This window comes from Lactuca sativa, chromosome 3 (genome assembly GCF_002870075.4).
Source record: "Lactuca sativa cultivar Salinas chromosome 3, Lsat_Salinas_v11, whole genome shotgun sequence".
Taxonomy (NCBI): Eukaryota; Viridiplantae; Streptophyta; class Magnoliopsida; order Asterales; family Asteraceae; genus Lactuca; species Lactuca sativa.
The window spans coordinates 219,294,309-219,438,487 of NC_056625.2; positions in this window are offsets into that span (position 1 = coordinate 219,294,309).

Consider the following 144,179-nt stretch of genomic DNA (forward strand, 5'->3'; position numbering starts at 1 on the left):
ATGAGGTTTTAAGTCATGCTCCGATTTAAATCACAGTAATTAACGTATTCTCGTATATGTAATGTAATGTAATGTTCTAGCTGTAATGTAATGAACTGTTCTAGCAAGTATAGTAATGTAATGAACTGTTCTAGCAAGTATAGTAATGTAATGAACTGTTCTAGCAAGTATAGTAATGTAATGAACTGTTCTAGTATAGATGTATATGCTCTCATCCTAGTATAGTTGTATATGTAATGTACAGTAATGTTCTAGAAAGTATTGACTCATGAATGAACTGACTCATTGTATGATATCGCGTTCTAGTAATGGTTCTAGTATCTTCCTGAACTACCCATATGGTAGCTTACTAGTAATCTAAGTGGTAAGTATGGACGTGGATGTATACCCTTGCTACCCAAGGGCATAGGATGAACTGGAAGGACCTTTTATGACTTTATATGTACACATGATATATAACTAATATTTAAACGACCTTCGGACAAGTATCCGATATCCCACCAGACCACATCTCAAGCGCGAAAAGGAAATAGGGTGGATAGCCTTCCTAAGTCTTTTAAACATTTCTTATATAACTATACATATAGAGGCATGCAATTTATAATAATATAAAAGCATAAGTAAGTTTTGTAAAACATTTGAAATATAAATATTATTTTAAGAAAAGATCGACTTGATGTCAATCTATAAAACAATTTGAAGGCATAAGTTTAATAAAACAGTTTTGAGTATAAAGAAACATTTGTTTGAAACACAGTTGTAAATAAGTTTGAAAGGCAATGTACAAAGTAAGATGTACAATGTAATAAGTAGTTTAAAACATATAAAATGTTTATAAAAATCATTTGAAGGAAACCTTTTGGGTAAAACGGCTAATGAGTAGCCAAATCTTTTGAATGCTGTATATTAATCACATGTGATTGATGTAATAAGTAATATAATCCTACTTACTAATCACATGTGATTGACATAATAAGTAGCATGATTCTACTTGTATCCCCCCCCCCCCATAAAACATTTAAAATAGTTTAAAACATTAATTAAGGGGTATGAACTCACCTGCAGTAAGTGACCGGAATTGAACTGGCTGTTATCGTACGGAAAGATCGGACAAGTGCTTGGTGTCAAGTGAAGACTTAGACACACACAATGATCGTAATTACATATGAAGACATATGTATATAAATAATTAGAGATTTAATCACTAATTATACGAGTATAAACATTTAACGCGAGGACAACACTTTTGGTCAAGTGCTAGGAGGCTAATGGGTTGCAACAAAGGAGTGCAATGCCCCTAATAGAAGTTTAAGGTCAAAAGACCATATTCATTGGAGTTTACGGCCCAGGGGAGTAAGCTCCTGGCCGTAAACTCCCAACCAAGGCTTGGAATGGTACTTTGAATTACTACAACCTTAGTGGGGAATTGTTTCAAGGCTTAACAAGTGTTTGGGCACAACATTGACTCCTTTGGGGAGTTTACGGCCCAAAGACCCTATTCCCTTGGAGTTTACGGCCGAAAACTCCCTTGGGAGGGTTCTTATGGTGCATTCAAGTCCCTATAATAACCAGGAACAATTCTAGGCTTTAGTACTTGGCCTTAGGAGGGTTTATGGCACCAATATGTACCATTTTATGGAGTTTACGGCCTTGGAACCTTCTGGGCCGTAAACTCCCTCACAAATGGGGTTCTTAGAATTTTAACTAGTCCAAAACTCATCTAGGTACTTGCCCTAAAAGTCTCTTGGCCTAAGGAAGTCTCTAGGGTGTCCTTTGACCCCTTAATAGGAGTTTACGGCCCAAGAAATACTCTTGGCCGTAAACTCTCCCACACTTATGTTTCCAAGAGTTTTCTAGGTCCTAAACACTTAGGAGTACATGCCAAAAATAAAGTCTAAGCCTTAGGGAAAGTTTGAAGGCATTTTGGAACCTAAAACTTGGAGTTTACGGCCTAAGGAGCTTCTTGGCCGTAAACTCCCTTCTAGAAGTGATTTCTAATGGTTTTGTTGGCCTAGATCATGAGTTTAAGGCTTTTATGTTTTTGTGTTAAGGCAAAGGGAGTATTAGGCACTCATTTGTGCCTTCACTTGGAGTTTACGGCCCAAGAGATGTTCCTTGGCCGTAAATTCCTAAAACTACATGTTCTTCAATGATTTCTAGCCCCTAATGTTCATACATAAAGTCCTTAACTAGTTGCCTAACACAGAAATGGGACTAGATGGCCTTTAGGCTTGATTTTGGAGTTTACTCCCCAAGAACGTTCTTGGGCGGTAAACTCCCGGATCTTGTATTTTAGACATGTAAACAATGTTATTTAGCATATAACAAGTATTAAAACACATCTATGAAAGTAGACTCACAATCTGGGATGAAAACCCGAACATCCGTGAGAGAGAAATCTGCTTTTCTCTAATTGGAATTCAACTAATGAACCAATTTGGTTCAGAATTCTATTTATAGTCCTGAGATTTTTGGCAGAAAATATTTCTATTCTCGGAATGGATTCTAATGACCTAGAGTAATGGAATTACAGTCTTGCACAAAATCCTAGTGCATCCACTCTCCTAATAACTCCTTAGGTGTAAAACCCTGAAAACTGCCAAACTTATTCCATAAGTCTGAATTTTTCATTGTAACTGCTCTACTACTATTGGATTGAAATGGTTTGATTAGAGTGGAAATTTCAGGTTGTCACATCATCCCCCTGTTAAAGGGAATTTCGTCCCGAAATTAGAATTTAGGCAAGGAAGTATGCACGAATGATCGAGTCGTGAGGAGGAAACTTCCTAATCGATTGGTTCTAGCGCACCTAAGTGAAATCGGGCTCTCGGTTGGCATTCCAACGAACCTTCACTAAGTGGCGATGGCGTTGCTTCGTCCGCTTGACCTCTCGGTCGAGGGTCACTATGGTTCTAATACGAAGGCGAGGATCTCGAAGAGTGGACTTGTAAGAGTCCTAACGGAAAGGTATGGTTTCATGATCAAGATGCGAAGAGTAGAAAGTACGTTACTGAGTTTGCAGAGTAGGTCTAATTCGTGCGAGGCACATGACCGATTCTAATAAGAATCTCGGGGGTCCTGTCTAACTTGGATATAGCTTTCCACGCTTTACGAAGCGTATTAAGCCATTCTCAGAGTGAGTTATCTTAAAGAACTTGGTCACTCACTCGGAATCGCAAAGGTTCCTTTTCTTGCGTAACTTCCCAGTCAAAGGCCATCCCTTGCTGGGTCAAAGTCGTACGAGTTTCTATAGCTTGCGAGGAGTTCTGAATGAACTATGGCGGTAAGTCGGTAAGACCCAGAATTTGGCGAAAGACTGTCGGTGTCTCTGGTGTCGATAAATGCTCAATGGTTTTTGACAAATTGAAAGAGTACTCAAAATTTCCCACATTACTAACAGTGTGTCCTAGAAATTTGACTCTTCAATTTCAAAACTCGAGCCTATAGAACTTTGCTAAAAGTTCCTCTGTAGGAAGTGTTTCCAGGGGCTTTCTTCTTACTACGAGGGTAGATAAGTAAGTCATTACATGGAGAAATGACGAATTGATCCAAGTAAGAAAGACGTAACCCTATTCATTTAGCTCATGAAAAACATGGGCGTATTGGTCCTATCCGAAAGGGTATCACTACGAACTCAAAGTGTCCGTATCGAGTTCAGGAGATAGTCTCCCGGACATCCCTCCCTAACACTCGAACTGGTGATATTCGGATTTCAGATCCATTCCTGGAAGTAGTTTCTTTCCTTTCGTTTGCTCAACCCTTTTGTCTATGGGAGGCAGAGATAACGATTTCTATGAAAATCTTGACGGAGTCCTTGATAGCCGAGGCACATACGATGCAATCCGTCGATCTCTGGAAGAATATGACCGTGGTTCTCTAGGGTGAGAAACCTAGTCTTCTAATTCTATTTATGTGTAGTTCGTTAAGTTGTCCGGACTGTTCTTGTATCCCCGTGGGTGTTTAAACTATAGGGCGATCTGTCTTCGGGAGTCATACTGGGTTCTAAGTTTGTTCACATGACGATGTGATTACTCGTATGCTTAGGCAGTTCTCCGTCCTGAAGTCCATCTTAGAATTCATACATGGTTTCACAATCACAACTTCGGGTATACGAGTCGTATATAATTAAGATTGAAAAGGTAGTCGAATAGCTGATTCTTCTTTAAGCTCACATCCCATCGGGGAAAAAGAAGTTAAAGTGGAATCATCGATTCTAAACCTGTAGAAGCTTGATTATATATAACTCTTACGTATACCTTCCTCAGTGATAGATGAATCGCATGAATCCTTGGATTGGACTTGACGTACTGCACGAGTGGTACTTCGGGGATTTCTTCGGAAAGAAAATAACTAAAAGGTACTCCTGGCATGAGTACTTCGGGGATTTCTTCGGAAAGAAAATAACTAAAAGGTACTCCTGGCATGAGTACTTCGGGGATTTCTTCGGAAAGAAAATAACTAAAAGGTACTCCTGGCATGAGTACTTCGGGGATTTCTTCGGAAAGAAAATAACTAATAGGTACTCCTAGCATGAGTACTTCGGCGTTCTGACATGACGGCTTCGCTGGAAAAGTGATCTAGAAGAAAGAGATATACGTATGAAGCTGTTTTTGCGAGGATCAAATTAAATCGAGTCGTATGATAATGTCGGAATCATACTGAAACTTAAAGACATTAGATTCGAATATAAGACGTTTACAGACTAAACACAACCGTGCAACCATGAACCAGAGTTACAGTAACTTAGATTTACCACAAGACTATTGCTGCGAATAAGATATACTACAAAAGACAAGTATACGCAGCACGAGACTCCCTATACAGACAGGATCTCGCAAAAGGTAAGACTCTAGTTGCACTAGTTCTAGATAGTTTATAAGTCTGTTACAACAAAACGCCTTAATTACATTAACGTGGTTGTTGAGCAGGCTCTCCTGCAGCTATGATCCGGAGAATCCTCCCATCTACGCCAGAGTTCTTTGCTATCGGGCAATCTTTCTTGAAGTGCCCTGTCTCACCACATTGGTGGCATGACTGGCTAGTACTAGCTTTGGTGACGGGATTGCGGTGCTTAGCTAGTGTTATGTGGACACGAGTGCCTTCCTCGTTACTCCACCTTGAAAATTTCTCCTTAAATCGTTCTGCGTTATAACTTATCTTGTGCGCAAGGTTAGTCTCGATGAAAGGGACTTGAGTGATGCGTCGTTTTGGTGCTCCATAGTCACGAGCATGATGCCCTATGTTTAGGCAATTGCAACATTGCATCTCATGGCAAGCCCCATGATGATGGAAACTACACCTATCACACTTCGGGAGTTTTCCCTCGTATGGCCTGCTCGGTACGGGAACGGCAGGGGTTTCCACTTGCTGCTATTGTATAGCCAGCTTTTGGGATCTCTTGCGTTCCTTCCGGGCTTGACGCTTTCGTTTCTTGTTCTCTGCTTTTTGGCTTTGCGAGCCTGTGATTGCTACTGTTTGGCGACTTCCTGGATGGATATCACGATTGGGAACTTCATTCCCATCAGCAGTATCGATTGTGCTGATAGCGCTACGGTGCGCAAGGACCGCGGTTACGGCAGCCACCACGGCAGCTGTAACGGTGGCTTGAAAGGTAGTGGCGTCCATAGGAAAAGTAGAGGTCTCGTTGCTTGGCTGGTTGTTTCCGGATGACGACATGATTCTGTAACACGAAAGATAAGGGTTTTGTGAGCGGTTCTGTTTGACCCTGATGTACTTAGATTGTTCATGTAAAGAGTAAGAGTATGATCTCGAATGTTTGACCTACATCCCTATGATGCAGTCCTAGTGAAGAATGAAAGTATGTTCGCGAAGGTTTGACCTACATCCCTATGATGCAGTCTTAGTACGGAATGGGAGTATGTTCGTAGAATGGTCTCAAAACGTTTGTCGTTCGAGCTGAGGTATCGTGGGTTGGTGTATAACAAGATCCAACCACTGAAAGAGACTTGGAAATGTCTCCGGAGATAAATTACTATAGTCCAATGACTTGACTAAAGCATGTTTCAGATAGACTCTAATGAAAGAATGATAAGTGTACTTGAATGAAGAATGACGCAGAAGTTGGCCGGCTATCAATATCTTTGATATTCACGATGTAAAGATTCTGGAAAATGACCTTGTAAAGGTCTTACATCATATCCACAGAAGATAGTTCCTGATAGCATAAAGACCTAACTAAAGTACTTACGGTACAAGATAATTTCATAGAAAATGCCACATTGGGCATAGACAGAAAACACGATTTCTTTTTATAAGGGAAATAAAGTAAAGCATCTACTACTGGCGACGGTCATTCCTCTAGTGAACTCTTAGTTCAACCAATTGACGTTCCATGTCAAGTAGGTGTCTTTCGCACACCATCTGGCGTACTCGGAGCTCTATGACTTCGGCTCGTGATTCAGCCAGTGTTTGCAGTAGGGTTTCATAGTTTCTCTCTGATCTCTCGTGTGCATCTTCTAGATGAATGGTGTGGAGGGTATGCATTCTAGCATAGGCGACTACTTCTGTAATCTGATGTAGGGCTGTCCTGCCTTGAATCTCATTTCGGGCCACTCTGCGGACCAAGATTTGCAAGACTCTATCTGCTGAGCCCCCATTGCTCAAGTCGTAAAAGCTTTGGTCGCCATTGAATGGCATGGGTTGATCTTGTCCTTGGCTCCATATTTCCAAGCATTCCACTCTCTCAAGGTCGGGCCATGAAAAGGTCGGACGAGGGTTAGGAATTGGAAAGGAGCTGTTTGGGGTAGGTTCTCAACCTTTGGTTTGGAGTTAGCATCATACGAAAGGTCTTCATCACGGTGATCATCCAAGGGGATAGGATGATCATTCTCTGGTTCTTCTCCAAACCAACCAGCTATGACTTCGTTCGGAAGATACTGGTTGTCAAGGGGATGGAGTCCAGTTATGATTTCTATCCGAGAATTTAGGGTAATAGGATAATTATTAGACGAACTATCTAGATAATTATTTAGGAAAACCCTCATTAGTTACATCGCTATTTGTGAAGTGCATGCCAGCTATGTGTAATCTAAACAGGATAGACCTTCGAATAAGTGACCTTATTTCCAAATTCACACAGAATAGGGGTAAGGCAAAATTATCACTGATTCTAAGTCTATAACATCCTAATTACATGTAGCCTTAGTGTATCCACTTAGCAACTATCAACTTAGTAATGAAGATCCCGTTTTAATTTTCAAGTATAAAGTACTTATAGTAACACCAAATACTCCTATAGTATTTTAAATTTTAATGTTATGTTCTATTGTTCTCATTGTGGTAGGGTTGGTAAGATTTTAGCATTGTTGCAACCACACACTTAAACATAGGCACATGCTAGTCAACCCTCGGATAATGTAGGTGATCAGGCTATATCTTCCCAGTTTTGACCATATGTCTCTAAGCCCACTTGTGTTGTCCAACAATCATAATTCTTTTGTACTGTCCTAGTGACACTGATTTTAGTATGAATGCAGCACGTATACTTTATTAAATATTTTACTATTTAAAGTATAAACTCTTGGTCAGAGTATTTTTAATCCCTTATGTATTTATAGTTAGTATATCTTTTATGGGTTGATATACTTAATTCACTATAAACAATGCTCTGATACCAATCTGTCACACCCCAAAACCAAGAACGGCGGAAACGTTCTGGGGCGGAGGACGTCATGTATAATATCAACAACAATGTAAAGTAGTAAACAAGCAACAACATCATCCATTGCATTAATAAAATAATTATTATACAATTGTATAATAATTTGTATGTAAGAATTTGTAAGTCTATGTATTGCAAGAATTTGTAAGTGTATAAGAATTGTAAGTATTTGTAAGTCTATGTATTGTAACAATTTGTAAGTGTATATGAATTGTAAGTGTTTGAAAAACCCTAGAATCCCTATGATTCCTTCTAGTATATGAAGGTGTCTTCTACCAAGACCTAACTGTTCTGTGTGTGTCTCTTGTAAGAGTATGTATTTTTCCAAAGTATAACTATCATTATCCAAAAGTATAGTTTGTACACTTATGTTTAAGTGAGGTTATCACTAAAAATATGTAATGGAAAAATTAACATAGTACTAAAATGTAGCTCTAAAAGGACTACTGCCATACTAACTACCTTAAGCCGGATATTAGGCTAAGGCACTATGTGATAAATTGTGCTATACTATCGACCAGTAACAATGACATAATGAATGGTCGTAATAAAGAAATGACGTTTGGCACCCGCAGACCTGCAGGTCCGGCTGTAGCTAGCAGCAAGGTGTAGGATTGTCAATCCAGCATAGATATATACGCAAACTCAACGCTCCCCCTTCAAGAGACTCTGGCCGCAACTCAAGTCATGAGGTTTTAAGTCATGCTCCGATTTAAATCACAGTAATTAACGTATTCTCGTATATGTAATGTAATGTACTGTTCTAGCTGTAATGTAATGAACTGTTCTGGCAAGTATAGTAATGTAATGAACTGTTCTAGCAAGTATAGTAATGTAATGAACTGTTCTAGCAAGTACAGTAATGTAATGAACTGTTCTAGTATAGATGTATATGTTCTTGTCCTCGTATAGTTGTATATGTAATGTATAGTAATGTTCTAGAAAGTATTGACTCATGAATGAACTGACTCATTGTATGATATCGCGTTTTAGTAATGGTTCTAGTATCTTCCTGAACTACCCATATGGTAGCTTACTAGTAATCTAAGTGGTACGTATGGACGTGGATGTATACCCTTGCTACCCAAGGGCATAGGATGAACTGGAAGGACCTTTTATGACTTTATATGTACACATGATATATAACTAATATTTAAACGACCTTCGGACGAGTATCCGATATCCCACCAGACCACATCTCAAGCGCGAAAAGGAAATAGGGTGGATAGCCTTCCTAAGTCTTTTAAACATTTCTTATATAACTATACATATAGAGGCATGCAATTTATAATAATATAAAAGCATAAGTAAGTTTTGTAAAACATTTGAAATATAAATATTATTTTAAGAAAAGATCGACTTGATGTCAATCTATAAAACAATTTGAAGGCATAAGTTTAATAAAACAGTTTTGAGTATAAAGAAACATTTGTTTGAAACACAGTTGTAAATAAGTTTGAAAGGCAATGTACAAAGTAAGATGTACAATGTAATAAGTAGTTTAAAACATATAAAATGTTTATAAAAATCATTTGAAGGAAACCTTTTGGGTAAAACGGCTAATGAGTAGCCAAATCTTTTGAATGCTGTATATTAATCACATGTGATTGATGTAATAAGTAATATAATCCTACTTACTAATCACATGTGATTGACATAATAAGTAGCATGATTCTACTTGTATCCCCCCCCCCCCCCCATAAAACATTTAAAATAGTTTAAAACATTAATTAAGGGGTATGAACTCACCTGCAGTAAGTGACCGGAATTGAACTGGCTGTTATCGTACGGAAAGATCGGACAAGTGCTTGGTGTCAAGTGAAGACTTAGACACACAAAATGATCCTAATTACATATGAAGACATATGTATATAAATAATTAGAGATTTAATCACTAATTATACGAGTATAAACATTTAACGCGAGGACAACACTTTTGGTCAAGTGCTAGGAGGCTAATGGGTTGCAACAAAGGAGTGCAATGTCCCTAATGGAAGTTTAAGGTCAAAAGACCATATTCATTGGAGTTTACGGCCCAGGGGAGTAAGCTCCTGGCCGTAAACTCCCAACCAAGGCTTGGAATGGTACTTTGAATTACTACAACCTTAGTGGGGAATTGTTTCAAGGCTTAACAAGTGTTTGGGCACAACATTGACTCCTTTGGGGAGTTTACGGCCCAAAGACCATATTCCCTTGGAGTTTACGGCCGTAAACTCCCTTGGGAGGGTTCTTATGGTGCATTCAAGTCCCTATAATAACCAGGAACAATTCTAGGCTTTAGTACTTGGCCTTAGGAGGGTTTATGGCACCAATATGTACCATTTTATGGAGTTTACGGCCTTGGAACCTTCTGGGCCGTAAACTCCCTCACAAATGGGGTTCTTAGAATTTTAACTAGTCCAAAACTCATCTAGGTACTTGCCCTAAAAGTCTCTTGGCCTAAGGAAGTCTCTAGGGTGTCCTTTGACCCCTTAATAGGAGTTTACGGCCCAAGAAATACTCTTGGCCGTAAACTCTCCCACACTTATGTTTCCAAGAGTTTTCTAGGTCCTAAACACTTAGGAGTACATGCCAAAAATAAAGTCTAAGCCTTAGGGGAAGTTTGAAGGCATTTTGGAACCTAAAACTTGGAGTTTACGGCCTAAGGAGCTTCTTGGCCGTAAACTCCCTTCTAGAAGTGATTTCTAATGGTTTTGTTGGCCTAGATCATGAGTTTAAGGCTTTTATGTTTTTCTGTTAAGGCTAAGGGAGCATTAGGCACTCATTTGTGCCTTCACTTGGAGTTTACGGCCCAAGAGATGTTCCTTGGCCGTAAATTCCTAAAACTACATGTTCTTCAATGATTTCTAGCCCCTAATGTTCATACATAAAGTCCTTAACTAGTTGCCTAACACGGAAATGGGACTAGATGGCCTTTAGGCTTGATTTTGGAGTTTACTCCCCAAGAACGTTCTTGGGCGGTAAACTCCTGGATCTTGTATTTTAGACATGTAAACAATGTTATTTAGCATATAACAAGTATTAAAACACATCTATGAAAGTAGACTCACAATCTGGGATGAAAACCCGAACATCCGTGAGAGAGAAATCTGCTTTTCTCTAATTGGAATTCAACTAATGAACCAATTTGGTTCAGAATTCTATTTATAGTCCTGAGATTTTTGGCAGAAAATATTTCTATTCTCGGAATGGATTCTAATGACCTAGAGTAATGGAATTACAGTGTTGCACAAAATCCTAGTGCATCCACTCTCCTAATAACTCCTTAGGTGTAAAACCCTGAAAACTGCCAAACTTATTCCATAAGTCTGAATTTTTCACTGTAACTGCTCTACTACTATTGGATTGAAATGGTTTGATTAGAGTGGAAATTTCGGGTTGTCACACTCTTCTAGTGGGACCAAGGTTGATCCTACTAAGTCCAACCCAAACCCAAAGGAGGCGGAGTGCCACCATTGCCACAAAATAGGGCATTGGAAGAGAAGCTGCCCGGAATATCTGCAAGACATCATGGATGGGAAGATCAAGCCATCTTTCGCATGTATTTACACAATTAAATCTAATGATTCATCTCATGCTATTTCTTGGGTTCTGGATACAGGATGTGGTTATCACATATGTTTTGATTTTCAGGGACTAGGAAGAAATAAGGACGTGGAGCGTGGAAGAATAAACCTAATCATGGGGAACAGAAGATCGTCGCCTATGACCAAGATTGGAGTGTATTCTTTAGTGCTTAGTAATGGATTGAATTTAGATTTAAATAAATGTTGCTACTCGCCAGATATGGCAACAAACATCATTTCTTTTCATGGTTTATTTAGACAAGGATTTAAATATTCGTTTAATAATGAGAATGGTTCGATTTATGCTTATCTAAATGGTGTTTTATATTTTGAAGCAATGCCTTGTAATGGAATTTATGAAACTGTTATGGTTGTAGATAACCTAGGAAATGATGTATTGTGTATGGATTCTTCCAATAGTATGGATAATGCATGCTTGTGGCATTGTCGTCTTGGACATGTCAACAAGAAGCGCATAGCCCAACTCCAAAAGGATGGAGTGTTGGAGTCATTTGACCTTAGAGAAGATGACACGTGCGAATCTTGTTTACTTGGAAAGATGACCAAGTCACCCTTCACTGGAACTTGTGAGAGGGGTGAGGGTTTATTGGATCTCATACACACTGACATGTGTGGGCCCTTTAGATCCACCACAAAGGATGGGAACCGCTTCTACGTGACTTTCACCGTTGATTATAGTAGATATGGGTATATTTACTTAATCAAGCACAAGTCAGAAACGTTTGAAAAGTTCAAAGAGTTCAAACATGAAGTGGATAATCAATTGGGCAGGAAAATCAAGATGCTTTAATCCGATCGAGGAGGAGAGTACCTAAGTTTTGAATTCCACAACTATCTCAAGGAATGCGGAATAGTTTCGCAATTGGCGCCACCTAGGACACCATAGTTGAATGGTGTGGCAGAAAAGTGTAATCGAACCTTGTTAGACATAGTTCATTCTATGATGAGTCATGCTTCACTACCTATCTCATTCTGGGGGTATGCCTTAGAGACTGCCGCCCATATCCTTAACCGAGTCCCTACAAAGAAGGTTGACAAAACACCTCAAGATGTCGAAAGGGAAAGCTCCCTCATTAGCACATATCAAGGTTTGGGGATGTGAAGTTTTCGTAATACGAGAAACTCATGACAAGCTCGAACCTCGTAGTGAGCGGTTTATTTTCATCGGCTACCCGCAGAAATCCTTTGGATATCTCTTCTATATACCGAGTGACAATGTTGTCTCGTTGCGAGGAGAGGGGTTTTCTGAGAGCGAGAACTCATAAGCCAAGGAGACAGTGGGAGGCAAATCGATCTTGAAGAGATTCAAGAGTCGAGCGATGAAGGAACCTCTAACATTGGCGCTCAACCCGAGGAGGAAATTCCGGTTGAACCAATTGACGAGTCCTTACCTCTTAGACGTTCCGAAAGAGTTAGAGTTCAACCTCAGTTTTATGGATTTCATATTACTACCGAAGGGAGCACGTATATTAGTGATGGTACACTAATAAATCTAGATGAACCTAATTGCTATAAGGAAGTCATGGCAAGCCAAGAGTCTGCAAAATGGAAAAAGGCAATGGACAGCGAGATTCAGTCCATGTATGGCAACCAAGTTTGGAATTTGGTTGACAATGTGCCCGGACGTAAGACGGTGGGGTGCAAATGGATCTTCAAGAAGAAGACCGACGTGGATGGGAATGTAGACACATAAAAGGCACGACTGGTTGCGAAGGGCTTTACTCAAACTCCCGGAGTTGAATATGATGAGACCTTCTCGCCAGTTTCTAAGATAAAGTCTATTAGAGTGATGCTAGCCATTGTTGCATTTCATGATTACGAGATATGGCAAATGGATGTCAAGACCGCTTTCCTTAATGGGAAGTTGGCTGAGGATGTTTACATTGCTCATCAAGAGGGTTTTGTCGATCTGAAGCGTCCCAATAGAGTGTGCAAGCTTGAGAAGTCCATTTATGGACTTAAGCAAGCATCTCGCAGATGGAATCTTTGCTTCGATGAGAAAGTCAAAGAGTTTGGATTTGTAGGAAGTGAAGATGAATCATGTGTATATGTCAAGGCCAGTGGGAGTATAGTTAGCTTCCTCATATTGTATGTTGATGACATACTACTCATAGGAAACGACATCCCGACTCTGCAGGAGGTTAAGTCCTGGATCGGAAAGTGCTTCGCTATGAAGGACCTCAGAGATGCTTCCTATATTTTGGGAATAAGGATAGCGAGAGAATGAAGTAAGTGACTAATAGGACTTAGTCAGAATACTTACTTGGATAAGGTACTAAAACGTTTTATTATGGAAAACTCAAAGAAGGGAGAACTACCGATACAAAGTAATGCCAAATTAAGTAAGACTCAAAGTCCGAGTACAGAAGCCGAGATAGCTGAGATGAGCCGAGTAACCTACGATTCCGCAGTTGGCTCAATCATGTATGTTATGACTTGTACTCGCCCTGATGTGGCCTTTGCTTTGAGCATGGTCAGTAGATATCAAGGGAACCCTGGCGGAGCTCATTGGATTGCGGTCAAGAATATACTTAAGTACCTTCGGAGGATCAAGGAATGGTTTTTAGTCCTAGGAGGGAGTGATGACTTAAAGGTGCGAGGGTATAGTGACGCAAGCTTCCAAACCGACAGGGACTACTACCGTTCGCAGTCGGGATGGGTCTTTACCCTTAATGGAGGAGCAGTGACTTGGAAAAGTTTCATGCAAGAGACCGTAGCTGATTCAACGTGCGAATCAGAGTACATTGCAGCAAGCGAAGCGTGGAAGGAGGCGATGTGGTTGAAGAACTTCATTGGTGACCTTGGAGTTGTGCCTGTCATAAAGGAGCCAATGGAAATTTTCTGTGATAATGAAGGAGCGGTTTCCTTGACCAAGGAACCGAGGGATCATGGTAGATCTCGACATATCGACATAAAATATCACTTTATTAGACATCGAGTAGAAGAAGGACACCTCGTAGTAAAGAGGGTATCGACAGAGGGTAACCCAACAGATCCGCTTATGAAGGGACTGAGTAGGGTTAAGCATTTACAGCACACTAGGAGCATTAGGCTGAAAGACGATATTAGTTTAGATTAGATAGTAAATAGTAAATGCATATAAGTCGAAGTTTATCTGTTACTTTTATCCTAAGAGGGTAAAAGCGATATCAGGGCCCCTCGATGATTTGATTTGACTTATTTGTCGGGCCCCTTCAGGACTGAATTGATGTGTTCAATTAAGTTCTATGTCAAATAAATCTGAGATCGAGGAACCAACTGCTGGACAATAAGTTCCATTAGATTGTCCACACAATATCTAAACAGAGGACTGTACGATCCCTTATCTAAAGGACAGGATACTGATAAGATTAGAGTTTGACAGCGTCTTTGAGAGCTACGATTGCTAATCGGATTGTGTTTGCATATATAGTTACTAGACTTATCCAAGTGGGAGACTGTTGGATTAGTGTCTAAGGCTGTAACTATATTTGATAAGTACTTGACCCGGTTGTGCATGGTCCTTTTGGGTTGCCTTCACCATAGCAACTTGACAGGATGATTTGTAAAGAGAGAAGAGATATTATTGTTAATATATTATGAGCGTAATATATTAAAGGAATAATAATATTATTTGATTGATATAAGTCATATATTAATTGAGAATTAATTTGGTGACTTAAAGAGGTTAATTGAATAAAGGGGCATAAACTGTCAAATGTGTGATAGTTGTGTTTTGGGCTATGTATCCTTATGGATATTAGGGTGGACGGATTTTAGGGTTAGGATACCTTAAAATCGTCCAAGCCTCATATCTAGGAGGATCTTTGGATTGCTTAGCGCCTAAGTTATTCAATTAGGGTTAAGGGTGTAACCCTAGTATCTCATAGTATAAATAGACCCCTTGGGTGAGGGCAATCGGCAATACACTTGCAAGGAAGAAACCCTAGAGCCGATTTGTCACCTCCTCTCTCTCTCAAGATCATCCTCTTGCTAGTTGGTGTTCGTAAGCCATTAGAGGAGTGACAGTTGTGACTCTAAGCTCCAAGAACAAGAAGTTTCAAGCAAGCAACTCAAGGTATTCTTTTAGATCTGATTTCATATGATATGATTCAATTGTTTACACTAGATCTAGAATTGTAAGCCTTAGATACGCTGCATGTTCAATTAGAGAAACCTAGATCCAAGCATTAGGGTTTGCATGTGCACATAGGAAAGTTCTTATGGCTCAAATCCATCAATAATAACATGGCATAAACATATTGTTAGGCATATATGGGTACTGTCTACCCCTTCAGTCTCTTTCAACCGGTAATCAGGGTCTATTTCACCCCTCTTACCACTATCACATAATATCATAGAATCCTAGCACATAAAACATAACATATAGTGACATACCAGACAATTATCACAAAGACAATCGTCTCAACTATAATCAACTACTAGTGGTTCGACATTGGTGCCTTCGCCCCACTTCTACTGGAAGGTCACTCACCTCGATAACTGGGAAATAGTTGCAAAAGCTCCTACTCTGAAATCAACCCCTCTCAGACTCCTCCGCATAAGCATTTCCTTTAATTACCCTTTTCATACTCATAACCCATTTAAGCTCCTATCCTTCAGATCTGGACTCCACACTTCTTCTACACACTAAAAATGTCCTTTTAAGGGTAAAGTTTCTAACTTTACCCGTTAATAGCCCTTCTTAATGGATTTAGCTCAAACCCTAATTCTTTAAGACCTAAATCTTGACCCAAAAGCCATAATACTTCACTCTAAAGCATAACAATTGAGATCTAGGACCTGGACACCATATGAATACATAAACTCCCTGACTCTTCCTCCATGCATGGCCTTTTGGAGCTTAAAAGGCCAAAATGACACCTTAAAGCTTGCATGGGGCTTCTATGGCCATAAAGTTTGCACCTTTATGCCATGAAACCCCTCCTAGACCCCAGATCTCCTAGACCCCAAATTTGAAAGAGTAATCACTTGGGACGTCCAAGTCTCAAAAGCTAACATTCTTGGACCAAAAACCCCATAAAAGTGAAATGAAGATATCTCAGAAATCATTGAGTAAGTTTGAGAATTTCTTACCCAAAAATGCTGCAAATGAAGTGAAGTTTCTGGATCTACTCTCTTCTTCTTGAGTCCTCTAGCTTCCTCTTTTTTCACAAGCATCAAAAGCACAAGTTTTCTTTCCAAAAAGGTCTCACAAGCTCACACAAGGATCTAGGGTTTCGTAGCTAGGGTTTTGCGGCTTGGAGGCTGTAAATGAGGGCTGCCTTTAGGGATTAATATGTTTAAATAGGGTGCAGAACCCTGAAGTTAGGGTTTCACTCTGCCATCCCTACTCATCGAGTTGGGGATCTCAACTCGTCAAGTAAGTTTCTTAACCCTCGTCCTAAAACAGTTCCTACTCGACGAATTTGGGGCCTCCAACTCGTAGAGTTTTGGAACAAAAATAAATAAATCTTAGTAAAAATACATACCGGGAACCGGGTGTTACATATTGATTTTGTCACCAACCCCTTTGAGGTACAATTTCCTTTACCTAAAGGTGATAGATGTGAGACAGATTATGACTTTGGATTTGATGAACCCAACTCCCAATTTAGTGAAGATAGTGTTAGTGAATCATTAAGTGATGTTGGGGATGAGTCTGACGATAATGTAAATGAAACTTCGATGGTGAGTAAAAGTCCAATCATGAACTTTTTGAACAATATTGGAGATAAAGGAGACGATGACATAGTAGATGTTTGGAATGAATCTGAAAACAAAATAAGGTTAGGAATGTTGTTTGAAAATAACGATCATGTAAAAAAGGCAGTAAGACTTTGTTTGATCAATCAAAATAGAGAGTTTAAGGTTTGCAAAAGTAAAAGTAGTTTTTGGATAGCAAAGTGTAAAACTCTTTGCGGTGAAGAAGGAAGTTCTAATATTGACCCATATACACTACAGTGTGCATGGTATGTTCGTGTAATGAAAAAGAAAAACCATCATATGTGGAAGATCACACGTTAGGTGGACGCACACAATTGTTTAGGATCTTGTAGAGGCAATGACAACAGAAGTCTAAACTCTATAACTATAGCCTTCTACATCATCCACTCAATTGAAAAAGATATTACCTATCTAGTGAAATATATACAAGTAGATAATAACAATATTCTAAATGTTATTGTTTCTTATTGGAAGGCATGACATGGTACGAGAAAAGCCATGGAGAATATTTATGGAACTTGAGGAAGTAGCTTTACAGAGTTACCCAAGTATATTGCAACTTTGCAAACTTTAAATCCTAATACCGTCATGAAATGGTTTCATAATCCAAATGACTCATCACATGTGGCAACATTTAAGTATATTTTTTGGGCTTTTGGACCTGCAATTAATGCATTTCATCTATGCCGACCTGTTATTTCCGTTGATGCTTGTCATTCGAGAGGTTCGTACAAGGGTAAAATGCTTATTGCTGTTACAAAAGATGCCAACAATAACATATTACCAATATCTTATGCCATTGTTGATGAGGAAACTACACACAGTTGGAGTTGGTTTCTGTATTAGTTCAGACATTTTTTTTATCAAGACAGAGAACTGTGTGTTATTTCAGACAGACATCAAGGAATAATTCATGCAATTGCAAATCTAGAGGAATGGAAAGAGCCATTGGGATACCATCAATTTTGTCTTCGACACATCAGAAGCAATCTCATGAAAAAGTACAAGAACATAAGGCTTAAATCATTTTGTTGGGGTATTGGAAGCACCATAAAAAAAAGTTTGTGAAGTATAAGAAACAAATCAAAGCAATCAATCTTCAAGCCTGACAGTATTTAGACCAAATTGATAAAAGTCAAAGGTGTCTTTTTTATGATGAAAATCGTAGATGGGGGTCGTTAATGACAAATATATCTGAGAGTATGAATAGTGCGCTACGAGGAGCAAGATAACTAACTATTAGGGCATGTATTGATCTTACATTCAATAGAACTGTTCAACTTTTTAGAAAACGTAGTGATGCTGCAATGAATTGCAATACACCTCTACCATCACGTCTGTGGCGTTTTTTTGTAAATGTGACACTTCTGCACAAATTCATACTTTAACTGAGTTCAACAATAATGAAGGTGTCTATAGAATTGTCACCAAGTTACGAATAAATGAAAATGGAGGAAATACCCACACTGACAGTTATTATCAACATACATGCACATGTGGTAAGTGGCTGATGGAAAGATTCCCTTATTCACATGATCTTGCAGTTTGTCGTTTTAGAGGGGATAACCCTTTTTTCCATTATCAATCATGTTTACACAACTATGGCGTACAAGCAACAATATAATGACGAGTTTTCACCACTTCCTCGTGTTGATCATTGATTAGAGGCTCATTGGAGTATCCAAGCAGATAACTCAAAATGTGTTGTCGATCGAGGTCAGAGGCGTACAAATCAATTTCGTAATGAGATGGATGTTTGTCATCCTGATGAACCTCATAAATGTGGACTATGCCATCAACCTGGTTATAATAGGAGAAATTGTTCAACTTCTCAACCAAGATTCAATGCGATGTGAACCATGTAACTTTTATTATTATTGTAATTTTATGTTTAATTTAGTTTGTAGTTCATGTTTAATTTCTTTCGTAGTTCTATGTTTAATTATCTTGTAATTTCGTAACATGTAATATATTCGATATTCGTATCAATTAGAATGTGTTTATTAAAATTTTCTAATGGTGTAAATCGCAATAACATATTATACATATTTCAATTATATGTTTTTAGTATATACAAATTTACATTTGTTATATATACAAATTTACATTTGTTATAAGAAAGCTAAAAATAAATAATATTTTTATAAAAAAAGATATAAAATAAATATAACATATAAGTAGTTGTGTGATTATTATGAAAATTGAAAAGGTCAAAACGTAAAATTGTATATTTGGGTTGGTTTTTATGTGGGGCCACAAAAAAACTCATTTTTACAAATGGAATTAAAATCAACCCATTTTTACAAAGGGTTTCAACCCATTCTTGCCGAAAAGCTATTCTTCACACCGTCTAAAATATTTTATTTTATCATATATTAATTCTTTCCTTTAGTCTCTCCGAAAAATGTTAGCCTTTTAATTATGCGAGTCTTCAAAATTTGGTTGAGCTCCATGCACCATTGCAATCGTGATCATTAAGTTTGGTCACTACAAAGTTAGACCTTTACTTATGCTTGCATCGACACATATAAAATGCCATTTCTATTTCTAGGATCCATCTATGCACCGGCATCTTTCCAAAGTTCAATCATAACTAGGTAGTTGAAACAGGTTCGAGTCTTCCTAATTACAACCCTTTTCCACAAATTATTCCTCTCTTGGATAAGTCCTAGATAGGGGCTCGTTTTTCATGCTCTCGTAGGATATAACAAAGTTTCCGCCAGTATTAACATGATGATTGGATTCTCACCTAACATTCATTTCACTTTATTTTTTATTTAGTTTTTCTTGACGCTCAAGAATCTCTTGGAACTTCTCCAACCTCTTCTATTTTTGTTGTGTATGTGACACTGCAATATTTATAAATTTAAAAGCTATGACAATTGTTATAAAGTTTATTACATATACCCATAAATTACAATAAGCTACCGTTTAACAAAATCACCATTGCTTTAAAATGAGGACATGGGGTTTCAATCCAGCTTCAAACAACAATAGTAAGAAAATACCAATAAGAAAGCTATATTCATTTCTAATCATCCAAAAGATCCCCTTCTAATGTCCCTCACTTCATGTTACATGCTTCCAAACCCGAGATACATATCATTTCAAAACAAAATATGTAAGATAAATTGTCTCGAAAGTAACACGGGTTAAGATACATCAAAATGTTATAACTTTGATAAAATTTTATATAATTCGAGCTTCATGCAATAAAATTCAGGATCAAAGCATGATCATAACTTTCATAGAATTCTAATCGTTATGGATCTTCCCGTATCATTCACCCAAAATATGAATAACGCTCTAAAAGGAATATCAAATACATATATTAATGTATCATTAACCAAAACATCGACAAAACTAAACAAATTGAACCAGTATGATGAGTTTGTATATAGATATATATATATATATATATATATATATATATATATATATATATAATACAAACCATAATTAACCAAAGAACCAATCTTTTTTTTTATTTTTAGAACTTATTTTTTATAAAAAAAAAAACTAAAAATACAGAAATTCATAACTTTTTATCCTTTTTCAAATGATATAAAATTCGATTTTTTTGACGTCAAATTCATAATGTGAATATTCGAAAATTCACAACATGAATACGGATTTACACGGTGAATTCGAAAAATATTTTTCACATTCACAAATTTAATATATGAATTTAGACATTTTTAGATTTTTTTTTCGTTAAAGAATAAGCTGTAGAAATTGAAAAAAACGATTTGGTTCCTTGAAGAACTTATAACTATGGTTCTCTATTGAACTTTTATATATATATATATATATATATATATATATATATATATATATATATATATATATATATATATATATATATATATATATATATATATATGTTCAGGTTCATTTCAGACCATACTAATTTTGTAATACCGTGAGACCAAATATAAAAATAATTTTAAAATACAAAATAAATGGAAAAATCCAAAAATTCTTTTTTTAAATATTATTTTCGGAACTTGAACTAACTAAAAAAAATTTAAAAAATAAAAAAAATCTCGTTTTTTTTTTTAAAATACGTGAAATATTCTAATAGAATATTACACTGTACATATTCTATAAAATAATTTTAAAATACAAAATAAATGGAAAAATCTAAAATTCTTTTTTTAAATATTATTTCGGAACTTGAATTAACTAAAAAAAACTAAAAAAAAAATTATGTTTTTTTTTAAATTCGTGAAATATTCTAATTACATATTCTAAAAAATAATTTTAAAATGCAAAATAAATAGAAAAATCCAAAAAAAAAAAATTTAAATATTATTTTCGGAACTTGAATTCACTAAAACAAATTCCTTAACACTAAGCTGCAACAACTCTAGTAAATCTAATCCTCAACTTTTGTATATATCGTAAAATACATATATTACTATATTACTATATTTATTATTATTATTATTACTATTATTATTATTATTATTATTAATATTATTAATAATATATAGTTTAAATAATATAAACATAATTTTTTAAATACATACAATATATTTTTATGTATAAAATACGTTTTTGGTATATATATACGGTTTTTGATGTGTAAAATATGTTGTTTGATGTATAAATATGTTTTAAAATATATAAATAATCAAGTATGAATTTATACATTTTTTGATGCATGAATAAGTTTATATATATATATATATATATATATATATATATATATATATATACGTTTTTAAATATATAAATACTTAAAATATTGTTTTTGATGTATAAAGACATTCAAAAATATTTTTATACGTTTTTATACATATGAAAATTATTTTTATATGTATAAATAATGTTTTATACGTATAAATAATATTTTTATACATATTTAGCCATATAAAAATGTTTTTTTATACATAAAATGCATCAATAAGTTTTTATACGTAATTATACATTATATATAAAGACGTATAAAACATATTATATATATATATATATATATATATATATATATATATATCGTATAAAACATTTTGTATATAAAAAATTATGAAAATAGCATATAAATAAGTTCAAAAATATCTTTATACGTTTATATATGTATAAAAAATATTTTTATATGTATAAATAACGTTTTTATACATATAAATAATGTCCTTTTATACATAAAAAATGCAAGAATATATTTTTATACAAAATATATATATATATATATATATATATATATATATATATATATATATATATATATATATATATATATATATATATATATATATACACGTTAGAATATAATTTTATGCGGTATAAATATATTTTTTTAAATGAAATCTTATGATTTTAAACATATTATAAACATGTTCCAAAAATTGTATTTATATAATAATAATAGTAATAATAGTATATAGTAATAATATAATATATAGTAATAACAATAATCATTGCTATATATATATCGGATGTTTGAGAAATAATAATACAATAACTGTTTTTCTTACTAGGAAGGTTGTTGGCTTGCTACTCGTAGGTCTTTAGTTCGAAACCTCTTCACCCCATTTCCTTTGTTCTGCGATTTTTCCTTTTAAGCAAAGGGAAACTCAATCTTCCACATCAACATCAACGTAGCGTGCAACCGGCTGGTGACCGACTTACCGATTAAAAGTGCAAAAATGCATAATTTTAATTAAACTTATGGTTTTATTGAACCCAAAAAACGTTAAAGTAAAACCAAATATTTTATGAAAACTTAATAGCTTTTATAGTATTAGTCCAATAAAGTACTCTATAAATAATACTTTCTTTTATTAGACTTCTACAATCACTACAAGCATTTTGAAAAAGGATAACTTGGAAATATAGAGACTTTGAACATTGAAAAGTAGATAAAGAAACAATAGGAATTTTTATAGACATAAAACTAGAAACATCAATTCTATTTATAGATGATGTGACAACAATCAATTCCGGGTCAAAGAACGTCAACAAAAGTCAAAAAGGTTAACTCAACTTGTATTAGAATTTTAAGTGAATTGTGATATTCCCTAATCCGTCCAATGTACGATTGACAAGTTATAATACAAAGCACCACTCTTATTAGAAATTATAGAGCATATACCCTAAATAAGGTTAGTATCGTAACAATTCGGTAATTCAGTTTTATATTGTTTTAGTATAAATAAAATTCATAACGCGATGTAGTGGAATTCATAATCCTTACACTACATGGAAAATTCATAACAAATGCTACAAATACAAAGTTTTGGTGAATTCGTCACCAAATACGACAAATTCCATACCCAACCTAAAACGCCCAAATTTTAACGAAAGGAATTTAGGGATCAACTTAATTTTCGTGTAACATATTATTAGTTTTGATAATAATGATTATTAACAAATTGAATTTTATAATTTAAATTAAATATTTATACATCATTTATACCATACTTTTCTTTATAAAAATATCACACTTTTTTTTATAAAGAATATCATCTTTTTATAAAAATTACCCCACTTTTATAAATTACCTAGATTTTTATAAAAATAAGAAGAGTTGACTTAGTGACATGATTGTTACATCTTTTCCCAACATAAAACATTAACCAACATGTATCAAGACCATTACCCAACATATAACAATGCTAACATCACCTCACCCTACCCCTTACCCCCTGCCCACCCCACCACCTACCTCCCCCATAAAGCATTCCTTGTTAATCTAGTGTTTTTATACACATTAATACTAGTTTTGTTACATTTACACACATTTATATGTGTTATTATCTATAGGGTAATACCATCTTCAAGTGTTCTTCAACGATCTTCAAGTGTTCTATGCTTGAGGATCTTCATCTTCATCTCTTTATCCACTAAAAATTCCACTAAATGTGAGTTCATACCCCTTCATTTTTAAGTTTTTCCATGTTTTAAGGGTGGGGGGGGGGGGATACAAGTAAACAAATACTATTTGGACAATCTAAAGGCTTTGTAAACTAAAAATACAAGTTAGGTCACTAAAACATATGTAAGCTTAATGAGTTATTAAACTGTCAAAAGTGAGTGTGCATGGCTTCATCAGTTGTTATTAAATACTGAGATGTAATACTGTAAACTGTATTTTTGGTAAACTGATACTTTGAAAATGTACTCATGTTTAGTTAATTATACACTAACCATATTGTTAATATCTTTTTAATGAGTTATTATAACCATACTGAGACTAGATGGCATGAAACAATGCTTTGAAGGAGTTAAAAGCCGTTGATAACAACTGTCACTCGTAGGCGTGTAGGCCTGACTGTAACTAGTAGCCTGAGTGCGGGGTTGTTAATCCCAATATAGATCTATACACACTTGTTTCAATCCCCGACGGGAGATTCTGGTTATAATATCATGTCTTTAACTATGTTGTTTAATGAATAAACAACCTGAACATGTTGTCTCATAAAAAGCATATAGACATTACATGTATAATATAAGTGAAAACCCAATAATTCTGAAATAATGATTGATTGTATATTCTTGAATTAGTATTCTTACCATGTATTTGAAAGTTGTAGACCATCGATTAGTTTTGAATCAAACCTTTGTTTCTTGTAAAACAGTGTATTCTACTATACTTGAATCGTGAATTAATGTTCTATGTATCATAAATTATACCTGTTATAATTTATATATAGCGCCCGAATCTCAGGTAGTACTTTAAATATAATATTTTTGGGTTTTGGCCCTACTCGACGAGTTGGTTGCCCTACTCGTCGAGTAGCAGCGGGTTGGATCGCGAGTTAAGTGATCTACTCGGCGAGTCCTTTTTGGGACTTGGCGAGTAGGAACTGGAAAGTGAAACCACTTTTCCCTCGGGGTTGCACCCCCTATTTAAAGAAGCTCAAGCCTCTTTCAGTTCCTTGGCAGCCCCCTTTGCATCGCTAACTCGTGTCTGTGTGTGCCTTTAGGTGTTGAAGCTTTGAGGGAACATTTTGGTGTAAGAGTTTGGAGAAAACAAGCGATTGAGGCAAGGAGCTGGGAGGAGATCCGAATTCTTCTGCTGTGGACCTCTCTTGGGAAGGTATTAAACCCTTACTCTTAGTTATTTCAGTCTAGACCTTATCTTTGAATGAGTTTAGGGTTTTATGAGGGTATCAAGTTGGTATGACAATCTATGGGCTAGATCTGAAGTTGTAACTTCAGATCCGGAAGCATAAAGTTCCAGCTTTAGTCAAGATTAAGGTTCCCTTGGTCCATGAGCACCCATTAAAAGTTTGGTTTTGGCATTACGAGCTTGGGAAGCAATGCATGAACGTAAAGTTTGCAACCTTACGTGATAAGCAGGCCTAAGGAAGTTGGATCTGCAATTTGGGGCCTTGCCATGGCTTAAAGACGTCTGCATCTTAAAATGACTGAAAGGACTCGGCGAGTCGCGAAGCCGACTCGGCGAGTCATATGAAGATGTGCATTGAACTCGACGAGTTGGATGAACAACTCGGCGAGTCAAATGAAGGAAACAGTGAACTCGACGAGTTGTTTGAACAACTCGGCGAGTTAGATAAAGATGGCCATGAAACTCGACGAGTTGAAGAGCAACTCGGCGAGTCGGATGAATATAACCAAGGATATGGTTGCGTGTATACCCGTTGAGTTGCAAGGAGGAAACTCGACCGGTGGCCTTAAGGATTGATCGGGATTCGAAGGAACTCGACGAGTCACCCCGATGACTTGCGCGAGTTGGAATGTGCTCCATGAACTCGGCGAGTGGCCGAGTGTACTTGGCGAGTTGAGGACAACATGGACTGTTGACCTTAACCGAGGACTTTGACCATGATCGGGAATTTACTAGGGAGTTACTGAGTGCCTTATAAGGGTAAGGACTTATGAGTATATTGTGCTATGGTTATAGGTGGTGGAGCCTATGTCAAGTAATCCGATAGTTGGAGTTTACCTTTCGAGTCGATATCTGCGATGTGAGTTATCCTCACTATATCGGTAGGGTCTACGACACCAAGGCCGACCCTTAGAGTGTATTGTTATGGTATGCTGCATGTGATTGTGATCTGTTCGATTGGAATCAGGGTATACAGTATGATATGCTCTTGTGTTCCTTAGGGATTGGTATGTTAGTGACCTGTTAGGTCGATGCTCTAGTTGCGAGTGAACTCTATGATTGATGGTCTGAGAGATAGATATGTTTGCTATTTGTATATGCCAGTATATGATAGGATGAGTAGATGGTTATTTGCTTGTTGGTTGGGTTGAGGCGGTCCTGCTTTGTGCTGAAGGCCAACACACCCTCTAAGTGGTCCGGGGAGACTGTAGGCCCACGTGGCGGACCAGTCATGCCGAAGGCTCGGGATAGATTCAGTCAAACTGTTGGCCCAGTAGGGCGGACCAGTCCGACCAATGGCCCAGTATGTATGTTATTTGATTAATCGTTATGGCTATGGTTTCTGCCAGCATGGTATTGGTATTTTGGGGGTAGCTCACTAAGCCCTCAGACTTACAGTTTTTAGTTTATTGTTTCAGGTACTTCAGGAGATCGAGGGAAGGCGAAGGCGTGACCGTACCGCTCCTCATCCTCATGATCTGTTTTGGGACACTCTGATGATAAATAAATTGGAAATGTTTTGTAAAAACAGTTACTATTTGACTCTTTTGTTAGTATTAAAAGTTTAAATTTGGCTTAAACTTTATGGGTGTTACAAGTTGGTATCAGAGCCTTGGTTTGAGTGAATTGGAGGAGCACTCATGTGAATCCAGTCTCAAATCAAGGAGATTATCGGAAAATAAGTTTTAAAATGGTTTTCAAAATAAAGGATGGAGGATGCAGAGGGTATGATTAGCCGGAACGTGTAAGTAAACCCCAAAATACCATACAGTTATTTGATACTTTGATATGTTAGAACAACATGCTAGTGCTAGGCTAGGGATCTTCAGGAATTGCATGATAGAATTGCCTGAGTATATGATGCCTATTAGCCTAGGGACCCTTGTATATGGAATTGACATCATAACTACATATGTTTAGCGTATGCACTACGGTTGTGTGTAGTCGAGATCCTATAGCCTAAGAATGTCTGATTCGAGCTTAGTGTAGGATCGGATATTCGAAAGTCTATTGGGTCCAGCGCTATGTGCAGCCAGTGTACACTAACGTTGCAGGGGATGATGGAAGTTTCATGGATGTGTGAGTGGTGCGGAACTACAAGATCAGTTGCTAGTTAGGCGATGTCCCCTGTTAGTGAGGGTTGAGCGCATAATATGTTGAATATAGTTAGGGCTTGTGGTGATACTTCAGACAAATATGGGTAGTGTGGAAGGTAGTAGGGGCCCATACTACTGAAAGCACAGGACCCATACGCATAGCAAGGAAGTCACAACCCCTAGGAATTGAGGGTATGGATCTTCCGTCATTATATGATTTGTCTGAGACATTGAGTGTGTTTGTAGTATGGTGGTGACGAGACGTGTTGCTTCGGGATCCAGATCAGGATCAGATCAGGATCAGGGTCAGGAGACGGAGGATTGGAGGTGCCAGTAGCACCTGAGCCCATGGTTCAGATAGGCACCGAGGAGTTGGATGCCCGGATTCGGGAGATCATGCACGACGAGATTGCTGCTGCATTCTGAGCGCAACAGCTAGAGATGTTTGGGTCAATTAAGACCGCGATGGTCGAGTATTTTGACGAGTGATATGCCACTCTAGCAGAGACAGCTGCCTCTGCAGCCACTTCGGCTGTAACTGCTGCAGGGGTTGGAAGAGGAGCCGGCAGGGCTTTCTAGTATCGGGACTTCGACAATACGAAGCCCCCGACATTTGATGGTACACATGATGCTATTCGGGCTATGAGGTGGTTATTTGACGTGGAGGGATGTTTCTTTACGTGTTCATGTCCTGCTGACTAGAAGGTCAGGTGTGCCCTGAACCTACTGAGGCTTGGGGCGAAGGACTGGTGGACGCTAACGACTGGGTCAGGAGTTTTTGACTTTGAGACAAGATGGAGAGTCAGTGATGGAGATTACCCAGATGTTGACGGAGAAGGCTATGTTTTGCCCGGAGTTTGCATCGGAGGAATCTCAGATGACCCGTTATCTGAGTATGCTTAAGATGGATATACGACAGTTTGTGGCTACACAGCGTTGCGATACCCTTCTAGATCTTCAGGAAGCCGCGAGGCGGCGCCAGGCACCGGTACAATCTCAGCCGGTGCCTAAACGGTCTAAGACTGTTGATACACGGTCTGGGGGTCAGTAGAGCCGTACTTGTGGAAAGTTCGGCAGGGTTCATTCGGGGGTTTGTAGAGAGGTGGGTGCCACAAATGTGTCAAGGAGGGGCACTATGCCAGGGACTGTCGTTAGTCTGCCCCTCCAGCAGACATGAAGATTTGTTACCATTGTCATCAGGTTGGTCATGTGAAGACTAACTGTCCGCAGCTCACTGTCAAGCCGGCACAGGGTTCCGCGCTAGCTACTGTGAGGATTGGAGATGGGAGGCCAGTCAAGATGGAGCCTCCGAAGGCTCAGGGTCACGTCTTCCAGCTCACGGACGAGGAGGCCAAAGCAGCACCGGATGTGGTTGCTGGTATGTTTCTATCCTCAATCTCAGTTATTGTATTTGTTCTATGCTTATTGGTTGTGCCTATGATCAGGTACGTTTTTAGTAAATTCTTTGCCTGCTTTGGTTTTATTTGACTCGGGGGCGAGTCGGTCGTTCGTATCTCAGACCTTCTCTAGAGGGTTCAGTGTGCTGATAGATGATCTTCAGTGTCCGTTGCGAGTTTCGATCGCCAACAAGCATGGGTTTTCTACTTCTTCGGTCTACCGAGGATGTGAGTTGGAGATTTTCGGGGTGTCTTTCCCAATAGATTTGATTCCTATCCCCATGGGGGATGTATGCGTGATTGTAGGGATTGATTGGCTTAGCCGTTTTGGCGCCATGGTCGACTGTGAGGGACAGCGGGTGGTGGTTCGAACCCCAAGTGGGGGAGAACTGGTAGTATATGGTGAGGGCACCAGGTCGGGATCAGGGTTTTGTTCGGCGGCCAGGGCTCGACAGTATATTCAGCATGGGTGTGCCGGTTATTTGGCGTATGTGGTAGATATGCGAGCTAGGGAGCAGCTCTCGGTTTCAGAAGTCCCAATGGTTAGAGAGTTTGCTGATGTGTTCCCAGAGGATTTATACGGAGTGCCTCCGGAGGGGCAGGTTGAGTTCAAGATTGATCTAGTGCCAGGTGCGGCCCCTATTGCTAAGGCGTCGTACCGTTTGGCACCGCCCGAGATGCAAGAGTTATCATCTCAGTTGTAGGAGCTGCTGGGTAAGCAGTTCATTCGTCCGAGTAGTTCCCCCTGGGGAGCACCGATTCTCTTCGTCAGGAAGAAGGATGGTTCGCATAGGATGTGCATTGACTATAGGGAGCTGAATAAGTTAACGGTGAAGAACCGTTATCCGCTCCCGAGGATAGACGATCTTTTCGACCAGCTGCTGGGTGCATCTTGGTTTTCCAAGATCGATTTGAGACCAGGATACCACTAGGTCAGGGTGAGGGAGGAAGACGTGGAGAAGACCCCGTTCTGGAATCGTTATGGTCATTACAAGTTCGTGGTGATGCCATTTGGACTCACCAACGTGCCAGCAGTGTTCATGGATCTGATGAACCGAGTCTGCAGACCGATGCTCGACCGCTCGGTCATTGTGTTTATAGATGATATCTTGGTGTATTCCAAGACCAGAGAGCAGCATGAGGAGCATCTCAGGGAGCTGTTGGAGGTGCTGCGACGAGAACGACTTTATGTTAAGTTCTCGAAGTGTGAGTTCTAGTTGCGAGAGGTTCAGTTCCTTGGACATCTTGTTAACCAGGATGGGATTTTGGTTGATCCGACCAAGGTGGAGGCGATTATTTAGTGGGAGACTCCGAGATCTCCCTCAGACATCAGGAGTTTCCTGGGCTTAGCAGGGTATTATCGGAGATTCATTCGTGATTTCTCCAAGGTTGTCGTACCCCTCACTCGTCTAACGAGGAAGGGAGTGGATTTCCGGTGGGGCCCGGAGTAGCAGAGGGCGTTTGAGACCCTCCGACAGCGGTTATGCAAGGCGCCAGTGTTGAAACTCCCCGAGGGAGTGGAGGATTTCATGGTATATTGTGATGCGTCCATCACAGGCTTAGGGGCAGTCCTCATGCAGAGAGGATGAGTGATAGCTTATGCATCGCTGCAGTTGAAGCCGCATGAGATGAGATACCCCACGCACGATCTTGAGTTGGGAGCGGTGGTCTTCGCTCTCAAGATTTGGAGGCACTATCTGTATGGGGTCCGTTCTACCATATACACGGATCACAAGAGTTTGAGGCACATTATGGATCAGCCGAACCTGAATATGAGGTAGCGCAGGTGGGTGGATGTAGTCAAGGACTATGATTGTGAGATCCTTTACCATCCTGGTAAAGGGAACGTGGTTGCGGATGCTCTAAGCCGCAAGTTAACTGGGTCTTCCACCCCAGCTAGATGTATGAGGATAGCAGTGGATTCCCCGCTGTTGGGTTTGGTCAGAGATGCTCAGATCAAGGGTATGAAACCGGTGAACTAGAAATTGGAAAGGATTAAGGGCGAAAACGCCCGATTTCTCTAGGATAGCCGCGGGCTATTGACCCGATATGGTCGGGTTTGGGTTCCGATGACCGGAGGAGTTAGGCAGACAGTGATGAAGGAGGCTCATAAGTCTCGTTTTTCTATTCAACCGGGGGCTACCAAGATGTACCGTGATTTGATTTTGAGTTATTGGTGGTCTGGCATGAAGTGAGATATCGCTTGATACGTTGAGAGGTGCTTGACCTGCAGGATGGTCAAGGCCGAGCACCAGAGGCTGCATGGTAAGCTGCAACCTCTACAGATTCCCATGTGGAAATGGGAACGGATTGCGATGGATTTCATCACGAAATTGCCAAGAATGGCAAAGGGATTCGACGCTATATGGGTCATCGTGGATCGATTGACCAAGAGTGCTCATTTCCTAGCTATACGGGAGAGTTCGTAGGCGGAGAAGTTGGCCGACCTATACATCCGCGAGATTGTCTCTTGCAATGGGATTCCAGTTTCCATAGTTTCCAATCAGGATGTTCGATTTACTTCCCGTTTTTGGTAGAAGTTCCACGAGGAACTAGGTACGAGGCTGCATTTCAGTACAGTGTTCCATCCGCAGACCGATGGGCAGAGTGAGCGGACCATTCAGACCCTCGAAGATATGTTGAGAGCGTGTGTCATTGATTTCGGTAGGAGTTGGGATTCCCACCTACCACTTGTAGAGTTTGCCTACAACAACAACTATCATTCTAGTATTGGCGCCCCGCCTTTCGAGCTATTGTATGGGCAGAAGTGTAGGACCCCAGTCTGTTGGGGCGAGGTTGGGCACATGGTGATGGGTCGGACAGAGGTAGTTCTACAAACTACCGAGATGATACAGCAGATTAGACAGCGACTGCAGACCGCTCAGAGTCGACAGAAGAGTTACGCTGATCGACGCCGATCTGAGTTGGAATTTCAGGAGGGTGACATGGTTCTCCTGAAAGTCTCACCCTGGAAGGGTGTGATCCGTTTCAGGAAGAGGGGAAAACTGGGTCCCCTCTATATTGGGCCGTTCAAGATTGTTGCCAGGGTGGGCAAGGTGGCTTATAGGCTAGAGCTTCCGGAAGATCTTAGCTGGGTCCACAACACATTTCATGTTTCGCAATTGCGACAATGCATTCTGGACCAGGAGGCAGTGGTATCATTGGATGACATTCAGGTCGACGAGCGTTTGAACTACGTGGAGAGGCCTGTGGCAATTTTGGAAAGGAAGAAGAAGATTCTGCGAAACAAGGAAATACCTTTGGTAAAGGTACAACGGGAACACCGGAAGGGATCCGAGTGGACGTGCGAGCCGGAGGTGGAGATGCGCGAGCATTACCCGACATTGTTTACCTCAGCAGACTTCGAGGGCAAAGTCTAGTTCAAGTGGGGGAGAGTTGTAGCACCCCGACTCTCAGGTAGTACTTTAAATATAATATTTTTGGGTTTTTGCCCTACTCGACGAGTTGGTTGCTCTACTCGTCGAGTAGCAGCGAGTTGGATCGCGAGTTAAGTGATTGACTCGGCGAGTCCTTTGTGGGACTCGGTGAGTAGGAACTGGAAAGTGAGACCCTAATTCCCGGGTTTTCACCCCCTATTTAAAGAAGCTCAAGCCTCTTTCAATTCCTTGGCAGCCCCCTTTGCATCTCTAACTCGTGTGTGTGTGTGCCTTTAGGTGTTGAAGCTTTGAGAGAAGATTTTGGTGTAATAGTTTGGGGAAAACAAGCGATTAAGGCAAGGAGCTGGGAGGAGATCCGAATTCTTCTATTGTGGACCTCTCTTGGGAAGGTATTAAACCGTTACCATCAGTTATTTAAGTCTACACCTTATATTTGAATGAGTTTAGGAGTTTTATGAGGGTATCAAGTTGGTATGACAATCTATGGGCTAGATCTGAAGTTGTAACTTTAGATCCGGACCCTCCTTGGAGCATACAAGCATAAAGTTCCAGCTTTAGTCAAGATTAAGATGACCATGAAACTCGACGAGTTGAAGAGCAACTCGGCGAGTCGGATGAATTTAACCAAGGATATGGTTGTGTGTATACCCGTCGAGTTGCAAGGAGGAAACTCGACGGGTGGCCTTAATGATTGATCGGGATTCGAAGGAAGTCGACGAGTCACCCCGATGACTCGGCGAGTTGAAATGTGCTCCATGAACTCGGCAAGTGGTCGAGTGTACTCGGTGATTTGAGGTCAACATGGACTGTTGACCTTGATCGAGGACTTTGACCTTGATCAGGAATTTACTAGGGGCTTACAGAGTGCCTTATAAGGGTAAGGACTTATGAGTATATTGTGCTATGGTTATAGGTGGTGGAGCCTGTGTCAAGTAAGCCGATAGTTGGAGTTTACCTTTCGAGTCGACATCTGCGAGATGAGTTATCCTCAATATATCGGTAGGGTCTACGGCACCAACGCCGACCCTTAGAGTGTATTGTTATGGTATGCTGCATGTGATTGTGATCTGTTCGATTGGAATCAGGGTATACAGTATAATATGCTCTTGTGTTCCTTAGGGATTGGTATGTTAGTGACCTGTTAGGTCGATGCTCTACTTGCGATTGAACTCTATGATTGATGGTTTGGGAGATAGATATGTTTGCTATTTGTATATGCCAGTATATGATAGTATGAGTACATGGTTATTTGCTTGTTGGTTTGGTTGAGGCGGTCCTGCTTTGTGCTGAAGGCCAACACATCCTCTGAGTGGTCTGAGGAGACTGTAGGCCCACGTGGCAAACCAGTCATGCCGAAGGCTCGGGATAGATTCAGTCAGACTGTAGGCCCAGTAGGGTGGACCAGTCCGGCCAATGGCCCAGTATGTATGTTGTTTGATTAATCATTATGGCTATGGTTTCTGCCAGCGTGGTATTGGTATTTTAGGGGTAGCTCACTAAGCCCTCGGGCTTACAGTTTTCAGTTTATTGTTTCAGGTACTTCAGGAGATCGGGGGAAGGCGAAGGCATGACCGTACCGCTCCTCATCCTTATGATCTGTTTTGGGACACTCTGATGATAAATAAATTGGAAATGTTTTGTAAAAACAATTACTATTTGACTCTTTTTTTAGTATTAAAAGTTTAAATTTGGCATAAATTTTATGGGTGTTACATTATATGTAGTTTCTGAATTGATAGTAAGTATTCATGAATGTAACCCCTTGCTCAACATGTTACAAATGGTATTTAATCTGAATGAAATAACTTATATATATATATATATATATATATATATATATATATATATATATATATATATATATATATATATATATATATAAACGATATTCGGACAAATAATCGATACTATAAGCCCACATCCCAACAAGGAAAAGGACACAAAGTGAGTTATTAGTTCTAAGCCTTTCCAATCTTATATATATATATATATATATATATATATATATATATATATATATATATATATATATATATTGTAGCAGTCCGAAATTCAGGTGCATCTGTTTAACCATTCTTCTTTATAAAATTGTCAAGTTTAGCCCAAAAGGAAAAAGTATGGCAATTGAGTACGTTGGATGTATTGAAGAGTACGCCGCGCATACTCATGCGCTTATTTTGGACGCAGACTCGCCTAGGTATGTTGGGTGTACCCAGGGTAACGCTGGGCGTAGCTGGCCCAGATGCAAAACCCTAATTATGGCTTGAGGACTATGAAAGGAATGATATGGTCTTCTCCCCAGCCACCATTCCACAGAGAGAAACCCTAGGTGAGCAATATCATCGTTCTTAAGCTTGTGTGTGAGTGTTCTTGAGCTTGAAAGTGCCTTTGTGTGACAGTGAAGAAGAAGAGGAGGTTCGTGTGGAGATTAGAAGTTGGAGTACAAGCTTGGATTTGAGTTCTACAGAGGGTGAAGCTTCACTTGGAGGTACAAAGCTCAAAGCTTTCCTTATCATTTTTGATTTGTGCTTCATGGACCAATTTTTAGAGTTTTTGGTCCCAACGTGGAGACTTTATGAGCAAATGGTCTCCATAAGCTTAGATCTGTCCTATTTCAGAGTAATATGAGTTGTGGGTTCATAAAAATCCAATCTTAGACGTTAAGGTTGAGTCATGCATGAGTTCAGGGCTTAATGGGGAAAGAGGTTATATGTTTGACGTGAATGGTGACCTTTACAGCCATGGAAAGGCTTAAAGCTTTCGACTTTATGGATTAAGAGGCATTAGAGAGCTTAGATTTGGAATATGAGCCTAGGTCTTAATAGATTCAGACTAAAAATGAAGGAAATATGAAACTGGGACTTACGCTGGGCGTAATCCCAGTACGCGCCGCGTAGGGGGTCGATTCCCCCGATTCTGGTTAGCCGGTGTACGCCCCGCGTACACGAGTAGGTACGCCCCGCGTACTGCTCGCTGTTGACTTTCGTTGACTTTTAGGGTTTTGGTCAACATTTGGACTTTTGGGTAAAGGAGGGGTAAAATGGTCTTTTACCCTTCTATGAGATTGTAGAAAGAGTAACCTAGCCTTTGGGAGCCGTTATTTGATTGAGTAAATTGTTTATGTGGTTAAGCGGAGGCTAGATCAGTATTTCGAGAGCGAGATTATCCGAGTTACCCGAAGTGAGTCTTCTCACTATACATTACCTAGAGTGGTATCTATGTGCAGATCGGATGGTCTTATGGTGTATGTGTATGCTTGAGATTTTTTATTGCGATAGATGTATGCTATATGTTGTATAGACCGGACCGAAGGGTCCAACGATATAGACCGGACCGGAGGGTCCAACGATATAGACCGAACCGGAGGGTCCAACGAGTTACGGGACTGGAGGGTCCCGCTGAGACACATCGACCAGAAGGTCGTACCGAGATATAGGCTCGAGTGGCGTATATGTTGTATGTGGTATTTTGGGGAACTCACTAAGCATTTATGCTTACCGTGTTATGTGATATGTGTTTTAGATACAAGCGAGGATTTCGGGAAGGCGCCGACATGAGTCGTACACACTGAGAGATTTTATGTATTAAGATCTTGGGATTTGTTTTATTCGGATATGTGAAACATTGGATTTTGGGATTTCCTTATGAATGAAATTATGTGTTAAAAATGAAAAAAATGTTTTGAAAATTTACGTTGTTACAAGTTGGTATCAAAGCCTTGGTTTGAGGGATTCAGATGCACCTTCGGGCGTATCTGAACTCAAACTGAGGATTTGAGAAAGTTTTTCATAAAAAGGAACAATTTTTATAAAAAGGATAACAGAATTTGTGAAAAGCAGAAAGAAGCAGTGTGTACAAACAGCCAACGCCCGAACGGTGAATTCCCAAAATACCCTTACATTATGTGTTATGATATGTGATATGATATGTTATGCATGCTAGAGTAGGCTAGGTATTCCTATTAGGACTAGAAAGGCCTGATTTGTGATGCCTTAGCCTAGGAGATTACTACTACTATGAGGAGCTTATGAAAAGTCTACCAAAGGGTAGCCTATGCTTAGCGAGATATAGAGTACTTGTGATCTGGGATCCTTGGAGGAGGACTTGGAATGAATGCTGATGCGTTGTGGAAGGTAGTATAGGGCGCGTACTACTGAAAACACCGGATCAATGCACAGTCTAAGTAAGAATCCTTAGGGTACTAAGGAACAAATAGGGTTGAGTTATCGAGTGCAAGTATACTCGAGCGAGTCTCTGATATTTTTATGTTCTAATTTAGAGACATCATGGTTGGGACACGCCACAGAACAGAGACGAGTGGCGTGAGTGATGAGGAGCTTCATCAGATGATCCACGATGAGGTGGTTGTGGCTAGCCGCGTAGAGATACCGGAGATGTTTTGGTCTATTAAGACCACCTTGATTGAGACGTTTGACAAGAGATACGCAATGGTTACTGAGGCTGCGGCTGTGGCTGCTGCTAGACCTCAGGCGGGTGACTCGTTGTTGTACCGGGAGTTCAGCAACACGAAGCCACCGGAGTTTGATGGGACACAGGATCTGATTGCTGCAATGAGATGGATTTCTGATATCGAGGGATGCTTCTACACCTGCTTGTGTCCGGAGCATCTGAGAGTTCAGTTTGCACTGAACCAGCTTCGCTTGGGGGCGAAGGACTGGTGGCAGTTTGTGACGGAGGACTTCACTACGACAGAGCTTACCATGGTGACCTGGGAGAGGTTCACCGTGATGTTTCGGGATGAGTATGTTCCCCCTGTGGAGAAGGAACGTTTAACCTAGGAGCTCTTGTCCCTCAAGCAGGGACGTGAGTCTGTAATAGGGATTACGATGATGTTTCATGAGAGGGCATTAGTTTGCCCTGAGCACGTGTCTTTAGAGCAGGCACATATGAGCCGGTACTTGAGCATACTGAGGAGGGATTAGAGAGCTTAGATCTGGAATATGAGCCTAGGTCTTAATAGATTCAGACTAAAAATGAAGGAAGTATGAAACTAGGACTTATGTTGGGCGTAATCCCAGTACATGCCGCGTAGGGAGTTGAGTCCCCCGATTCTGGTTAGCCGGTGTACGCCCCGCGTATACGAGTTGGTACGCCCCGTGTACTGCTTGCTGTTGACTTTCGTTAACTTTTAGGGTTTTGGTCAACATTTCGACTTTTGGGTCAATGAGGGGTAAAATGGTCTTTTACCCTTCTGTAGGATTGTAGAAAGAGTAACCTAGCCTTTGGGAGCCGTTATTTAATTAAGGAAATTGTTTATGTGGTTAGGCGGAGGCTAGATCAGTATCTCGAGAGCGAGATTATCCGAGTTACTCGAGGTGAGTCTTCTTACTATACATTACCTAGGGTGGTATCTATGTGCAGACCGGAGGGTCTTATGTGTATGTGTATGCTTGAGATTTCGTATTGTGATAGATGTATGCTACGTGTTGTATAGACCGGACTAAAGGGTCCAACGATATAGACTGGACCGGAGGGTCCAACGATATAGACCGGACCGAAGGGTCCAATGATATAGACCGGACCGGAGGGTCCAACGAGTTACGGGACTAGAGGGTTCCGCTGAGACACATCGACCGGAAGGTCATATCGAGATATAGCCTCGAGTGGCGTATGTGTTGTATGTGGTATTTTGGAGAAGTCACTAAACATTTACGCTTACCGTGTTATGTGATATGTGTTTCAGGTACTAGCGAGGATCGCAGGAAGGCGCCGGCATGAGTCGTACACATTGAGGGATTTTATTTATTGAGATCTTGGGATTTGTTTTACTCGGATAATATGTGAAACATTGGATTTTGGGATTTCCTTATGAATGAAATTATGTGTTAAAAATGAAAAAAATTTTTGGAAAATTTACGTTATATATATATATATATATATATATATATATATATATATATATATATAGAGAGAGAGAGAGAGAGAGAGAGAGAGAGAGAGAGACTGGCTCAAATGTTTTTCACATCTATTGTGTGCTAGAATGCACCAATATGAATTTAGTGATAATTATATGTATATTAAATGCTATCCATACTCATAACTCATTTTTATGGAAACTAATTAAATTCATCATTAATGTCAACAAAAATATTCTTTCAGAATGAATTCATATCTAGAAGAATGAGAGTGTATTCCAGCAGAATGAGAGTGTATTCTAATAGAATACACTCGTTCTTCATATTTCATGCAACTTTATTGTGTTTTAAGTGAGTGAGTCCTGAAACAAAATACGAACTCATATATAAAAACCTAGATGCGAATTCATTATGAAAGAATGTTATTGCTGACATTAATGATGAATTTAATTAGTTACTATAAAAAGAGAAATATAATTATGGATATCATTTTATATACTTATAATTATAGAAATAATTTAATATCTATATTTATTTAATTAATTAATTATTTAATTTACTAAATTCCTATTGGTGCATTCTAGCACACAATAAATGTAAGAAACAAAAGAACCTAGCTGTATATATACATATATATATATATATATATATATATATATATATATATATATATATATGATTTTTGGGAAAAACATTAGTTTATGAAATCATTTAAAGAGTTTAATATTTGGAAAACTTGATGTCATTTTAACACATTTTGAAACTATTTGATATAATGATAACTAAAATCCATTTATTTGTAACACAAAATCCTTGTGTTAGACTTGTATCCCCCCCCCCCCCCCCCCCCCCCCCCGCCCCCTTAAAACGGTAAAAACTATGAAAATACAAGGGTATGAACTCACTTGGTAAGAGTGACGATTTTATGAAAAATTAGGTTTTACGCAGGCAACACTTCGTCTCGAAAGAAGTTAGCTTCTCGAGAATTCCAGGGCTTCGGGATTTCGTCAGAGCTTGGATATGTCACCGGGGCATTGGGGTAGTCTTTTGAGGCTTAAAAGTGAGTGAATATAAGAGAGAGGTTGGAAATTGGAACTTAAAACCGGAGGTCTCGGTTTCTATTTATAGGAGGCTGAAGCCTAGGAGTACGTTGGGCGTACGTGCATACGTTGGGCATAGCATACGTGCCCATCCTAGTCGTTATGCGTCAGAGCTAGTATGCATGCATGGCTCGCATGCAACGAGAGGGTGACAGAGCATCGACGTAGCCGGTTCCTGACCTTGTTTCCGAGTACGTTGGGCATACTCGCATTTCCTCAATTTCAAAATTCATGACTTATGCATACGAGATCCATTTTTGATTCTTTATATCCACGCGTAAGTGAGACTATGCTCTACAACTTTCGTTTAAACTCCGTCGGCTAATTTTGACTTCATTTGTAAAGTTATATTTTTAACAAGCCAGGACAGGAAAAGTTCGTTAGAAATTCATAACTTCTTCATCCGACGTCTGTTTTCGTCTGTCTTTTTATCTTTGTACTATTATTGACGAAACCTTCGATTCTCATTTAGGTTGTGTCGGCTAAAAATCACTCGATCTTTATTTCGAGTTTTTAGCTGTATACTACTTTACTAAATCTTAGAAAAATCATAACTTCTTCATACGAAGTCAGATTTTGACGTTATTTTTATGAAAGTTATCGGTTTAACTTATTCGATAACTTTCTTTTAGATTGTTAAGGCTAAAACGCATTTTATTGAAAACTCACTTTTTACGTTGAATAGTGTATTGCCGGTTTTGTCGCGGATCTTCGATTGGTCATAACTTCTTCGTCATAACTCGCATGTTAGTTTTCTTTATATTTTTGGAAACATTGTTACAATCTCTACCACTTTGTTCATCCCAATCGAGATTATTTAATACTTTATTTTTGAGTGTCGATTAAGTAAACACATAATATACATAATTTTCTCTTTATTATTTTAAAAAGAACTATAAATTGATCTATACTATTACATAGATTTGAAATAACGGTTTGTTACATTAGCGAGCCTTACCCTAACAGGAGTGGACAATAGACCCTTTCATCTCTCTCCTCCCAGATATGTAAATATCCATTGGAAGTTCTCTTGGGATGAACATACCTAGTAAGAAAATATTGCTCATGCAAGGATGCACCTCTACAAGGGAAACCCTATAACATGCCTGGTTTAGAGGAGGACGGGAACATTATTCAAGAGCAATGCTGAATCAGCAAACAGAGCAGGAGGACCTTACAAACTATTTACACTTCTTAGAGTAGGAAATGGTCACCATGAGACAACAGATCATCGTAGCTGAGGTTAGGGCAACCTTAACAGAACAGAGAGCAGAAGAGGCTACTCGTGAGATGAGTTAAATGGCTAGGTGCCTTACACACCATTTTGGCATATGATAGACTAGGATAGCCAAGTGATCTAGTAACTACACTACTTGTACTATGTCTTAGGTTTATTATGTCTTAGGTATGCCCTCCAAGAACTCATGTAATCCGAATCAACTAATTGTACTGATATCTATGCTCTCTTTTGATAGACTTAATATTCGTACGATACCTACTACTACTTATCACCATAAATACGTCATAAGGATGTAGGTCGAAACATTGAGAATCGTACAACAAAACGCGAAATTTATATGTAAATATAAATAGATAGAATACAACTAGAAATGACCATTTACGCTATATTTCTCTCATTTAATACACATAAATCATAAAAACCAGACTCGACTATATGAAAACCACTTTTGATATTTTGCCCATATTATATATATTGTATTTAGGTTGTACGAAAATATTGGAAATTTTTACTAACTGGTTGCTATTTTTCTTGAATTTGTGAGGATTTAAGTGGTTAAATAAAAGAAAAGTATCTATACATATATAAAATTCATGGAAAATTTTCTGGAAGTCGTTGAATTCAGTTGGAACACAAATAAAAAGTTTTTGTGATTTTTATTTACAATTTTATATTTAATTAAAATTTCTTGGTACAAAAGACATTTAAATTATAAAACTGGGTTTTATTGATCAAAATTGGCATTTAAAAATTTTCTTAGTGTAGGGACACTGTGATTTAGTAACAAAACAATTATAACAATTTTCCATGATCATTTACTATTTTCCCCTAAATTTATGATGTTTTCAAGGAATTAAATTGGTGAAAAATAGTTAGAAAAATCAAAAATTCAAGAAAAATTAATTTATGGGCTTTCACTTCAGTTAAAACTGAAATACTAAGTTTGGGAAATTTTATAACTTATTTGACTTACTTTTGAATATTTAACCATTTGAAACACCTTCCAAAATGTTATGGTTACACTTCAATTGGCATTGCCAAAAGTGAGATTTTTCACTTAAATTTATTATTTAACAAATTGATCCATGGAAATATGAATTTTTATAGAAAAATGTTTCGAACTTATCAATATAAAAATTTTGACACAATATTGGCATAATTCTATTGTAGTAGTAAGTATACTAGCGTTATATTTTCGACTAGAGACTTACTAGTGGGCAACCTTATCGTAGGGAATCGTAGTAGGGCGTGAGGGAAGTTAGATCAAGGAATCAGAAATACCTTAACACATCATTGTGAGTATTCACGTCTCCCCCTATTTTCGGTTTTTAAACGTTTTAGGCTGGAAAAACATGTCATAAATTATTTATGTTGGATGTATTTATTTTGAATCGTATAATCTTGGTTGCTATATTTTGCATGTATGTGTATGTTACTTTAATTCATGAGGATTATATCGCGGTTAAGTCCCTGGAATCATTCGACACAACTCACTAACTCTTTTAAGCCCATGATCATTATGGATAGAGCTATTAGGAGGTAGAAAACTCCTCAATCACACGATTCCCTTGAGTGCATTTTACCATATTTTATACACTATGTTTGTGACACACATATTAGTCAATAGGGCACGATTTGGTCACTAGGCTTGGGTTGTGAACTCATGAATGGAAACTTGATGCACATAGGAATCTTACATCACATTTTAGAAACGAAACTTGTATACTCATTTTAGCAATGAAACTTGTATACTCATTTTAGCAACGGAACTTGTATACTCATTTCAGCAATGAAACTTGTATACTCATTTTAGCAATGAAACTTGTATACTTATTTTAGCAATGAAACTTGTATACTCATTTTAGCAACGAAACTTATTTACTCATTTCAGCAACGAAACTGATTTACTCATTTTAGCAATGTACTTTTATTTATGGAAACTTCTATCAAAACTTTGAATACTATTCAAGTAACTAATATTTTTGTAAACCTGTGAACTCACCAACTAATTTTATAGTTGACGCTCGTTTAACATGCTTTTTTTGGAATCATCGAGTAAGTGACACATAGAGACATATCACTTGTAGGAGCATTCACATGTGAGATTCTTTTTATACGTTGTAATTACTTTTAAAAGTTGTTCAAACTTAATGTAAATTGTAAAGCTTTTAATACTATGGTTGGTGTTGTCTTTTAACTTTTGCTATGAGACCCTTTGTACTGCCATGCCCTGTGTTTCCGCTTTAGCGGGGTGTGATATAAATGGTATCAGAGTCGAAGGTTATAAAGAATACCAGTTTTCTCTGGAGAACCACAACTATAGCAAAAAAATTCAAAACCTTTCTAAAATATTGAACATACTACTAGTATAACTAATTCTAGTACACATTATTGGAATTTAATTAAGTATAGCCTGACTAACTATGCTTAATTAAGGAAAATTAATACGAGACTGGAAACGGTTATAGTAGAAACATGGTCGAAACGATTTTCAACTTAAACTTTTGAAAAACAAAATTTTTTGGTGTGCATATGGGTGTTTCATATTATAGGCATTCAGGTACACTTAGAACTAAGTTCCCTTTACCAAAATGCCTTATTTAGAAATATTTTTATCCCTTATCGAGTACTAGGCTAACCTTTTTGGTTATATCACTAGCAACTCTAGGAGCAATCTACTTAGTACTAAGAATGAACATTCCTCGGTAGCTATTGAATTTAGACGTAAGGTTAGTAGCTAGATAGTCATTATTAATAATATTATATCGAAACCAAGACCAATTATACCTTAATACCTCTTCATTGCCTTCATACTAGAGTTACAACTAAGAAAAGCGTTTCGATACCGACATGGGAGACAATTAGAGCATCCCGTTAGAAGGTAGATGAGTTGCCACGAGTAGTCACTTGGATACCATTGGCGAGCATCCCTAATATGACTCACGAGGAGACACGGAGTATTAACCTATTGTTACCAATATGTGAGACCTTCTTTTTACACTGTGGTTTTAGCTTTCTGTTGTTTCTACCTTGCGATTAAAATTTAACCTAGGATATCTCTTTGACCTAAAACCTTATCTTTGGTGATTCTTACCCTACCATCTTTACTTTGTATTAAAGAACAAACCATCCCTTTACGAGAAAATTTACAAGTCTTAGTTCAAGACCCCCTAGATGCACTAGTGATCTTCTCAAGTATACCATCATCTTATACTTTTCAAATTACTAACATGTTTCCTAACCAACCTTCAACCTTAAATTTTCATGCCCGATCAAACATCGTACTACTTCGTTGTACGAATCTTTCCTATAATTTCGAATCATTCTTCGACCCTTATCGTTTTCATGCATTCGTTTGAGTCCTTATCGGCATTACTAACATTCCTATCTTTATAAAAGATTACATCTTCTTACGTAGTGAGCCAGATGCCAAACCTATAACTTAACCTTTGAGCCCTATAAAAGGTTGCGAAACTCCATTGACACCATAAAATGTTTTACAAACAATTTCTCATGTCCTATATATTCGGGAAAAAGTCACCGGTACTCGCCTTATACTCATCTTAGTATCAGGTAGGATTTGCTACACAAATCCACTTATTCTTTAATTCTGTTAGGTCTAGAAAGTGTTGCGTCTTGGGCTCGATAGTTAGTCCAGTTTAGTCTCTGGTATGGGCCTGTCCATCCGTGAGTTATTTTGTAGGGTTTTTTTATATATAGATGCTTGCATGCGTCCTAGAACGTAAGATTTGTTAGAGAATTTAATAGCGTTCATTGTTCTTATCTTTTGTAACCCTAAAATCCTCTACAGCGGAAGTTCTTCATCGAGCTCTACTGAGGATTGAATCAATTGAATCATTTGACACATTCGGATTCATTCTTGTGCTTTATGTTACTGTTTTTCACTTTCTTGATCTACCTGTTATAAGATCTAATCGATCAAAGAGTTTTATAATCTCATCAATTGGTATCAGAGTAGGAGGCTGTGTAATTCATACACATCTCTTCTGTGCAAGAAGTGATTAGGGTTTATTCCGCATTAACTGATATTTATTGAGCCGTCACTCCATAATTGACGTATCTCATTATTTATTCGTTTTGCCCTAATATTACATATTACAATTCTGATCTTGCAACAGGTTAAACGATCAAGCATGGACGATTCTCAATCTAATCCTATCAACATCTCAAATAGTATTGGATCTACAACAAAGATTCCAATTCTTTATACTCAAGATTACGAGGTTTGGGCGCATCATTTCGAAGACTACGTCATTGGATCTGAAGATAATGGGTATCTAATATGGGAAGCCATGGTGTCTGGACCATTTGCTCATTCAGGAACATCCAAAATTTTTAAAACTCAGAAAGAGTATAATGATCTGTTAAAAGATGTGAAAGACGTTGCTCAAGACAAAAAGGAGAAGTTTCAGTGTAACATCAAAGCATTGAGACTGATTCGATTCGCTCTTTAGTCTGACACGTTTAGGTTGGTGAGTTCCTGTAGTACTACTAAAGAAATCTGGGATCGGCCGCGAGAGCTATATTCCATAGATGAAGATTTGGAGCACTCAATTCAGACCTTGCTTTTGTCTAAGTTTGGAGAGTTCAAGCAAAATCCCGATGAGTCTGTTACACAGACGTTTGATCGCTTCAATCATCTTCTCAGCAAGATGATCAAACATGATATCGAAAGGAAGCTTAATGAACAGAAGGTCACTTTTCTGAATGGCTTAAGATCCGAATGGAGAGCTATTTTGTCTACAGTTAAAGCACACGAGCAGTTCAAGTCATATTCGCTGGCGAAACTGGTGGGAATTCTGAAATCCCAAGAAAAGATAGTGATGCAAGAGAAGAGTGTGGTCTCAAACTTGGGGTCCTTGGCCCTCCTGTCTAAAAGTAAGAATGCAGTAGAAGACGAAGATATGAACCTGGAGGACTACGATCTAACTTCAGAAGATTATGCTATTATGGTGTCCAATCCCAAAAGGTTCATCAAGAAGAAGTTTCCTACCAATAAAAACAAAAATTGGCAGAGAAGCTACAGTTCTGAAAAAGTAAGGGAGGAGCCAAAGACTGAAGAACCAACGAAAGAGGCGAAGGTTGAAGCAGATTCTGGTGTCAGCTGTTATTACTGTGGAGGAAAGAATCATTATGCCAAAGATTGTGTTTTGAAGAAAATGGCAAAGAAAGATGAGGAGAAAGATGAAGAGGCAATCCTTATGAAAAAGTTGGAGGAGATTAAAAGGAAGAAAGCTGCTACTAATCCTTTTATGAATGCTCTTATTGTACAGGGTTCGGCAGAGGATGACAAGTTCGGTGGCGTACAGGTGTGGTCGACCGACTCAGAAGATGATGAGGTGAGAAAACCTTCTCATGGAAAGGCTTATGTCGCAAGAGGTGGTGAAAGCAGTGGAAAGTGTCTGATGGTGACTGACGTATCTCACATTTGGGGATACAATACTGATGGTGGAAATGAAGATACCAAGGAGAGAGAGGACTTGTGCTTCACAGCAATACCTCTCAGTGTGCAGATCAGTGAACTTGATGAACTGATGAAGAAGGTACAATCTATTTTTATTTCGTTCAAAATTTCACAGAAATCATATGAAAAGGAATTAAATAACTTAAATTTAAGAATCTCAAATCTGGATAGTTGTTTAACTCAAACACGGGTCACAAATTCTAACTTAACTGACCAAATAAGCAGGGTGTCATCCAAGAGTGAGGAGCGAAGGATGTGGATTGAGTTGAAGGAGTCGAAGCTAATTAAGTTTGAGGATGAAAACATTTATTTGCAAAGAGACAATTTGAAATTGTTAAAACAAAGGAATGTTTTTTGTTTGATTGCTAAAAGACTTTATGCTAACATTACTCAACTGCATCTAAATTGTGAAATAGGGCAGAAGATACATTGCATGCTTCTACCCTTCCTTGAGTTTAAGGAGGATGAAATCGATGCCGAAGCATACAACTGTGAAAGTGTTGTATCTTCCGATGATGTGAATCCTACTTATATGTATGGTCTGGACAAAATAGAATCTTTTATAAAGTCCAAAGACCATAAGGACATGCTTAAAAATCTTTTGGATGAAAACAATAAGCTGAAACTCAGAACCGAAACCATACAAAAATTCGACTCATTGAGTGCCTATTTAAGTTCAGAAAATAAAATTGATGTTGAAAACACATCTGAACATAATGAGGACGATGATATGAGTGAAATTTCTTTAGAGGATGAAGTCGACTGTTTTGAGTTTGTCAAGAGCGAACCCGTAAACCACAAAAATTTGATTTCTGAAAATTCTGTGGAATTCGCTCGTTTGTCCAAAAATAAGTCCCCGGCTATGAAGAGTGAACCGGTTGTCAAGAAGCTGAAACAAAAAGCTAATATCCACAGACAACCAAAACAGGTGAAAAATCAAAAGCATCAGAAAAAGTTAAGATACAAAAAGAATCTCTCAGAGCGAAAGCAGTTTTGGCGCTCTCAAAATACTCATTTCTCTTATCCTGATAAAAATTCAAAGTCAGAGAAAAAGACTTTCGGGCTGCATGAGGAGCATAACCGAAAGGATAAGTTCGGTCCTGAAAGCAACAGCAACCGAAAGGACAAGTTCGGTCCCGAGAGCAACAGCAACCGAAAGGATAGGTTCGGTCCCGAAAGCAACAGCTACCGAAGAGCCAGGTTCGGTCCCTCTAATGACCATAAACCAAAGGGTCATTTAGAACCTCAAGTCTGGAAAAACTCCCAATCTAAATTCTCTTTTTCTGATTCCTCTCATTCTCAATCCTTTTCTAAACCCAATTCTGTTCCTGCACAACATTCAAAATCATCAACGAACTTGAAAGGAAAATCGAAGATTTCCTCAGTCAAGGATGACCGAAAGCAGACTAATGCCCAAACACCAAAACCTGAAACCAAAATGACTGTAGCTAACCCTAACAAAATCAAAGTGTTTACTATTAAGAGGAAAGATGAAACAACATTAATAAAAAGAACATATCTTGTTGATGTTTCTCTTACTATTCCTGTTCCTGTGAAAGGCTCACATGGACCCAAGAAACTTTGGGTTCCTAAATCTGCTTAATTTTTGCAGGTTATTAGTGATGAGCAGTTCGACGAAGAATGGTACATTGACAGTGGCTGCTCACGTCATATGACAGGAAGGAAGGAAGAGCTGAGGGAGTTTCGATCTCTTCAAAATGGTGGTAATGTCAAGTTTGGTAACAACTCCTATGGAACGATAAAGGGTTATGGGATGATAACCAATGGAGACTTTACAATAAGAAAAGTGGCATACATTAAAGGGTTACAACATAATCTCATTAGTGTGTCTCAACTGGTAGGAGGTATTGGTCTCCAAGTTTCATTTGATGACGAAGGTTCAGAAATCATAGAGAAGAAATCAAAAAGGGTTATTCTCAAATCAGATCGAAAAGACGAAATGTTTCCTCTAAATCTCAAACCAATCAAAGGAAATCTAGCTATATGTCTTTTGTCCAAAGCTCATTCTGACGAAAGTTGGTTGTGGCACCGAAGGCTCTCACATCTCAACTTCAAAGACATCAACAAGCTTGTTACTGGAGATCATGTTCGGGGGTCTTCCATTGCTCAAGTTTGATAGAGAACACTTGTTCGCTGCATGCGAAATGGGGAAACAAAGTTGTCAAAGTCACCCATCCATTATAAACACAAAAGTTGTTGAACCACTTGAGTTGCTTCACATTGACTTGTGTGGTCCATCATCAATCGAAAGCATTGGCAGTAGCAAGTATATTCTTGTTATTGTTGATGATTTCTCACGTTTTACATGGGTGTTCTTTCTGAAGCACAAATATGAGGCTACTCTTAAGCTAAAGATGTTTATCAAGCAGGTTGAAGTGCAACCGAGAAAAGTCGTTCGAAACATTAGGAGCGACAATGGACTGGAATTCAAGAACAAAGAATTTGAAGACTTTTTGGCAGAAAAAGGAACCAGTCACAACTTCTCAGCCCCCTACACGCCTCAACAGAAAGGTATTGTCGAAAGGCGAAACCGATCCTTGTGTGAGGCGGCTCGAACTATGCTAAGTTTCGCTTCTCTTCCTTTATATTTCTGGGCTGATGCTATTGCTGCAACATGTTTTACGCAGAACAGGTCTTATCTCAACAAGCATTTCTCTCTTACTCCTTATGAGATCATCAATAACAGGAAGCCGAACGTAAAATTCTTCCATGTGTTCGGCTCACGATGTTTAATCTTCAACTCCAAAGAACATCGTAACATGTTTGACGTTAAAGCTGATGAAGGAATTTTTCTGGGATACTCTCTTGCTTCAAAAGCATACCGTGTTTTAAATAAGCGTTCTAGAAAGATTGAAGAAACATATTATGTGACTTTCGATGACAGCTACGTCAAGAAGCTAAAGACTACTGAAGGAGAAATTGGAGATATTTTCTCTCAAACAGGTCAAGTCACGGCCACGATCGCTAATTTGTTCGATCAGTTTGTGGACTTATTTGATGAACCTGAGAAGGCTACTCTCTCGGAAGCCAAGGCAGCAGACAACAAAATCGATCATCTGAAGCAAATTGTCGAAGATGCAGCCAAACAAATGGGTGAAGGAGAACAAGTTCCAAATGAACCTCCTCAACATGGCACTTCGGTTGAGGGGGAGAATCCACTTTCTTCAAATCAACCGAACTTAAAATTTCAGGGGGATAATTCTATTCCTGTAGCACCTAAAAGCTCTGCGACACCCGAAAGTCCTGTTGCACCCGAAAGCTCAACTACACCCGAAAGTCCTGTAGCACCAGAAAGTCCAGCTACACCTGAGAGTTCTGTTGCACCCGAAGGTTCGAACCAACCTGAAAATCAAAGAGACTCATCAGTCGAGGGGGAGAATTCCGATATGTTCTACAATGACGATAGTCAATCTGAATTGGAAGAAATGGTCAATGCCGAATTAGATCCATCTTATGATCCAAATTATCCTCCTCTTATTAAATGGACCAGAGATCATCCTGTATCTCAGATAGTGGGTAATCTCTCTGAAAAGGTCCTGACATGATCTCAACTGAAGGCAAAGCAATCATCTCTATTTTCCAAAGTAGAGTTCTGCATGTATAATTCTTTCGTATCCAAAGTTGAACCGAAGATAGTAAATACTGCTCTTGATCATTCTGACTGGGTTCAAGCTATGCAAGATGAGCTCAATGAGTTTGAAAGAAACTAGGTATGGCGTCTCATTCCAACACCTAAAGATGCCTCAGTTGTTGGTCTCAAATGGGTATTCAAAAACAAAATGGATAAGGAAGGTAATGTGATTCGAAACAAAGCTCGTCTCATGGTGAAAGGATACTGCCAGAAAGAAGGAATTGATTACAAAGAAACTTTTGCTCCGGTAGCAAGGCTGGAATCTGTTCGAATATTTCTTGCCTACGCTGCACACAAGAAATTCGAGGTCTACCAAATGGATGTAAAATGCACTTTTCTGAATGGAGAACTTGAAGAAACGGTTTACGTGGAGCAACCTCCTGGTTTTGTGAATGAAAAGCATCCAAATCACTGTTATATTCTGGACAAAGCAGTTTACGGTCTGAAACAAGCGCCTAGGGCATGGTATGAAACGCTAACTAAGTTCTTAAAGATGTCTAAATTCAAAAAGGGTTCGGTTGACCCAACCTTCTTTCGTAAGAAGGAAGGTAACCACCTTATGATTGTTCAAATCTATGTCGATGATATCATCTTTGGCTCAACGAATCCTAGCTTAACAGCTGAATTCAGAAAGCTGATGGAGACTAAATTTGTAATGAGTTCAATGAGTACGATTAACTTTTTCCTTGGCTTAAACATTAGACAGGGACCCGAAAGCATCTTTATCAACCAGGAAGCATACACCAAGACTCTTCTTGCTAAACTCGGCATGATGGGAGACTAAAAGGTCAAAGTTCCAATGGCGTTCGACACCAAGCTCACACCATCCTTGGAAAAACCGGCAGTCGATATAATGTTATACCGCCAGATGATTGGTTGCTTGATGTATCTCACAGCTAGCAGGCCCGATATAATGTTTTCTGTGTGTTATTGTGCTAGGTTTCAGGCGAATCCTCGTGAACCACATATGCTAGCAGTCAAAAACATACTCCGGTATCTGAAATGAACCACCTCCCTCGGTCTATGGTATCCTTCAAACTCAGGTTTCTTTGTTCAAGCCTACTCAGATGCAGACCTTGGAGGATGTGGTTTAGACAGGAAAAGCACTACAGGAGGTTGTCAATTCCTCGATGGGAAGTTGGTTAGCTGGCAATCAAAGAAACAGACATGTGATTCTCTGTCTATAGCCGAAGCAGAGTACATTGTAGCTGCCTCCTATACATCTCAAGTGATTTGGATCCAAAGCCAGCTCCGTGATTATGGACTCAATATGAAAAAGATCCCACTATATTGCGATTTAGAAAGTGCAATTAGGATCTGTCATAATCCAGTGCAACACTCCAAACCAAGCATATAGCACTGAGGTATCACTTTATAAAGGATCATGTGGAAGATGGAAACGTTGAAATTCACTTTGTTCGAACCACTGATCAACTGGCTGACATCTTCACCAAAACTCTTCCTGAAGCAAGTTTCAATAAAATTCTACAAGGGCTAGGAATGATGGAATCGGAGTTAGTACCAAAAACTACTTCTCAAAATTAAAAGTCTGAAGCGAAATGAACCGAACGTTCGGGTTCGGTTCACGTGTGTGCCGAAATGAACCGAACACTCGGGTTCGGTCCTATTCTCTGATCTTCGCTTATCACTCAAAGGTAGTTTCTTTGGTTGTAAACCTTTTGTATTCTTTTCTCAATTTCATCTCTCTTATTTTCAAAGTTCTTTTCTTTTTCAAATTCATTTTTTTTGCAACCGAAATTGACCGAACGCTCGGGTTCGGTTCCGAATTTTTTTTGTGTCTAATTTTTTATTTTTCTTTCTTTAAATCAAAAATTGCAAAATCTTTTTATTGTTTTTTAAAAAAAATCAAAAACTCCAAAAAAAAATTATTTGTGTTCGATAATCTTTTTTGTGTGGATATTTGTGGGGAAATTCTTTTATTAGTTAAGTGTCCCTAGAAGCATGCTGTTGTATGTGTCCAAAGCCTGACCTGATTCTGAATAATAGCCTTACTGACTTGGTATATACAAACATTGTCTTCCCAATTAGGCTTTTATATTTATTCTAATCATGAGCTACCTTACTCTCTTCTCACATGAGATAAGAGTTTTCTGCTTGGTCCTTATTTTAACAGTAGAGGTACTTTGGTTTCTTTACACCTTCTACAATATTTTTCTCCATTATTATTCACTTCATAAACGTAACTCTTGAGATTCTCAGAAATTACCACTGAGGTTTATGGTTATACAACTTCTGTGTTCATGATCTTAGCTTCGTGCCACTACGTGCTAAGTGAAACCCACAATTCAATACCTACTATGCATTCACGGTGAACAATCAACTTTGCTCTAGCTTTCACTAAAGAATTGACGAACTTATCCATGGGGATGTAATGTGAAATCTCTAATTTCTTTTTGTGTGATTCCTATGAAATTGTTAAATCCCATAACATTTCTTCTCTTGGAATCCAGTTTTTATTTTTTTTAAGATTTCACATAAAGTATTTTACACTGCCACTTACATTCTTTTCCAACCTGCTTGTTCAACAGACTATATTGGTCTCACAAGCACTTCAGTCGATTTCTGTCTTATGTCAAGATCAGGAATTCTGAACTGAAGCGAAAACCACCCAAATTAGCCTGATTAAAAGATGCCTTTCAACACTTCTCAATAAGTGTCTGATCATAATTCAACGGGAAACCAAACAAACACTTTAAGGTCTCTCTTGACTTTGAAGTAAGAGATTCGTGCCCGGGATCCATTGTTTCGTGTCTTTATTGACATCACAAATTCCCACTTATGTGTTGCTTTATTTCTATTTCTTTTACACACTCAGCACGAAAAGCTTTTTGATTTCCCAAAATTCTGGTTTCATTACTTACAAGCCATTTTTTTTGCGATGGAATTTGAAGTTATACAAGAGTTATGGCTCATAATGTTACACGTGGTCATTCTACTTTAAGATGACGCTCACTCTAAAGGGATAAGTTGCTGACTCAGCCGGGAGTCAAATCGCTTTGATTTTTAAACGTCGCCTGATGGGAAGGCGTGTGAAGTGGAACCGTTTTTTTTTAAAAAAAACGGCGCCTAATCGGAAGGCGTGTGAATCGGGACAGTTCTTATCTCTCCTGCGTAATCATCGGGGCTACCAACTGTCACGCATCAATCACCTACGAAAACCCTTCGTATTTCCCGTGAAGATTTGGGAACAAATTTTTCTCTCTCTTCCCACCACAGAATAAAAGGTAACTTCGACCATTATTTACCTCTTTACTACACCCAAAATTCAGAGAGCAAGAAAAGCTTTGATTATTCTACTATTCATCATCTCTCCCAACTTCTTCACTTCAATGGCGGACTCATCTTCTGTTCATGCCACTTCCCACATCCTGCCGATTCGTCCTCAAAAAAGTCTGATCATCGATCTCACTCCACATGTTTACGATGCCCTTATATTCCCGATCATCGAATGCCTCAAATATTCGCCGCTTGCTCCCGCTCTCACCAAAGTTGAAGCTGTTCCAATGGAATGTTTATCGCAAATCTTCGGCACAGCTCATTATGATAAGTTTGTCGATAGAATCTTCTTCGACATTCTTGATCACAAGGCATCCATCTCCAAGCAGCGATTCTGTTCGCTTTTAGGGTTTGAACCCGATTCATCTAGGGTTAACCCTGACTCCATTCCAGTGGGTCAGTTGTTTTCCATGTTTTACAACATGGGATACACTGAGGTACTGACGACGGTTACCAAGTTCAAGAAATCGTGCTTGCCTCCTCAGTGGAACGGGTTCTTCACAATGTTATTCAAGGGGTTATCGGAACGCAGTGCCGGCTCAGACGGAGCGAGTCGTCTGTTTTTGACGATTCTTTATGGGGTATACCACGACATCAACCTTGACTATGGGTTGGTCTTATGGCAGCAGCTGATTCAGAGCCTTGCATCCACATCTTGCCACTGAGAGATATCCTACGCTCGCTTCTGGACGTTGATCACCAAGTGGGTGATGGACAAGTATCATGTTCTAATCATTGCTGGTTCTCCACTCTCTTCGATAGGTACTTTCCATACTACGAAGATTATTGTCTCTGATGCATCTAAGTTCCAGTTTGTTGGCTCAATCCCTGAGTCGATGTTTGGAGACATTCCAAGCGACAGTCGTATCATCAGAACCTACAAGGAGTTTCGTCGCTATGGCCCTAGAGAGCTCACTCCTGATATGATCAAATCCATCCACGATGCTGATAGGCCCGCTCCAAGGGGAAAGAAAAATGAAAAGGGGAAAGAAAAGAAGGTTGCCAAGGGAGCAAAAGGCCCTTCTCTGAAGAAACGCAAACCCACCAAGGCGGCTAAATCTCCTCCACTGAAGAAGAGGAAAACCTAACCTAGGCGAAAGCTGATACATGCTTCCTCCTCAAGCGAATCTGAGGAAGAAAGTTCTAACTCCGAAGAGTCCCTCCGTGGTAACACTCCTCCACGATCGCCTACCCCAGAAGTACATGTTTCTAGTTTACCTGTCTCTTCTCCACCAATTTCCATTTCTATTTCCATTCCCCCCATAACCTCCACCACTCAAATACCACGCACTTCTATCCCAGTACCCCCTCCCATTTTCACTGAAGCTACCACAACAACCGCTGAAGTAAGAACCAACGTATCTGATAGGGGGGCTCCTACTAAAGCACCTGAACCCACTCCTACTACCGAAAATACATCTGCCCCCGAACCTACTTCCACTACCGAGCCTCCACCCTCACCTCCTCCTTCATCTCCTGCTCACTCCGCAGACAATGAAGAACCTTTTCTTGGTGGGGAGAACATGACATTTGATTCGGTCTATTACAGTCCGTATCAGGTGCAAAGTGACGATGACGAGGATGCTCCCGTCACCAAAAAGCATCTCAAGGAGCTTCACGAGAAGATTGATTCTCTCATTGCTTCCTCCTATTCTTCCTCACAGTCTACCATCTCCGAGCCTGGTATTCAGGGGATTGTTGATGCTTTCACCAAGGCATGTGCTGCTGCGACCGAAAAAGTCGAAAAACTATTTGTTGACGCTTATTCTATTTTTGCAGTCTTTACAAGGCACTGCTAATTCCAACGCCGAGCGACTTGAATCTCTTGTCAACTATATTGCTACCTCGGTTGCCTTTGAACTGCAATCGTTCGCCAGTCTCCGTCAGGCTCTCAGTGATGACCACTCATCATTTATGGTGACTATTGAGGAGCTCCTAGCTAAGCTACATGAAGATCTAGCTGCCAAGAACTCTCTCATGAATGCTCTCGCTTGAAAGACCACTGCTCTCAAGGTCAAGAATCTTCAACTCTCCAATTCTCAAAAGGAGATTGAATCTCTTCGATCTGAAAGAGAGGTGATTTCATCATGTGTTTTGGATGTCCACGCCGCCGTTTCCAACATCCTTGAAGCACATGATCCAATACTGAATTACTCAGTAAGGCGTGATCTCGCAGAGAAGCTTGCTCCTGCCGTTTCTCTCCTGAGCAAAATTGAAGGGCTCCTTGAGTTCGTGTCCATTCCGAAACAAGGGGGATAGGATGTATCTCAACCGCCTCCCACTTCTACAGCAACAAAAACAACCGAACCTCCTTCGACAGGTCAAGCCTCAGGTTCGGGTGTCAAAGACAAAGGGAAGCAAATTGCTGAAGATAGTGACGATGACAAAGAGACGATTGCAGATCTCTTAAAGAAGCAAGGCCGCGATAAAGATGCTGATATGAGTGCTCGTGTTTCCAGAGAGGCTGAGGTAACTGAAAGAAAAATGAAAGAGGTTGATGACCTTCTTGAGAGTAGGAAAACCCTTTTTCCTCCGTGGACTCTTGAGAAGCTTTTGAAGGAAGCGATTGAAACTGCAAGTATTTTGTGGCTCGAACCGGTGATTTCACTAGATCGTATCAACTCTATCGATTCACAGTTCGACATGCCACTGACCCGAAAGGCCTTCATCTTCCATGCCTTTGATAACGTTGCTGAAATCCCTCATCCTCATCCAAAGGTTGATAGGGATCTGTTTGAGTTCTATCTGAGGGCTGCCCAACCACAGTATCAAACTTGGAGCGCTCAGAAGATAGTCAATGTTCGGGTCCTCAAGCCGTTTCGAGAAGGGAACTTCACGAACGTTTGGTTCAAGGTGCTAAGGGGTTCCGCTAAGACCGAACATGCCATTTCGCTGGCTGATCTTCCCAATTTGAATCCACATGATTGGATAATTTTGCACAACATCCTCCTCACAAATGAAGCAAAGTATGGTCTAATAATTGATCATTTTAAGAGGATGCCTGTATGCTACATCATGGAAGTTGCCAAGATGGATCAGGAGATCGCTAGCATTTTCAAGAAAAAGCTCACTATTTCTCCTGTTGGCTCTGCCAGTGATCTGAACATGATGCAGATGGGAAAGATTGACCCGAAAAGAAATTCTGTTATGTTTACAAGGAATGAAGGCCAAAAATGCCTGTTCGCTTTGGCAGACAAACATCTTTACACCACTGCATGCCTGGAACATGTTTTGGGAATCATTCATCATTGCAAGCAGAATTCAGCAGACGACAAGAAGTACTTCGATGACATGATCCAGTGGTACATTCGCTTCAGGCAGACAATCCTCGCTCTCATCCCTCGTCTGTTTGAAACCACTAAGAAGGTTCCTGTATCTGGACCCAGCAAGAAGAAGTGATAGTCTCGCTCCAATTGACGCAAAGGGAGAGATTGTTAGGTCTAGAAAGTGTTGCGTCTTGGGCTCGATAGTTAGTCCAGTTTAGTCTCCGGTATGGGCCTGTCCATCTGTGAGTTATTTTGTAGGGTTTTTTATATATAGATGCTTGCATGCATCCTAGAACATAAGATTTGATAGAGAATTTAATAGCGTTCATTGTTCTTATCTTTTGTAACCCTAAAATACTCTACAGCAGATGTTCTTCATTGAGCTCTGCTGAGGATTGAATCAATTGAATCATTCGACACATTCAGATTCATTCTTGTGCTTTATCTTACTGTTTTTCACTTTCTTGATCTACCTGTTATAAGATCTAATCGATCAAAGAGTTTTATAATCTCATCAAATTCTTAATCTTCCATTGAAAACCTATGTTGCTTCATCAATTTTATTTATCGTCGATATAATCTCAAGGTTCTAAATGGCGTGAGGCGTGGCGTGGCGGCAAGGTCAAGCCTCAAGCTTAACGAGCCATGGCGAGCCATGGCGTTTTTCAAGGCGTGATGTAAGGCGGCAATTTTTTGTTAATTTAAAATTATATTACCACATAAATATAAATTTATATTAAATATTTTTAGAAGTGTTAGATCAATAACTAGTAACAAAAATTTAACAAAAACCACATTACTTGTATCTCTGATTAGAAAAGACATAAAAAAGAGCAAAAAACCATGTCTCAAACGAAAAAACACGGGCCATAACACGCCATAACGGCCATGGGGCGCCATATCACGCCTTGCTACGCGCCACGCCTAACAGCAACATTACGAGACTTTTCGTAACGGCGGAGCCACGCCTCACGCCATGGCACGCCTTTTAGAACACTGACAATACTTTATAACCACTTCATACAACTTACTAGACCTTTCCTAAAAATGTAAGCCATATTTCTTGCTAAAAACAACCAACTTTACTTTTGAGAGCTTGCTTTAACTTAACACTTTTCATTAAAACTCAATTTAGCTAATATTGGTTTTAACCTTGCTATTTCAATTTCATTTCAAATACATTTCAATGGAGAGATGTGCTTTTTAAGGGCATATAGACCATTTTAAACCTTACTTACCATTTTGGCATGTTTTCGAAAAACTTAGAAACATTTTTTTTAGAAAAGTTTTTAAATTCTATGCTATAAAACTTAAACATATGACACTGAAGTTCATATTACATGTAAAAGCTTTATCGGATCTTTAAAACTACTTTTGTTTTGACTCATTTGACCACTTTCTTATTTAGGCATTATACTTTATTTAAATGTGTTTTCTTGAAACGCAACATGATATTTTTACAGCCTTCTACTCCAAACGTGTTTACAAGAAATCCCTAATGCTTACATTTCAAAACATACCTCTTTTTTGTACTTTGTTACGAATTAGTTTTCTAATATATAATGTTTCTAGATTTTACCGCATTACAAAACTTAGTGTTCACTTTTAAATTTCCAGTGATGCACTTTCAACAATTTATAAGTATTCTTTTTAATATTTTGAGTCTTTATCTTATTTGTTTTAAACATTGTTGGAATCCAGTCTAAAAAGTCAAAATTGTCATTTTCAATTACCAGTTTTAGTGCTTCTTCTTTTTCACAAATAGAGTTTAACTTAATTAATAATTCATGGTTTTTTAACAAATACTTTAAAACTTCCACATGTCTATTTAATCATCAACATACATCAATGATTGAATTTTGAAATATATCTCAACCTAGTTTAAATCTACCTATAGATATTGTTCTTATATATTTTAACACTAGCAATCATTGTTGCTACTACCATCCTTTTCTTTGCCCCACATTTGAATTCTTGCGCACTATCTGATTTGAGATCTCACACACACATAATAATAAGATAATGCATGGTCTAATTTGTTATAGTCTAATCTACTTACCTTGGTACCATATTCGTACGCATACAGACTAGAAGTCTACCTTTCGTTTTGAGGAATAATTTTGACTTGGTCAACCTTGATATATTCAACCACACCTCTTATCATATACAATTTTCTTTTATTATGAAATCTACCGTAAATGAGTAATCCTTATTTTCATTTTCATATAGTTCAAAATTTAGAAATTTGTTTAAAAGTGCAATTTTCATTGTATGTCCCTTACAATTAATACACTAGGTGACTACCCATATTTTTTGTTATCTTTTTTCTAAATCAAGAAAATATATGTTAATAATACATTTTCTTATGTTTCTTCTTTTCTTTAAAAACATAAAAAGCTTTAAATGTTACAATGATCTATCTTTCAAAACTTTGTTTTTTTATAGAATCACTAAATTGGGAATGCACTATTTTCAATGATCGACAATTTTACACAATTCTTAAAATAACATGCTACTTTGAAAATTCTAGTAAGTTCCTAAACTCTCAAATTTGTTTTCATAAATACCCTGACTCCTCATAAACTTGTATTTTTCTTGACGTAAACAATTAAACAATTTTTCAAAAGAGTAATCTAAATATTTTTGTATAAATTCCCTTATCGATGACTTAAACATTTAACATTTATAAATCTCTTTATTATTTTACTACTTTGTTTGATCGCCACACATGTATCTTAATTCTCATGGAATTATTACACATTTTGATAATAATGAGATTTCTTATCATTTTTAAACACTCATAATGCTATCTAGATAACGTGATTTAATTTATCATAAACTTTCATTGCCTCCATTTGCAACAATAACTCTCTCTCTCTCTCTCTCTCTCTCTCTCTCTATATATATATATATATATATATATATATATATATATATATATATATATATATATATATATATATATATATTCTTCGAATATGGTTCTATTATAGTGAGAGTAAACGTAGTAGTAAATATAGCTTTGTAGATCCTCGATCATTTCGTAATTTATTGTGTAGACGACACTTGAATAGTCTTTACATTTGAAATGAACCAAAATTCACTTCCTACTCTTATCACGTATCCTTAGGCACTTACCAATGATTGCTTCTATTTCAATCGAGTTATCCCTTCCCATTTCAGAATTTCTCTTTTTCCAGATTTAGTAGCCAACCCGGAAGCGAGAAAATTATCCCTAATCTCTTCTTTATTCAGCGGCGAATTTATGCTTAGTGCTAGTTTAGAATGTGGCTTAAGAATCAATACGGACTTAGCACTCAATGCATATAACGTCCCAAAAATACAAGCCAAAAAAATCATTTTAAAACATATACTCAGTGAAGCAATAGAAATAAAAGCGTTCACCGATCATAACATTTTATAAAAGATATCACGTGTCTGGAAAACATTTTCATAAACATAATAATGTCAGAGTACAAATCCCCAGGAATATCTCATAGTGCGGAATACGAGGCATGTGTGTGATGGGCCGCTACCGCGCAAGCTCCTTCCTCTTCGAAGAAGAGGTACCTGAAACCGAAACTGAAAACTGTAAGCACAAAGCTTAGTGAGTTCCCTCATAATACCTCATACCATACAAACATACAATGAACAGCTACGAGATACGGGCCTCGCCCACACTCATGAAGATACGGGCCTCGCCCACAATCCGCTAGCAGGGAGATATGGGCCTCGCCCACACTCCCTTATCTGAGAGATACGGGCCTCGCCCACACTCCACTATCAGAGAGATACGGGCCTCGCCCACACTCAGCTGCTAATCCATAACATACAAGTATCATACAGACAACGAGTATAGACAAATCTATCATACTGGCATATATCATCATCAAACTCAACCATGAGATACGGGCTCTGCCCACACTCCAACACTAGCACATCGTCTATACGGGCCGGCCTTGGTGCCATAGACCCGTTACTAGTGGAAGGAAACTCACCTCGAAGAGTAGCTACCGAAAGTCTGACTGCTCGACGTCTGGCTGCTGCACCGGTAATCCTCCGGCTAGAAACCCATAAACATAGATTAGCCACTCATAAATACCCTTAGGTCAATTGACTGACCCATCCTTAGTCCAAGGTCAAATCCTTGGTCAAAGTCAACTTCCAGTTGACTAGACTCGTCGAGTTGTGCCACAGACTCGTCGAGTCCTTCTCCTACTAACCCGGTCCTACTCGCCAAGTCCCTCTTTCCACTCACTGAGTCACCCTTGACTCACTACTGGGGACTATGGAACCGACTCATGATCCGACTCGCCGAGTCCAAGAGCAACTCACCGAGTTCCACAAGCAGATCTCCTACTCGCTTCCAATCCTCACCAGAACATCCCGCAAGAGGATTTGGGGTTTCGGGACTACGTTACACTGCTAATCCCGCGTGCAAATACGAAGGATTGGACCTTCAACACTTAAACCCCTCTTACTCAGTTAAATTTCATATGAATCGCCGAGTTCGAAGAACAACTCGGTGAGCTCCAGAAAATCTTCATAGGACTCGCCGAGTTGTTCATCCAACTAGCCGAGTCTAAGACCATCTTCATAGAACTCGCCGAGTTCCACTTTGGGACTCGACGAGTCCCTTCAACCCACTTCCTATACAGACCGAAACTGAGACATGAAACGCTTCTAACCCATAGATCTATGCTCCTAGGGTATGCTTATCACGTAAAGTTGCAAACTTTACGTGCATGCATTGCCCTATAAGCTCAAGTAGGCAAATCCAAGCTCTTTAAGGGGTCATACACTCAATAGGGACCTCAATAACTCCAACCACAGAGACTTTATACTTCTAGGACGTCCATAAGATCCCAATCTGTACTCCTTTCAGAACTTAATGGATAAATACATGGAATTTGAGGTTTTAGGGCTTGAAGCCACTAATTTGGGACACAAAGGGGATCTAATGAACTAATGATCAAGGTAAGAACTTTTCTACCTGAATGGAAGCTTCTCAAAGTGTAGATTCCGGATCTACCTCCCCTCCTTGCACACTTCAACCTCCTCTTCCTTCCTCTATGCTCCAAACCTTCTCCACAAAGCCAAAATCACTCTCAAGAATAATATGGGGGCTAGGGTTTCTCTCTACAGTTCTCTGGAAGTATTAGGGACTAAGGAGGACAAGTTAGAGCTTTTAAATAGGGTGCAAATGCCCGGATTAGGGTTTTTGTCCAAAAAAGGTCTACTCGTCGAGTACGGGGACCGGCTCGCCGAGTACAAGGTTCAAACCCCGCGCCTTATCCTGCTCGTACTCGGCGAGTTGGTCCTTCAACTCGCCGAGTCCAAGGCAAAAATGCATAAAATTAAAATATTAATCACAAGGAGTACGTACCAGGAACCAGGTGCTACAAATCTCCCCCACTTATCTCAGACTTCATCCTCGAAGTCTGCTGCTCGATCCTGAAATAGCTCGGGGTAATGCTTCATCATCTCTTCCACCGGCTCCCAAGTCCACTCCGATCCCTTTCGGTGCTGCCATTGCACCTTCACGAGTTCCACCATCTTTTTCCTTAGATACTTCGACTTCCTGTCGAGGATCACCACTGCCAAGTCGTCTACCAAACACTTCCGCAATTGAGAGACGTGGAAAGTGCTGTAGATCTGGCTGATTTCGGCTGGCAGATCCAACCTATACGCCACCTTGCCCACCCGGGATACAACCCTGAATGGTCCGATGAACCTTGGGCCCAACTTGCCTCGCTTCCTGAATCAGATGACGCCTTTCCATGACGACACCTTTAGGAGAACCATATCCCCGACTTGGAAGTCCAAGTCTGAACGACGCTTGTCAAGATAACTTTTCTGCCGACTCTGAGCAGTTTGGAGCCTACTCCGGAACTGCTAGATCTTCTCTGTCGTCTGGAGCACCACTTCGGTGCTTCCCATGACCCTCTGGCCAACCTCTCCCCAACATATCGGGGTCCTGCACCTGCTTCCATACAACATCTCGAATGGAGGATGGTCGATGCTCGCATGATAGTTAATATTATAGGAGAACTCCGCCAACGGGAGGTAGGTATCCCAACTACCTTCGAAATCCAGAACACATGCCCACAACATATCCTCCAACGTTTGGATGATCCACTCGCTCTGACCATTTGTATGCGGGTGAAAAACGGTGTTGAAATGCAGACGAGTACCCAACCTGTCATGGAACTTCTTCCAAAACCTGGAAGTAAATCGCACATCTCTGTCTGAAATCACAGATACGGGCACCCCGTGCCGCGCCACTACCTCCCTGATATAGATGTCGGCCAACTTCTCGGCCGAGATGCTCTCCTGAATTGGGATAAAATGGGCGCTCTTGGTCAACCGGTCCACGATGACCCATATAGAATCCACTCCCTGCACAGACCTGGGTAGCTTCGTGATAAATTCCATTGTAATATCTTCCCATTTCCACAACGGGATATCCAACGGTTGCATCTTGCCGTGTGGTCTCTAATGCTCGGCCTTGACCTTCCTGCAGGTCAAGCACCGCTCGACGTACCAAGCCACATCCTGCTTCATGCAGGGCCACCAATAGTCTAGACGAAGATCCCTATACATGTTCGTCGCCCCGGGATGAATGGAGAATCATGATTTGTGCGCCTCCTCCATCAAGACCTGGCGCACGCCCCCGAGGTACGGCACCCACACCCTGCGGTGTAATGACAATAATCCCCTGCTGTCATAGTCGAAGGAGGAAACCTGACCCACTATGCGCTCACTCTTCTGATGTTCCTTCTTCATGGCCTCCTGTTGGGCCTCCCGAATCCGCTCCAAAAGCGGGTCCACCACTGTCATCCGCATGCAAATATCCTTGATCGGCGCCGCCTTGCGGCTAAGCGCATCGGCCACCACATTGGTCTTCCCCAGGTGGTAAAGGATCTCACAATCATAATCCTTCACCACATCGAGCCACCGACGCTGCCTCATGTTCAGATTCGTTTGATCCATGAGGTACCTCAAACTCTTGTCGTCCGTGTAAATGATACTCCGAACGCCATAGAGGTAATGTCGCCAAATTTTGAGGGTGAAGACCACCGCCCCCAACTCTAAATCGTGCGTCGGGTAGTTCGCCTCGTGAGGCTTCAGCTGCCTCGAAGCGTAGGCAATGACATGACCTCTCTACATCAGTACCGCGCCCAACCCCGAAATGGATGATCACAATATACCACAAAATCCTCTATGCCCTCTGGCAGGGCTACGATAGGCGCCTCACACAATCTCTATCTCAGAACCTCGAATGCTGCCTACTGCTCAGGCCCTATCGAAAGATCACGACTTTCTTAATCAGCCGCGTCAGGGGTACGACTATCTTGGAGAAGTCCTTAATGAATCTCTGATAGTAGCCCGCTAATCCCAGGAAACTCCGAATCTCGGATGGAGACTTCAGGACCTCCCATTTCATCACGGCCTCCACCTTGGCCGGGTCTACTGAAATCTCGTTCTGATTGACAAGGTGGCCAAGAAAGTGCACCTTGCGCAACCAAAACTCACATTTGGAGAACTTGGCATACAAGCTCTCCCTCGTCAAGGTCTCCAAAACCTCTCTCAGATGCTCCTCATGCTCCTCCTGCGTCTTGGAATAAATCAAGATGTCATCAATGAAAACTATCACAGATCGATCCAGCATCAGTGTACATACGTGGTTCATGAGGTCCATGAACGCGGCAGGAGCATTGGTGAGCCCAAACGGCATCACCATGAACTCATAATGGTCGTAACGCGTCCGAAATGCGGTCTTCTATACATCCTCCTCTCGGACCCTCATCTGATGATATCCCAAACGCAAATCGATCTTGGAGAACCAAGATGCTCCCTGCAACTGATCAAAGAGGTCATCAATCCTCGGGAGTGGGTAACGGTTCTTCACTGTTACATTATTCAGCTCCCGGTAATCAATACACATCTAATGCGACCCGTCCTTCTTCTTTAAAAACAGGATCGGGGCTCCCCAGGGTGAACTGCTTGGTCGAATAAATCCCTTGTCTAGCAACTCCTGCAGTTGCGTCGACAACTCCTGCATCTCGGGAGGAGCCAAACGATAGGGTGCCTTGGCTATCGGAGTCGCACCAGGAACTAGGTCGATCCTGAACTCTACCTGACGCTCTGGAGGTATTCCAGGAAGCTCCTCCAGGAACACATCAGCGTAGTATCGCACCACTGGAACCTCGCTCAGCGTCGCCTTACCCGCCTCCCGGGTATCCATGACGTACGCGACATATCCTGCGCAACCTTGCTGAAGGTAGCACCTAGCCCTTGCAACTAAACATACTCTAGGTCCACGCTTGGACTCTCGCCGTGGATCACCAACTCTCCCCCACTCGGGCTCCTGATCCACACCAGCTACTGTGTGCAATCTATCACCGCCCCATTAGGGCTCAACCAACTCATGCCTATAATCACCGTATTCCCATGCAATCTACCTTAGAACACAATCCCTGAACACTGCTCATGGTCGCACTGATCGATCATCGGCAATTTCCACCTCTAAAGGGCAATCCAACATGCCCGAAGACTTAGTAAACCTCTTGCTAAGCACAAGGGAAACAAATGACCGGGTGGCACCCGAGTCAAGCAACACCTGAACAGGAATAGCATTCACATGGATTGATCCTAATGCATAAATATAGAGCACATATCAATATCATAACATCATAAAAATAAGATAGAGGGAAAGAATCATACCCGTCACCACATCGGGTGCGGTGCGTGCCTCCTCTATCGTCAGCTGAAATGCCCGACTCCTCACCACTGGAGCATCTACCTTGCCCTGCCGGCCATATGTAATCCGCAGGGTAGCTGGAGCCGGCGCCTTAACCGGCGCCGATGCTGTCAACTGGGGGCAATTGTCCTTCTTGTGGCCCCTCTGGTTGCAGTGGAAACATAGCAACTCAGATGTCTGAACAACTGAGACAGGGACAGTACAATCCCTGCTAAAGTGCCCCGCCTTGCCGAACTTGTAGCAGCCTAATGATCCCAATCTACATGCTCCCTCATGCGACCTGCCGCATTTTCCGCAGCGGCCCGACCCTTGGCCTTTCAGCCTACCATCTGATCCCTTGGGCTTCTTCCCCGAAGCCCCAACCACCTGCCCTGTCTCTGCCTTTCTCTTTCGAATGTGCTCCAAATCAATCTCCCTTTCCCTCGCCCTAGCAATCATGGACTGCAGGGTAGGGTAAGCTGAAAAGCTAACATGCTCCCGGATGTCAGCCCGTAGCATGTCATGATAGCGGGTCCTCCTCATATCCTCATCTCCCGCATACTGGGGCACCAACAATGCCCTCTCCCAGAACATGGCGGTGATCTCCGTCACAGTCTCCGTCGTCTGTCTCATATCCAAGAACTCCATGGCCAGCTGCTGAAGCTCGACAACCAGTGTGAACTCTTCCCTGAACCTGGTCGTGAAGTCCGACCAATTCATAGCCTCGACAGCCGAGGCTCCCAACGAGTCACCCACGGACTCCCACCAATCCCTAGCTCGATCTCGTAAACACCCTACTGCGAACCTCACCTTCGACCCCTCAGGGCAGAATCTAATCATCTGTGCAGACTCAATGTCTGCAATCCATCGTCTGGAAGCTATGGGGTCCTTTGCCCCGTGAAAATCCAGCGCACCACTGCCCCGGAAGTCCTTAAAGGACAGTGTGTGAGATCCTGACTGGCCAGATGCCATGTCGCTCCTGAACGCCCTGAGGCGGTCCTCCATCAGATCAACTATCCCTTCCTTGATCGACCCGAAAATGATGGGAGTCGACTCAAGGATGCCTCTGGTGATATCTGACGCGATGAACTCGCGTAGCCTCTCATTTACTGGCTCGGAACCTGATCCCGAACCCGACCCCTCTCTGGAACAGCCACCCGCTGGCCTCTGGCGTAGTACCACCATTCCGCAATACACATAGACAACCATTAGTGATACTGATACCCCTAAGGGATCACATCTATTTCAAGTTCCCCAGTCTTGTTTCAGCCTTCCTTAGTTCGGGTACGGATCCTTTGCTTTCAGTAGTACGGGCCCATACTACCTTCCACATCTATCTGTACCTCCAAGGACTGCCTTGACTCCACCAGGTCCCTTTCACTACCGCTGATCATTGCTACACTCATCCTAGGCCTACCCTAGGAAATCTCTGACTGCACCCAACCCAGTCCTCAGCTGTTGAAGGTCTCTTTGTAATGCCAATTAGCCATTACCTAAATACAATCACATGCAACGAGGCTCGGATAATCCTTCGAGTAAGGGACTCATCCCTACCACGGTTAGGACTCAAACAAGAGCTATGCAATAGGGTCGAATCCAACACTCTGAGATTATTCAACCCTGGTCACCTGTGACTTTAACGTATTCACCTAACAGCTAACTCCCATCACTCAATGCCCTCATAGCACAAAGCAACAACATTCGGACAAAAAGGAAACAATCTCAAGCAACTCTATCCTTATAACAGGAACTGTACTAGCATACGATGTTAAGTTCATACTATCAAGCATAACGTAGTCAGGCTATCCTACTGCTGTCTACTCAATTATAGCATGCAATTTTTCATACACTGAGGCACATAAAATAGGCACATAAGGCATCGCTCCTAGATCCTTAGTCCTATTCTAGCATGCTGTTCTACTAAAACTGATAAACATAACATAAGCTTGTATGGGTACTTTGGGGAATACTTACTTGAGCTCGGCCGGTCGTGCACATCACACACTTTGTTCCTTCTTAAAACTCTTTACTTAGCTTTTAGAAAACATTTTCTTGTTTAAAATCTTTTAATCCCTCGATTTGAGTTTAGATACCCCCGAAGGTGTGTCCGAATCCCTCAAACCAGGGCTCTGATACCAACTTGTAACGTCCCAAAAATACGAGCCAAAAAAATCATTTTTAAAACATATACTTAGTGAAGCAATAGAAATAAAAGCGTTCACCGATCATAACATTTTATAAAATATATCACGTGTCTGGAAAACATTTTCATAAACATAATAATGTCAGAGTACAAATCCCCAGGAACATCTAACAGTGCGGAATACGACGCATGTGTGTGATGGGCCGCTACTGTGCCAGCTCCTTCCCCTTCGAAGAAGAGGTACCTAAACCCGAAACTGAAAACTGTAATAAGCAGGAAACTTAGTGAGCTCCCCCATAATTGTTGGGTTTTGAGCATTCTAACACTCCTATGGTGTGTATGCAACCCTATAAACCTTGGATCTTTGTTTTCTCTATTATACATGCAAATAAGAACTTTCCAAGGCTTTAATCCTAACTAGCATACTATGAGGTAACTATACTACAAAGACTAGTTAGATGACATACCTTTTGGTGTAGCTTGATGTCTTTAAACTTTAAGAGCTTAGCCCCAATAGTGTGGAAGCCTCAAATGGAATCACAAATCACCAAAACACCTTGGAAGACTCTAGAGAATATGGATACTTGGTTCTCTCTAGTGAAATTGGCTAGCCCTCTTAGTGTACCCACACTAGTGCCCATTTCACCAACCAAGGACATCTGTATATAGTGTGGAGGATTAGGGTTAAAACCTAATACTCATGACCTTTCATTTCCTAGGATCCATGGGTTAAAGCTCCATGGACTATCCATGAAGACTTAGCCCAACCTAAATGAACTTGGCCCACTACACATATATATCTAAGAGTCCATATTTAATTAGTTCATTTTGATCACTTAATTAATTATAAATTAATTCTTGATCAATACTAATTAAATAATATGATTATATTAATATATTAGAACTTATAATATATTAATATAAATCATAAATATACTATTCTCAAAATACTATCCATATAAATTGTGCCGATGAAGTGCAACCCAAATGGAGCATGCCGGGTCGGGTCAAGTACATACCAAATATAGTTATGGACTTAGACATTAATCCAACAGTCTCCCACTTGGATAAGTCTAAAACTATTATTGAGTATGACTTCAAAACCTAACTGGCAATCGTAGCCCTTAAAGCCGCTATCGAACTCTGATCTTGTCAACGAACTTGTCCATTAGATAAGGGATCATATATTCCTCCATTCTAGATATCATACGGACTGAGACATGGATTGTAATCATTCTCTCTGTCCATTTGTTGTTTCCCGATTTCCGATTCATGACCACTGACTGATTGAACAAATCAAATCAGTCCTGGCTTGGCAAAGCACTCACGTGTGTCATCATTAAATCATCGAGGGGCCCACATATATCGCTTTTATCCTGAAGGTAAAAGGAATGGATAAACTTCGACTCATATGGCTTGTTCTACTACTTGTTGAATCATACACAAAGGCACGTTTTATAACACCGAGTTACCGAATGCGTTTTCGTGCAATCAATGTACAACCAACTCATAGTAACAACTCATATCTCTAGGTTTGAAGAATATAAGATATTATCATCTCATGATCACTCGTGATAAAATCCATGAAGTGATTCCAATGAGCGCGGGTTTAATCCAATACTCAGAACTTATGAGCACTCATGAGTGTTGTAGCCCTTTGTCCAACATCTTAGACCTCTACAAGCCAACCCATGACAGTCTTGATTCATATCTACTTCCAACATATGACCGACTGTGGATGGTTTGAATAACTTAGCCATTCCGGAAGAATAACCTAGTTTATTCTGGAAGTCAAAACATGCAAAGTGAAACACAAGAATAGATGAATCAAATATGGTATTAAACCCTAAAAATATAAATAAACAGTTTTATTTATCACCATACTGATTACTCATTATTCATTGTTTCGGTTTTATCAACTTTATACTTGAATTTAAAACAATAGTTGTCCCATGCTCCAAGCATGTACACTATGTTTTCTAAACACTAGTCATGCTATACACAAAGTATGCATACTATGTTTGTCTATGATCTTTACCTTGTGAAATAGATCAATTAAGCATAACTCCAATGATCATCTTTTCACAGTCCCAAACCCTTACTGCAAATGCAAGAATTCCAAATTCATGCCATTTACTGAAATCTGTTCGATTTTAAACTTATATGCATTGATCCTCTTGTAATGATTATGCACAAATTCACAAAGACTTGGCAACAATCATTACAGAGTATTCCAAAGGAGATCAACTCCTTGGAAACATCCTTCTTGCATTAAGTTTCTTAATCTTACAGATTGAATACTTTCTAACTTTGAAATATTTCCATATTCCATTTTGACTATCACTTCTTAACAGGAGTTGCCTCCTTACAGATTATGTCAATATGGTCCTTCCAGAAATAATACTATACTTCTAACTGTCCTTGAGCAACCAATCTTTGGTAAACCTTAGATTGTCCTCAATAATTGCTTAATCATTTTAGTCATATCCAATTCTAGAGCTTTTCCCTTCTTAATGCCCCAGGTATTTGGAAAATTTTAGAAAGGATGAATATAGCACATGTAATCGATCCTATATCCAAAGCATATGAGACACGATTCATGATGTCTCACATAAAGACTAAACCAGTCTTTTGCTATAATATTTCCATTTCTATTTGCCAAGTTCTCATAATTCAGATTATGAAAAGGGATGCCGTAATCATAATCGAATTTTAGAACGCACATAATGAACCCATATATAGAATTTCCTTATGTTGAGCCATTCCAACATGAAATTCATATATATTCTTGACTAAATACAATTAAGACCTCAAGCTAAGCTTTTAGATTTGAAATGAAGTATAATATCCTCTCCCTTAATTATAGCAAAACAATGTTTTCCCAATTGAGACCTTTTGTTTTTCTATAATTAAAATTGCTAACTTGCAACCTTTATCATAATTATCATGCTCCCACTAACATGATGATTAATAGCATAACACTTATGCTCCCACTAGCTTTGACATGTACCCAGAAATCAACTGGACTTCTAGAAATCAATAATTTATTTACTTTCTTACCAAAGTTCAGATTTCTAATACTAGATTGCCTTGATAAGACTTTATCAAAATCACACACCTCTCTTAGATAGCTCACAAGTGTGTCTAAACAATTTCAGAACTATGAAAAGGGATGCCATAATCATAGTCTAAATTGTTTAGACCTTTTGCCATTTCTCATAAGTCAATGTTAGTGTGCCAGTTAACCACACACGCTCCACTAACGACTTTGAGAACTGAAAAAGTCACAATTGCTATCTACTTAAAATATACTTAGTGAAAGAGTTTCCTTACCATCATTTTCATGAATCGAAGAGAAACCTTATGACACTTAGATTTTATGGTATATGTGTTCTTAACCACGTGAATTTGTCAAAACCATAATCACAATACTAGGTTAGTGACAAATCCTAACTCATATGGATTGAACTTGTGCAATCTTAACTTCTTGCCACCTGGCAGCTCAAGGGCCTGCCATTGCTTCCAAGTAGTTATGAAAACAATTGAGAACATGTAGAACTCAAATCTATAGCCAACTTAACTGGAATGTGCACAGAAATGTCAACAAGATAGGTTATAAACCTCTAGTTGTGTGCTAGTGATGGAATATAGGTTTTTGTTCTTGATTACTTCTTGAAACCCTTTCAGGATCTTTTAGACTCCCACTGTCTCCTTGACCTATAAGACTTTCTTGCCAAATATTCAAGAGATAGTATGGATTCTAACCAAGACAGACACTTAACACAATTAGCCCTAGTTAGTCTCTGTTTTATCCAAAACATCACAACTTACCAATTTCAAATGTACAAGAGTAGAAAACTTTTACTCTCACATTTGACAAGTTTTTTAAACCTTCTTTAAGATATGCCACTCAAGTTACAATCTTAAAGCATAACTCTATGAATTGTTTTGGAATGAAGTATGAATCATCTTCTTGATTTAACCACTTCAAAAATTCATAACTCCTCTTCTTAAATATCATAATGTACTTAGAGGATGAATTGTGATAAGGTCTCAAAATCATTAAGATGATCTTAAAACATGATACTAAAGTACTCTCCCATCTTTTCAGATTTGAGAAACTTTTATCCTTCTGCCTAATTTGATTCTTCTTATTCGTTCTGTCATACATTGAAAATTTCCTAATGCTTCAGAATTATACTTAAGCTTGTAAGTATAATCATATTTACTAAACCTTAGTAAATCATGACGAATAGTCTTATCCATCTTTTGTGGTGGACTTTGACAAGTGCACAAGAAAGTTTACTTGATCCCTTAGTCCTTCTCTTGACTCACACATCCATGTGAACAAGCAGTTAGTCTTAATTTTCCAATACTCGAAAGTTCTCATTTGTCATACTCTACAACTTGCATGATTCCAAGTTTCTATCCAACTGAAACTTGGGTGATGAGAATCTTTCCTTATTTGGTAAATTTAGACACTACCACAAATGAAAGAATCAAATTCATATTTCCAATATTGCTATCAATGAAATCATATAAGCAACATCTTTTCCCTTTTCTACAAATGCCATTGTAAGGATATTTTAAGATAAATAAAATTAAAAACTTTTCTTTTTATTTTCAAACTTTGCGGAAAAACTAATCCTTACAATGCAAATGTATATGAAAACTTGTTGTCATCTATTCCTAAGCAATCTATCATAACTCTTAAGCACATGCTCAAAATTCTGATCACCGAACCATGCGATCCATCTTCGCGATCAGAGTCAACATATACTTCCTTTAAGTTTCTTTAATTTTCTTTGATTCTTAAAACATCAACATCTAACCCAGCCATATCATGTAATAAGAATCTCCAAGTAGGAACTTAATAGAGTGAGACAATGGAATTTACCTGAAATAAAGTCAAACTTATTGACTTTACCATCCTTAGGTAAGTTTGCCAGCTTCATAACGGAAGCCCCTTCCTTTGGCAATAGAAATATATGGACCCTTAGGTAATAGTACATGGGACTATCTCAGACTTAGCCTTTCTCTTTACCATTTGGTCAACCAAGTTGACTATGGCCAATCCCTTTCCATTGGGAAGAGAATGCATTTCTGGATTTCCTGTGTCACTATTGTCCTTGTCCATAAAGTTTTGGGAAGTTGATCTCCTAATCAAATTTGCTTTACTAGTATACTAAATCATTTTTGATTTAGCAGCACCAAGCAAATAGATAAGATCATTAAGGGTCTTGTCATAGTCTATTTCATAGGAGTCCCAAAGGAACTCACTATGTGACTTAGAAAGTGATTGAACCACTAACTTTCTCAAGACTTTGACACCCAACTCTCCCGGCTTGTCAATATGTGACTTCATCTCCAAGATGTGATCACACCTAGACCTTGCCTTGCCAATAGGGCTTGAGAGACCTTGAACTTGTGGGCTAGAGAGAATAATTGGAGGAGGTGGAGGAAGTGAAATTCCAAGATATTTGGGAAGATCATAGATGTCTGAACTAGACATCTTTTTGGAGATATTCAAGATAGTTGATTTAAAGTCCTTAATATAACACCTAATATGAAATATTAAGGCTAGGACTCAACAAACTATTTTATAACTTGGAAGAGGGATGTTGTAGTCCAAGCTATAGAATATTTGAAGGTAGGTGAATGACGATTCACCAATTTCCACCATGAAAAACGAAATAATTTATTAGGTTTTAATTGGATTTGAAACTCCTAGATCTTTGAGATTCATTGAACTTTCAATGGCATGTTTCAATCTCGAGTGTGCCCTTCAGGTTTTGTGTCTGGGATGCCGAGGATCACAAGACAAGGTATGAAGTAACCATGCAAATTACTTGGTACCCTTAAGTGTTTACCCCTCAATCGATGTGCCGATTAACCACACGCGCTCCATCGATACTAAGATAAGCATTAAGTTACACTTTGCCTACCTTGTTAAATACGAGTTAGTGTGCCGGTTGACCACACATGCTCCACTAACCGACTTAAACAAAGTGCAAAGTGTAATTTCATGGATTAGAACCTTATTCATATTTTCCTAAGTAACTAAGATTGGGTATTATTAAGAGTTTAGTTACTTAGTATTTATCATTAATACTTTCAATGAAGGGAGAATTATAGTCCTGTCAAACCCGTCCGGCTAACGACCCTCCACCAGTCAAGGAAGCGGTGGGTGAGAGTGGACACCCATTAAACTGCCATTTTATAGGCAGTAACCTTATACCCCCCTTATAGACCGGCTTCGTGAATGAGGCCTACTAACGGTAAGAATGACTTTACTCTTATACATATATATAAATATTATTAACTTATAATATTATAAAGTATAAGGGTTGAATTTTAACTCTTTAAAATTCTAAGGGCTTAACTTGGAATTAAAGTATTCATAAAAGAAAACTTTTCAAATTCCAAAACTTGAGGGCAAGTTTTGAAACTATTCAAAACTCTTGGATTTTCATAAATTATGAGTTTTAATTCAAGTATTAAAACTTTTAATGAAGAGACTCTTGGACATCCATAACTTTAGGACAAGTTATGGAGCCATAAAAACTATTTATAAGAAAAGACTCTTCATTTTTTTTATAATCTAAGGCATTTTTATGAGTTTTTAAGATTCATAAATGTGACTTTTCATATAACTTGAGGACAAGTTACAAAAACACATTTTATGAACAAATTTTAGATTAATTTGGATTGAAAACATCTAACACATATTTTTTCATTAATCTAAAAAATAACTCATAAAACAAGGAAACATAAAACTTTTGGTAATCCATAACTTATGGAGTTAAATGTTTGTTTTTTGATGAAACTTTTCATGTTCCATAACTTAAGAATAAGTTATGGAATTCTTTAAAACATTAACACCAAATTTTGTAACTCCATAAAATATTTGAATCAATTTTTTTTAAACCTTTTCATATCCATAACTTATGGAGGTTTCAAAAAACTCTTTAGATCAAACTTTTAAAACTAATAAAATAATCATATCATTTTATCCTTTACTATATTTGACCTAATTCAACTCATATAGCAAATGATTCAAATTTTACAAATAATTAGTTTTTCACAAAAAAAGTAATTATCTTAAAATTTGACAAACGTCATGTTTTTTTTTTCCTTTTTTTCAACTTTGAAAATAAAACATTTGCATCAATATAACAGAAAACAACCCATGGCTCTGATACCACTGTTGGGTTTTGAGCATTCTAACACTCCTATGGTGTACATGCAACCCTATAAACCTTGGATCTATGTTTTCTCTATTATACATGTAAATAAGAACTTTCCAAGGCTTTAATCCTAACTAGCATACTATGAGGTAACTATACTACAAAGACTAGTTAGATGACATACCTTTTGGTGTAGTTTGATGTCTTTAAGTTTTAAGAGCTTAGCCCCAATAGTGTGGAAGCCTCAAATGGAATCACAAATCACCAAAACACCTTGGAAGACTTTAGAGAATATGGATACTTGGTTCTCTCTAGTGAAATTGGCTAGCCATCTTAGTGTACCTACACTAGTGCCCATTTCACCAACCAAGGACATCTTTATATAGTGTGGAGGATTAGGGTTAAACCCTAATACTCATGACCTTTCATTTCCTAGGATCCATGGGTTAAAGCTCCATGGACTATCCATGAAGACTTAGCCCAACCTAAATGAACTTGGCCACTACACACACACACACACACACACACACACACACACATATATATATATATATATATATATATATATATATAAGAGTCCATATTTAATTAGTTCATTTTGATCACTTAATAAATTATAAATTAATTCTTGATCAATACTAATTAAATAATATGATTATATTAATATATTAGAACTTATAATATATTAATATAAATCATAAATATACTATTCTCAAAATACTATCCATATCAATTGTGCCGGTGAAGTGCAACCCAAATGGACCATGCCAGGTCGGGTCAAGTACATATCAAATATAGTTATGGACTTAGACATTAATCCAACAATTATACCTCATACCATACAAACATACAATGAACAACTAGGAGATACGAGCCTCGCCCACACTCATGAAGATACAGGCCTCGCCCACACTCTGCTAGCTGGGAGATACGGGCCTCGCCCACACTCCCTTATCTTAGAGTTACGGGCCTCGCCCACACTACACTATCGGAGAGATACAGGCCTCGCCCACACTCAGCTGCTAATCCATAACATACAATTATCATACAGACAACGGGTATAGACAAATCTATCATACTGGCATATATCATCATCAAACTCAACCATGAGATACGGGCTCTGCCCACACCCCAACACTAGCACATCGTCTATACGGGCTGGCCTTGGTGCCTTAGAACCGTTACTACTGGAAGGAAACTCACCTCGAAGAGTAGTTACCGAAAGTCTGACTGCTCAACGTCGGGCTGCTGCACCGGTAATCCTCCGGCTACAAACCCATAAACATAGATTAGCCACTCATAAATACCCGTAGGTCAAGTAATTGACCCATCCCTGGTCCAAGGTCAACTCCTTGGTCAAAGTCAACTTCCAGTTGACTGGACTCGCCGAGTCGTGGCACAGACTCGCCGAGTCCTTCTCCTACTAACCTGGTCCTACTTGCCAAGTCCCTCTTTCCACTCACTGAGTCACCCTTGACTCACTACTCGGGACTATGGAACCGACTCATGATCCGACTCGCCGAGTTCCACGAGCAGATCTCCTACTAGCTTCCAATCCTCACCAGAACATCCCGCAAGAAGATTTAGGGTTTTGGGACTACGTTACACTGCTAATCCCGTGTGCAAATACGAAGGGTTGGACCTTTGACACTTAAACCCTTTTACTCAGTGAAAGTTCATATGACTCGCCGAGTTTGAAGAACAACTCCACGAGCTCCAGGAAATCTTCATAGGACTCGCCGCGTTGGTCATCCAACTCGTCGAGTCTAAGACCATCTTCATAGAACTCGCCGAGTTCCACTTTGGGACTCAACGAGTCCCTTCGACCCACTTCCCATACAGACCGAAACTGAGACATGCAATGCTTCTAACCCATAGATCTATGCTCCTAGGGCATGCTTATCACGTAAAGTTGCAAACTTTACGTGCATGCATGGCCCTATAAGCTCAAGAAGGCAAATCCAAGCTCTTTAAGGGGTCATACACTTAATAGGGACCTCAATAACTCCAACCACAGAGACTTTATACTTCTAGGACGTCCATAAGATCCCAATCTGAAGTCCTTTCAGAACTTAAAGCATAAATACATGGAATTTGAGGTTTTAGGGCTTGAAACCACTAATTTGGGACACAAAGGGGATCTAATGAGCTAATAATCAAGGTAAGAGCTTTTCTACCTGAATGGAAGCTTCTCACAGTGTAGATTCCGGATCTACCTCCCCTCCTTGCACACTTCAACCTCCTCTTCCTTCCTCTAAGCACCAAACCTTCTCCACAAAGCCAAAATCACTCTCAAGAACAATATGGGGGCTAGATTTTCTCTCTATAGTTCTTTGGAAGTGTTAGGGATTAAGGAGGCCAAGTTAGAGCATTTAAATAGGTGTAAATGCCCGGATTAGGGTTTTTGTCCAAACAGGGTCTACTCGCCGAGTCCGGGGACCGACTCGCCGAGTACAAGGTTCAAACTGCACGCCTTATCCTGCTCCTACTCGGCGAGTTGGTCCTTCAACTCCCCGAGTCCAAGGAAAAAATGCATAAAATTAAAATATTAATCACAAGGAGTACGTACTAGGAACCAGGTGCTACAATGCAGTTGGTGCTTCAGAAAAACTTATAACGCACTTTTGAGTAAGATAATATCTAACTAGATAATGTTTTTCAACTCGGTTGCCATGGTTAGATCATGATTTCCATGATTCTAATTCCCTACAATCTAGACGACACAACTCGAATTAGGGAATAACTAACCTGATTATAGCTAAAGGATTTGACTCTCTCGTGAGGAGTTAATCCAATATGGTCAAAAGGCTCTTTAGGTTACCAACTCTCCAACTGTGTAGTTATATCTGACTAAGCTCTAATTGAATACGTCAAAAATTGAATTTCGGGATGAAATTCTTTCAACTGCTGGAGACTGTGACAATCGTCAAAATTCGAGTCGGTCGTAGACTTGATTAAACGTAGTTGCATGTATAGGCACAACACATGCTAGACTTGGTATTCAGAAGCTAAATCCATAACCTACTAGAAACTTGGAAACAAGTAGAATCGAAGGATAGTGTACTTAGATTTCACATTGATATGTAAATTCTACAGCTACTTTAACTATAGCGACTATCCAAATTCAGGTAATTCCGTGACTCGGGCATCTTTGTACATTCATGTAGACACATCATACACCTGACCTAGTAGCAGAAATCAGGTCAAAGTCTCATAGGAAAATAATTCTAAGTTGAAAACTAGATCTAGTATACTGGATTCTTCCGTTTCGATTGAAGCTCAGAATCACTACATAGAAATGTTAATAAACCGACAAAAACAAATTTCAAGCATTATTTCTAATATGAATCAAAGATTCACTTTATTTTGATACCCAAAGTTTAGCAAAATCCGAAAAGCCCTAAAAACCCTAAATACCTAAACTTATAAACTTTAACATCAAAAATTGTATGAAAATAATTATGAACCTTACAATATCAATTTAAAATAATTAAATTTAGGAAAATATAATCAAGGAAAATAAAAATTAAATCATTAACACTTAGCCTTAATTTATAAGCCAAAAATTAAGGTTTTATGAATAAAAACGAGGTTATGATGCATACTTTATAAAAACAAATTAAATATATTTATCAAAGATTGAATTTTATAAAAATAAAAGAGAGTGAGAGAGAGAGAGAGAGAAGGCGTTATACCCCAAAACACATTATCATTACTCTCATCTCTCCCAACACTCCTCTTTCACTCTCTCCCACTTTCTTTCATTTTCCATCATCACCATCACCCAAATTCTCTCTCACCCTCTCTTAAACCATGAAAATATCAACAAAGTGCAGCCATTTCTACTAAAAAACTTCAACATTTGAAGTTGTTCTTGAGGTAAAGACGAAAATCCTCCACTTCCCCTTCCATATTCCTTCAAAATATCAAGTTTTCTTACACATCTTCTTCTCCTACACCATTCTAATGAAAAATGATGAACATATAAGTACACCCCCACACACCTACAGTTTTGATGATGATGGTGGTAGGACTTCACCCAATAACATCATGCATGGCAAGATGATGAAGTCCTGTGACCTAAACCTAAATCAAAATGAAGATAATGCACATTTCTATAAGTTTTGGGTGAAAAATTACGACATTCACCATGAGTTTTCTTTCAAAAAAAAATACTAAAAACCTAAAACTCATGCATGGGCATTAAACCAACATGTATGTGAAGATTTTTGATTTTTAAATGTTAGATGTTCAAAGTTCATTGCTAAAAGCTTTCAAATGTGTTCATCAAGGATTGTATTTATATAAAAATACCCAAAACTCATTTTCTTCCCAAATTCAATTTTTACTAGAATTCCACCAACAAAATGAGAAGTTCTAAAAAATTTTAGAAAATAATTCATTTTTCTCAAATTAGTATAATTATTGCAATAAAATATATCAATAATTCACATAAAATACTTTTTTTGTCAATAAATTATGGGAATCTTTTGGGATGTGCCATGCACTAAATAAAGACACTTTGGAAAGTTTTATGTATTTCTATGACTGTTTTCTATTTATTTTGATTTCATTTTTGTTGAAGAGAAATAATTTGTAAAATACCGTTATGAATGTCAAAAACCTCATTTGATAATTTTAGCACATTCTATACATTATATAGATTCCATGACAAAATTAACATATTTTTCCATGACAATTTCATATTTTACCGATTTAATGAATATGTATGGGATTAAATTGATGAAAAAGTGCTACACTTACCCAAAATTTATAAAACTTTATCACAATATCTTATATTACATATTAATCATAAATAAAAAGTTTGGTGATCTTTTATTACTGTTTAGTGATTTTTCATGAATTAATGCTTACCTATAAGAATAAATCAAGGGAAAATAGTTAAAATTTTCTAAAAGTCACAAGAAACTACCATAATATCTTCTTTTACATTTTACACACAAATAAATATTTTGGGAAATTTTCTAAATTGCTTGACATTTATTTGCAGTTATAATAGAATAAATACACAAAAATCATAAAAACATGTTAATTTGTTAAAAAAACCAATTTTGATATTTTTACTAGTTTTTGTAAATCAAATAAAAATTGTACAAAATTTATAAAGAATTATCAATTTTGTTTATTATTTATGCTATATTTCTCTCATTTAATGCACATAAATCATAAAAACTAGACTCGACTATATGAAAACCACTTTTGATATCTTTCCCAAATTATATACATTGTATTTTGGTTGTACAAATATATTGAAGATTTTTACTAACTGGTTTCTCTTTTTCTTGAACTTGTGAGGATTCAAGTGGTTAAATAAAAGAAAAATAACTATATATATCTAAAATTCATGAAAAATTCTCTGGAAGTTGTTGACTATAGTTGGAAAAAAAATATAAATTTTTGGTGATTTTTATTTATAGTATATATTTAATTAAAATTTCTTGGTACAAAAGATATTTAAATTATAAAAACAGGGTCTATTGATCAAAATTGGCATTTAATAATTTTCCGAGTTTAGGGACACTATGATTAAGTAACAAAACAATTATAATAATTTTCCATGTTCATTTACTATTTTCCCCAAAATTTATGATGTTTTCAAGGAATTAAATTGGTGAAAAAAGTTAGACAAAAAAAATCATGAAAATTTATTTTAAGGTCTTTCATTTCAGTTAAAACTGAAATAAAAAGTTTGGGAAATTTTATAACTTATTTGACATAGTTTTTTAAATATTTAACCATTTGAAGCACCCTTCCAAAATGTTATAGTTACACTTCAATTGGAATTGCCAAAAGTGGGACTTTTCAGTTAAATTTGTTATTAAACAAATTGATCCATGAAAATCTGAATTTATAGAAAAATGTTTGTCACTTATCAATATAAATTTTTTGACACAATATTGGAAAAATCTTATTCTAGTAGTAAGTATACTAGCGTTAGATTTTCGACTAGAGACTTATTAGTGTGTACCCTTATCGTAGGGAATTGGTAGTAGCACGCGAGGGAAGGTAGCTCAAGGAATCACAAATACCTTCACACATCATTGTGAGTATTCACGCCTCCCCTTATTTTTGGTTTATAAATGTTTTGGGGTGGAAAACCATGTCCTAAATTATTTATGTTCTTTGTATATATTTTGACATGTATAATCTTGGTTGCTATATTTTGCATGTATGTGTATGTTACTTTAATTCATGAGGACTGTATCGCGGTTAAGTCCATGGAATCATTCGACACAACTCATTAACTCTTTTGAGCCCATGGTCATTATGGACAGAACTATTAGGTGGTAGACAACTCCTCACTCACACGATTCACTTGAGTGCATTTTACGATATTTTATGCACCATGTTTGCAATACACATAGTAGTCAATAGGGCAATATTCGGTCATTAGGCTTGGGTTGTGAACTCATGAATGGAAACTTGATGCACATACGAATCTTACATCACATTTTAGCAACGAAACTTATATACTCATTTTAGCAATGAAACTTGTATACTTATTTTAGCAACGAAACTTGTCTACTCATTTTAGCTAGGAAACTTGTATACTCATTTTAGCAATGAAACTTGTATACTCATTTTAGCAACGAAACTTGTATACTAATTTTTGCAACGAAACTTATTTACTCATTTAAGTAACGAAACTTATTTACTCATTTTTATAATGTACTTTTATTTATGGAAACTTCTATCAAGACTTTGATTATGATTCATGAAACCAATATTTTTGTACACCAGTGAACTGTCCAACTATTTTTATAGTGGACACTTGTTTTACATGCTTTTTCAGGAATCATGGAGTAAGTGGCACATAGAGACATATCACTTGTAGGAGCATTCGCATGTGTGATTCTTTTTATACGTTTTAATTACTTTTAAAAGTTGTGCAAACTTAATGTAAAATTTAAAGCTTTTAATACTATGATTGGTGTTGTCTTTTAAGTTTTGCTATGAGACCCTTTGTATGGCCACGTCCTGTGTTTTCGCTTTTGCGGGGTGTGACGAATAGTTAGGTGGAAATTCGTGGGTTTTGCAGATGATTCATAGAGGGAAAGAATGGGGGTTTAGAGAGGAGAAAAGAGAGAAAAGAGAGATTCTATCTCTCTGGATACCCAATCTCCCTCGTCATCTCGTTGGGGTTTCTCTCCACCAAAATACAAAATATATGTACTCTCGTGCATAATTAGAAGGAAGAGTCTATCCTACTGATTTTGCATCTATTTGTATTTTCTAGAGAGTTGGAAAAGAGAAATTTTAGAGAGAGAAGTGAGGAAGGTGAAAAGTGTGGAGGTGATCAAAATGAATGAAAACATGGGAAAAGGTATTCTTGGGGAGAGGGGGCCAAAAATTAAGAGAGAGAGAAAGAGACTCCTCTCTCATTATTTCATTATACATATATATATATATATATATATATATATATATATATATATATATATATATATATATATATATATAATTTTATAAATTTTGCAAACTTTATAACATATAGATTTATCAAATTTTCATGTCACAAACTCTTGATTTTTAACCTAATAATTAGAAATAATGTTAATGGTTTAAATTTTATTTCTTTTCTTACATTTTCAGCTTTTTGATTGTTATAAATAAATATTTTAAAGCTCACAACAGTTTTTATAGAACTTTAAATTTTAAACCTATAAAAGTTTAAGTTTTTTTGAGGATTTCAGGGTTTTGGGATTTAATAAATCTCTGGGTATCAAAATGAATTGAATTTTTGAGACTTCAAATTATTTTGGGGTTGCATAAAAATTTTCCAATTAGAACATAATGCTTGAAATTTGTTTTTGTGGATTTATTGGCATTTCTATATAGTGACTCCAATTAGAACTTAAGTTCCTACAAGACTCTGTTATGCTAATAGCTAAAGTGCATGTTGTGTCTAAGCGAAAGTACAAAAATGCTCGAGTAAAGGAATAACCTAAATTTGATAGTTACACTTAAATTAGCTGTAAAATCTACGTCCCAATGGGAAATATGCATACACTATCCCTCGTTTCTACTTGTTTCCAACTTTCTAGTTGGTCATAACTTAGTTTATAGTTTCTGAGTCTCAAATGTGGCATGCCTACACATGCAAATGAGTTTAATCAAATCCAGAACCGACTTGAGTTTTAATGGTTGTCACATTCACCCGAAGATTCTTTGGTCTTGAGTAAGGTTTGGCTATGTTGGATTTTTGGGAGGAAGACTCATTCTTCATGTTAGGATGATTATAGGATGTGTTTTTCCTTTTCTAGACCTTCTTGTTCTCCTTTTGCCTGATAAATCTCAGTGCTCTATTTCTGAATTCATCTAATTTTTTTTGCATGGGGTCATGACAAGATCATCGTAGATGCAAAATCTTTCTTTTAGTCCAATCTTGAATGCTTCTACGACTATTGCAACATCTAACTGTGGAATATCTAAGGCTTCTTTCCCCAACCTACTGATAGAATCTCTTAAGGATTCATCCTTTCCTTGAGTTACTCTGTATTGATCAGTAGTTAATTTTTCAAAAGTTCTACTACAAGAAAATTGATTATGAAACAAGTTAAGCAAATATGTTCAAGAATTAATAGAGTAAGGAGGTACGTTTTGGATCCACTTTAGTGCAAATCATGTAAGGGTTAAACCAAAACCCTTGCATAAACATGCTTCCTTAAGATGTTGTGGGATTAAAACTATTTCCATACGTTTTCTATATTAGGCGACATGTTCTTCACGGTCTGTGGATCCATCATACATCTTTATGTTGGGCGTCTGAACCCTTTTTAAATCTTCAGTGCAACAAATAGGATGTAAAAATCTTGAAATCCTATAGCATATAGGTCACACCTATAGAGTATGTTGAATGACTCACTTGAGATCATATCTCTCAACTACACGCATTCGTTTCCCATGAATGGACTTAACCCATGATCTTACGCATAGAAAAAGATGTTGAATATCTCTCCAAGATCTTTGGAGATAGGGGCTCCTATTCTTGGAGTTAAATCATCTATGAAGATAGGAGCCTCTCATGAAATAAAGTCATTGAACCGACGTTCTGAGGATGCACCGGTTTCGAAGTTTAGGATCTTGGGCTGCAAGAATAAAGATATGGTTGGTGTAGTTTCCATAGGTATTCTTGATTCTTATCTTAGCCTCCCCATTCTTCTGAACAACATGTTGCTGGTTTCGATTTTCTTAGTGATAGGTTGCTTTATTCTTGTTGGCATTGATATGTTCTCATTGTTCGAATCCATAACTGGTATTTCTTGGGTTGCACCTCCTGAATATTGGACTAGTGAAGATGTAGGGATAGTCCGTCTAGGGATCTCAACATTCCTTCGCTATGAGTTGATAGCAGGAGGTGTGGGTAGGCTCTAACTAGTAGAGACAAATATAATAGTGCTTGAAGTGGAGTTTAAAGTAGAGATTTTTAGTGCAAAAATTTGTAAATGATTGAAAAACCAAAAAAAGCTCTTTTGAATAACTTTAAGTAAAAAGATGTGATAACACCACTTATCCCATGGATGGAGCCAAATTGTTTTGGTAAAGAATTAACAAAATAATTTTGTAACCAAATTAGTGAATATGGTGTGAAGATTGAAATGAGATGTTAAAAAGTGAAGTGCTTAAGATCTTGAAATATGTCGGAGATGTTAGTCGTATCTAAGATCCTAAGAAGGAAACAATAATACTTAGATAATTGTTTGGTGAATGTTAATTTACGAGTAAATCACTTATTCATTTTGGTCTCCAATATAAAATCAGGGGAGGTGATGAAATTACCTACCTTAGAACTTATATTTAATCAAAATGGAATTACAAGTGCTAATTGATCTTAACGTTTGTGTAAAAGTGATCAATTTTCGAGAGAATCAAAGTGAAAGTGGCAGTGAAATTTTGTGTATGAGTGATGATCAGCTAGGCTTTCATACATATTGATAATAACAATATTCCAACAGTGCAGGAATCTTTCTTGATCAATGCTTAACGTAGTTATCTTGATAGCCTTCAACGTTCAAAAGACTTTGAACGCATGCTTTGGACTTAGTATATCCCATTATAATCATGTTCAAATTCCCTGCATAAGATATTACAAAAAAATGATGATAGTGCAAAAAACTAATTATATCCAACATCTTGGGCTTGGCTGGGATGTTAGTATGAGTTCGGGTTATAAAAATTCTAACCATAACAATTACTTTTTGGAAGCTATAGAATTTGGAGGAATTCGTTGGTGCACGGTCTAAGAGGAAGAATGATGATAGGATGCTTGATATGATCGTTTCCTATTTGCTTTTTTGCTAATGCAAAGAAATGTTGTACTTAAAGTCACTTATAAATTGTTAGTTATAAAATTTAATCCGGCAGGTAATTCTTATAATTGTTCTTTATTTTTTGTTTTGGAAAAATCTATGAAGCTAATCTAACCAATTTAGCAAAAGGGGTGTAAAATATCAGAATGTATCTTGAAATATTGAAATATGAAAACAGAAGAGAACAATGCAAGATGTACGAGGAAAGTGTATTCTTATTATACAAATATGGGTGTTATTGCATTTTAATGGATATTGATGGTCTTATAACTGCGCTTATGAGAGAGAGAGAGAGAGAGTGTGTGTGTGTGTGGGTAGAAAGTGTTTTTTTGAGTGTTTGAGGATGTGTTTTGTTTTCTCCCACTCATCTTATTTATATATGATTACAATCAATTCAAAAACTGAAAACTAACAACTTGTTGATATAAATCTGAAAATGCTCTCTTATCCACACATGTCTTTTGTTAGTAATCAAAATAAGATTCAAAAGAAAAATGTATGATAATTGAAGATCTGATATAGTGATAAAGATGATAATCGAAATAAAATTAGAAAAATGACTTATCAGGGTAATCATCTTTTCGTTTTGTTCACATTTATGTAACTTATTTTTTGTACATATTTAACCATTTAAGTTGTTAAATGGTAACATATGAACATGTTTAGCAAGTTAAATTGTCAAATGTGTACAAAAAACAAATTTTTTCTAAATGTGAACAAAATCAAGAGAAGATTACCCTAATAAGTCATTTTTCCTTCTTTTAATAGAGATTTTCTTTTTCATGTTTGTTTGTATTATTTTTCCAAGTGATATTTTTAAAGCAATCATAATGATTGGTTATTTATCTCATTTATAGCATTTTGATTTGACAAATCAATTTTCTACTAATTTATTTTTAGCAAAAACTTATTATCATAAATATTAATTAATCACTAATCAAATCTATTTTTTTTAAATATTTTTTGTTTTTATATTTTAAAATGTAATAAAAGAGTATTAAATTATTATACAAAACCTATAACACGTTTTTAAAATGTAGTAAAAGAATGTTTTGAAAAAGTTGTATGAAATCTTTAAACAAGTTGTATGAAAAAAAAAAGATATATTAGAAACTTGTAAGAAAATTTTAATAGTTCTAGAAAATACTTGGTTTGAAGGCAGCTATATGAAAGTAAAAAAAAAAGTTTCAAAATTGTATTACAAAACCTATAAGAAAAAATTATACTAAAATATTATAATGAATTATAAAAGTTATTAAGAAATTTATAAAAAAATTGTTCACATTTAGACAACTTTGTTTTTTTATATATATTTGATCATTTAACTTGTTAAATGTATTTACATGTTACCATCATCACTTGAAATAGAAGGTGACAATGGTAATATTTGAAAAAATTTAACAACTAAAATGGTCAAATGTGTGTATATATAAGTTGCCTAAATGTGAACATAACCAAATGATAATTACCCTGATAAGTTATTATTCCAAAAAAATTTCACATATAACATTTTATCTGGTTGGTAGTTAATAAAAAGGGAAATTGAGTAATCTAAACTCTTTTCAATTGTATTTTTAAAAACAATATCCATTTAAAAAAAAATAAGCACATGGTCCAGAAAAGGTAATGCTAGACTTGTTTTAGGTAATGGTAATGGTTATAGGATTCGTTCGGTATTGTGCCCCCCCCTATAAATATAGTTTCTAAGTTCATTTGGATGTTACTTCTCAAACTTACATTTCGGAGACCGTTTCGAATTGCTACAAACTTCATTCTGGAGACCGCTTCAATCTCAATAATTCACAAATGTCTTCTTCTTCTTGCGATGAAGAGTATCATTTTTTATATGTAAGTTTATAAGTATATATGTTTACTACAAATTATATGTTAACACCTATATAATTTATGCAATTATAAATATTTTATGTGTTTTTCTATGATTTTCAGTTGTTTAAAGGGAATTATCGGATTACATTTAGTTATATATGTACTTTATATCAAAAAATCTTACAAATAACCTCATTTTTTACTTGTCCAAAATGAAACTGGAATTTGTGTAACAACTCCAGAATATGAAGAACTACTCTGGAATCCGACAAAAAGTTTTTGGAATATGGATGTCGAATGTTTTTATTCGAAGTCTATATTCAGAAATGGGTTCCAAAATTTTGATCCATTATTCTGATTTGGATGTGCGATCCGGAAAATGTCCTCCAAAACATACATATTAAGTTGCCTAAGTTTTTTTTGTAGCATGACAAAACATGCAAAGCGGTTATGACAATAACATGTAGGCCTGAACTTGGGCAAGAAATCATGGCCATGTTGTTAGGGCCAAGATCCTCAATCCTATCCAGCATCCTGGATCTCAAAGATATCTAAGGATCCTTAAACCTATTCAAGATCCCTCATCTTAAAGGAGTCTTATGATCCCGAACATACATCAGGATCTTGAACATCGCTATTATTATTCTCTAACAAGTTTAGTGGCTATATTTCTTGTTTATTTCTCACATGTCTAGAACTGTTCAACATAGGACTGATTCACAACGAAGAATCTCTACAACCAGGCTTAAAACCTTGGAATACCAAGTCAAAGCACATTACAAATAACAGTTCAACGGGATCCTATAAATCTCATACTTGTAGCTACTTAACCTAGACAATAAATAAACTTTTAAATGACACACAACGAACACAATCTTTTGACACCTTACACACCTAGAGCTAGGAAACACTTGTAATCATATTTTTATCATCATCTATGTAATTTACATTCAAATCAATAAGATCATACAAGGCAGGTGATCGTTATCACCTCCCAAGCTTTTATGCCAGAGATTCTAGCAAGGATTAACGGATTTCCTTGAAAACCACTTGTGTTAATTTTTATCTTAATTTAGTACACACATTATTCACAACACTACAACTTCTAATACACCTTGGTTGATATCCACTTAGTCAATTTGTGACTAAAACAATTTGGCGCCTACCGTGGGGCCCTAGTGGTCTTAATACTCAAAAATTATGTATACACAACCAACTTTATCTTCTTCCGCTATTCCTCACATTTCATCAAAAAATATTCCACTACCTCTAAAAGGACCTCCCGGTTTGAGGAAATCTCCGGATACCTCTAAAAAGAACACCTCTCCAATCATCCGCCATATGAATTTGGGATCGTTGAGATTCCAGGATCCTCCTGTTCTAATCTTTAATACTGAACTCTTCCCCATGGTAAATATGGTAATGTAAAAACTAAAGCAACAATGGGAGGAAAACAAGACAATACTCAAGGATATGGAAAGAATGAGAGTGGAAATTCACAAAGTGCGTGAAACAACACCTTCGATTTTGCAACCCATGATCCTCAATTTCGACAGCCTAGGATCCCTAGTGAATCATTGAGATACTATAACCTCGACACCTGGTACTTCTTCAACTTGGGGAGCAATCGGAAATAATCAAACCCATGTGATGTAGGATCCTAACAAAACCTTCAATACCCTTAAAAACTAAGACACTGGTAACTTACTAAATAATAATGTATTTAATACTAACGCTGAGGATTTTGATGCAGATATAAGTCCTATAATGGCTAAGGAACTTCAACAACTGAGACCAATTATATCCCCCCATGAAGCCATACGATGAAACCACGAATCTTGAAGAACATATCGCATAATATAGAAAGAGAATATATACAATTTCCATTCCACCATACTTCAAAGAAGTCTGTTTATACAGAGGCTTCAGGTCGACTCTCACAGGATCAACCTTAATATGGCTACGCAATGTTCCTACTTATTCCATTACTTATTTTTCTCATTTGTTTAATCTTTTTAATAACCAGTTTTCTTGTAATAGGACATTTAAAAGAGTTATTGGTGATCTTTATCGAGTAGTCTAGGATCCTAAGGAATCCCTTAGAGATTTCGTAAGCAGGTTTGGCAAGTAAGCACTAAACATTTCTAATATCGACATGTCCACTACCGTGGAGGGTTTTAAGATCCTATAAATCAAAACCATATTCCAAACCTGATCATCACATGGTTAATTCCCTTGATGATGAAGGATAAGAAGATACATTCCCCAGGATCACTGATTATTGTTTTTCTGTGTATGTTTTAGGATTAATCTTTGCTATGCAAGATCTTGGCGAAAAGGCAAGGTAGCCAAGGAATGGAGACAAATCAAATGGCTTGAAATACAAGTCTAAATTGTGTGCATATCATGATGATCTTGGCCACATTAATAAGGATTTCATAGCCGCAAAGGGAGATTAGATATATCCTAAGGAAAGGACATCTTAAAGAGATCCTAGGAAGATCCAAAGAAGGATTGAAAGAAAAGGAGCTAGATCATGAGAAGATCTTTGAAAAACCAGGACCCCTCCTTCAGACGCCATAGTAAATAACATTAATTTTCGGGGTTTTAACATTTCCTGGAACTTCTTACTATAGTAATTAGCATTTTCCTTCTAGGATACTCATCATGATGAATTAGTGATAACTCTCTACATCGTTGTTTTAGAAGGATCGTGGTGGATACAGTATCCTCAATGAACATCATACTCTTAGATGATCTGACCAGGATAAACATTCTCGAATCCAAGATAATCAATAGATTCTCAATACTAATACGATTCAGCTGTGAAACGAAACATACTATTGGAGAGATCAAGCTAACCATCTACATCAAAGGGGTAAATTCTATGCAACACTCGCGTGTTATTAATGATTTGTCTTCCTACAATGTTATATTATGTACGCTTGGATCCATGACATGAAAGCGGTTCCAGCGACACACCAATAATGCATCAAGATTCTTACCCCTTGGGGGCAGTGAAGATCATCAGTTATAAACAAGAATCCAAAGAATGCTACAAGACCTCAATAAATCCTTCATCAGTACTGTTAGGGATAGGATCTCAGATCTACTTTCAGATTCTCAAGTCTATGGATCCTCAAGGGCAGGGTCCTCGAACCTCAGGATCCCGAATAAACTCCAGGATCCTGACTAATATTTTTTTTATTATTTATAACAGCCATACATTCTTTTGTCTTTCTCACATGTGCAGAAATCACCATTCAAAGTCACACTCTCATCAAATAGACGTCACAACCATGCAAAAGACTCGGAGGACCAAGTCAAGCAACGACTATAAGTTGATCTCGAAGGATCCTGTAACAACCCGAAATTTCTATTTTGTACAACATTTCAATTCAATAGAAATCAGAACTGTTACTGCTAATTTTCAAGATTTTTGGAATAAGTTTGAGTATTTTAGGATTAGAACTTTAGGAGATATCAGGAGAGAGGATGCTCTAGGGTTTATTGTGCAACAATAATTCCCCAAAGATCCAAGAGTTTGGAGTTTACAGCCTAAACAAAGGTGTTTATGGTCATAAACCCTAAATTGGGGGGTATATAAGTGACACATAGTCAATATTTACCACTTTTTCACTTTTCAAGATCCAAAACCCAATTCTCTCTCAAGTATCTTCGACTTTTCTTCTTGATCTTCAACATTGTAAGTGTTTCTAACCCTTTTACGTTGAGATATTAGTTAATCTAGTGTTTTAACACACTTCCATCCGTGAAATCATTCCAAAAGGTTAGATCTTCAAGTTTCACCAAGAACACCAAGAACACACACTAGTGTTCTTGGACCTTTAGCACCTTTTCAAGCCTTTATCTTGTAAGTACTTCTATCCTAGAGTATCTTAAGGCTTGTTACACTTCCATATATCAAGAAATCACCCAAGATACACCAAGATCAAGGTGTTTACGGTTCAAGATGTTCTTGAACCGTAAACCCTAAAAAGGGTGCCAAAGTGTGCCCTAGTCCCTCCTAAGCCTTGGAAACTTGCATAGATCCCTTCCTTGATGAGTTAAGGGCTTGAAAACATCAAAAGACCATAAACGATAGGGGTTTACGATCGTAAACCCAAAGGAAAATGGTCCAAGGACCGTAAACTCTATTTAGGAGTGAAATGGTGCCCTAATCCCTTCCATAGGTTTATACTTCATGTGGTAATGCTTCTATGAACTTGTAGAGCTTCAAAACAACACATGGTTAAAGAAGCATGAGTTTATGACAATAAACTCATGATTTTACTACCATAAACTCAATGGGTTATGGTCACAAAACCGTAAACTCATATAAGGGGTTCCCTTGAACCCTAAACTCAATAGCAATGTCCTACAACAATTAGATGCAATCCTTAGGAGTAATAGCACTTATACAAGGTGTTTAACATGCCCTAGGATGTCTTAAATTTGTTAAGTAGTTGTTTAAAGAATAACTGGATATATATATGTGTCATTATATGTTAACTAGGATCCTCGTGTGTGCTCAAGTCTTCACTTGACACCTAGTAATCCTGTTTCATCAGTTCATCCATACCACTCACTACAGGTGAGTTCACACCCCTTAAATTGACCTTTTACATGTTTTTAAATGCTTTTATGGGGGGGGGGGAATACAAGTTGAATAATTATAGTTATTATATCAATCACATATGATTAATAACTACCAAACAAGTGGTTTTCGTACTTTTCAAACTGTGTTATCAAACTGTTTTGCTTCAAACTATTTTACAAACTCTTTTGCTTGTCAAATACTTTTACTTAAACTCTTTTTATACTTTGAAATTATCAAATGCATGCTGATGAGAATTGTTATCGAGATTTTAGAATACAAAGTTTGATTTGAGTAATTGAAGATTTAGAACACGAAGAGTAAATATTAATCATATCTCATATTGATAAAGACTGATTACAAAATAAGCAGAAAAGAGATATTTGTTATGAAAAGTCTCTATCTACTTCTAACCTCAGTCCCTATTTATAGGGAACATGTGTGTACAAAAAATATACTAAGTCTAGACATTTCACTTCGCATAAAGATGACTTAGTAAAATAACATAAAATACGAAACTATACAAAACACTATATTCGACTTTTACAATTTTTACATCTACATTCTCCCCCTTTGTAAACAGTCGAAGCTATTCATCCCATAAGCTTTTGAACAGCTGAGTGGATTGTCTTTCGCACTTCTCCATACCAGGAGATCACCTTCTGGAGATCTTTCTTGTCTCCTTCATTGTTCTACTTGCAATTGTTCATACGAACAATAAAGTGCGTATATTGCGAAGAATTATATCTTTCCACTTTTGAGACTTTGAACAAGAACTTCTTAGGTTTCCCTTTTGTATCTCTTCCTGAAAACACCATCCCATAGGTTTCCCTTTTGTATCTCTTCCTGAAAACACCATGCCTAAAGGTTTCAGGCATATTTCCCCAACAACATATTTCAATAATGCTGATTGAGATAAAGTTTCTTCCCAAGGAACTTTCACTTCTCTTTCCAACATATTAGCCAGTTCTACATCTGTAAGAGCCAAACAATCGAAATAATTGTCGATGTATGTCTTCACATTTGCGAAGCCTATCTTGAACACTTCAGTCTCAGATCCTTTGAGCTTGTTTTCTTCCATATGCTTCAAATCAGAGCCACTTGAATCAAATCATTGCAGTTCATCAGAGGAAAATCTGGTACAGTGAAGTCATACTGCTTGTTGTCTGCTCGGATAACGAAATAACGAAAATTTTGAAGCATGTCTTCAAACAATACATCTTTCTTGATTGTCAGCACCTTTTTGATCTTCATTAAAGACCAAACTTCATCTGGATTCTTCCCCAAGACAGCATGAAATCTGATTTTCATGTGTGTATAATCATCAGGATTATCAAACTTCTCACTAATCTTGTACTGAGCAGTGATGAATAACATTTCATTGATTGGAAAATCCAGCTGACAATTGTCTGAATTCGCAATATCATAACTTCTTTTTGGCTTCTTCTCGAATTCGTACATTTCCCTCCCTACAACTTTAGACTCTATAGTTTCGTAAGAGTAAAGCTTCGCAGGATCTCCTTTGTTCATCGTGGGAGGATCACTTGCCCTCTGCCTCATAATGCTTTGTATTTGCATCATTCTTTCCAACTCTGCTTCAGCCTCAACTTTCTTCTCCTCCTTTGATTTTTCATATAAAATCCCTTTGCCTTTTCCCACCATATCTGTTTGAGGTTTTGAACTTGAACCTCCTTCTTTTTCTCCAATAACGATTCCTTTGGCAATCGCTTTTGTGGTTATTGTAGTTGAGGAAATTGGCTTCGTAAGTATGGGAAGAGTAGTTTTAAGATGAGTAGATATAACTTTCCCAACTGTCTTCGCATCCTCTTCTTTACTTAAACTTTTCTCTCCCCCTTGCACCCCTGCGAAAGCAGGTGGGGCACTCCTTGGTAGTAAAGAAGTAAAGTTGGCGAGTGGAGCAAGAGCTTTCTAAATTGCTTGTTTAAAGTGTTAATCTTTAGAGACAAGAACTCAGGAGTGAGGATTTGTGTTGTTGAAGATTGCAAAACCACCATTTTAAGCTCAGTCATCAACTTGGTCAGTTGATCAAACTTCTACTTTGTTTCTTCGTTATGGGCTTCAAGAATAGGGACATCAACAAACTTTTGTACTCTTCAAGAAACCTCCGCAATCTGCTTTTGAACTTCAACATTTTGAGTGTGAATATCCTGAAGCTCCTTCACAAGTTCAGATTTCAACTCTTGAAGCTTATAGTTGAAATCTTCTCGAACTTTCTTCACATCTTGTACAAAAAGAACATGATGTTCTTTTGCAACAGCTTTCAAATCCTTGACCTCTGAAGAAAAATTACTCCCTTGTGTTTGAATGCGAAGCTCATTATTCTTGTCGGATTGATCAACCTTCTCCATAATACGCTTCTCAGCAGCTTTGATAATTACATCAACCTCCATAGCTGATATAGATGACATCCTGCCAGAATCAGCTTGCGACTGAATGATAGCATTCAACTTCTGATTCAGGATTTTAAATTGTTTTCCTGTCATAAACATATGATCAGGAATATCCTCCTCCTTTGAATCAAAATGAATTTCTTCAATTATCCCTCCAAAGGCTCCTACTTCAGTTTCATTATCAGATAAAGGTTTCGAAGGTTGAGGATTTTCGGGTGATTGAGATGGAAAAGTGTTGTAAATGGGTTTTGAAGAGCATGATCAAAAATTGATGAGGTGGTGGATAAAGTTGTAAATGGAATTGAAACAATTGGTAATGAAATAGGTAAGGAGATTGGGATTGTGGTTGCAACACTCAGGATAGGTGCCCCCGTATCAGATACGTTGACAACCGTATCAGAAATAGGTACCTCCTCAAAAACTGATTTGGTAGTGACTATTTCGAGTGGTTTGGTGAGTGATAAGGTGGTAGAGATTTGCGAAGTATTGATGAGAGGTAATGAAACATTTACCGTAGATGTCACTGGTGGAGTTTCTGGTACTATTTCCTCAACATATGATTCATTGCGAATCACCATCCTTCTTCTTTTGATGAGAGTACGTTGCATGTTCTTGGCAACATCTTCAGCTCTTTGTCTTTTCTTTCCTGGAGAAACCAGAGCTGGAATACTGCAAATAGTAACGCCTTTACTACTCACCTCAGCCTTGCGAATTTTCTTCAATACCCCAGACTTAGAAGGTATTATTTCTTTCTTTGACTTAGATGAAGTTTCTTCAATCTGAATATCTTCATCTTGAACTTGTTGTGAGGATGAACCCTTCGCATCCTTCTTTATGATCTTCTTCTTCTTTGACGGAGCAACAACATCTAATAATACTCCAGTCTGCTCTGATTGATCAATTGTTCGCAAATATCTCACAAAGACTTTGTGAGTTTGAGATACTCTATGAAGCATCGCATCTGGAATGCGAGCCACATGAGTGAAAATTTCCTCATCATCTTCTACTGCCTTTGAAAATTGATACAAAGAAAATTCAGCAACTTCAACATCCTCCATTACTGGAATTGCTTCTTTTTCATAGACCTTCTCCAGAATCAAGCTCCAATATATTGCACATGAAATCCCCTTTTCCGAATTTGTGTTTTCAAGACTCTTAACAAATTCCTTCCATAATTGGGTTGCATAATCAACGTTTACATCATAGTATATGCTCATAACCATGGCATATACTTCCATTCGTCCTCTATCAAGTCCAACTGATCTTCCGGTTAGGCATCTGAGAAAAATTCCAAATAAGAAATTCCATATGCACGACAACCTAGACTTTCGAAAGTCACTAATTTTCTCAAGCTCTGGTTGATGGCCCATCTCATTGAACATGTGAGTGATTTGAGAGTTGACAGGTTTGACAAATGGAGGGTTGTTTGGAATCTGCAAGAATTCAACAAACATCTTCTTGGAAAGTTTGACCCGTTTGTTGTTGATCAAGTTGAATGTGATCACATCCGCTGTATGATTGTATGATGCCGTTGAAGCTACCAAGGATAACCATGTCATCGGAACAGAGAAGGAACTAAACATGGCAGTTAACAGAGGTGATCGTTTCAGGGCAACGATAAGCATCTTCAAACCTTCAGGATAAGAAGAGACATTTGGATCAACTTGATAGTTTGTGCTTTGGATTTTCATCAGGGATTGAGAAAGAACTTTATTAGTGTTGGATTGAGTGGCTTCCATTTTTAGGGTTTGAAAGAGATGAAGTTTGATCAAGATTGAAACTTTGGAGGTTTTTGAGAGTTCTGTTTGCGTAACCCTATATAGTGTTCTTGATCCCCCTTTTATAGTTTACTCAAATTGATTTGAAATTAAAGCGGGATGCATTTAATGTTATCCGATGTGGCACCTTGAAAATCAGATCATGACTGCAAAAGATAACCATGCTTCAAAAAGTAACTGTCACATCTCCTTGAAAACCGGATAGAATACCAACCTTGTTGAGTACACAGCCTGTCAAGTTTCCCATTATAGAATCTGAACCGTTAGAACCTTCGCATGGAGGCAAGGCTCTTTCACTTTTGGGATGTAAAGTGAAGTCATATGCCAGATTTGCAAAATTATCAGTCTGAGTTGGTTTTACTCAAAACCTCAAGGATTTCGTGTGTGCATTGTGTCAACAAAATAAGATGAGAAACTAAATATTTGGAATTTTGTGATGTCAAAAAAATTGAGTTTGACATGAATGCAGTTAAACCCCATGCAAAGGTTGCTTCGTTAATCATCAAGAGAGATAATCAACAGCTTGTGTAGTTTCTCGTGAATTACAATCGAATACTTGTAGAGAAGTATCGAAGGGCCTCTTTTAAAAGTCATTTTGGATTGGTTTGAAATTTCATTACATATCAGCCTTAACATAAGGTGAGAAATTGTAAATGAAATTACTTGTTTGACCAGTGTAGTCAGTGACAAGGTGGCTTGTGAAAATATTTATCATGACTAGGATTTGCGAATAAAACTTACACAAAAATCATATTCAAAAGAAAATTTGTTCTGGATCTTGTTGGTTAACAAACATTCTTGGTTGTGAATATTTGATCAAGACCACACATGCGAATTGAATATGATTTGAATTTTCGAAATTTTTGATACTGAAACAAAGGTTTCGTAAAAATCAGGAACAAGTTCCCCATCAATTCCTTAAGGTTTATGATTTTTGGGTTTCACTTCCATCATGGACTCATGATGTTAGATCATAAACACAGACTTGTGATATGTCTAGGTTTTGATTGGTTTGATCAAAGACCTCAAGGACAAATCTCTTCAAAAATTTGGAGTGTAATAATTGTTTGGTATAAAAATATTGAATAAGAATCGAAGTGCACCTCTGTTATAATGGACAAAACAGAAAACTCTTAACTCGTTTAAGAAGAGTAAGGTAGCTCTTTTTGACTTATGCGAATATAAGCCTTTTTGGGAAGAAATTTTCATGTGATAATTTCATTAAGGCTTTCTTTTCACACATAGAGTCTTGTTGAGGCTTTTGGTCTACATATAGCAACATGCTTCTAGGGACATCCTAACTAGTTTTTAAAAGAAATTTAATACCTTCCCATAGAAACACATAAGTATGACATCTTCGCATTTTAGCCCTGTATTAAATTCTCAACACACAAAGTTTAAAGAACAAAGAAAACTAAAATATTTTTGTGATTTTTGAATTTTTTAAAATTAAAGAACATAACAAAAAAATAAAATCTTTTTGGATTTTTAATTTTTCAAAATTAAAAAAAAAACATAACAAAATAAAATCTTTTTGGATTTTTAATTTTTTTAAAATTAAAAACATAACAAAATAAAATCTTTTTGGATTTTTGATTTTTCAAAAGTGAAAAAAAAATTAGTCGTAAAGCTTAACTTAGTTTTTATGATCTCTGATGCGAAAAGATGTGGATGCGAAGCCTCTGAATGAACAGTAACCTCTGAACAAATTTGACTCATAACAGCTGAACAAGACTTTTAGGCATGAGTTTTTGAAATTGAATTCACATTAATCATCCCCAAACCTGCTAAAATTCTAACAAATGATTTTTCATCAAAAGGTTTTGTAAAAATATTAGCAAGTTGTTCAGTTGTTTTAACAAAATGAATTTCAATATTCCCATCTTCCACATGATCTTTGATAAAATGATATCGAAGAGCAATGTGTTTTGTCTTTGAATGTTGTACTGGGTTATGACAAATGCGAATTGCACTTTGCGAATCACAATACAAAGGAATCTTTTTCATGTTTATTGCATAGTCACGAAGTTGACTCTGAATCCAAATAATTTGCGAAGTGCACGCAGCAGCAGGAATGTATTCTGCCTCAGCGGTTGATATAGCCACACAAGTTTGTTTCTTTGATTGCCAACTCACCAACTTCCCATCGAATAGTTGACATCCACCACTCGTACTTTTCCTATCCAAAGTACATCCTCCTAGATCAGAATCTGAAAAACCTTGAATGAAAAACCCCGTTTTCGTAGGATACCAAAGTCCTAAAGAAACTGTTCCCTTAAGATAGTGAAAAATATTTTTCACTACAGTCAAATGAGGTTCTCTGGGATTAGCTTGATATCTAGCACAATTGCAAACCGAAAACATAATATCAGGTCTACTTGTAGTCAAGTACAATAAAGACCCTATCATGCTTCGATAAAGTGTTAAATCAACAGCAGGAGCATCTAACAAAGGAGTTAGTCTTGTTCCTACTGCCATTGGTACTCTGAGTTTCGTGCTATTAGACATTCCAAACTTTTCAAGCAAGTTCTTCGTATATTTTTCTTGATTGATTAAGATTCCATCCCTGTTCTGTCTTATGTTTAAGCCAAGAAAATTATTAGTTTTTCCCATCATGCTCATTTCAAACTGACTTTTCATTAGATTTTCAAATTCAATTGACAATGCTGGATCAGTTGAGCCAAAGATAATATCATCAGCATAAATTTGAACAAGCATTAGATGACACCCAACTTTCTTGCGAAATAATGTGGGGTCAACTGATCCTTGTTTAAATTTAGATTGTTTCAAGAAATTTGTAAGTGTTGCGTACCAGGCTCTTGGTGCTTGTTCTAATCCATATACAGCCTTATCAAGGATGTAAACATGATTAGGATGTTCATTGTTTATAAATCCTGGTGGTTGTTCAACATACACTGTTTCTTCTAGTTCTCCATTTAAGAATGCACATTTAACATCCATTTGATAAACATCAAAGTCTTTGTGAGCTGTATAAGCTAAAAATATGCGAACTGCTTCAAGTCTTGCAACAGGTGCAAATGTTTCTTCATAGTCTATCCCTTCTTGTTGTGAATAACCTTTAACCACTAGTCTAGCTTTATTTCGAATAATATTGCCATCTTTGTCGGTTTTGTTTTTAAAAATCCATTTTAATCCGACAATTGAAACATCAGAAGGTTTAGAAACTAATCTCCAAACCTTGTTTCGTTCAAATTCAGCCAGTTCAGATTGCATAGCAACAACCCAATCTGAGTGTTCCATAGCATCCTTTATTGTCTTTGGCTCTATTTTCGAAATAAAGATATTAAACATACATAGTTCTTGGTTCGCATTCAGTACCTCATTTTTCGGATGAATTTGAGCTCTAGTCAACATACCATCTTGTGGATTACCAATTACCTGTTCTTTTGGATGATTTCTTGTCAATTTCTCAAGTGGTGGAAAATTAGGATCAAATTCTAATGGTGCATCTTCATACATATCTTCATTTTCAGATCCTGCAACAGAAAAATTATCATTTAGTTCATGAAACTCATCATTTTCATCAAGATTAATTGTCTCTGTTTCATCATGCTCCCCCTCAACATGATCTTCATCTTGATGCTCCCCTTCAAAATGATGTTCCTGTTGATTCTGCGAATGCTCCCCCTCAACTTGATCTTTATGTTGATACTCCTCCTCGAAAGTTGGCTGACTATCTTCATGAATACTCGTATGCTCCTCCTCAATATGAATATCAGGTGTACTTTCACAAGTTATTGTCGAATCATCAGTATGTTTTGAGGATTCTGATATTTGATTATCAGGAGCATTATTTTCTGCGTCAATTGCCCTGTCAGGAATTCCGAAAATTAAGTCATAATCAAAATCATTGATTTCAGAATTATCAATTTGAGTATTTGAATCCACAAGTATTGATTTATTTTCAAATTTACTATCTATTTGTTTAAGATAGTAATCATCAAACGTTAAATTGAAAGTTTCTTCAACTTTTCTAGTTCTTTTATTAAGCACTCTGTATGGAACTGAATTCTGTGAATATCCTAAGAATATGCCTTCATCAGCTTTAGCTTGGAACTTGGACAAATTATCTTTGAGATTCATGATAAAGCACATGCAACCAAAAACATGAAAGAATTTTACATTAGGTTTCCGATTATTGATTATTTCATATGGAGTAACATTGAATCTTCGATGAATGAATGATCGATTCTGAGTAAAACATGCAGTGGACACTGCTTCTGCCCAAAGATATTGAGGTAGATTCGCATATGTTAACATGGTCCTGGCTGCTTCGCATAGAGATCGATTTCTTCTTTCAACAACACCATTTTGTTGTGGAGTATATGGTGATGAGAAGTTATGCGAAATGCCTTTGCTTGTGAGAAAAATATCAAGAGTTTGATTTTTAAACTCAGAACCATTATGACTTTTAATTTTTCGAACATTCTTCTTCAGACTAAGTTCATTCTTTTTGATAAAATCAATCATCGTCTGAGCAACTTCAGATTTCAACCTGAGAAAAAACACCCATGTGAATCGAGAAAAATCATCTACAACAACTAAAATATACTGCTTTTTATTGATTGTAGCAACAGTTGACGGTCCACATAAGTCAATGTGAAGAAGTTCCAATGGTTCCACGATTTTTGAATCTATCACAATCGGATGACCTTTTCGATGTTGTTTTCCTTGTTCGCAAGCTGCACACAAAGAATCATTGTCAAATTTTAGTACTGGTAACCCTCGAACTAAATCTTCTGTGACAAGTTTATTGATATTTCGAAAGTTCAAATGTGACAATCTTCTATGCCAAAGCCAGCTGAGATCATTAGAAGCTTTTGATAGTAAACACACAGCAGGTTTTCCCATAATTGGTTTGATGTCCAGTGTAAACATATCACCATATCTTTTGGATTTGAGAAGTATTTTATTTGACTTCGCATTTGAAATGATACTTCCTTCTTCATTAAATACAACTTGATTTCCATTACCAACAACAAGTTATGACACGCTTATCAGATTATGTTGAAGTCCTTCAACATAAGCAACTCTATTCACAATGAATTTTCCATTTGTGACTTTCCTATAGCCTTTCACTTGACACTTCTGATTATTCCCAAATTTGACTACTCCTGCATTTTCCAAACTTCTATAATCTTGCAAGTTTTCCTTTCTTCCAGTCATATGACGAGAGCAACCACTATCAATATACCATTTCGAATCATATTGCTCGTCACACATCACCTGCATTTATTGAAAGAATTTAGGAACCCAAGACTTGTTGGTTCCATCATTAGTAGAATGAAACAAATTCTTTGAATTTAAAAACCATGTTTTCACTTTGTTTGTGACAGAATCCATTATATCAACATCATCAGATCTAGATATTGAAATATAGTCATTCAATAGTTTTGGATTTCCATTGATTGTAATCTTATCCTTCACAACATTCGCATTTTTTATAACTGGTTTCCATTTTTGAACTGGAACTTGTGAATGATAAGATGATGAACTAGCAGTGAAAGAGTTATTTGCGAACTTTTCAAATGCATTCTTGATTTGTTGCTCTGAAAACTTCCCACTTTGATATTATCTTCCTTTCCCTTCAAAACATCGATTGATTGTACTTACATCAGATTTTTCTTGTGTATATGAAACTTTGGTCTGTTTTGAAACTGAAGGATTTGGAAAATTTGGTTGTTTTGGTGAAAATTTTATTTTTGCTTGAGTTGAATCTGTCAAACTTGATGAAGTTTTCATGAATTTGCCAACATTTTGAAACTTTTGATTATTTGCAAATTTTTGTGAATTCTCAAATTTTCAATTGTTATCATATTTGCGAACACATGGACTTTTATCAACAAAATTTGTTTGTTTATTATTGCTCTGAAATTTTGATGATTTTGTTTTTGAAATTTGTTCTTTTTCATCTCTTGGTTTGTCATTTGACACAACTTGCTACAAAACTGCTTTTCTTCCTTTTCTTTTTGAAACATTATTTTCTGTTGAATAATTTCCAACCATCAATTTGAATTCATGAGAATTTAATTTCACTTCAGCCTTTGATTTTTCCACTTTTTCAAAAAATTTGTTTGGTTTCTCACCTTTAACCACCCATTTTTGTAATGATTTTTGTTTTTGAAACACATAAGAATTTTGAGTTAAATTGTTTTCTTCTGTGTTTTGATTTGCGAAAAAACCTTCTGTGTTTGACTTTAGATTATCTTTTTCAATCATTTTGTTGAATTCAGGATGAACTTTCTCAGCATTTCCAGTAGTGACAAAAACTTGATTTGTAAAAATGATTTTATCAGTACATACAAAATTTGGATATACCACTGTGTTGGTTTCCAAATAATGTGTGCCTTTGTCATTTAAAATTTTGTCAAATTCTTTTGTATTTTCAAACACTTGATCAACCACAACTCGTTGAGGTGTTGCATTTGAATATTTCTTTTCTTCTTTGTTTTCTTCATTATCATCAGATTTCCAGCTTTCAACTTCCACATTATCAAACTTACAATGTTGCGAAGTTGAAGGTTTATCAATTTCATCCTCTACTATCGAATCAACAATAATTTCTTTACCTTTGATCTTAGATGTGATATTAATGATCGACAATTGAGAACAATCTACCTCTTCCATCTCACTGATTTCACTCACATTATCTGAATTTTCATCAATATCAGCATAATTGAATTGAGATGCAATAGATGAATTTTCTGTTTTTGTTAAGATTTTCACTTGTTCACTCTTTGTCAAACTTTCATTGACAATGTTAACCAACTCATCAGCATTCAAAAATTCATCAATTTTGACAATACCATATGGATATCTATCATCAGGTATTTTGTCAAATTTAGCAACTGTACTTTCGCAATCATAAGAAACAACATCAACTTTTTCACGTTCATATTCAAGAAAAGGTAACAGTTTCCTATGTTGTTCTTTGCTAATGTCAGAAGAATGATGTAAAGCAGTTAATTTTGCATATAGCCGTTTGGCAGAATTACAATATATGTTCCTTTGTGCTAGCAATAATCTGACATCATTTGTAAGATTATTCCTATCACAATCTATATTTTTGATCTGCATTTCTAGTTTTTCTACTCTGCTTCTGTTTATTTCTAATTCTCTCCATGTCTCACCTAGTTGCATATTTAATTTTTGAGCTTCAGTACTAGCAGACACAATAACAGAATCAAAATAAGCCACAGTTTCATCAAATGAAACAATTTCAGCATCATAAGCAGATAAAGGAATATTAAAAGATTCAAGTATTGCACGTACCTTGGTTGTCATGGGTGATTTGTCCATGGATTTGGATACAAAACACCTTCCTGAAATTTCCTCTTCGCAATCTTCAAAACTTGCGAACATTGCTCCATGTGTGGGTTGCCTCATTTCCTCATCATCAGATCCTGAAGACCAGATCTGATACATACCACTTTCTTCATTATCAGTTTCACCTTTCGCAACCAAAGACACTCATTTGGTCTTAGCACGTATCTCTTCGATCTTTTCAGACTAGTATGCTCCATCTTTAACTTTTTCCTTCTTCTCTTCTTTCTTTCGCAACATGCAATCAGCTGCAAAATGATTTGCACCATTGCAGTAATGACAGTAAATTCCTGAATCACCTTTCAGCTTCTTCACTTCTTTCGCATCTTTTTGTTTCTCATCAGCTTTCTCCAATTTCTTCCTTTCCTCCCCTCCAGTTCTTGTGACTACATTCTTCACATCACTAGCCTTTCCTTTTGGATTAAAAGGCTTTTTGAAAAACTTCTTAACTCTGTTGTTTGAATAGAATTCCACAGCTTCATCATCACAGTTCATCAAAAATCCTTCATCATCTGAACCATCTTTTTCATTAACATCAGTTTCTGATACCTTTGAAACAAGAGCCAAAGGACCTCCAATACTTTGTTTTGATTCTTCAAACATTTTAGAAACTTCACATTCATGTGTTTTCAGTTGATTGTAGAGATCATTCAATTTAGTTGTATCAAAACTCTGTTGATTCTTAATCATCATGCTCACACTTCGCCATTCCTTGCGAAGACCTATAATGAAAGTTAAATTGAACTCCATGTGAGACCTAGTGATTCCATACCTGTTGCAGCGAAACATAAGCTCATTCAGATGATCATAGTAATTTTTAAGAGTTTCTGCATCCTTTTGTCTGAATTCCTTCAGTTCAATTAGACATTGCTTCACAGAGTTGATCTTCGTCTTTTCGCTACCTTGATACTTTTCTTTTAGAGTATTCCAGATGTCCTTTGCTGTTTTACAACTACGAATGTAATTATCAACCACAGGAGGAAGAGCACCTCTTAGTTCCCTCATGCACCTCTTTTCATTATTCTTCAACTGTTTTTCTTGATCAGCAACTTCAGTAGATGTAGTAGATGGACCAATTGGTTGAACATTAACAGGAGCTTGCACTGTTCCATCGATACAATTCCAAAGTTCTTCATCAATTCCATTTAAGTAATCTTCCATTCTATCATCCCACTGATCATAGTATTCTGGAATTAACATTGGAATTTTAGTTGAAGAACCAAGCAAGTGAGAGAAGGAAGTCATTGTATTCATATTGAAGTTCGCCATTGACGAACACATAAATTTTCAGAAAGCTTGAAAAACTTGATGAAATTGAGAATTTGATCAATTGAATTGATCACAAATCACTAATCGATTACTCGATTTAACAATTCAAAAACAGAATCAATTCAAATCTGAAGATCAAATGTGATTTTCAAAACCAAAATGCGCGGAAAATTTTGAGTAAAATTGCAACTCAAAAAGCAAATGATTCTAACACGAAAATCAGATCGAAGCAGTTTGAATCCTGCTTTGATACCAATTGATGAGAATTGTTATCGAGATTTTAGAATACAAAGTTTGATTTGAGTAATTGAAGATTTAGAACACGAAGAGTAAATATTAATCAGATCTCATATTGATAAAGACTGATTACAACATAAGCAGAAAAGAGATATTTGTTATGAAAAGTCTCTCTCTACTTCTAACCTCAGTCCCTATTTATAGGAAACATTAGTGTACAAAAAATATACTAACTCTAGACATTTCACTTCGCATAAAGATGACTTAGTAAAATAACATAAAATGCGAAACTATACAAAACACTATATTCGACTTTTACAATTTTTACATCTACACATGCCTATGTATGTATAGTTATATAAGTAATGTTTATAGGACTTAGGAAGGCTAGCTCGCTTTATCTCCTTTTCCTTCTTTGGATGTGGCTTTATGGCATCGGTTATTCGTCTGAAGGTCGTCTAAATATTAGTTATATATTATGTATACATATATAGACATACAAGTTCTATTAGCCAATTCAATACCCTTGGGTAGCAAGGGTATACATTCATGATCATACGTACAAGTCATATTACTAGTAAAGTACGATAGGCGTAGTTTAGGAAGTTACTAATACTATTACTAGAACAATGAATCATACAAAGAGTCAGTTCATTCATGAGTCAATACTTGCTAGATAGAGAGAGAACACAATACAGCTAGTACACACAATACATTTCAGTACTTTCTAGATAGAAAGAGAACACAATACAGCTAGTACACGCAGAACATTACAATACATACAGGCTAGACAGACAAAGAACACACAATAAAACTAGCACATACATCACCTATACATTCATGCAGTTATGTGAGCCACTTAACGGGGCATGGCACTACCTGCCATGACCATTTTTGTATCAAGAATCTCCTTAATTGGGGAGCGTATGAGTTTGCGTGTAGATCTATACTAGATTGACTATCCTACACCTTGCTGCTCGCTACAGTGGGACTTGCAAGTCTACGGGTGCCAAATCTCATTTCTTACGGCATCTTACATCGTCGTTTTACTAGAGTCAGTAGCAGGATACAGGCCGATCACATGTTACTTTAAATTACAATTGGGTTAAGGTAGTTAGTACAACAGTAGTTACTTATTACAATACTATAGTACTATATTATTTTCCCATTACATTCACTTCGTGAACATTCACACGATGCATGGTAATGTAAAAACTATATTTTTGATAAATGATAGTCAGACTTGGGAAAATACACACTCTTACAAGAGACACACACACACAGACACTAGATGTCTTGGTAGCATACTACTTTTAGTAGGAAACATAGGGTTTTCTAGGAGGCAAAACATCTTACAAAACATCTTACAAATACTTTCATACAAATACAGACACTAATATACTTATGATCTCACCGGCTTTAAAGTGGATCCTCTCTTTCAAAATAACGTGTATTCTCATGTCATCCGTAGACAGGTACCGGTGCCAGGTTTTGAGAAGATGGAGTTCGTTCAAGACTCATATTTTATTTTGATATGTATTTTTGGGGTCTATATAACTTGACAGAACACACTTGTATGAAATTATATTATTAATGCAATAGATGATGTTGTTGCTTGTTTACTACTTTGCATTGTTGTGATACTGAACATGACGTCCTCCGCCCCATAACGTTTTTGTCGTTCATGGTTTTAGGGTGTGACAGATTGGTATCAGAGCTTTGTTTATAGTGAATTAAGTATATCAACCCATAAAAGATATACATACTATAAATACAATGGGATTAAAATACTCTGACCAAGAGTTTATACTTTAAATAAGAAAATATTTAATTAAGTATATGTGCCTGCATTCATACTAAAATCAGTGTCACTAGGACAGTACAAAAGTATTACGATTTTTGGGCAGCACAAGTAGACTTAGAGACATATAGTCAAAACTGGGAAGATATAGCCTGATCAACTATATTATCTTGGGGTTGACTAGCATGTGCCTAAGTGTGGTTGTGAGGTTGCTACAAGTCTAAAAACTTACCCACAATACCACAATGAGAACAATAGAACCGAAACCTAAAATACTATAGGAGTATTTTGTGTTACTATAAACTGCTTATGTGCTAGATTCTTATACCTCTCTTCTCGCGTAGATATAATGGCTGTATTCCATCTTCCTGGAGACCCGTACTACCCCAACCACGGCAATGCAGGATGGATGGAAGAAGAACCAGAAGATGATCACCCAATCCCTTCAGATGATCATGAAGCTGAAGGCTTTTCTGATGGTTCTGACTCAGAGCCAAAAGTCAACAACCTACCCCCAGCTGTTCAAAACCCAAACCCTCGACCAACATTTCAAGGACCCACACCCCTGTGGGCCACAAACTTGACTAGATGGAGTCAAGAACAAGGTCAACCCATTCCCTACAAAAGAGACAGAAGCTTCTACAACCTCACTGAGGGAGGTTCTGCTGACAGAGTCCTACCCATCATAGTTCGTAGGATTTCTCGGAACACAGAGCATGATCGAGAAGCTATCAACCGAGTCATGGAGATTGACGCCAACTCAGGCATTAACACAGTCCGCATTCACCAGCTAGAGTCTGCTCATGAAAGGACTCTGGTCCAATATGCAGCTCTTTAGAGGGAACTCACTGAAACCCAAGCTGAAGTCAAGGAACTTCGAGCTCAGCAAGCAAGATCTGATAGGTGCATGAGGGACATAGAACATCTTCTGTCGGGGTCAAGAACTCACTCTGGTAGTTCTCGTCGCCGATAGATTCTCATAAACTTTTATTTTGGATATAACTTAGTGGGTGTAAAAACTCTAGACTAATTTCCTATCCTTGTAAATCTTAGACTTGTTAAGGTCTTAATTGGGTCGTATTTATGTTGAAATTTTCCCATCTTGGTTGATGTAACGCCTACTTCTAGGTCATTTTTCCCGAACTCGTTACATCTGTAATTCCAGTATTATCGACAGATATCTAAATCTCATGGAAATTATATCCAAATGCTGTCATTTACAATTAATTGTGTGATTCATTTGTACTGTTGGACTATGGCGAGTTAGTCCATTAGTCATTCTCATCAATTCTTCTATTAAATTCTTATCAATGTCTTCATCTTCATAAACTTGTAGTTCAAAGATGCCTCCACGTAAATCACCAAGACGCAATCCTCCCGCACCGACACCACCTACTCCTCAGTTCGACAGGACAACCCTAAGTGTTGCTGTAGCTGCAGCTGTGGCTACAACCATGGCTCAATATCATTCATCTGGTTCCACTAGTGGAGGAACCCCTGTCCTATTTACTCATGGTGAAATCCCTGTGCGCTTGAAAGAGTGCTCCTATAAGGACTTCACCAACTGCAAGCCATTGTCCTTCAAAGGGACTGGCAGAGTCATTGCCCTCTCGCAATGGTTCGAGAAAACCGAATCGGTTTTCGAAATCTGCTCCTGTCCAGAGGAGAGCAAGGTCAAGTTTGCTGCTTATACCTTTGAAACAAAAGCCCTAACATGGTGGAATAGCCATGTTAAGTCACTATCTCTCATGGTGGATAATGTTATGGGCTAGGAAACTTTGAAAGACCTCATGATTGAGGAGTACTGCCCGATGGGTGAGATCCAAAAGCTAGAGGAAGAACTGTGGAGCCTAACCATGAAGGGTTCCAACATAGTCGCCTACACCGCTAGATTCTGTGAACTGGTGGCGCTCTGTCCCAACATGGTTCATACTGAGGGAAAGAAAATCGAGAGATATATATGGGGGCTGATGCCACCATACCAGGGAAATGTTTTGGCATCACACCCCACTACATTTGATAGTGCCAAACGATTGCCACAACGGCTCATAGACCATGGGGTTTGTACCCCGACTGCAACAACAACCCTGGCAATCTCAGAACCTTCCAAAACCGCTGACCTCAAGCGGAAGTTCTAGGAGCACAAAAAGAAGATGAAGGCTACCAAAAAGTAGTAGGTCGTGGCAATTGATGATGCAATAGCACCTGCCGCTAGTACTCCGGTAAAGCAGTACACTGGAAGTTTGCCCAAGTTCAACAAATGCAACTTCCACCACGTCGGTGCCTGCCGGGAAATGTAGTGTTTGAACTACAATAGGAAGGGGCACACTGCCTGTTTCTGTAAAGCTCTGGCGAAGCCAATCAACAAAGTCCCCGGTGCTGGAGTGGGCGCAACTTGCTACGCATGTGGTGAGGTAGGCCACTTCAAAAGGAACTGCCCGAAGGCAGGGTTTGCCAGTGGAGTGGAAAGAGTTCTGGCCATAGGCCATGAGGAGGCGGTTGCCGACCCTACAGTGGTCACTGGTATGTTCCTCCTCGATAACTCTTATGCACGCATTCTATTTGATAGTGGAGCGAAGAGGAGTTTCGTGAAGCAAAAATTTGCTCATTTACTTCAGCAAAAAATCATGAGCACTTAAAGAACCGTTCACAGTAGAAATGGCTAATGGCAAGACAGAGAGCACTAGCAGTATATTCATAGGGTGTACCCTAACTTTAGATAGCCATTCATTTTCGATCGATCTCATGCCGGTCTCAATTAAAAGTTTCGACGTCATTATTGGCATGGATTGGTTGAGTTTGCATCGTGCCGATATCATGTGTTACGAAAAGGCTGTTCGCCTTAATCTGCCGTTTGGCGAAACCCTAGTAGTTTATGGCGACAAACCCGACACGAACCTTCGTATCATCTCGAGCATTCAAGCTCAGAAATTATTGCGAAAGGAATGCCGATCATTCCTTGGTTGTGTGGTCGATGTGTCACACCCCAAAAACCGAAGGCGGAAACATTTACGGGGTTGACTCCACGTTGAGTATCAAATCCAATGTACAAAGTAAGTAAAGTAAACAACCATTACATTACATATAGAAAAGTTTTGCATTTGTTTCAAAAGCAAAAGTTATACATGTGATACATAGTATATATGAACAACACGAAACGAGTCTTTTGAGAACTCCGTCTTCGCACAAAAGGATCTTCGGGTACCTGTCTAACACGGACCTGAGAATACAAGCGGTTTGAAAATCAGCATAAAGCTGGTGAGTTCATAAGCGGTTAGTTTTTCTGAAAATGTACGAGATCATTTGGTTTCCTGAAGAAGTGGTTATCCAAGAAAATCCCATATTTTCTTATGTAAAGTTAGTTTCCAAATCCGAAAGTAAAGTAAAAGATGTACGATGAAAACATGATTGTTCTTGTGAATTGTAGTTCAGTTGTTTAACTTGTTACACTTTTCTAGTTACGTACTACTGTTACTCAGGAAGAACCCCATGTTCTCCTAACTGTGTGTGTGTGAACTATTACCAATTCTGATTATGTTCGGTGTCCTTCCCAGGAAAACCCCATGTTTCCCTGACTGTGTGTGTGTATCTTTACCGGTTCTGGTTATGTTTAGTGTTCTCCCCAGGAAAACCCCATGTTTTCCTGACTGTGTGTGAAGGTGTGCCTGTCATCCTTGAACGTATATTAGCTTTACTACGTACATAAAGCTAGTAAATGAGTCTAAAGCATTAATAATCTAGATTGCGAGTCCTTAACCATACTCAGACTAGATATGACTCGAGTCATGGTCAATATCCTTTTTGTGACTTTCGTCACCCTTGAACCTTTCGGTTCGGCTGTAGCTAGCAGCCAGGTGTGGGATTGTCAGTCCCGTATAGATCTATACACTCAAGCCACGCTCTCCTACGTTTGGAGATTCTGGTTACAGGGTTAGTCCTCCACTATCTCGTGCCATGGAAGTGTTACAAGGACGTGTCTCCAATCTTTATGATTACTCTTTAATTTTCAACTAGGAAAGTAGTATCTACGACTAGCTAAGTCCTAACGTACCTATCCTTTACACTCGAGCTTAGGTGTTTTATTAAGGACGTTACACTCGAGTCTAGGTGTTATCTAATGATGACTGTCCTTTACACTCGATCCTAGGTGTATTATTAAGGATATTACACTCGAGCCTAGGTGTTATCTAATGATTACTGTCCTTTACACTCGATCCTAGGTGTATTATTAGGGACATTACAGTGATTTATGTGTTATGATGGTATTTATCTATCACACTCGAGCCTAGGTGTATTGTTAAGGACGTACAGATGTTTTATGTTTTCTATTGGTATCTGTCTTTTACACTCGAACCTTAGTATTTTATTATAGACATTATAATGGTTTATATGTTCTATCAGTTTTAAATATGAACAATCAAACGTAAAGAATACGATATAACAGTGTGTAATAAGAATTGAAAATCGGTTTAAAACAAATAATTCTGCAAGTTAAAATAGTTTGTTAAAAGGTTTTCAATTCTTAAAAATGTACAATTATGAAACCATTTAACTGAAATCATGAGTTTAAATACAATATATTCTTGTACTTTTGCTTGTATTCCCCCCTGAAAATATTGAAAAACCATTGAAAAAGGGTAGGGGTATGAACTCACCGGACACGGAAGTGTGTCGATTTTGGATGTTAAACGTCGAATCGAGGCCTGATAACACACGAGGTTCCTATGTAATAGGAAATGGCATACAAATATATCTAATTAGATTCACAAACTCTAATTAGATATGAAGTTACACTCCAACGAACGAAAACACCTCAAAACGGGTGTTTGGAGTGACCTGACATCTACGGACGGGAATTGAAGCGAGGGACTTGGGATTTGAGTTTACTCCCCAAGAGTAAACTTCCTAATGAGTTTACGGCCTAAACATTACCCACACATGAGTTCACGGCCGTGAACTCATCTTGGCAAGGGTTATGGAGCTTAATGGGTCATAAATGGCCAATATCACTTGGGAATGCTTGGAATAATTTTTCCTAAGGCGTGGAATTAATTTAAAACATCAAATAACACACTTAAGGGAGTTTAAGGCCTTGACATGGAGCCTATGGCCGTAAACTCTCATATTCCCTTGAATAAGTGTTTCTAAGGTCCCAAAGTTAATCACATGTGATTCTAAAAATTCCTACAAGCCTTGAAATGATTTTTGGGCACAATTTGACATCCTTATAGGAGTTTACGGCCATGGAACACATGCTATGACCGTAAACTCTCAAATGATAAGCTTGGTTGTGTTTAAGGACCCTAAACTATTTTTGTTTGGTTCTATGATTTATTCCAAGGCTTTTGGTGGTGTTGGATGGCTTTCTAACACCCTGAAAATGAGTTTATACCCATGTTTAAGGAGTTTACCGCCCAAGCACATGCCTTGGCCGTAAACTGATACAAACTCCTCAAAATTCATGTCTAAGGTGTTCTAGGTCCATTACCAATATTCTAAAAGTCATATCTAAGTCTTGATTGAGTCATGGAAGGGTTTAAGGGATTAAAACCCCTTTAAATATGGGTTTACGGACTAAGCACCATCCTGGGCCGTAATCTCATATATAAGCCTCTAAATCATGAATAATTCTCGAATTTCAAGGTCCATTATGATGCAAAATGAGTATAGGAAGGTACCTTGAAGATTTGAGACCTTAAACTCTAGATTTGGACCTTTAAATGTATTTTGAGGAGAGAGGTTGGAGTGATAGTTGTAAAATGGAGCAAAAGCTTCAAAATGAAGACTTGGATCACTTTAAATAGTGTCCAAGTTCGGGACACGGTAGAATTCTACCCGATACCGGCGTTAGACGGGGCTTTTGGTCGCACCCGGCCAATTTGCCGTAACCCGATATGGTTGATTCTAGAAATGTTCCGATCATTAATATGAGGCGTTAGAATGAGTTCAAAGGGTATTAAGACACTTATTAAGTTATAAAATAAAACCCACATTAACGACTTAATAAAAGGCCGGAAATGGAAACGAAATCGGAAACGACGATTGGATGATCGGAACGAGTCGTGAAAAGGGTTTCAATTAGGGATATGAATTTCGGGTTGTTACATGATGTGAGCCAAGAAACGAAGGACATTCATAACATTCCAGTAGTACACGACTTTCCCGACATCTTTCCAGAAGAACTCCCAGGATTATCTTCGCAATGTCAAGTCGATTTCAGAATCGACTTAGTACCAGGGGCTACTCCCGTAGCCAAATCTCCCTATCGTCTAGCACCTGCAGAGATGCAACAACTGTCTTGTCAACTTAACGAACTGCTCAGCAAGGGCTTTATAAGACCAAGTTTCTCACCCTGGGGAGCTCCAGTCTTGTTCGTCAAGAAGAAAGACGGATCGTTTCGTATGTGCATCGACTACAGGGAGCTCAACAAACTGACAGTCAAAAATAGTTATCCGTTGCCTCGTATCGACGATTTATTTGACCAACTTCAAGGGGTGAACTTCTTTTCAAAAATCGACTTGAGATCGAGATATCACCAACTATGAGTGCTAGGGGAGGATGTTCCGAAGACATCCTTCCGAACTCGTTATGGGCACTACGAATTCATAGTGATGCCGTTCAGATTAACAAACGCGCCCGCTGTATTCATGGACTCAATGAATAAGGTGTATCATCCTTACTTGGATCAGTTCGTCATCGTCTTCATCGATGACATACTTATCTGCTCTCGTAGTAAGGAAGAGCATAGTCAACATCTGCGACAGGTCTTAGAAACATTACGTTCGGAGTAGCTCTACGCGAAGTTCTCGAAATGCAAATTTTGGATCCGACGAGTCGATATCTTAGGGCACGTGGTTAGCAAAGAGGGAATACATGTTGTAACAGCCCGGATTTCCAGGTATCTTTTATGTTTTCAATTTTTGATGTTTGTGAGGGGACTCGGCGAGTTGGAGCTCAGACTCGCCGAGTAGGATCGCGATTCTGGACGTGGGTTCGCGCCTGGACTCGGCGAGTCCAGGGTATGGACTCGGCGAGTCCGCGCTGTTTAATGAAACCCTAATTTCTCGGGTTTGGGACCTATTTAAAGGGCCTTATGGCCGTCATTTGTGCTCACCAGTCCCTTGAGTGAAACCCTAATCGAGTGTGAGCGTTTAGAGCAAAGTAGGAGGCCATTATTGATCTTGGAGGTGTCATCTTGCAAGGGAAAGGGAGGATCAGCTAAGGGAAAGCAAGAGGAGCCACTTTCTGAGAGTTTGGAGTCCAGAACATCGCTATTGTGGTAATATCTTTGAGCTATCCTCTTCTATGTTGATGTTTGCATTGGTTTAGGGCTTATTGAGCCCTTTTGTGGCTAGATCTAGTGCTCCCTTGGTCCCTTAAGCGATTTAGACCATAGATCTAGACCCTTGGAGGTCCAGAGTGTCCCTTTGCCCAAGATTTTTGTGAATTAATGGAGGTTTTGGATTGGAATCCTTATGCCTTAGGTCAAAATGCCATTTATGAGCCATGGGGTGTGTTATGAACACCAAGATAAGGACTTTACGTCTTGAATCAGTCTAGGAAGGCCAGATCTATGAATTTTTGGAACAGATCTGACCTTAGAAGCAAGTTTGAGTGATTGCATGGCATGGACTCGCCGAGTCCGATGATCAGACTCGGCGAGTAGCTTGAAGATTGCCTTCAGATCGCCCAGTGAGTGGTCCAGTTGAGTCATAGGTTGACTCAGTGAGTCAGGGCGAGTCAGAGAGGGTTGACAGGTGGACTGAGTTGAGCTGGGACTCGCCGAGTTGTTCTTGAGACTCGGCGAGTTGAGTCAGGGTGGCCTCGCGATTCTTCCAGGTGGAACTCGTCGAGTCAGGGGGAGAACTCGACGTGTCAAAAGGGAATCCTAGAGAGATTGGTGAAAACGTCTAGACTCGCCAAGTCGCCCTAGTACACTCGCCGAGTCCGGTCAAAGTTGACCGTTGACCGTTGACCAAGAGTTGACTAGTGTTGACTTATAAAGAGTAGTCAACCTTAGTGGCAAAAATGTTAATATGAGACGTATGATGATATAGGGAGATTGTAGCTCGGAGGATCGAGCACGTGTGATACCAGGATTTGCTAGCTATCGATATTTACGAGGTGAGTCTTCTCACTATACTGTACCCGGAAGGGTTTTGACTGTGTGACCGGAAGGTCGGATATGGTATGAGACGTATGTGCTATATGTGAAAAGTTAATTGTTATATGCGCTAAGTATAATATGCTTGATATGGGCCGGAAGGCATTATGTTATGGGCCGGAAGGCGAATATGTTATGGGCCGGAAGGCGTTGTAATGTGGACCGTAAGGTTGGCGTGGGTAGGACCGAAAGGTTTACCCAGCCGGGACGGAAGTCCCCTCAGACACATGGACTGGAAGGTCAGGGCCTGGAAAGGCATATGTGCGTAAGTTCTATTTTGGGGAACTCACTAAGCATTTATGCTTACAGTTGTTGTGTATGTGTTTCAGGTACTAGCGAGGACCGTGGGAAGGCGCCGACGTGATCTGTACACACTGATGGATGATTTATGATCTTGGGATTTATATGATTGTATTATGACATGATACGTTGGATATTTATGGCTTGTTTTGGATGAAAATACATTTTTAGAAATGAAAATTTTGGTTAAAAATTTCCGTTGTTACAATTTGGTATCAGAGCCTTGGTTTGAGGGATTCGGGTACACCTTCGGGCGTAACTGAACTCAAACCGAGGATTTGAGGAAAAATTTTAAAAACAAAGGCATAAAATTTTTATAAAGGATTTTGTGGTAAACAAAAAAAAATGAAGCAATGTGTACGATCAGCCAGCGCCCGAACGGTAAAGATCCCCAAAATACCCTTACAATGATGTGTTAAGAGATATGATATGATATGAATTGTTATGCATGCTAGAAGACTAGGTATTCATGATAGGACTAGAGTGGCCTGATTTGTGATGCCTTAGTCTAGGGAAGTCTGTTGCTATGAGATGCTTTGTGAGCGAGCGGGTTGTTAGTGCATAACAAGAGTAGAGTACTCAGGATCCGAGGTTTCGGGAGGAGGACATGGGATGAATGCTGATGCGGTGTGGTCGGTAGTATTGGGCCCATACTACCGAAGACACCGGGTCAGTGGGCGACCCAAGTAAGAATCCTGGGTATCGGAGACTGAGTAGGGTTGCGTTATCGAGTGCGATTATGCTCGATAGAGTCTCCGATAGTTCTATGTTGTATTTCAGAGGCATCATGGTTGGATCACGCCACAGACCGAGTACGAGCAGTGTGAGTGACGAGGAGATTCGTCAGATGATTCATGAGGAGGTGGCTGCAGCGATCCAGGCTGAGATTCCGGAGATGTTTGGGTCTATTAAGACTACTTTGATGGAGACCTTTGATGAGCGGTACGCCGCGTTGACTGAGGCTGCAGCCGCTGCAACTACCGTAGCTGTGGCCGCTGCCAGACCACAGGGACGTGACTCGTTGCTGTTTCGGGAGTTCAGCAACACGAAGCCACCTGACTTTGACGGGACGTAGGATCCGATCGTTGCGATGAGATGGATTGCTGATATCGAGGGATGCTTCTACACTTGTTCGTGTCCGGAGCATCTGAGAGTACGGTTCACCTTGAACCAGCTCCGTCGGGGAGCGAAGGATTGGTGGAAGTTCGTGACGGCGAACTTCACTTTGGCAGAGATTTCCGCTGTGACGTGGGAGAGGTTTACCTCTATGTTCAGAGACGAGTACGTTCCCCCGGTGGAGAGGGAACGGTTGGTTCAGGAGTTCTTGACCCTCAAGCAGGGTAATGATTCAGTTACGGTGATCACGTGGAAGTTTCATGAGAGGGCAATGTTCTACCCCGAGCAGGTGTCCACAGAGCAGGCTCGGATGAGCCGGTATTTGGGTATGTTGAGGAGGGATATACGGGAGTTCGTGTCGAACTCAACATATCATACCTTTGCTGAGCTTCAGGCGAATGCCAGGAAGCACGAGATTGAGTTGGAGACTCAGGCCAGGGAGGAGGCCGAGTCTCAACGGGTGCATCGGTGGCCGGCTCAGTCTCAGCCGGCAGCCAAGTGGACTAAGTCCGCCGATTCAAGGACAGGAGGTCCGAAGGGCCGCACTTGCAGAAAGTGCGGCAAGGGTCACGAGGGGACATGTCAATCAGGTGCTTGCTACAAGTGTGGCAAGGAGGGGCACATCGCTAGGGATTGCCCCAAGGGGTTTACGGTTTGCTTTCATTGCAACCAGACCGGCCATCGGAAGGCCGAGTGCCCTCAGCTTCATCAGGGATTTGCACCTACTGCTAGGGCTACTGAGATTCGACCAGTGAAGGCCGAGGCCCCGAGGGCTCGTGGGAGAGCTTTCCAGTTGACTGCGGAGGAGGTCCGCGCTGCGCCTGATGTTGTGGCAGGTATGCTTTATTTCATGTATTTATATTGATGTTGAGATATTATGCTTATGTTATGATATGTGTAGGTACTTTCCTTGTGAATTCTGTACCTGCTTTAGTGTTATTTGACTCGGGTGCGAGTCGGTCTTTTGTATCTTTGGCCTTTAGTCGGCATATCAGTGTTAGCCGTGAGCCGTTGAGTCGGCCTCTGAGAGTTTCTATAGCTGACGAGAGAGTGATTTGTGCCATGGAGGTTCTCCGGGGATGTGTATTAGAGATTTTCGGGGTTGAGTTTCCGATTGATCTGGTTCCTATTGCGATGGGTGATGTCTGTGTCATTGTGGGCATGGACTGGTTGAGCCGATTCGGCACAGTTATCGACTGTGAGCGTCAGCTGGTGACCATACGAGACCCTAGTGGGGGAGTTCTTTTAGTGTACGGCGAGGGTACACGTTCGGGATCAGCTTTTTGTTCGGCCGCTAGGGCAAGGAAGTGTCTACAGCAGGGCTGTAAGGGTTATGTGGCGTATGTGATGGATACGCAGGTGGCTTCCGAGAGGCCGAGTTCAGTTGAGGAGGTTCCGGTGGTGCGTGAGTTTCCAGATGTTTTTCCCGAGGAGTTGCCGGGTGTGCCTCCTGTGAGGCAAGTGGAGTTCAGTATTGAATTGGTTCCAGGGGCCGCGCCTATTGCTAAGGTGCCTTATCGCCTTGCACCTCCAGAGATGCAAGAGTTATCCTTGCAGCTTTAGGAGCTGCTAGGGAAGGGATTTATTCGGCCGAGTAGCTCGCCGTGGGGAGCACCTATTTTGTTCGTCAAGAAGAAGGATGGTTCACACCGGATGTGCATTGATTACCGGGAGTTGAACAAGCTGACGATCAAGAATTGTTACCCGTTACCGAGGATCGACGATTTGTTCGATCAGTTGCAGGGAGCATCTTGATTCTCCAAGATCGATTTGAGGTCTAGATATCATCAGGTGAGAGTGCAGGATGAGGACGTCCAGAAGACAGCGTTCAGGACACGTTATGGACATTATGAGTTTGTTGTGATGCCTTTTGGGCTCACCAATGCCCCGACGGTGTTCATGGATCTCATGAACAGAGTATGTAGGCCGATGTTGGATCGACCGGTGATTGTATTTATCGATGATATTCTGGTATATTCGAGATCTAGAGAGCAGCATGAGGAGCATTTGAGGGAGGTCCTTGAGGTCCTGAGATCGGAGAAACTTTATGCAAAATTCTCCAAGTGTGATTTCTGGTTACGGGAGGTCCAGTTCTTAGGACATCTTGTTAACCAGGAAAGGATACTGGTCGATCCGGCCAAGGTTGAGGCGGTGATGAATTGGGAAGTGCCGAAGTCACCCTTTGAGATCAGGAGTTTCCTTGGGTTGGCAGGGTATTATCGGAGATTTATCAAGGATTTCTCCAAGATCGCAGTGCCACTCACCAGATTGACCCGGAAGGGTGTTGCTTTTTCATGGGGTCCCGAGCAGCAGACCTCCTTTGAGACACTTCGCCAAAGGTTGTACGAAGCCCCGGTATTAGCTCTCCTGGAAGGGATGGAGGATTTTGTAGTATATTGTGATGCATCCATTTTGGGGCTGGGAGCGATACTGATGCAGAGGGGGCATGTGATAGCATATGCATCGAGGCAGCTGAAGCCTCATGAGACGAGATATCTCACTCATGATCTAGAGTTGGGGGCAGTAGTGTTCGCCCTCAAGATTTGGCGTCACTACTTGTATGGGGTTCGGTGTACGATATACACGGACCATAAGAGTTTGAGGTACTTGATGGATCAGCCCAACCTAAATATGTGGCAGAGGAGGTGGTTGGATGTGGTCAAGGATTATGATTGTGAGATCCTGTACCACCCAGGCAAGGCTAATGTGGTAGCCGATGCGTTGAGCCACAGGGCGGAGAGCACTCCACTGCGGAATGTATGTTTGAGATTGACCGTGATCGCTCCGGTACTGGATGCCATTCGTGGGGCACAGGCCGAGGCTATGCAACCTGAGATGCAGAAGAAGGAACGGGTCGTGTGGTTGGTTTCGGAGTTTGTCACGGATGGTCGAGGGCTTATGACTTTCCAGGGTCGGATTTGGGTACCGTTTGTGGGCGGTACGCGTACTACTTTGATGGAGGAAGCGCATCGATCGAAATTCTCGATTCATCCCGGAGCTACGAAGATGTATTTGGATTTGAGAAAGGAGTATTGGTGGCCCTGTATGAAGAGAGACGTCGCATGGTTTGTTGAGAGGTGCTTGACCTGCCGTAGGGTTAAGGCCGAGCACCAGAGGCCGCATGGCAAGATGCAGCCATTGGAGGTTCCCGAGTGGAAGTGGGAACAGATCACTATGGATTTCATCACCAAATTGCCGAGGACTGCCAGAGGAGTTGATGCAATTTGGGTGATTGTGGATAGGTTGACGAAGAGCGCTCACTTCCTTGCCATCAGTGAGAGTTCTTCAGCGGAGAAATTAGCGGAGGTGTATGTGAGAGAAGTAGTATCTCGGCATGGGGTGCCGATCTCGATTGTTTCGGACCGTGATGTGCGTTTCACTTCCAGATTCTGGAAGAAATTTCATGAGGAGTTGGGTACTAAACTGCATTTTAGTACCGCATATCATCCCCAGACAGACGGTCAGAGTGAGCGGACGATTCAGACACTTGAGGATATGCTCCGCGCATGTGTGTTGGACTTCAGGGGTAGTTAGGATGCGTATTTACCCTTGGCAGAGTTCTCTTACGACAACAGCCATCATTCGAGCATTGGTATGCCACCCTTTGAGCTGTTGTATGGGAGGAGGTGTCGGACCCCCATTTGCTAGGGTGAGGTTGGGCAGAGAGTGATGGGTAGTACAGAGATCGTGCTTCAGACGACAAAGTAGATTCAGCAGGTCAGACAGAGGTTGTTGACCGCCCAGAGCCGACAGAAGAGTTATGCGGACAGACGTCGATCCGAGCCTGAGTTTCAGGTCGGTGATCTCGTTCTCCTGAAGGTCTCTCCTTGTGGTTGCGAGGGTAGGTCGGGTAGCCTATCGTTTGGATTTGCCAGCAGAGTTGGGGTAGATTCACGACACTTTTCATGTATCGCAGCTGAGAAAGTGTATAGCCGATGAGTCGGCAGTGGTTCCATTAAAGGATATTCAGGTGGATGCGAGCCTGAATTATGCCGAGAGGCCGGTGGCCATCAGAGATCGGAAGATCAAGGTTCTGAGGAACAAGGAGGTACCCTTAGTGTTGGTTCAGTGGCAACATCGGAAGGGATCAGAGATGACCTGCGAGTCGGAGCGAGAGATGCGTGAGCAGCATCTGGAGCTATTTTCAGAGCGAGACTTCGAGGGCGAAGTCTATTTCTAGTGGGGGAGAGTTGTAACAGCCTGGATTTCAATGTATCTTTTATGTTTTCAATTTTTGATGTTTGTGAGGGGACTCAGCGAGTTGGAGCTCAGACTCGCCGAGTAGGATCGCGATTCTGGACGTGGGTTCGCGCCTGGACTCGGCGAGTCCAGGGTATGCACTCGGCGAGTCCGTGCTGTTTAATGAAACCCTAATTTTTCGGGTTTAGGACCTATTTAAAGGGCCTTATGGCCGTCATTTGTGCTCACCAGTCCCTTGAGTGAAACCCTAATCGAGTGTGAGCGTTTGGAGCAAAGTAGGAGGCCATTATTGATCTTGGAGGTGTCATCTTGCAAGGGAAAGGGAGGATCAGCTAAGGGAAAGCAAGAGGAGCCACTTTCTGAGAGTTTGGATTCCAAAACATCGCTATTGTGGTAATATCTTCGAGCTATCCTCTTGTATGTTGATGTTTGCATTGACTTAGGGCTTATTGAGCCCTTTTGTGGCTAGATCTAGTGCTCCCTTGGTCCCTTAAGAGATTTAGACCATAGATCTGGACCCTTGGAGGTCGAGAGTGTCCCTTTGCCCAAGATTTTTGTGAATCAATGGAGGTTTTGGATTGGAATCCTTATGCCTTAGGTCAAAATGCCATTTATGAGCCATGGGGTGTGTTATGAACACCAAAATAAGGACTTTACGTGTTGAATCGGTCTAGGAAGGCCAGATCTATGAATTGTTGGAACATATCTAACCTTAGAAGCTAGTTTGAGTGATTGTATGGCATGGACTCGCCGAGTCCGATGATCAGACTCGGCGAGTAGCTTAAAGATTGCCTTCAGATCGCCCAGTGAGTGGTCCAGTCGAGTCATAGGTTGACTCAGTGAGTCAGGGCGAGTCAGAGAGGGTTGACAGGTGGACCGAGTTGAGCTGGGACTTGCCGAGTTGTTCTTGAGACTCGGCGAGTTGAGTCGGGGTGGCCCCGCAATTCTTCCAGGTGGAACTCGTCGAGTCAGGGGGAGAACTCGACGTGTCAAAAGGGAATCCTAGAGAGATTGGTGAAAACGTCTAGACTCGCCGAGTCGCCCTAGTACACTCGCCGAGTCTGGTCAAAGTTGATCGTTGACCGTTGACCAAGAGTTGACTAGTGTTGACTTATAAAGGGTAGTCAACCTTAGTGGCAAAAATGTTAATATGAGACGTATGATGATATAGGGAGATTGTAGCTCGGAGGATCGAGCATGTGTGATACCAGGATTTGCTAGCTATCGATATTCACGAGGTGAGTCTTCTCACTATACTGTACCCGGAAGGGTTTTGACTGTGTGACCGGAAGGTCGGATATGGTATGAGACGTATGTGCTATATGTGAAAAGTTAATTGTTATATGCGCTAAGTATAATATGCTTGATATGGGCCGGAAGGCATTATGTTATGGGCCGGAAGGCGAATATGTTATGGGCCGGAAGGCGTTGTAATGTGGACCGTAAGGTTGGCGTGGGTAGGACCGGAAGGTTTACCCAGCCGGGACAGTCCCCTGAGACACATGGACCGGAAGGTCAGGGCCTGGAAAGCCGTATGTGCGTAAGTTGTATTTTGGGGAACTCACTAAGCATTTATGCTTACAGTTGTTGTGTATGTGTTTCAGGTACTAGCGAGGACCGTGGGAAGGCGCCGGTGTGATCTGTACACACTGGTGGATGATTTATGATCTTGGGATTTATATGATTGTATTATGACATGATACGTTGGATATTTATGCCTTGTTTTGGATGAAAATACATTTTTAGAAATGACAAATTTGTTTAAAAATTTCCGTTGTTACACATGTGGACCCTTCCAAAATCAAAGTCACTAAGAACTGGTCAGCACCGAAGACGCCTACAGAAATTTGTCAATTTCTAGGCCTTGCTACCTACTATCGCAGGTTCATTCAGAACTTCTCCCACATTGCGAAACCTCTTACAACACTGACCCAAGGTCATTGGCTATGCCTCGAGACAACTGAAGACATATGAGGTCAACTACACGACCCACAATCTTGAACTGGAAGCAGTTGTGTTTGCTCTAAAGATCTGGAGACACTACCTGTATGGTACGAAAACCACTATCTTTGCAGACCATAAAAGCCTACAACACATATTCGACCAGAAGGAGCTCAACATGAGACAACGACGGTGGGTCGAGCTACTCAGTGTTTACGAATGCGAAATTCGTTATCATCCGGGTAAAGCCAATGTAGTAGCTAACTCCCTCAGTCGGAAAGAATATTCTGGTCGTAAAGTCAAATCATTGACTATGACTATCCATCCAAACTTATCCACACAAATTAAGGAGGCTCAGCTCGACGATTTGAAACCTGAAAACGTGGCGAGTGAATCCCTGAGAGGGATGGAAAAGAATTTGGAAGTCAAGGGTGGCGTGGCCTAATACCTCATGGATCGGATCTAGACACCGAAACATGGTAGCTTCAGAGACTTGGTCATGACCAAGGTACACAACACTCGTTATTCCGTGCACCCGGGTTCGGAGAATATATATCTGGATCTTAAAAAGCTATACTGGTGGCCTAACATGAAAGCAGAGATTACTACCTTCGTGAGTAAATGCCTTACTTGCGCAAAGGTCAAGGTCGAATACCAGAAACCCTCCGGTTTACTACAACAACCGGAAAATACCGGAATGGAAGTGGGAGCGAATCACTATGGACTTTATAACCAAGTTGCCCAAGACAATGGGTGGACTTGATACCATATGGGTCATCGTCGATAGATTGACCAAGTCTGCACACTTCCTGTCGATCAAAGAAATAGACAAGATGGAGAAGCTTACAAGAACTTACATACGGGAGATTGTACGACTGCACGGTGTTCCCATATCCATTATCTCGGACAGAGATAGTAGGTTTACTTTGAAGTTTTGGCAGTCGCTACAAAGTTCCTAAGGAACGAGGCTGGACATGAGTACAGCCTGCCATCCACAGACCGACGAACAAAGTGGGAGAACTATCCAAACCTTGGAAGATATGTTTCGATCCTGTATGATCGACTTTTGGAAAGCATAGGATACTCAATTACCCCTTGTCGAATTTTCCTACAACAATAGTTATCAGACGAGCATAAAGGATGCTCCATTCGAGGCCCTCTATGGCTGAAAGTGCAGATCCCTTCTGTGCTGGGATGAGGTGGGTGATACCCAGTTAGCTAAAGGACGAGTTCCTGATAGCACTCTCACAGGTCTAGAGATCATATGGGAAATGACAGAGAAGATCATTCAAAATCGTGAATGATTGAAAGCCTCTAGAGACCGATAGAAAAGCTACGCTGATAAGCAAAGGAAACCGTTGGAATTCCAGGTGGGCGACCGCATTCTACTGAAGGTCTCACCATGGAAGGGCTTGATACGCTTCGGAAAGCGTGGAAAGCTAAATCCAAGGTACATAGGGCCTTTCGAGATTCTCGCAAGAATCGGCCCAGTAGCTTACAAACTTAACTTACCAAGTGAACTCAGTAACGTACATTCTACCTTCCACGTCTCGAACTTGAAAAACTGTCTGTCTGACGAGACTCTTGTTATCCCCCTCGACGAGATCGAGATCAACGAGAGCCTCAACTTCGTGGAAGAACCTGTAGAGATCATGGACCGGGAGGTCAAGCACACGAAGCAAAGTCTTATCCTGATAGTGAAGGTTCGTTGGAACACCAAGCGATGACCGGGATTCATTTGGGAGCGTGAGGATCAGAAGAAACTAAAATATCCTCGTCTTTTTAGTTAGTTATTTGTAACTGCATATTTGCTTAAACTCTAATTTTGGGACAAAATTCCTTCTAACGAGGGGATGATGTGACAACCCAAAATTTCTATTATGTACAACATTTCAAATCAATAGAAGTCAGAACTGTTACTGTTAATTTTCAAGCTTTTTCGAATAAGTTTGAGTATTTTAGGATTAGAACTTTAGGAGATATCAGGAGAGAGGATGCTCTAGGGTTTATTGTGCAACAATAATACCCCAAAGATCCCAGAGTTTGGAGTTTACGGCCTAAACAAAGGTGTTTATGGTCATAAGCCCTAAATTGGGGGTATATAAGTGACACTTAGTCAAGATTTACCACTTTTTCACTTTTCAAGATCCAAAACCCAATTCTCTCTCAAGTATCTTCGACTTTTCTTCTTGATCTTCAACATTGTAAGTGTTTCTAACCCTTTTACGTTGAGATATTACTTAATCTAGTGTTTTAACACACTTCCATCCGTGAAATCATTCCAAGAGGTTAGATCTTCAAGTTTGACCAAGAACACCAAGAACACACACTAGTGTTCTTGGACTTTTAGCATCTTTTCAATCCTCTATCTTGTAAGTACTTCTATCCTAGAGTATCTTAAGGCTTGTTACACTTCCATATATCAAGAAATCACCCAAGAAACACGAAGATCAAGGTGTTTATGCTTCAAGATGTTCTTGAACCAAAAACCCTAAAAAGGGTGCCAAAGTGTGCCCTAGTCCCTCCTAAGCCTTCGAAACTTTCATAGATCCCTTCCTTGATGAGTTAAGGGCTTGAAAACATCAAAAGACCATAAACCATAGGGGTTAAAGACCGTAAACCCAAAGGAAGATGGTCCAAGGACCGTAAACTCCATTTAGGAGTGAAATAGTGACCTAATCCCTTCCATAGGCTTATACTTCAAGTGGAAATGCTTCTAAGTAGTTGATCGCTTCAAAACAACAAATGGTTAAAGAAGCATGAGCTTACGACTTTAAACTCATGAGTTTACGACCGTAAACTCAATGGGTTATGGTCACAAAACCGTAAACTCATATAAGAGGTTCCCTTGAACCCTAAACTCAATAGCAATGTCGTACAACACTTAGATGCAATCCTTAGGAGTTATAGTACTTATACAAGGTGTTTAACATGCCCTAGGATGTCTTAACTTTGTTAATTAGTTGTTTAATGACTAATTGTGTACATATATGTGTCATTATATGTTAACTAGGATCCTCGTGTGTGCTCAAGTCTTCACTTGACTCCTAGCAATCCTATTTCATCAGTTCATCCATACCACTCACTACAAGTGAGTTCACACCCCTCAAATCGACCTTTTAAATGTTTTAAATGCTTTTATGGGGGGGGGGCGAATACAAAAAGAATAATTAGAGTTATTATATCAATCCCATGTGATCAAAGTTCTAAATGGCGTGAGGCATGGCATGGCGGCAAGGCCAAGCCTCAAGCTTAACGAGCCATGGCGTTTTTCAAGGGGCGATGTAAGGCGGTGATTTTGTATTAATTTAAAATTATATTACCACATAAATATTGATGTGCACAAAAGTACCCATTCATTTTAATATTTATAACCTAACAAACTTAGACTATCTATGCACTTATAGGCAGTGTACCTAGTCAGATTACAGTATAGCTTAGGTTAGTCGGGTGTCGATCACAGGGAACGGTTGATTAATTTAATATGTTTAATTTTAGGTTATAGGTCGCACGAAAAGAATAAATAAATAAATTTCAAACTAACAATTAATTAACTACTCTCGATAAACTAACAGGAAAATAAATCTCTTCAGGTACTTTGGTTTAGACAAATTGCACCTTAAAAAACATAGACAATTGCATATACAAATTCATTTATTCATGTTCACCGATTCCTAAAATGATTAGATTCGCATTTACTATAACTAATCCTTTAGCAAACAAGTCAATTTAAACAGTGATCAGTTGGTTAAACTAACATGCTTCCTAGTGTTCAGTTCGTATCAAGCAAGACTTGTAAATATAGTTAATTGAATTATTAATTCAATTTAACCTCTTGTTGATGGTCATCCAACAAGGCTCACACATTAACTTACTTATTCTCAAGTTAATCCTAGTTTCACATTCGTTATTTCTAGTCTTATAATCTCGATGGTCATCAAAAATCATAAGAGACAAGCAAATCAAGCAGATGTTCATGCAACTCAATTCACTTAACAATTAACAGAAAATAATCATCATTAACACATAAGGATCTTTTAACAAGGTTGGCAAGATAAATTAAACATAAATAAACAATTCAATTAGTCTAATAATCAAAGCTTCATTCAATCATAAACACAAAGTAAAAGGTTTTTACACCCAAATCAGAAACTAAATACAGAAAAGTACCACAATGGAATGCTAAACATGGTCACGTTAACAATCCATATGATTACCGACATGTATCCGCTCTCCAACCCTTCCGATCTCTGCTTCCGTTAGCTTAACGGCCTTCCGGCCGCCTTCTAAACCCTCAAAACGGCTTAACAGAAGTTTAATATCGACTAAACTAAGTTGTAAGTCGAATTCCCCCTCCTGGTTAGCTGAAAATCGACTTTTATAACCTTTGTAGCCGACTTACGTACGCTGGGCGTAAGTCGGATTACGCGGGGCGTACTAAGGATCACTACGCGATTGAACATATCTGAGGCCAACTAGTACGCGGCGCGTACCATTAAGTTACGCGGGGTGTAAGTCAAATTGGTCGTTACGCGGCGCGTACAGGTGTGCTACGCGGGGCGTAACCGTCTAATCCATCATTTTAATTTCTTTAAGCTTCTAAGTCCGGTTTCCGCTTCAGTCTTTTTCTTTTGTGCTTTATTGCCAATGAATAGCTGCAAAACATAATTCAAAGCATTATGAGTACTTTTTAGTTCTAAAAGAGAATAAATAAGGCCAAAATATTAAGATAAAGTGCATAAAATATATATATATATATATATATATATATATATATATATATATATATATATAAATACACATATCAAAATACCCCACACTTAGCCTTTGCTTGCCCCCAAGCAAATTTACTTTTATTTTACCAATATCGCACTAAACAATCCATTTAAAACTCAACCATTATGCCAAGATCTCAACGCATACATTTGTGTCTAAAATTTTCCTAAAGTACCCTCCCCCATATTTTAAATACTCACAATCTTCATAAACACTCGCCCACTTTTTCCGAACAATACTCATTTTATGAAACCCTCCGAATCCATCCGCAGAAAACCTCCTAACCTCAAGGTATTTTTAGTTGAGCAACCTAAGCATACATAATCTAGAATTACAATTTTTTTCGATACCACTATGGAGCTCTTTTGGAATTCTTCACTTTCTTGATAACTTGATCTTTGATCTCTTTGAATTCACCACCTTATTTGATTTGATTTCTTGGTATCTTCAACTTTTTGCATTTCTTGGAATTTTGATCTTTTGATATTCACTTTATTTGCTCCAAAATTCTTCAAACTTTCTTTTTCGTAATTCTTTTTTTTTTATATTACATGTACCTCACTTTTTTTTTCACTCAAAACCTACATGCTTAAGCAGAGGCGCTCAACCTCAACCTTTATTGGTTAACGATAATAATTTTCCTGGATACATTTCAAGTTTAGGCTGCTAAACATATTGCATCCCTCAAACCAAGTGGGGTTATGTTTTTGTTCCATGATTTCACTAAAATAAGGGAGGCCATAAATGCACTATAACGAGTATCGGCTCAACTAAACATTTGAGTTCTCATCGGATCATTTCATACAATATTAGCAAAATTTAAATTATCACTAGATTTTTCTAAATTAAACTATTATTTCAAGTTTGTTTTTTTTTAAATTTTCCAAATTCTAGCAATTTCATTTTTTCTTTTAATTTTAGTTTACTTTTTACCGACCCCCTACCCTACACTTATTTCATACAATGTCCTCATTGTATGCTAAAACAAATTAATAACATAAAAAGGGAGAAAAAGGAACAGACTCCCCTGGGTAGTTGTGGCGAGATCGAATGGGGCTGCTACAAGTTGCTCCAAGTATTACTGAAAGACTGAAAACTGGAACTGTTGCTTCTGAATTTGCCGAAAAATAAAATCAAGACCGCCATCTTCAAAAATGTGGTGCAAAAGATTGCAAACAAATGCAATGTGTAATAACGATGACGTGGGAAAGTGTCGACCACGTCGTCTCGTCAAGAGTGACATCCTCTTCTCGCAATGGAAAATCCCCCACAACATATGAAAATGTCAACCATGTCATGGCAGCCGGGATGATACGTCCTCCTCGCGTCAAAATAAAACTCTATGGTGTGGGAACTACTCATCCATATCATAAGAGTCAAAACATCATAAAAATGCCAATCTTCAAAACGATCGCTCAATAAATAAATATGCACCCCACACTTATGACAAATTGTGGGTCTTGACTATAATCTTCAACTCTCAAACCGCTCTCTCTAGCAACAGTCGGTCCTAGCCGCTGAACTTACTGCCAACTTTCTAAGGGCGAAAATTCTGCAGAAATCTAAACAACCAAAGAGCATCAACATGGAAAACAAAAGTAAAACAAACTAAATCAAAGTTTAATTACATACCAAATACTAAATACTAAAAAAAACTAAACTAAAAATAACACAAAATAAAAAGGATCACTCATCATCTCCACTATCATGTGGCTGTGTCCCAGAAGTACCGGCCCCATCAAATCGTGACTGGAATGGTGGTGGGTATGGAACCGAGTACTGAAACCCCTGGTGGGCAAAGAATGCGTTCAACGCATCCCCATACCACTGCTGTTGCCTGTCCACATGTGCAACATACTTATTAAGGTTCTGGACCCTCATGTCAAGACGGTCAATACCCTGAGCCAGGTAGCGCATATCAATCTCCGGCTCAGGTCCATGCAGCGCTCCCCGAGGAGCAGGTATACGCCGCTGGACCCGTCTCGGCTGTGGCTCGGCGGCACCCTCCTCATCTGCCACATCATCTGCTCGAACCCTCAAGACACCATCTCCACCCCGCTCCAATACACACATCGACTCCAACAACTGAAGACTCATCGACCTCATGTCGTGAAACACCATCGATCTCGTGATCTCACGCGTCAGCAACTGATATGATCGAGCTAACCGCATGACAAAATGCCCTCCGGAAATCGGGCTATCCCCCCGAAGTCCCCTGGCCCTCCGTCCCAAATATGCAGCTAACGCAACTGGAAGGTTCAGGTGCCTCCCAGGAGTAACTAGTGCCCATAGGAAATACAAGTCCGTCGAAGGCACTCTCTCACTATTCTTGTGATGCGTGAGAGACATAGAAATCAACCGGTCCAACATTCGGTATGTAGTAGACCGAATCATCCCCCCTCGTGCGGTAGATGGTGTATAAACTCCTCCCGTAATCTCGGCCCAAAAAGTGTTCTCGTTATAGTCTTCTGGCCTGTCCGTGAGACAATCAGCAAGGAATGCCGGGAAGTGGACACTCCTCGTCTCATCGACTATGTAAATACCAACCCGAGTCGCAAGCTCTATCACACTGCATTCCCGGCTCACTCCCCCCAATCTGAAGGCAAAAGTTGTCCTGTCATCAAGTGCCTTCCTAGGATCATAGGAAACTGTAGTGTAGAACTCCAATAAAAACTCCCGATATACAGGCTCCTGGATCCTGAACAAACGTGCCCATCCCTGACACACGAACAAATCCACACCACTCGCGTCCGAGTGTGTGTATTGCAAAAATTCCTGGATCAATGCAGCTAGTCCAGTCCTGGTAGCCAACTCCCAGTCGAATGATGGTGCTATATCAATCTCTTTGGTGAGAAGCAAGCTCAAGTTGTTGACATAACGTGCCCGGGTTGCATCGTTCAGCGTTTGCGGAAATTGTAAAAAACGATGATTGGTCACATCCTCGGGTGGGTTGGTTCTTTGTGTCCTTCGGGCCATAATCTGCACATATTAACACAAAACACAAAACCAAACAAAATATCACAACAATAATAATATTTAAACCAAAAAAAAATTGGTGCTGGACCTGGACTTTACGCGGGGCGTACGTCCAGCGTACGCTGGCCGTACGTCCAGGCTCACGAAACTGCATCCTGCTTGTTCTAATATCAATACCCATGACAATATTCACCCGATTTAAGTATATACGCAGGTGGTCTAGTAAGGTCAAACATATGGGGGCATACATGTTAGCAAATGGAACCAACCTTGTGGTCCAAGGCAGTAGAAAAGAAAAAAAAATCGGAGCCACCCTTTAAACTTATGACCAAAAAGATAAATCAATCCCCTATTAGTTCCTTATCTATTCAAGATTGGCAAACAATTAACAGGGAAACTGCATAGAGCAGTCAAAAAAATCGAAGTCAACAGGGTACGCTTGGTGTTCGTCCCCGAGTTTAAATCGATGGTGTGGGACGGGATTGAGACCAAATTAGGTCCTACGGTTCAGTTCATTGGTAGAAATAGGTCTATTCAAGCCATAAACAACCACAAATTTGCGAAATCGGCCCCTATTTCGAGAAACATTTAAACCCTAGCTTTCGAGCAAAAGCTAAATGTAGCCGATTTCATCAATTGAAACATAAATCCGAGCCATTAAGTAACCGAAATACTTACTTGTGTCTCGGATTTAACAAGAAAGGAAAAAATCGAGAATCTTTGGGAGGATTCTTTCGTCACAACATATACGAGAGTAGAAGTGTTTGAAAGTGTAATACAAAAATCAAGGGTCAAAAGATATAACCTGGTCGTTGTCTTACGCGGGGCGTAACACAAGCTTATGCGGTGCGTAACTTAAACCCTATGAAATTTTCATCCGCGATTCGGGGTACATTACGCATGGCGTAATTAAACTTACGCGGGGCATAATTGTATTTGAAAATTTTCCTCTTCCTTTAATTGAACTTCCTTTTCTTTCTAATTATTTAATTAAGGGACTTAAAACTTAATTATTTTTTCTTTTAAATTTCTTAATCAATTCAGCAACTAATGACTTCACGATGAGTGATAAAAAAAAACGGAGACATCATAGTCACTTTTCTTTGTCAAGATCAAACAACAACGGTTGATCAAAAACCTTTGCACGCAAGAATTGGTTTGCGAAAATACCCACTTTCAGGACCCGTTAGAATATTTCCTTAGTTTTCCTTGCACCTTTAACTAGAAGCGGAACAAGAAGTGACCTAACTAGTCAAGAACAGCAAGAGCTCGGTCTTCCACTTAACCACCACAATACGCCTTGCTATACTACGCCTCATGGGTTGAGTTGGACAATTCAACAAAGTAGTAGGCTAAGTAGGTCAAGAATTCCCTAATCGCTTTCATTCTCGAAACCCGTGCAAAAAGTAAAGTCAAGCAATGTGTACAATCCCAAATTCCTGCAAAATAAAAACAAGAACCTTCCCGACAAGTGAAATGATATCATCGAAAATCAAACTAAAAATAAAAACTAACTAAAAACAAATAACGAATAATCAAATAAACTAAATTAATGATAAGTCGTTCCCCGGCAACGGCGCCAAAAACTTGATGTGTGCAAACTCACTTAGTTTTAAACCTACTTTTAACTATCAAATAACACACAAAAGGCAGTGAACCTATCAATTGTGGTATAGCTAAATAAGCAGGGTATCGATCACTGGGAACGGCAAATTAAAATTAAAAACTAATTTTATCTAAGTTAATTAATAAGTAGGGGTTTTCTCTAGTTTTACAAGACTAGAAACTTACTAACTATTACTAATTTAAGAACTAGAAATTAAAGACTTAACTAGATTCAATAATTGGAAAGGAACTTCTGTTTAGTTCAACTTGGTTGATTCTATGGTTGATTTCAAGGTAATGGTGCAATGGATTAATTCTTTCGTTGGTTACCGATTCAAGTGATTAGATTCATATTCACTACCCTAATCCTTAGCAAATAAACTAACTTAAACAGTGGCCAATTGTCTAATTTAATTAAATTCACTAGATTAATTATTCGGGTTAAGTTAGACTTGCAATAGTTAACTAATTTATTCTTTTAATTAACTTCTTGTTTGATGGTCATCTTACAAGCTTGCACATGGATTTACTCAATTTTCTTATTAATTCTAGTTTCATATTCATTAATCCTAGACATATAGCATAGTGATCACATAGCATATGAGGTTAATAATCAATAGATGTTCATGCTAATCAATTATCTTCCTATTAACAGAAAATTAATTATTATTCACATACAAGGTTCTTTAGCAAGCTAAAATAACGAAAATTCACCAACATAGAATTAATCCTACCAATCAATCCTTTGTGTTCTCCAAAAACTTGATGTGGACAAAAGTACCCATTAATTTTAATATTTATAACCTAACAAACTTAGACTATCTATGCACTTATAGGCAGTGTACCTAGTCAGATTACAGTATAGCTTAGGTAAGTCGGGTGTCGATCACAGGGAACGGTTGATTAATTTTATATATTTAATTATAGGTTATAGGTCACACGAAAAGAATAAAGAAATAAATTTCAAACTAACAATTAATTAACTACTCTCGATAAACTAACAGGAAAACAAATCTCTTTAGGTACTTTGGTTTAGACAAATTACACCTTAAAAAACATAGACAATTGCATATACAAATTCATTTATTCATGTTCACCGATTCCTAAAATGATTAGATTCGCATTCACTATAACTAATACTTTAGCAAACAAGTCAATTTAAATAGTGATCAGTTGGTTAAACTAACATGCTTCCTAGTGTTCAGTTCGTATCAAGAAAGACTTGTAAATATAGTTAATCGAATTATTAATTCAATTTAACCTCTTGTTGATGGTCATCCAACAAGGCTCACACATTAACTTACTTATTCTCAAGTTAATCCTAGTTTCACATTCGTTATTTCTAGTCTTATAATCTCGATGATCATCAAAAATCATAAGAGACAAGCGAATCAAGCAGATGTTCATGCAACTCAATTCACTTAACAATTAACAGAAAATAATCATCATTAACACATAAGGATCTTTTAACAAGCTTGGCAAGATAAATTAAACATAAATAAACAATTCAATTAGTCTAATAATCAAAGCTTCATTCAATCATAAACACAAAGTAAAAGGTTTTTACACCCAAATCAGAAACTAAATACAGAAAAGTACCACAATGGAATGGTAAACATGGTCATGTTAACAATCCATATGATTACCGACATGTATCCACTCTCCAACCCTTCCGATCTCTGCTTCCGTTAGCTTAACGGCCTTCCGGCTGCCTTCTAAACCCTCAAAACGACTTAACAGAAGTTTAATATCGACTAAACTAAGTTGTAAGTCGAATTCCCCAACCTGGTTAGCTGAAAATCGACTTTTATAACCTTTGTAGCCGACTTACGTACGCTGGGCGTAAGTCGGATTACGCGGGGCGTACTAAGGATCACTACGCGATTGAACATATCCGAGGCCAACCAGTACGCGGCGCGTACCATTAAGTTACGCGGGGCGTAAGTCAAATTGGACGTTACGCGGCGCGTACAGGTGTGCTACGCGGGGCGTAACCGTCTAATCCAGCATTTTAATTTTTTTAAGCTTCTAAGTCCGGTTTCCGCTTCAGTCTTTTCTTTTGTGCTTTATTGCCAACGAATAGCTGCAAAACATAATTCAAAGCATTATGAGTACTTTTTAGTTCTAAAAGAGAATAAATAAGGCCAAAATATTAAGATAAAGTGCATAAAAATATATATATAAATACACATATCAAATATAAATTTATATTAAATATAACAACTTTTTAGAAGTGTTAGATCAATAACTAATAACAAAAAGTTAACAAAAACTACAATACTTGTACCTCCGATTTGAAAAGACATAACAAAGAGAAAAAACCGTGTCTCATACGAAAAAACACGCGCCATAACACGCCATAACGCGCCATGGCGTGCCATATCACACCTTGCCACGCGCCACGCCTAACAGCAACATTATGAAGCTTTTCGTAACGGCGAAGCCACGCCTCACGGCATGGCGCGCCTTTTAGAACACTGCATATGATTAACAACTACCGAACAAGTGGTTTTCTTACTTTTCAAATTGTGTTATCAAACTGTTTTGCTTCAAACTATTTTACAAACTCTTTTGCTTGTCAAATACTTTTACTTAAACTCTTTTTATACTTTTATATTGTCAAATGCATGCCTATGTATGTATAGTCATATAAGTAATGTTTAAAGGGGCTGGTAATTCTTATAATTGTTCTTTATTTTTTGTTTTGGAAAAATCTATGAAGCTAATCTAACCAATTTAGCAAAAGGGGTGTGAAATATCAGAATGTATCTTGAAATATTGAAATATGAAAACAGAAGAGAACAATGCAAGATGTACGAGGAAAGTGTATTGTTATTGTAAAAATATAGGTGTTATTGCATATTAATGGATATGGATGGTCTTATAACTGCGCTTATGAGAGTGAGAGAGATAGATAGATAGATAGAGAGAGAGAGAGAGAGAGTGTGTGTGTGTGTGTGTGTGTAGAAAGTGTTTTTTTGAGTGTTTGAGGATGTGTTTTGTTTTCTCCCACTCATCCTATTTATATATAATTACAATCAATTCAAAAATTCAAAACTAACAACTTGTTCATATAAATCTGAAAATGCTCTCTTATCCACACATGTCTTTTGTTAGTAATCAAAATAAGATTCAAAAGTAAAAATGTATGATAATTGAAGATCTGATATAGTGATAAAGATGATTGATAAGTTAAAAATCTAACTTGAAGATCGTTTGGATCTTTATAACAGGTAAAATAATGAATGCAAAAACTACAAATAACACAAGTATGGATCAAAGTGTGTCGAATGATTAAATCAACAATCCTCAGCAGAGCTCGATAAAGAACTTCCACTGTAGAGGATTTAGGGTTACAGGAACGATAAAGAAATAATTCTATGATCTGTCGTTATAATCGTTTTCTATCTCTGTATATCTAATATGCATGCAAGCATATATATTTATACTAAACCCTATCGCTCTCGGTTGGACAGGCCCAAACCGGAGTTACAAAACTGGACTAATAAGCGAGCCCAATAGACGCAATACAAAACAAAACGCTACCCAACAATCTCCCCCTTTGCGTCAAATTGGAGCGAGACTACTTCTTCTTTTTGCTTGGGCCAGCAGCGGGAACCTTCTTCTTGACAGTATCAAACAGACGTGAGATAAGCGCAAGGATCGTCTGTCTGAACCGAATGTACCAGTGTATCATGTCGTCGAAGTACTTGATATCATCCGCTGTGTTTTGTTTACATCTGTGGATGATCCCCAACACATGCTCTAGGCAAGCAGTGGTGTACAGATGTTTATCAGCTAAGGCAAAAAGACATTTATGTCCTTCATTCCTAGTGAACATGACTAAGTTTCGCCTCGAGTCAATTTTGCCCATCTGCATTTGGTTCAGATCACTGGCCAAGCCAACAGGAGATATTGTTGGTTTCTTCTTGAAGACGCTTGCTATCTCCTGATCCATCAGTGCAACTTCCATGATGTAGCACACCAGCATCCTCTTGAGATGGTCAATGATCAGACCATATTCAGCTTCATTGGTCAGAAGGATGTTGTGCAGGATGATCCAATCATGGGGATTGAGGTTCGGAAGATCTGCTAAAGAAATGGCATGTTCGGTTTTGGCAGATCCCCTAAGCACCTTGAACTGAACGTTAATGAACATCCCTTCAGTGTACGTTTTCAAGACCCGAACGTTGATGATCTTCTAAGCGCTCCAGGTTTGATATTGGGGTTGAGCAACCTTCAGATAGAATTCAATTAAGTCCCGATCAACCTTGGGATGAGGATGAGGGAACTCTGCAACGTTGGCGAAGACGTGAAAGATGAACGCCTTTCGGGTCAGTGGCATGTCGAACTGAGAGTCGACAGTATTGGAACAGTCAAAAGAAATAACTGGTTCCAGCTATAAGATGCTCGGAGTGTCGATTGCTTCCTTTATCATCCTCTCGAGAGTCCAAGCAGGAAAAACAGTTTTCCTACTCTCGAGAAGGTCGTGGGCTTCCTTCTGTTTGCGTTCAGCTTCTTCAGCTTCTTTTGCCACACGAGCACTATCATCAGCCTCATTGCGTCGACTTTTACGTTTCAACAAGTCGGCAATGGTTTCTTCGCCATCTTCCTCTTCTTCCTCAGCAATCTTCTTGCCTTTATATTTCACACCCGAACTAGAGGCTTGGCCTACAGGAGGAGGTTCGGTTGTGTGAGTTGCCTTTGAGGAATGAGGTGGTTGGGATACAGACTCCTTTTCTCCCCCTTGTTTCGGAATGGACACGAAATCGGGTAGCCCTTCAATTTTGCTTAATAGGTCTAGGGGAGGAGTGAGCTTCTCTGCAAGGGTACGCCTCACAGAATGTTTAAGGATTGGATCATGTTCTTCGAGGATGTTGGAGATGGATGAGTGGACATTCGAAACACACGTCTTAATGACCTCCTGTTCGGACTAAAGAGTGTCAATCTCCTGTTGAGAATGGGAGAGTTAAGCACTCTTGACTTTTAGGGCAGTGGTCTTCTTTGCCAAAACATCCATCAACGAGTTCTCAGCTGCCAAATCTTCTTGGAGCTTCGAGAGACGCTCGTCAAGGGTAACACGAAAGGCTGAGTTGTCGTCTGTGAGCGATTGACGAAGTGAAGCCAAGGACTTCAACTTAGTAGAGACAGACGTGGCCAACTGTTGAACAATTGGTTCCAACGTAGTCTTGGTGGCATTAGCACTCTCCTGTAAAGACTTTAATAGGGAAGAGACATTAGAAAATAGTTTATCGACTTTTTTGGTCGCTGCCCGACAGGCTTTTGTTGATGCATCGATGGCGGAGGTTGCAGAAGCGATAGAATCTTGCTGAGCCCTTGAGAAAGCATCAACAATCTTCTGAATAGCAGCTTCAGAGAGTGATGATTGAGACGTGGAAGAAGAGGCAATGAGCAAGTCGACCTTGTCATGGAGCTCCTTAAGATGTTTCTTTGTGACCGGAGTGTCATCATCATCATCGCTCTGAACTTGAAACGGACTGTAGTAGACCGAATCAAACGTCATGTTTTCCCCGCCAAGGAAAGGTTCTTCACACTCTGAAACATGACCAGGAGAAGGTGGTGGTGGTGAAGCTGGTGGTACAGTAGTATGGGTAGGTTCGGGTTGGGTTGTTTCAGGTGTAGGTGTAGGGGTAGGTTCGGGTGCTTTTTGGGTTTCGGTTGTGTTTATGGTTTCGGGTGTTGGTGGAGGTTCGGTTGCATCAGTATGAACCCCCGTATCAGATATGTTGGCTCTAACATCTGCAGTGGATGTTGTGTTTGCTTCGGTGTATATTGGAGATGGCATTGGGATTGAAGTGTTTGGAATGTGGGTAAAGGGGTTTATGGTGGGAATGGAAGTGGGAATAGTTTTAGGAGGAGAGGGAATTGGAGAAGGAGGGATTTGAATCTCAGGGGTAGGAGATCTGGGTGGTGTGTTGCCTCTTGGAGAGTCGTCAGAATCCGAACTCTCACCCTCTGACTCACTGGATGAAGAAGCGATAACCAGCTTTTTCCTGGGTTGAGTTTTTCGCCTCTTTTGCTGTGGAGACTGAGCTGCTTTTGTGGGTTTCCTCTTCTTAGGAGAAGGGCCTTTAGCCCCTTTTGCCACCTGTTTCCCTTTGTCAGCCTTCTTGCCTCTTGGAGCAGGCTTGTCGGCTTCGTGAATCGACTTCAACATCTCCGGTGTGAGATCCCTCGGACCAGAACGCTTGAATTATTTGTAGGTTCTGATAATCCGGCTGTCAGCTGGAACGTCAGCATACATAGATTCTGGAATGGAACCATTGAAGGGAAATTTGGAAGCATCTGAGACGATGATCTTCGTGGTATGAAAGGTACCAATCGAAGACATCGGAGCACCGGCGACAATGGGGACGTTGTACTTGTCCATCACCCACTTCGTAACCAGAGTCTAGAATCTAGCATAAGACACCTATGAATGTCGTGAAGAAGAGGAGAGACTCTGGATGAGTTGTTGCCAAAGAACAGACCCATAATCCATGTTGATGCCATTGTAGACACCATACATTATTGATAAGAACAACCGGCTAGCACCATCAGAACCGAAGCTTCTTTCAGAGAGTCCTTTGAATAGCACAGTGAACATCCCATTCCACTGTGGAGGCAGGCACGATTTCCTGAATTTCACGACTGAAGTAAGCACCTCTGTATAACCCATATTGTAGAACATGTTGAACAAATGCCCCAATGGAACCGTTTCTAGATTAACCCTCGTTGAGTCAGCTTTAAACCCTAACAGGGAGCAAAATCGTTGTTTGGAAATCGACGCTTTGTGCTGAAAGACGTCAAAGAAAATTTTGTCCACCGCTTTATCATAGTGAGCAGTCGCAAAGATCTGCGACAAGAACTCCATTGGAACAGATTCAACCCTTGAAAGTGCAGGAGCAATCGGCGAAAACTTCAAACACTCGATTATCGGGAACAGGAAAGCGTCGTAAACGTGAGGAGATAAATCGATTATTAGGCTTTGTTGTGGGCGAATAGGCAGAATGTGGGATGTTGCGTGAACGGAAGATGAATCTGCCATTGCTTGAAGAAAGTGGAGAAGATGATGAACAGTAAAAGTTCAGAGATTTCTTGCGCTCTAGGAATTTTACTTGCAGTAAAGAGGTAAATGGTAGAGGATGTTGCCTTTTATACTAGGGTTTAAGGAGAGAGAAAGATCTTCCCAAATCTTCGATTGAGAATGGAGGGGTTTTTCGGAGTTGACTGATGCGTGACAGTTGGGGTAGCCGATGATCACGCGTGAGAGAGAATGTCAGATCCCTAAGAACACGCCTCCTATCAAGCGCCGTTTAGATATGAAGCGTTTCAGATTCACACGCGCCTCTTCTGCGCCATTTGGAGATGAACCGTTTCAAATTCACACATGCGTCTGCGACATCATATATAGATTAGACGTTTCCAATTCGCACACTTTCTCTTTTAGCGCCGTTTGAAATCAAATCGATTAGACTCCCTCCTAAGTCAGCAACTCTTCATCTTATCCCTTTAAGGTGTAACGGTATCTTTTGAACAATGCTCCCACGTGGATTAAAAATGACGACAACTTATAATTAACCACCAATCGAATGAAAAAGCCTGTAATTATTAGAACCAAAGTTTTGGAAAATCAAAGATTTTCGTGCTAAGGGTGTAAAAGAAAAGAAATAAAGCAATAATTTGTGGAAAAATGTGATGTCAATAAAGACACGAAACAAATGATCCCGGACACGAATCTCTTCCTTCAAAGTCAAGAAGGACCTTAAAGTGTTGGTGTGGTTTCCCGTTGAATGACGATCAAACACTTATTAAGAAGTGTTGAAAGGCTTCTTTTAATTAGGCTTAGTAGGGTGGCTTTTGCTTCGATTCAACATTCCTAATCTTGATATAAGATAGAAAGTGAACAAAGTACTTGTGAGACCGGTGTAGTCTGTTGAACAAGTAGGTTGGTAATAATTTTAAATTAGCTGGGAAAAATAAAATCTCAACAAAAATTAAAAATGGGATCCCAAGAGAAGAAATGTTATGGTTTTTAACAATTTCATAGGAATCACACAAAAGAAAAATTTGAGACTTCATGAAGATATGTCCGTCAATGCATTAGTGAAAACTAGAGCAATATAATTGTTCACCGTCAATTCGTATTAGGTATTGAATTTTGGGTTTCACTTAGATCATAGTGGCACGAAACTAAGATCATAAACACAGAAATTGTGTTACCATAAACCTCAGTGGTAATTTCTGAGAGTCTCAAGGGTTACTTTTGTGAAACGAAAGTGATGGAGAAACGCAATTTAGATGGTGTAAGAGAACAAAGTACCTCTGCTGTGAAAAACTGGACCAAGCAGAAAACTCTTATCTCATGTGAGAAGAGAGTTAGGTAGCTCATGATTAGAATAAATAAGAAAGCCTAATTGGGAAGACATGGTTTGTTTATACCAAGTCAGTAAGGCTTATTATTCAGAATCAAGTGAGGCTTTGGACACATACAGCAGCATGCTTCTAGGGACACTAAACTAATTCAACAATTTCCCCATAAACAAACACACAAATAAAATTAAAGGCAAAAAGTAAATAAAGAACAAAATATTTTTGGAGTTTTTGATATTAAAAGAAAAGAAATATTTTTGGAATTTTTGATATGGAAAAAAAAATAAATGATAAAAAAAATAAAAATAAGACTGAGAAAGAAAATAAAAAGATAAAAAATAAACTTTGGAACCGAACCCGAGCGTTCGGTCGAATTCGGTTGAGAAAAATTTTGAAAAACCGAACCCGAGCGTTCGGTTGGTTTCGGTTTTGAAAAATTTTGGAAAACCGAACCCGAGTTTTCGGTTGGTTTCGGTTTTGAAAAATTTTGGAAAACCGAACCCGAGCGCTCGGTTGGTTTCGGTTTTGAAAAATTTTGGAAAACCGAACCCGAACGTTCGGTCTATTTCGGTTATCGAAGAAATTAGATTTTCAAAAAGGAAATACTTTTGACAATAAGATAAATAATTTTGGAACAATTGTACATGAAATTTACAACCAAGAAAACTACCTTTAATTGATGAGCGAAAGGCAGATTATCCAACTGAACCCGAACGTTCGGTCTATTTCGCTTCTTACGTTTGAGTTTGAGAGGTAGTTTGTGGTACTGACTCTGATTCCATCATACCTAGCCCTTGTAAAATTTTGTTGAACGACGCTTCAGGAAGGGCTTTGGTGAAGACATCAGCCAGTTGATAGTGGTTCTAACAAAGTAAATTTCAACGTTTCCATCTTCTACATGATCCTTAATGAAGTGATACCTCAGTGCTATGTGCTTAGTCTTTGAGTGTTGCACTGGGTTATGATAGATCCTAATTGCACTTTCAGAGTCACAATATAGTGGGATCTTTTTCATATTGAGTCCATAGTCCCGGAGTTGACTCTGGATCCAAATTACTTGAGAAGTACAGGAGGCAGCTGCAATGTATTCCGCCTCAGCTGTGGATAAAGACACACAGGTTTGCTTCTTTGATTGCCAACTAACTAACTTTTGGTCTAAAAATTGGCACGTCTAAAAATTGGCAGCCTCCCGTGGTGCTTTTCCTGTCTAGTCCACAACCTCCAAGGTCTGCATATGAGTAGGCCTGAACGAAGAAGCCCGAGTTGGATGGATACCATAGACCTAAAGACGTAGTTCGCTTGAGATAACGAAGAATGTTCTTGACTGCAAGCATATGAGGTTCACGTGGATTCGCCTGAAATCTAGCACAATAACAAATAGAGAACATGATATCAGGCCTGCTAGCAGTAAGATACATCAGTGAACCGATCATCTGGCGGTATAGCGTAATATCTACTGCCGGCTTATCCAAGGATGGAGTGAGCTTGGTGCCGAACGCCATGGGAACTTTGACTTTTGAGTCTCCCATCATGCCAAATTTTGCAAGGAGAGTCTTCGTATAAGCTTCCTGATTAATAAAGATGCCTTCGGGTCCCTGTCTAATATTTAAACCAAGGAAAAAGTTAATTGGACCCATTGAGCTCATTTCAAATTTAGTCTCCATCAGCTTTCTGAATTCAGCCGTTAAGCTGGGATTCGTAGAGCCAAAGATGATATCATCGACGTAAATTTGAACAATCATAAGGTGGTTACCTTCCTTCTTACGAAAGAAGGTTGGGTCAACCAAACCTTGTTTGAATTTTGACATCTTTAAAAACTTTGTCAGCGTTTCATACCAGGCTCTCGGAGCTTGTTTCAGTCCATACACGGCTTTGTCCAAAATATAACAATGATTAGGATACCTTTCATTTACGAATCCAGGAGGTTGCTCCACGTACACTGTTTCTTCAAGTTCTCCATTGAGAAATGCACACTTGACGTCCATTTGGTAGAGTTCAAAGCTTTTGTGTGTAGCTGTCACACCCCGAAAACCAATGGCGGAAACGTTCCCGGGGTTGACTCCATGTTGTGTATCAAATCCAATGTACATAGTAATCATAGTAAACAACCATTACATTACATAGATCTGAAAGTTTACATTTGGTTCAAAAGTAAATTATACAAAAGTTATACATATATCATATAATCAAAAGTAGAGACGAGTCTTCTGGGCACTCCATCTTCATCAAAAGATAACGCCGGGTACCTGTCTAACGAAGACCTGAGAATACAAGCAGTTTGAAAATCAACATAAAGCTGGTGAGTTCATAAGCGGTTTTGTTTTATGTAAATGTATCGGTTTCCTTTAGTTTTTCCAAAAAGATTTGTTATTCAAGAAAATCCCATATTTTCTTATGTTAATTAGTTTCGTTAACTTTCATTACAGTTCAGTTAGGTGATATACGTTAACCCCAGGAAAATCCCATATTTTCCTAAATACAAGATTGATTAAAATAACAGAGTATAGTTTAATATACAAAACTATAATTTAGACAAACTGTATATAGAAAGTATTTTGAAAACCCTGGGACTAACATCCCGAACCAGTTACAAGATAATTCGATAAAGACCATGGGATCACTATCCCGAAAATAGATATAAGATAACTTGATAAAAGCCATGGGATCACTATCCCTAAACTAGATATATGATAGATTGATAAAATCATGGGATTATCATCCCGCATAAGATTTAGTTTCAAAACCATGGGATTACCATCCCGAACGAGATATAGACACAAGATCATGGGAATATCATCCCGAACGAGATATAGACATAAAACCATGGGATTACTATCCCGAACGAGATATAGATACAAGACCATGGGATTATCATCCCGAACAAGATTTAGATTCTAAACAAAATCCTAGCTGTGAATAAATTTATTTTAATACGTATTGTGAGTCGGGTAACCATACTGATACAACAACGAGACCTCCTTGACGTTAGTCAGACGTCGGACGATATACAGAATTTGTCACCCCAGGCGTGCCCGCCTAACTGTAGCTAGCAGTTAAGGTGTGGGATTGTCAGTCCCGAATAGATCTATTCACAAATTCCTCGCTCTCCCTCCAGGAGACTCTGGTTACACTTCCGGAGAGGATTTACATAATCATCCATAAAGGGTAGTGACTATCTCACAAGCTAGTATTAAACTATTCACATAATTCTCATACAATACTACACATACAAAGATTATAAAACATGATACAGTGAAAATAGATACATACAATGAGATTATCTGACAATATATTCAAATAATACAGAGATAAACTGAATCAGACATAGTTTATCTAATAACTTTATATAGATATAAAACAAGCGTTATAGAATCCCAAATTATTCCCATAATAATTTGATTAGTTTGGTTATTTTCTTAACTAAAATCCATTTAGTTGTAATTGATAAATCATTCCTTATGCTCAACATAATACATAAGGAGTAAAAGATTTTATAAATTTGCCACATATTATTTGAAATACATCAATGTTATGATTTGAAAACAGTTTTGGTTTGCTTGTATTCCCCCCCTGAAAACAGTTAAAAACAATGAAAAAGGCGTAGGGGTATGAACTCACTGGACGAGAAGTATGAGGATTTGGATGCTAAGAGTTGATCCGGGGCTTGTAAATACAAGAGGTTCCTAATTATAATGTAAAGATACACATTTTTATCTAATTAGGACTTAGTTTATTTATATGATAGGGACACTTGCTTCAAGTCGCGAAAACACTCCGATACAAGTGTTTGGAAGGACCCGGGTGGCGTTTAAGGACGTGAAATGACACTAGGGACTTGGGACTTGAGTTTACTCCCCATGAGTAAACTTATACAAGAGTTTTGGTCTAAAAACACCCATTCCCCATGAGTTTACGGCCGTAAACTCATGGTGGGTGTGGGTTATGGTGCTAAATGACTTCTAACACTTAGGAGGTAATTTCTAGACATGGTTTAAGGACTTGGAATGATTTCAAAGCATCAAATAGACACTTATATGGGAGTTTACGGCCTAGCATGGCTTCCTGGCCGTAAACTCCTATTTTCTGAAGAAAATGGTGTTAAATGGTCCCAAAACAAATCACATGTGATTAATAGAATTATTCCAATGCCTAACATGAGTTTTATGGGACATTTGAGGGGTGATATGGAGTTTACGGCCTATGAGACCCCCCTCATGGCCGTAAACTCTTCTATAGGTTGCTACAAGGTGTTTCAAGGTCTAAAACTTGCATAGAAGGGCTTCTAAAATTCATCTAAAGGCTTTAGGGGTGTTTAGTTAGCATTCTAACACCATAAATTATGGAGTTTACGGCCCAAGAACAAGCCTTGGCCGTAAACTCTTAGAAATCCCACAAATGATGTGTTTAAGGCCCTTAAACTATTTTTGGTTGGTCCTTTGATTTATTCTAAGGCTTTTGGTGGTGTTGGATGGCTTTCTAACACCTTAGAATTGGATTTATGCCAAGTTTTGAGGAGTTTATGGCCCAAGCACATGCCTTGGCCGTAAACTCACCTAAATCCCCCAAAAATCATGTTTCTAATGTCAAATGCTAAAACCAAGGTCCTATAACTCATATCTAAGCCATAGAAGTGATTTGGAAGGGTTTAAGGGCATGAAAAACCCCATTTACATGAGTTTACGGCCCAAGCTTATGCCTTGGCCGTAAACTCCTTCAAAGTCCTCAAAATCAAATTTTTTAGTGTTCTAAGTCCATATCTTGAAGTCCCTTAACCATATCTAAAGTCCAATTGAGTCTAGGAAGGAGTTTAAGGGCTAAAAACCCTTCAAAATGGTGTTTATGGCCTAGGCAGCCTCCTGGGCCGTAAACTCACATATACTATCCAATTTCATGATTAAATGTCTAATTTGGAAGCTAAACATGCTATAGATTAAGGCTAGGAAGGTACCTTAAGGATTTGAGGCCTTAAAATTGAGTTTTTGGACACTTAATCTTTGGATTTAGGAGAGACGTTAGAGAGAGAGTAGAGAGAGAAGGAAAAAGCTTCAAATGAGTGCTTAAACATGTTTATATAGTTCCCAAAACTTGGACACGGTGGAATTCTACCCGATACCGGCCTTAAACGATGCTTTGGGTCGCACCCGATTGAGTTTCTGTCACCCGACGAGGATATTTCTAAAACTGATGAAATAAATGTTTTGGGCT